General features: G+C 42.5%; 3 protein-coding genes across 6 annotated transcripts; 1 reads left to right on the forward strand and 2 right to left on the reverse strand.

Moving 5' to 3' along the window:
- The first annotated feature begins 17,440 nt into the window (after nucleotides 1-17,440).
- Nucleotides 17,441-35,643, forward strand: LOC115143234 (ETS domain-containing protein Elk-4-like). 3 transcript variants are annotated; one of them, XM_029683403.2, is made up of 6 exons: nucleotides 17,441-17,995; nucleotides 29,461-29,675; nucleotides 30,738-31,472; nucleotides 31,637-31,885; nucleotides 32,225-32,333; nucleotides 32,551-32,670. In XM_029683403.2, exons 2-6 carry the CDS (start codon nucleotides 29,469-29,471, stop codon nucleotides 32,589-32,591), a joined length of 1,341 nt encoding a protein of 446 aa, XP_029539263.1. In that variant the 5' UTR covers nucleotides 17,441-17,995; nucleotides 29,461-29,468; the 3' UTR covers nucleotides 32,592-32,670. The 3 variants fall into 3 exon arrangements, with proteins under 3 accessions (XP_029539263.1, XP_029539262.1, XP_029539261.1); XM_029683402.2 differs by lacking the exon at nucleotides 32,225-32,333 and adding an exon at nucleotides 32,894-35,643 and having other exon boundaries at nucleotides 17,447-17,995; nucleotides 31,643-31,885; nucleotides 32,551-32,676; XM_029683401.2 differs by lacking the exon at nucleotides 32,225-32,333 and adding an exon at nucleotides 32,894-35,643 and having other exon boundaries at nucleotides 17,449-17,995; nucleotides 32,551-32,676.
- Nucleotides 35,644-37,548: 1,905 nt separating this feature from the next.
- On the reverse strand, nucleotides 37,549-47,241 carry LOC115143235 (major facilitator superfamily domain-containing protein 4A-like). The gene is made up of 10 exons (XM_065001853.1): nucleotides 46,790-47,241; nucleotides 42,471-42,669; nucleotides 42,031-42,285; nucleotides 41,651-41,780; nucleotides 41,239-41,354; nucleotides 40,972-41,145; nucleotides 40,404-40,551; nucleotides 40,259-40,329; nucleotides 40,058-40,178; nucleotides 37,549-39,972 (listed from the first exon to the last, which is right to left on the reverse strand). The coding sequence occupies exons 1-10, from the start codon at nucleotides 47,020-47,022 to the stop codon at nucleotides 39,926-39,928; spliced, it is 1,494 nt and encodes a 497-aa protein (XP_064857925.1). The 5' UTR covers nucleotides 47,023-47,241; the 3' UTR covers nucleotides 37,549-39,925.
- Nucleotides 47,242-47,689: 448 nt separating this feature from the next.
- On the reverse strand, nucleotides 47,690-103,272 carry LOC115143236 (cyclin-dependent kinase 18-like). 2 transcript variants are annotated; one of them, XM_065001854.1, is made up of 15 exons: nucleotides 102,991-103,272; nucleotides 66,469-66,617; nucleotides 64,480-64,626; nucleotides 62,675-62,731; nucleotides 58,654-58,768; nucleotides 57,876-57,970; nucleotides 57,699-57,761; nucleotides 57,408-57,531; nucleotides 56,826-56,946; nucleotides 51,877-51,974; nucleotides 51,656-51,761; nucleotides 51,526-51,568; nucleotides 51,342-51,432; nucleotides 51,137-51,192; nucleotides 47,690-50,468 (listed from the first exon to the last, which is right to left on the reverse strand). In XM_065001854.1, the coding sequence occupies exons 1-15, from the start codon at nucleotides 103,211-103,213 to the stop codon at nucleotides 50,427-50,429; spliced, it is 1,530 nt and encodes a 509-aa protein (XP_064857926.1). In that variant the 5' UTR covers nucleotides 103,214-103,272; the 3' UTR covers nucleotides 47,690-50,426. The 2 variants fall into 2 exon arrangements, with proteins under 2 accessions (XP_064857926.1, XP_029539266.1); XM_029683406.2 differs by having other exon boundaries at nucleotides 51,137-51,214.
- Between the last annotated feature and the right edge of the window lie 40,907 nt (nucleotides 103,273-144,179).

A 144,179-nucleotide genomic window follows, 5' to 3' on the forward strand; every position in this document is an offset into this window, starting at 1 on the left:
TAGCTAACAAGCTTGTGTGTGCAAAGCAGCAGTAGAATTAAAAACATGTCTTACCTTTTTGTAGTTAATAAATCCAATGTGAAACGTGATGACTATAGTATCTTTAACTAGCATTGAAAAAGTGAATCCATTATTTTAAACATTTCTCCCTAATTTTTGAATCATGCTTGTAAATTTGTCAGTAGACTATAGTAACCTATGCTTCAGAGGAGTGGGGCAGGTAGCCTACACATAAGCACATCCACTGGCAAAGATTTTCAGCTAGCAGGCAGATGCTGCTTTCTGAGTGACAGAGTCAGGGCTTTGCATAGGAGCTTTGTTAGGATTTTTGTGGCAATGGAAAAAAATGTCCGGAAAGTAAAATAACGTTATTAATCGGTTCCCATGCTTTTAAAATAACGGTTCTGTTCCGGAACAGTATAGATAACTTTTGCTTCCGGTTCAGGTTCTATTCATCAAATAATTTAGTTATTTTATGGTTTTTGGTTCTGTTCCCTGAACCGGTTCCAACCCTTGGTATTCACTGTAGTGTTTTTGCAGACATGACCATAGTATACTGTAGTATTTACTGTTGAGTTTTTGCGAACATGACTAGTATACTACACTGAGTATATGTCACGTCCTGGCCATAAAGAGGCTTTTATTCTCTATTTTGGTTAGGCCAGGGTGTGACTAGGGTGGGCATTCTAGTTTCTTTATTTCTATGTTTTCTATTTCTTTGTTTTTGGCCGAGTGTGGTTCCCAATCAGAGGCAGCTGTCTATCGTTGTCTCTGATTGGGAATCATACTTAGGCAGCCTTTTTCCCACCTGTGTTTTGTAGGTAGTTGTTTTCTGTATAGTCATTTTGCCTTACAGAACTGTTTGTGGTTCTCTCTGTTATTTTGTAAGTATTTTGAGTAATAAAGTATCATGAACACTTACCATGCTGTGTTTTGGTCCATGCGGTCCGACTACAAACGTGACAGTATACAAAACATTAACAGTCTAGTCTGGTAGTTGTGCCATTTTAGCTAACCCTAGTTGGCAGGTGTAACTACAGTCATGTCTGCAAAAACACTACAGTGAATACTATACACTGAGTGTACAAAACATTAAAAACGCCTAATATTGCCCCCAGAACAGCCTCAATTGGCCGGGACATGGACTCTAGAAGGTGTCAAGCGTTTCACAGCGATGCTGGCCCATGTTGACTCCAATGCTTCCCACAGTTGTTAAGTTGGCTGGATGTCCTTTGGGTGCTGGACCATTCTTGATACACACAGGAAACTGTTGAGCATGAAAAACCCAGCCGTGTTGCAGTTCTTGATACAAACCGGTGCGCCTGGTACCTACTACCATACCCCGTTCAAAGGCACTTACATTTTCTGTCTTGCTCATTCACCCTCTGAATGGCACACATACACAATCCATGTCTCAATTGTCTCAACGCTCAAAAATCCTTCTTTAACCTGTTTCCTCCCCTTCATCTACACTTATTTGAAGTGGATTTAACAAGTGACATCAATAAGGGATCATAGCTTTCAACTGGTCAGTCTATGTCATGGAAAGAGCAGGTGTTCTTAATGTTTTGTCCACTCAGTGTAAATTAGCAAAGTTATGCATAAATATAGCATGGTAGGCCGAAGCTATAGCAAGCTAATTTATCAATGGCTACATAACGTGGCAAACAAACAATATAAAGCTAAAAAAGTAGCAAGCATAGCCATAAAGAAGGCCTAGTTATCATGACAAAGGCAGTATGTGCTCCCATGTGGCTCAGTTGGTAGAGCATGTCATTAGCAGCACCAGGGCTGTGGGTTTGATTCCCATGGGGGACCAATATGAAAATGTATGCACTCACTATTGTAAGATGCTCTGGATAAGAGCATCTGCAAAATAAAATAGTAACAATTATGAACATGTGTCATTAGCCCCCTGGGGGCTAACTCTGCCCTTGTAATTCATATTAAGACTGTAATATTCATATGTGTAAACATACTGAATTGTAATTGGATGCATTTTACCACCATATCATACTGTGCTATGATTGGTTAAGACCACCCAAATGGTTAGGTCATGGTCAGTTTGATCCTGGTTGGCGATAGGTGAACATGCCAGTTATAGCTGGCTAATAAAGAGCTACGTTAAGAAATATCCTGTAGTACTGCATTTTATTATTTTGTACAACGTGTGCAAAACAAGACAAAGACCACATGCTGTCACCAAATTATTTTCCTTAGCTGCTCTTGCTCAACAAAAAAATGTCCTCTGTGTCAGCACAACTTTTGGAGATATTTCAACAAAACGATTTTGTGGTAAATTCATCTAATTTTTTGAAATGTTGAAAAAGTTGTAGATATATTCCAATTATTATTTTTTTTTACATACAAGAAGGAAAGCCTTAAGATAAATAATCCACCAGTTTAGACAAAGAAATGTAGATACTTTTTTGTAAAGTAGTAATATGTTGGATGAGAGTGTTGGGGGCAACTCACCCCCACCTTACTAGGGGGTAACTGGCCCCTGGGGGCTAATTACCCCTTTATGGTTATGAATGTGTTTCTACCAGTCATTTAGACAATGACTAGCCTAATTAGGGCTAGTTTATGCTAACTTGCTAGCTAACAACTTAACTAGCAGTAAATGCTAGCCAGCTGGACATGATTTAGAAAGGTCCTGTCTATATAAGGTCCCACAGTTGACAATGCATGTCAGAGCAAAAACCAAGCCATGAGGTTGAAGAAATTGTCTGTAGAGCTCCGAACACAGTGGCCTCCATCATTCTTAAATGGAAGAAGTTTGGAACCGACGCCTGACCAAACTGAGCAATCAGGGGGGGGGGAGTGCCTTGGTCAGGGAGGTGACCAAGAACCCGATGGCCACTCTGACTGAGTTCCAGAGTTCCTCTGTGGAGATGGGAGAACATTCCAGAAGGAGAACCATCTCTGCAGCACTCCACCAATCAGGCCTTTATGGTAGAGTAGCCAGACGGAAGCCACATCTCTGTAAAAGGCACATGACAGTCCACTTGGAGTTTTCCAAAAGGCACCTAATGGACTCTCAGACCATGAGAAACAAGATTCTCTTTTCTGAAGAAACCAAGATTGAACTCTTTGGCCTGAATGCCAAGCGTCACATCTGGAAGAAACCAGTCACTGCTCATCACCTGGCCAATACCATCCCTACGGTGAAGCATTGGGGTGGCAGCATCATGTTGTGGGGATGTTTTTCAGCGGCAGGGACTGGGAGACTAGTCAGGTCAAGAGAAAGATGAACAGACCAAAGTACAGAGAGATCCTTGATGAAAACCTGGAAGACAATGTAGCAGTGGTATAAAGTACTTGAGTAAAAATACTTGAAAGTACTACTTACTTAGTTTTTGGGGGTATCTGTACTTTACTTTTTATATTTTTGACAACTTTTACTTTTACTTCACTACATTCCTAAACAAAATTATGTACTTTTACTCCATACATTTTCCCTGATACAAAAAGTACTCTTTACATTTTGAATGCTTAGCAGGACAGGAAAATGGACAGGAAAATTGTCTAATTTACACACTTATCAAGAGATAAGTGTTCAGCGCAGCCAGAGCCTTCCTCCTCTCCAGCGCTGCTGGAGTCTCCCGCCTGTTTAGCGCAGCCAGAGCCTTCCTCCTCTCCTGTGCTGCCGGAGTCTCCCGCCTGTTCAGCGCTGCCAGAGCCTTCCTCCTCTACAGCGCTGCTGGAGTCTCCTGCCTGTTTAGAGCAGCCAGAGCCTTCCTCCTCTCCTGTGCTGCCGGAGTCTCCCGCCTGTTCAGCGCTGCCAGAGCCTTCCTCGTCTACAGCGCTGCTGGAGTCTCCTGCCTGTTCAGCGCAGCCAGAGCTGCCAGCCTGCATGAAGCAGCCTGAGATGTCAGTCTGCATGGAGCAGCCTGAGCTGTCAGTCTGCATGGAGCAGCCAGAGCTGTCAGTCTGCATGGAGCAGACAGAGCTGTCAGTCTGCATGGAGCAGCCAGAGCTGCCAGTTTGCATGGAGCAGCTAGAGCTGCCAGTCTGCATAGAGCTGCTAGTCTGCATAGAGCAGCCAGAGCTACCAGTCTGCATGGAGCTGCCAGTCTGCATAGAGCAGCCAGAGCCGCCAGTCTGCATGGAGCAGCCAGAGCTGCCAGTCTGCATGGAGCAGCCAGAGATGCCAGTCTGCATGGAGCAGCCAGAGCAGCTAGATCCGCCAGTCAGCCAGGATCCGCCAGTCAGCCATGATCTTCCAGATCTGCCAGTCAACCAGACACTTCCAGAGATCCCAGACTCAGATCTGCCAACCAGACACTTCCAGATCCGCCAGTCAACCAGACTCTTCCAGATCCGCCAGCCAGCCAGGATCTGCCGGAGCCAACTACCTGCCTGAGCTTCCTCTCAGTGCTGAGCTTCCTCTCAGTGCTGAGCTTCTCCTCAGTGCTAAGCTTCCCCTCAGTGCTGAGCTTCCCCTCAGTCCCGAGCGTCCCCTCAGTCCCGAGCTGCCTCAGTCCCGAGCTGCCCCTCAGTCCCGAGCTGCCCCTCAGTCCCGAGCTGCCCCTCAGTCCCGAGCTGCCCCTCAGTCCAGTGGGGTTCTGGGTGAGGACTACTAGGCCATGGTCGGCGGCGAGGGTGGACTATCCTAGGACGCGAGGGGGAGGAACTAAGACATTGATGGAGTGGGGTCCACGTCCCGAGCCGGAGCCGCCACCATGGACAGACGCCCACCCGGACCCTCCCTATTGTTTTGATGTGCGTCCGGGACTCCGCACCTTAGGGGGGGGGGTTCTGTCACGCCCTGGTCGAAGTAATGTATGTTTGTCTTCATTTATTTGGTCAGGCCAGGGTGTGACATGGGTTATTGTGGTGTGTTTTTGTCATGGAGTTTTTGTGGGGTGTCTAGCATAGTCTATGGCTGCCTGAGGCGGTTCTCAATCAGAGTCAGGTGATTATCGTTGTCTCTGATTGGGAACCATATTTAGGCAGCCATATTCTTTGAGTATGTCGTGGGTGATTGTTCCTGTCTCTGTGTTTAGTTGTCACCAGATAGGCTGTATAGGTTTTCACATTCCGTTTGTTGTTTTTTGTATTTGTTCGTGTTTTTTCGTCTATTAAAGATGTATCGAACTAACCACGCTGCATTTTGGTCCGACTCTCTTTCGACGGAAGAAAACCGTAACAATTAAGGTATCTTTACTTTTACTCAGGTATGACAATTGGGTACTTTTTCCACCATTGCAATGCAGGAGTGGCTTCGGGACAAGTCTTTGAATGTCCTTGAGTGGCCCAGCCAGAGCCCGGACTTGAACCCAAATGAACATCTCTGGAGAGACCTGAAGATAGCTGTGCAGCGACTCTCCCCATCCAACCTGACAGAGCTTGAGAGGATCTGCAGAGGAGAATGGGAGAAACTGCCCAAATACAGGTGTGCCAAGCTTTTAGCGTCATATCCAAGAAGACTCAAGGCTGTAATCGCTGCCAAAGGTGCTTCAACAAAGTACTGAGTAAAGGGTCTGAATACTTATATAAATGTGATATTTTCGTTTTTTATTTATTATACATATTTGTCATTATGGGGTATTGTGTGTAGATTGAGGGAAAATAACAATTTAATAAATTTTTAGAACAAGGCTGTAATTTAACAAAATTCGGAAAATGTTAATGGGTCTGAATACTTCCGAATGCACATTATTTTTTCAGTGTTTAAGTATACTATAAATATGCTATCATTACATTTCCATACACTTATTAAAAGTGTACTTAAAATTAGTATTTTTTTCAGTATTTTAGTATAACAGAAATATACTATCATCAACCTTCAAAACACTCATTACAAGCGTATTTTATATTAATAGTTTTTGCCAAGCGTCACATCTGGAGGAAACCTGGCACCATCCCTACGGTGAAGCACGGTGGTGGCAGCATCATGCTGTGTGGATGTTTTTCAGTGGCAGGGACTGGGAGACTAGTCAGGATCAAGGGAAAGATGAATGGAGCAAAGTACCAGAACCTCAATCTTTTAGTATACTATAAATATACTGTCATCAAAACACTTATTAAAAGTGTACTTTAAATGAATAGTTTTTAGTCTTTAAGTATACTATATATTCACTATCATTGAACTTAAACACACTCATTGTGCTTCAATTTGAAATGCATAGAGTTGTTTTTAATTGAAGCATTGATTACTTTTTTAATGAAACTCTGTTTGTGAGCGATCAAGTACACTATAAGTATACAGTGCCTTGCAAAATTATTCATACCCCTTGGTTTTCTTCACATTTTATTGTGTTAAAAAGTGGTATTAAATACTCTGTATGAAGAAAAAAAATGTGATAACTAAAATATAGTCATTGCATAAGTATTTAGCCTCTGTTTAGGCAAGCTTAAATTAGTTCAGGAGTAGAATTTGGCTTAACAATTCACAGAATATGTTGCATGGACTCTGTGTGAAATAATAGGGGTTGACAGGATTTTTTTATGACTAACCCTTCCTCTGTGTCAGGTCTCTCAGTCAAGTATTGAATTTCAAGCACATATTAAATTACAAAGACCAGGGAGCCTTTTGAAAGCTTCATAAAAGGCCAGTGATTAGTAGATCTGTAACAATATCAAATCAGACATTGAATATCTCTTTAAGCATGGTCAAGTTAATAATTATGCTGTGGGGCCTCCCGAGTGGCGCAGCCGTCTAATGCACTTGATCGCAGTGCTAGAGGCGTCACTACAGATCTGGGTTTGATCCCAGGCTGTATCACAACCGTCCGTGATCGGGAGTCCCGTAGGGTGGTGCACAATTGACCCAGCGTCGTCCCGGTTAGTGGAGGGTTTGGCCGGGGAGTCTTTACTTGGCTCATCGGGCTCTAGTGACTTCTTGTGATTAGCTTACGATTAGCTCTTTCCCCTGTAACTATTCCCCAGGTTGTTGCTGTAAATGAGAATGTGTTTTCAGTCAATTTACCTGGTAAAATAATGGTTAAATAAAAAAAGTAATTGTGGCAGGCCAAGGTCAGCCTGTCGTCAGTTGAATGGTGTTTCCTCTGACACATTGGTGCAGGCGGGCGTTAAGAAGTGCGGTTTGGCGGGTCAAATCAAATCAAATTTTATTTGTCACATACACATGGTTAGCAGATGTTAATGCGAGTGTAGTGAAATGCTTGTGCTTCTAGTTCCGACAATGCAGTAATAACCAACAAGTAATCTAACTAACAATTCCAAAACTACTGTCTTATACACAGTGTAAGGGGATAAAGAATATGTACATAAAGATATATGAATGAGTGATGGTACGGAGCAGCATAGGCAAGATACAGTAGATGGTATCGAGTACAGTATATACATATGAGATGAGTATGTAAACAAAGTGGCATAGTTAAAGTGGCTAGTGATACATGTATTACATAAGGATGCAGTAGATGATATAGAGTACAGTATATACGTATGCATATGAGATGAATAATGTAGGGTATGTAACATTATATAAGGTAGCATTGTTTAAAGTGGCTAGTGATATATTTTACATCATTTCCCATCAATTCCCATTATTAAAGTGGCTGGAGTTGAGTCAGTGTGTTGGCAGCAGCCACTCAATGTTAGTGGTGGTGGCCTTGAGATAGAAGCTGTTTTTCAGTCTCTCGGTCCCAGCTTTGATGCACCTGTACTGACCTCGCCTTCTGGATGATAGCGGGGTGAACAGGCAGTGGCTCGGGTGGTTGTTGTCCTTGATGATCTTTATGGCCTTCCTGTAACATCGGGTGGTGTAGGTGTCCTGGAGGGCAGGTAGTTTGCCCCCAGTGATGCGTTGTGCAGACCTCACTACCCTCTGGAGAGCCTTACGGTTGTGGGCGGAGCAGTTGCCGTACCAGGCGGTGATACAGCCCGCCAGGATGCTCTCGATTGTGCATCTGTAGAAGTTTGTGAGTGCTTTTGGTGACAAGCCAAATTTCTTCAGCCTCCTGAGGTTGAAGAGGCGCTGCTGCGCCTTCTTCACAATGCTGTCTGTGTGAGTGGACCAATTCAGTTTGTCTGTGATGTGTATGCCGAGGAACTTAAAACTTGCTACCCTCTCCACTACTGTTCCATCGATGTGGATAGGGATCATGTTTCGGTGAAGTGGAAACATCTAGGAGCAACAACAGCCCAGTCGCAAAGTGGTAGGCCACACAAGCTCACAGAAAGGGACAGCACAAGAACTGTTTGTTGGGAGCTTCATGAAATGGGTTTTCATGACCTAGCAGCCGCACACAAGCCTAAGATCACCATGCGCAATGCCAAGCGTTTGGCTGGAGTGGTGTAAAGCTCGTTGCCATTGGACTCAGTGGAAACGAGTTCCCTGGAGTGATGAATCTCACTTTTCCCTCTGGCAGTCCGACGGGCGAATCTGGGTTTGGCGGATGCCAGGAGAATGCTACCTGTCCAAATGCATAGTGCCAACTGTAAAGTTTGGTGGAGGAGGAATAATGGTCTGGGGCTGTTTTTCATGATTCAGGCCCCTTAGTTCCAGTGAAGAGAAATCTTAACACTACAGCATAAAATTACATTCTAGATGATTCTGTCCTTTCAACTTTGTGGCAACAGTTTGGGGAAGGCCCTTTCCTGTTTCAGCATGACAATGACCCTGTGCACAAAGCGAGGTCCATACAGCGAGGGTTTGTTGAGATTGGTGTGGAAGAACTTGACTGGAGGCAGTTATAGCAGCAATGGGCAGACCAACTCCAAATTTGTGTCCATGATTTTGGAATGATACAAGCAGGTGTCCACATACTTCTGGTTATGTAGTGTATGTTATTTTCAGAGGGAGACTGGCTCTGGCAGCGAAAACAGCCAAATTCTTAATCTAAATGTGAATTGATTCTCAATGGCGATATGGTTCTACAAACATAAAGCCCTTTACTTTCATATTACATCAAAAGAATTTCAAAAATGCAAAATATACACTTACTTTTTTAACAAGATTTATCACAGTTGCAGCTGACACTATCTGTCAGTGACAACACGTTTCTGGTGGCCTTCTTCCATTACACACAGGTGTTCAGAGTGTAACAGTGTTGCTTCCGTTCAACTCCTCGCCCCTACCTGGGCTCGAACCGGGGACCCTCCGCACACATCAACAACTGCCTCCCACGAAGCATCGTTACCTGTCTCTTCACAAAAGCAACTACTTCAAGTCTCAGAGCGAGTGACGTCACCGATTGTAACGCTATTAGCACGCACCCGGCTAACTAGCTAGCAATTTCACACTGGTTACAAGGGAGTGTTAGATACTAGAAATGGACCGAATGTATCAAGAGAGAGCAAAAGGGGCATTTGTAAGATCAAGAAGGAGATGGTTGGAGGAAGGTAAAAAAAAAAAAACTTTTACAATTTAGAAAGAAAGAATTCTGAATTTACATCTATTCATAAGCTCAATATAGTTGGCAAAGAAAATGAAAACCCCAAAGATATTTCAAAATATGTTTCTTAATTCTATGGTTACCTTTATTCCAGTAATGCCGGTCCTACTAGTGACATATCTGCCTTTCTAGACTCTGTCAAAGACTGTGCTAAATTCATAGATGAAGACTTCCAAAAGTCTTGTGATGAAATTATTTCTATTAATGAAATAAAAAAATGTATCAGCAAGTTAAAAGAGAACAAATCTCCAGGGAATTATGGCATTATCAGTGAATTCTATAAATATTTTCAGGAGGATATTATTGAATTTATGTTTAATGTTTTTAAGGAGGCAGTTGATTTAGGGGTCCTGCCTGTTTCTATGACACAGGACCTAATTTCTGTAATACCCAAACAAAACAAAGATTCTATGATGTTAGAAAATTGGAGACCAATCACATTAATGAACAATGACGGAAAGCTACTTGCATCCATCTTTGCAGAAAGACTTAAAAAAGGTCTTGACCAAATCATTGATGAAACCCAGTCTGGTTTTATGAAGAGCAGACATATATGTAATAATATTCAACTAGTATTGGACTTGATAGACTACAATGAGCACATCATGGAAGATAGCTTTATTTTATTTGTAGACTTTTATAAGGCATTTGATACAGTTGAACATTATTTTATTTTAGAGACTCTTCGATTTTTTTGGCTTTGGTCAATATTTTCAAAGTGTAATTAAGACACTTTACAATAATAGTAACAGCTCTGTTAAATTATCCCATGGAACTTCACAAAGATTCGACATTAGACGTGGAATTAAACAAGGATCTCCTTTCTTATTTTTATTGGTCACACAAGTTATGGCACTTCATATAAATAAGGATCGTTTTTAGGAGTATTCAGATACAAGGCAAATAGATAAAATGTTCACAATTTGCTGACGACACCACCATTTTTTAAAAATATCATAATGAAGTCAAGAAAGCTATTGAGTGTATTAATGCCTTCACACATATATCAGGTTTATCTCTGAATATTAGGAAATGTCAATTATTACAGTCGAGAAAAGATGTGACTTAAACTCCATATGTAATATCCCTGTAAAAGATGTGATCACATATCTTGGTATTACAGTTAGCAAAGATCAGAGAGAAAGGGCCAACTTAAATGTATCACCTATTGTAGAGAAAATTGGAAAGAGATTTAACTCCTGGTTATTAAGAGATCTTTCTTTATCTGGACGTGTACTTTTATCACAATCTGAAGGTCTGTCCAGATGAGTTTATACCTCCCTTGCCTTGGATGTTCCTCTGTCAGTAACTAAAATGGTTGATACTAAATTATTTAACTTCATATGGAGGAATAAACCTCATTATTTAAGAAAAGTGGTAATATGTAGCACCCAAGGTGAGGAAGGGTTGAATGCTCTGGATTTTAAAACCTCTAATATAATATTTAAGATTAAATGGATACAAAACTATTTAAGATATAAGGATTGCATATGGAATATCATCCCTAATTTAATATTCTAACAAATTGGTGGTCTAGAATTCTTACTCAAATGCAACTTTGATGTGGGTAAAATACCTATTAAGCTTGCAAACTTTCAGAAACACATACTTCTAACTTGGAACCTCATGTACAAACACAATTTTCCCCCTCATAGGTATACAATCTGGAATAATAAAGACATAAAATACAAAAACAAGTCTTTATTTTTCCAGAATTGTTTTGACAACAACATTATTTGGGTTAATCAATTACTGAATAGTGATGGACAATTATATGATTATACAGAATTTATTAGAACACACAATGTTACATTCACTCCCGAGGAGTATCAAATTGTTGTTAGAGCTGTCCCTAAAAGTACTATTCTTCTTTTAGGAGAATATAACAATACTCCAAGTGCAACTGTTGAGGATTTTGTAGCCTCAAAACAATTAGAAGAAATTAACATTTTAAACTATATAAATGTAATAACATGTATATAAGGAAACTATGTCAATATGTTACTATTCCCTCTGCTAAAATGTACTGGACTGCAGCCCTAGGACAAGTGAACTGGAACAAAGTCATGTTGTTGTCTGGTAAATATTGTATATCTAATAAGGTGAAAGAAGTATCATACAAACTCATTCATAGAATCGACCCTGTAAAGACCTTTATTATAAACAGATTTAAAATGGCTATTGATAACAAATGTGTATTTTGTGATTGTGACCCAGAGACTCTTGACCATTTATTTTGGGACTGCTCTTATGGCAGAAGATTTTGGTGTGAGTTAGAAGATTTTATTTTAAAAGAGACAACTATTAATGTTAATTTGAAAGATTCTGATATTATGTTTTATTTTGAACCAAATGATATGGACCCTGATTTAACTTTCATTGTTCATTTGTTTATCTTTCATGGAAGATTCTTTGTCAAATTAAGTGGGCAAAGAACAAACCCCTCTTCACATTATTTAAGATAGAATGTAAATATTATTTTGAAATGATCAGTACATGTAAAAACAAAAAGGCAATACGCACCATAAAAGTATTTAACAAATTGAAAATAAATCTTGATATGTAATACCCCTGTCTGTTAGGTTTATGTACTCTTGTTTGTATATTTCTGTTTTTTATTTTATTTGTTGTGTTCATAATAAACATATATATACAGCCCCCTTGAACTTTGCGACCTTTTGCCACATTTCAGGCTTCAAACATAAAGATATAAAACTGTATTTTTTTGTGAAGAATCAACAACAAGTGGGACATAATCATGAAGTGGAACGACATTTATTGGATATTTCAAACTTTTTTAACAAATCAAAAACTGAAAAATTGGGCGTGCAAAATTATTCAGCCCCCTTAAGTTAATACTTTGTAGCGCCACCTTTTGCTGCGATTACAGCTGGAAGTCGCTTGGGGTATGTCTCCATCAGTTTTGCACATCGAGCATCCTTGCAAAACAGCTCGAGCTCAGTGAGGTTGGATGGAGAGCATTTGTGAACAGCAGTTTTCAGTTCTTTCCACAGATTCTCGATTGGATTCAGGTCTGGACTTTGACTTGGCCATTCTAACACCTGGATATGTTTATTTTTGAACCATTCCATTGTAGATTTTGCTTTATGTTTTGGATCATTGTATTGTTGGAAGACAAATCTCCGTCCCAGTCTCAGGTCTTTTGCAGACTCCATCAGGTTTTCTTCCAGAATGGTCCTGTATTTGGCTCCATCCATCTTCCCATCAATTTTAACCATCTTCCCTGTCCCTGCTGAAGAAAAGCAGGCCCAAACCATGATGCTGCCACCACCATGTTTGACAGTGGGGATGCTGTGTTCAGGGTGATGAGCTGTGTTGCTTTTACGCCAAACATAACATTTTGCATTGTTGCCAAAAAGTTCAATTTTGGTTTCATCTGACCAGAGCACCTTCTTCCACATGTTTGGTGTGTCTCCCAGGTGGCTTGTGGCAAACTTTAAACAACACTTTTTATGGATATCTTTAAGAAATGGCTTTCTTCTTGCCACTCTTCCATAAAGGCCAGATTTGTGCAATAAACGACTGATTGTTGTCCTATGGAAAGAGTCTCCCACCTCAGCTGTAGATCTCTGCAGTTCATCCAGAGTGATCATGGGCCTCTTGGCTGCATCTCTGATCAGTCTTCTCCTTGTATGAGCTGAAAGTTTAGAGGGACGGCCAGGTCTTGGTAGATTTGCAGTGGTCTGATACTCCTTCCATTTCAATATTATCGCTTGCACAGTGCTCCTTGGGATGTTTAAAGCTTGGGAAATCTTTTTATATCCAAATCCGTCTTTAAACTTCTTCACAACAGTATCTCGGACCTGCCTGGTGTGTTCCTTGTTCTTCATGATGCTCTCTGCGCTTTTAACAGACCTCTGAGACTATCACAGTGCAGGTGCATTTATACGGAGACTTGATTACACACAGGTGGATTGTATTTATCATCATTAGTCATTTAGGTCAACATTGGATCATTCAGAGATCCTCACTGAACTTCTGGAGAGAGTTTGCTGCACTGAAAGTAAAGGGGCTGAATAATTTTGCACGCCAAATTTTTCAGTTTTTGATTTGTTAAAAAAGTTTGAAATATCCAATAAATGTCGTTCCACTTCATGATTGTGTCCCACTTGTTGTTGATTCTTCACAAAAAAATACAGTTTTATATCTTTATGTTTGAAGCCTGAAATGTGGCAAAAGGTCGCAAAGTTCAAGGGGGCCGAATACTTTCGCAAGGCACTGTATATATATATTTTTAAAGAGTGTTAGATAACTATTTAGCACAGGGGGTCACTCTGCCTTCCCTAAACACGTGCTGTAACATGGAGAAATGGGTGTGTGGGAACACTAACACCAATATTTTAAAGGTGAGTATCAATTGAAAGTTTATTTATTATTGTTTCTCACTGATATGAAAGATAAGGTGCTTCTGCTTCCAAACCGTGGCTGAAGCAATGCGTGTTAATGTCCAGACCGAGCTTCAGAGTGCTTAACAAAACTCCCCCATACAGAAGACTCCTTCGTCTAATGACTCTAATATGTAATGTAATAGAACTGAGAGATATGGTGTGTTTGTTAACATTTTATTTAATATTTACATCGAGGCAATTTGTATTTGCTATGGCGCCATTTAGGCTATTTGATCGGAAACACACACAATGTAAAAATGTCTCATGACATAATAAAGGCACCATAGGTATATTCTTTCTACCATAGTATACTAGAAAATTCTCAAGTAAGTATTACACTTGATCAAGGGATAGTATAGTGTGTAGTAAAGTTTTCTACAGTATACTACAAAAGCTTACAGTAAGCACTACACGATCGAGGGATACTACAGTGAGTATAGGATTCTACAGTTTACTAAAGAATTCTACAGTAGGTACTGTAGTATTCTATAGTAAACTAGTATTTTTTTGTTGATCTGGTAAATATCCGTGGGTACAGTCATGCAGCAATTCCAATCTGGCATGACTATTCTATTAATAATTCTTCATCTAGTGCCCTCAACACTGTGAACTGCACAGGTAACACACTCTCGCAGACTTAGCTAAACTAACATAACATTACTAAAGTATTACATTAATTACACCGTTTTACATTTACATTTTACATTTAAGTCATTTAGCAGACGCTCTTATCCAGAGCGACTTACAAATTGGTGCATTCACCTTATGACCTCCAGTGGGACAGTAGTGCATCTAAATCTTTTCAGGGGGAGGGGGGGTGAGAGGGATTACTTTATCCTATCCTAGGTATTCCTTAAAGAGGTGGGGTTTCAGGTGTCTCCGGAAGGTGGTGATTGACTCCGCTGTCCTGGCGTCGTGAGGGAGTTTGTTCCACCATTGGGGGGCCAGAGCAGCGAACAGTTTTGACTGGGCTGAGCGGGAACTGTACTTCCTCAGTGGTAGGGAGGCGAGCAGGCCAGAGGTGGATGAACGCAGTGCCCTTGTTTGGGTGTAGGGCCTGATCAGAGCCTGAGGTACTGAGGTGCCGTTCCCTCACAGCTCCGTAGGCAAGCACCATGGTCTTGTAGCGGATGCGAGCTTCAACTGGAAGCCAGTGGAGGGGAGCGGAGGAGCGGGTGACGTGAGAGAACTTGGGAAGGTTGAACACCAGATTCTGGATGAGTTGTAGGGGTTTAATGGCACAGGCAGGGAGCCCAGCCAACAGCTAGTTGCAGTAATCCAGACGGGGAGATGACAAGTGCCTGGATTAGGACCTGCGCCGCTTCCTGTGTGAGGCAGGGTCGTACTCTGCGGATGTTGTAGAGCATGAACCTACAGGAACGGGCCACCGCCTTGATGTTAGTTGAGAACGACAGGGTGTTGTCCAGGATCACGCCAAGGTTCTTAGCGCTCTGGGAGGAGGACACAATGGAGTTGTCAACCGTGATGGCGAGATCATGGAACGGGCAGTCCTTCCCCGGGAGGAAGAGCAGCTCCGTCTTGCCGAGGTTCAGCTTGAGGTGGTGATCCGTCATCCACGTTTTGGTATAATATACCTACTAGCCTATATTACTGTGTCTCATACAAGTTCCCTTTACATACATTATGCTTGTTATGACCGTATACTTTGTTTGGGGCTAGTTCGTGATAATGAAACATATCCACGACATGGAAGTAGCTGAATTTAAGTTCACCACAGCCACTGAAGCATCTGATCAATAGAGGTATGAGTTAGACACTCGAATGCCACACCCCAGATATCTCCACGGTACAGAAAAAGCCTTTTCTTTTCCTGGAGCAGCATACAATCCATCTCTGGACAGTAGACACTGAGTACATTGGGTACATTCTTTCCCCATTTAAAAACCTGATGATCGATAAAATCAATATTTGGTGCCAGGCTGCCACACTATGGTCAGATGGGGTATTTGTTGAGCAGGTTGTCCTGAATTTAGTTTGACCTCTGACCTTTTAGTACTGCTCTGAACATTGTACTGTCAAAAGCATATAAACACATTTTACATGTCGGATTCACTTATCAAACAGAAAAGAGCCTATTATAACCTATTATTTTATAACAGAACACGTGGCTCCTACCTGGATTCATGTTTCTGGATAACGGGGACACCCGAAAGGCTGAAATAAATAAGCTTTTTTTATGCTTTGTTCATAACCAAGTGGGAAAGTGGTAATTACCAGTTGTTAAGTTGTAAATACGAGTTGGGTGCATTCACGTTTTGAACTGGGAAATACCATTAAACGGAGGTCACTAGAAGGCTTGTGATTGTTATCCATTTGTTTTGTGCATAAAAGAATATCCAGAGCTGCTTTCACTTTCTAAATCAAAAGGAATATATTTTGTATCAACAATTTGTATTTACCCAGTCGTATGCTGGTATTTACGAAATTACAAATGTTGTTGTGAATGCACAATTATTAAATAAATGACATAACACAAATTTACAACTTGTAAAAAAAAACGAAGAAAAAAACCCCATAAAAAACTAATAGCCTTCAGCGCTAATTTGGGCACACCCGGTTGCTGCAAGGGAAGTGAGTTTGTGTCTGTAGTCTCGTTCATAGCTTTCTCTGAAGACAACCAGATAGTTAGCTAGATAAGGGTAAAATTTGAGGAAATCAAATGCATGGAGCCATAACTAGCTAGCTAGAAAATGTAAAGGTTTTTCTGGAAGAGGTGCGATGACACAAAAGCGTAAGAATTAAGCTAAGTTCAGACCTTGGTCTGCTGAGTACACACCTTCGACTCCTGAGTATGTACTTTTGTCTCCTGAATACAAACCATTTAAATTTACCTTTAGTTCTCCATGCTCTCTTGAGAACCTTGAGGATCTCGAAATGGAGTCGGTCGGCAGTGGTGAGAGCTCTGAGGTTGAGCCAGACCAGGATGAAGTGGGCCTACCTGTGGCGACAGGTGTGGTAGAGACTTCCAATATTTTCCCTGTGAATCCTACCGGAGAAGATGTTGGACCAGTGGAAGTGAAATTTTTGTAAAGAGTGGATTCCTGCATTTTGCCCAACCCATATGTTGTGTCAAGGACAAACTGGGACTGGTTAAATCTGTGAAAGTTTTAAGAAGTGGAATTGTTTAGATTATTTTGCGCATCCTCGCCCAGAGGAAGCGAGCGCTTCACATCACTTGGCTTGGGGCTCAATTTGTGGCATGCTTTGCTCACTGGAACAGGGTGCCGTTCGCCGGGGTGATCAGTAGTGTTGAGTGTAGAGGTAGATCAAATGAAGAAACTGTCTCGTGTTTGTGACACCTGCAGTTTGGTGAGATGTAGACCCAGTGGCAATTGAGAGACTGAGCATACCCTGTCTGTCTTGTTGAGCTCGGGGATCAAACTGTGGCGTGCTTTCTCACTGGAACAGGGCGCTGTTCAACAGGGTGATCAGTGGGCTAGTGTTGAGTGTAGAGGTAGATCAAATGAAAAATACTATTCCTGTTGTTTGTGACATCTGCAGTTTGGTGAGGATCTAGGAAATGCTTGTAAGGGTTAGATGGTGCAGGGTTAGATGGAGGTGCAATTTAAAGATTTTCCCATTCCCTTTTTTGGGGGGCTAAACGTGCAATCCGCACTCCGACCTGCGAATGCAACAATAAGCAACACAGCATATAGTCTCCCGGAAATTCACACAAAGAAGAAGAAGCTGTTGCCGCAATATTTCTCACCATGCCTCCCACGCGCGAATGCTTCTCGCGACGAGCATAGCAGAGGCATGACAACAACAGTCAAGTCTTTGCAAACTTGCCTGTTACAATGTAACTTGTGATATTAGATTATAATGTAACATGTAACGTGTTTTTCGGTCAACAGCAAAAGTGAAGCATCGTTGTAAACATTTTTGTCGAGACAAATGTAGCTGAAAGTAAAAGTGGTTGGCGCGACGACACTTCAAAACCACAGCGGGGACAGAAAACAACCCGCATATGGAACGCAAACAAGGGGAAGTGATCTCAGCATGCGTTTAATTTCCTGTTCTTAAAGATTAGCACACATTTTTCCCTTCCAAAAATGTATATGGCAATTTTATAGTTTTCACTTAAATGGCGTACTAGATAGCCATTTGCTACTCAGCTAGCAAGCTCATTTTCTGTCATGTTTTGGGAGTTGTATCGACACTTCTGGGTGTCTCAAATTTTCAACGAGCTCGACTAGTAAGGTAAGCTACTGCAGTTAACCTAGATAGCTAGTTACTCTAAACTGTAAGATATGTGACAACGTAGGGAAATTAATGATATAAGTAATTGCACTAGCTGCAATCTAGGTAAATGCATAGCTAGCCAAAATATCAGCATGTGGCAAGCTAACAAGTGGTTGATTTCGTGCAGCTAGCGTTAACTGTTAGCTAACGTTACAACATGGCCATTTCACAGAGTCTGTGATTTAAAGCTAGCCAACTGTTAGTTGTTGACATTACTTTTTTCTAACTGCTAACTATGCATCACATTTTTACACCATATCTTAGTGATTTTTGTTATATAATATTATGATATTGTTTGGGTGGCCAAACGACAACTTAACTGCAACATATATTACAAGTGACATCACTGTCTGTGCTCTTTGCTCTGTGGGTCCTAGCTGAGTGCTGTTTCGTCCTCGTTACATAATCAGAAACGCTCTAATCATATCTATAATCTTGTGTCCCTTGGTGGCCTCACTGTGAGCCAGTCTGTACCGTTTTACACCGTGAGAATGAGACGGATTGTGAGTGGGGGTGTGTCAGGGATAGATGAGTCAGGGCAGATTTACTTTTCATCTAAGCCTCTTACACACACACACACACACACACACTGTAGGTAGTGTTCATTACACAACCTGATCTGGCCTGCTTGCTTGAATAAAAAAAAAATATATATGCAGAGTGCAACAAATGTATACTCATTATCAGTTCTGATGTAAGAGGCTTTTTGGTATTTATGACACATTTAAAATTAAAATAAACATATTTAATCAGGTAGGCTAGTTGAGAACAAGTTCTCATTTGCAACTGCGACCTGACCAAGATAAAGCACAGCAATTCGACACAACAACAGAGTTACACATGGAATAAACAAAACCTACAGTCAATAATACAGTATAAAAAAAGAAAACAAAAGTCTATATACAGTGAGTGCAAATGAGGTAAGATAAGGGAGATAAGGAAATAAATAGGCCATGGTGGTGAGGTAATTACAATATAGCAATTAAACACTGGAATAGTAGATGTGCAGAAGATGAATGTGCAAGTAGAGATACTGGGGTGCAAAGGAGCAAGATAAATAAATAAATAAATACTGTATGGGGATGAGGTAGATAGATGGGCTGTTTACAGATGGGCTATGTACAGGTGCAGTGATCTGTGAGCTGCTCTGACAGCTGGTGAGGGAGATAAGAGTCTCCAGCTTCAGTGATTTTTGCAGTTCGTTCCACATGCTGACCGAACTGGACGCTCGTGAATGTTGATTTTGTTCACCCACACCAGAAGCAATCATGACACAGGTAGAAATATCAAAACAAACTCAGAACCAATTGTATTAATTTGGGGACAGGTCAAAAAGCATTACACATGTATGGCAATTTAGCTAGCTTGCTGTTGCTAACTAATTTGTCCTGGTATATAATTTTTGTATTTTTATTTAACCTTTATTTAACTAGCCAAGTCAGTTAAGAACAAATTCTTATTTACAATGACGGCCAAACCCGGACAATGTTGGGCCAATTGTGCGTTGCCCTATGGGACTCCCAATCACGGCCAGATGTGATTCAGCCTCGATTCGAACCAGGGACTGTAGTGATGCCTCTTGCACTGAGATGCAGTGCATTAGGCCGCTGCGCCACTCTGGAGCCCAAGTAAACATTGTGTTGTTATTTTACCTGAAATGCACAAGGTCCTTAACTCCGACAATTAATCCACATATAAAACTGTAAACCAAATGTGTTTCTCGTCATCTCTCCTTCCTTAAGGCGCCTTTCTTCTTAGGACTTTATAAGGCGGTTGGCAACCAACTTTACAGCATTACTACAACCTACCGGAGTGTGGACCTAAGTTCATCTTTCAATCACCCACGTGGGTTTATGCTCCTAAAAACCAATGAGGAGATGGGAGAGGCCTGATATGCAGCGCGTTGAGCATCACAAATATAAGCAATTTCTGTTTCAGGGCCTGGGCATGCAGACGCTCACGAGGAGTTTGTGGGCAATGATTGAATAACATGTATGTGTACATTTTATTTTGCAACGCGAGTGGTGTGGTCAGCATGTTAGGCCAATAAACAGTCAAACTAAAACTATGCCCATAATGTCCACTCTTATGCCGCCAAGAATACATGGTTATTGTGATATTGCTGTTTAGCGTAGTTTGAGCTTTAATGGCATAGTATTTTGCTGGGTTACAAACTAGTCATCCTTTGACAAAATTCGCCATTTTGAATCCAAAATAGGTGACCTTCATGATTCGTGTAGATCCGATGAGAAAAGGTGGGTTGGGGTGGGGGTGAAAATGAGGTGTTGCTTGTTAAACAAGTGGAGCTGGGCCTTGCTTAAGCTGGATGCCACTATAGAGGTGAAAGGAACTAATGCTAAACTCAACAAAAAAAGAAACGTCCTCTTACTGTCAACTGCGTTTATTTTCTGCAAACTTTAAGGTGTAAATATTTGTATGAACATAAGATTCAACAACTGAGACATAAACTGAACAAGTTCCACAGACATGTGACTAACAGAAATTGTGTCCCTGAACAAGGGGGGGTCAAAAGTAACAGTCAGTATCTGGTGTGGTCGCCAGTATCTGGTGTGCCGCATTAAGTACGGCAGTGCATCTCCTCCTCATGGACTGCACCAGATTTGCCAGTTCTTGCTGTGAGATGTTACCCCACTCTTCCACCAAGGCACCTGCAAGTTCCCAGATATTTCTGGGGGGAATGGCCCTAGCCCTCACCCTCCGATCCAACAGGTCCCAGACGTGCTCAATGGGATTGAGATCTAGGCTCTTCGCTGGCCATGGCAGAACACTGACTTTCCTGTCTTGCAGGAAATCACGCACAGAACGAGCAGTATGGCTGGTGACATTGTCATGCTGGAGGGCCATGTCAGGATGAGCCGGCAGGAAGAGTACCACATGAGGAAGGAGGATGTCTTTCCTGTAACGCACAGCGTTGAGATTGCCTGCAATGACAACAAGCTCAGTCTGATGATGCTGTGACACACTGCCCCAGACCATAACGGACCCTCAACCTCCAAATCGATCCCGCTCTAGAGTACAGGCCTCGGTGTAACGCTCATTCCTTCGACAATAAATGCGAATCCGACCATTACCCCTGGTGAGATAAAACCATGACTCGTCAGTGAAGAGCACTTTTTGCTAGCCCTCTCTGGTCCAGCGAAGGTGGGTTTGTGCCCATAGGTGACGTTGTTGCCGGTGATGTCTGGTGAGGATCTGCCTTTACAACAGGCCTACATTCTCTCAGTCCAGCCTCTCTCGGCCTATTGCGGACAGTCTGAGCACTGATGGATGGATTGTGCATTCCTGGTGTAACTCGGGCGGTTGTTGTTGCCATCCTGTATCTGTCCTGCAGGTGTGATGTTCGGATGTACCACTGCTCCAAAACCGGACTACGGTTTGCAACTGCACATGGGGACAAAGATTGTACTTTTTGGAGAAATGTCCTCTGGTCTGATGAAACAAAAATATAATTGTTTGGCCATAATGTCCATCATTATGTTTGGAGAAAAAAGGGGGAGGCTAGCAAGCCGAAGAACACCATCCCAACCGTGAAGCACGGGGGTGGCAGCATCATGATGTGGGGGTGCTTTGCTGCAGGAGGGACTGGTGCACATCACAAAATAGATGGCATCATGAGGTAGGAAAATTATGTGGATTTATTGAAGCCACATCTCAAAACATCAGTCAGGCAGGAAGATAAAGCTTGGTCGCAAATTGGTCTTCCAAATGGACAATGACACCAAGCATACTTCCAAAGTTGTGGCAAAATGTCTTAAAGACAACGAAGTCAAGGTATTGGATTGGCCATCACAAAGCCCTGACCTCAATCCTACAGAACATTTGTAGTCAGAACTGAAAAAGCTTGTGCGAGCAAGGAGGCCAACACACCTGACTCAGTTACACCAGCTCTGTCAGGAGGAATAGGCCAAAATTCACCCAACTTATTGTGGGAAGCTTGTGGAAGGATACCTGAAACGTTTGACCCAAGTTAAACAATTTAAAGGCAATGCTACCAAATACTAATTTAATGTATGTAAACTTCTGACCCACTGTGAATGTGAAATAAATCATTCTCTCCATTATTCTGACATTTCACATAATTAAAATAAAGCGGTGATCCTAACTGACCTAAGACAGGGAATTTTTACTTGGATTAAATGTCAGAAATTGTGAAAAACTGAGTTTTTAAATGTATTTGGCTAAGGTGTACATAAACTTCTGACTTCAAATGTACGTACATACATCATCTCAAATTTAAAATATCTTTTGATTTAACACTTTTTTTGTTACTACAGTATTCCATAGTTTTGAGGTCTTCACTATTATTCTACAATGTAGAAAATTGTAAAAAAATAAAGAAAAACCCTTGAATGGGTAGGTGTGCCCAAACTTTAGACTGCTACTATAAATGTACTCATTTGGGGATCTGATAGCATTTCTGATTACTCAGTACTTTGTTAAAGCCCCATTGGCAACAGCCTCTAGTCTTCTTGGGTATGGCGCTACAAGCTTGCAACACCTATATTTGTGGAGTTTCTCCCATTCGTCTCTGCAGATCCTCTAAAGCTCTGTCAGGTTGGATGAGGAGCATCGCTGCACAGCTATTTTCAGGTCTCTCCAGAGATGTTAGATCACATTCAAGTCCGGGCTCTGGCTGGGCAACTCAAGGACATTCCGAGACTTGTCCCGAAGCCATTCCTGCATTGTCTTGCCGGTTGTTGGCCTGTTGGAAGGTGAATCTTCGCCCCAGTCTGAGGTCCTGAGCGCTCTGGAGCAGGTTTTCATCAAGGATCTCTTTGTACTTTGCTTTGTTCATCTTTCCATCGATCCTGGCTCGTCTCCCAGTCCCTGCCGCTGAAAAACATTGCCACAGCATGATGCTGCCACCACCATGCTTCACCGTAGGGATGGTGCCTGGTTTCCTCCAGATGTGACACTTGGCATTCAGGCCAAATAGTTCAGTCTTGGTTTCATCAGACCTGAGGATTCTGTTACTCATGGTCTGAGAGTCTTTTGGGTGCCTTTTGGCAAACTCCATGTGGGCTGTCATGCCTTTTACTGAGGAGTGGCATCTGTCTGGCCACTCTACCATAAAAGCCTGATTGGAGGAGTGGTGTTCTCCCACAGAGGAACTCTGGAGCTGTGTCAAAGTGACCACCAGGTTCTCGGTCATCTCCCTGACCAAGGCCCTTTTTACCCGAATTGCACAGGTTGGATGGGCGGCCAGCTTTAGGAAGAGTCTTGGTGGTTCCAAACTGCTCCCTTTAAGAATGATGGAGGCCTCTGTGTTCTTGGGGACCTTCAATGCTGCAGACATTTTTTAGTACCCTTCCCCAGATCTGTGCCTCGACACAATCCTGTCTCGGAGCTCTACGGACACTTCCTTCAACCTCATGGCTTGGTTTTTGCTTTGACATGTACTATCAACTAGAGGTCGACCTATTAATCGAAATGGCCGATTAATTAGGGCCGATTTCAAGTTTTCATAACAATCGGTAATCTGCATTTTTGGACACCGATCATGGCCGATTACATTGCACTCCATGAGGAGACTGCATGGCAGGCTGATTACCTGTTATGCGAGTGCAGCAAAGAGCCATGGTAAGGTGCTAGCTAGCATTAAACGTATCTTATAAAAAAACAATCAATCTTAACATAATCACTAGTTAACTACACATGGTTGATATTAGTAGTTTATCTAGCTTGTCCTGCGTTGCATATAATCGATGTGGTGCCTGTTAATTTATCATTGAATCACAGCCTACTTCGCCAAACGGGTGATTTAACAAGCGAGTTCGTGAAAAAAGCACTGTCGTTGCACCAATGTGTACCTAACCATAAACATCCAACGCCTTTCTTAAAATCAATACACAAGTATATATTTTTAACTAGTTGCTCCTACCCTCTACTTTTTTGAACATTTTGTTAAAAATCGCGCAACATTTCAGCGCCCTGCTACTCATGCCAGGAATATAGTACGTTCATATGGTTAGAATGTGTGTATAGGAAACCCTCGGACGTTTTTAAAACTGGTTAAATCACGACTGTGGCTATTACATAACGTGCGTTACATCGGAAAGCGCAGGAAAACCTGATCACAGAAAATGGAAATAAATATCCTTGCGCCACTTCCAGCAATTGTTAACAGTGAGCCGAATTAGATAAGACCGAGCATTCAACTCCCACAGCATCCCCATGTTGTCGAGTATCTTGTGAATTTAATCATCTTTGATTCTTGGTTGAACCGAAAGAGGGGCACCGCTTACCTCCGGTCTCCGCCCAGATCATTCCGGAAGAGCTCTCTCCTGAAATTTTTTCCAAGACGACAGCTACTGATATTTACATCGCCTACGGATGATTTTTATCGCTTATTAACGTTTACTAATACCTAAAGTAGCATTACAAACGTATTTCGAAGTGTTTTGTGAAAGTTTATCGTCTACTTTTTGAATTTTAAAAAATGACGTTACGTTGTGAAATCGCTGTTTTTTTCGTTTATCACACAGTCTACATATAACGATATCTTGGCTTTATATGGCCCGATTTAATCGAAATAAAGACCCAATAGTGTTTATGGGACATCTAGGAGTGCCAACAAAGAAGATGGTGAAAGGTAATGACTGTTTTCTATTTTATTGTGCGGTTTGTGTAACGCCGAAATGCTAATTATTTTGTTTACGTCCCCTGCTGTGCTTTTCTGTTGTAGTGTATTGGTGCATGCTATCAGATAATAGCTTCTCATGCTGTCGCCGAAAAGCATTTTAAAAATCTGACTTGTTGCCTGGATTCACAACGAGTGTAGCTTTAATTTGATACCCTGCATGTGTATTTTAATGAACTTTTGAGTTTTAACTAATACTATTAGCATTTAGCGTAGCGCATTTGCATTTCCAGAGCTCTAGTTGGGACGCAAGCGTCCCAGTTAGAGGTAAGAGGTTAAACCTGCATATTTAGTTAATATTGCCTGCTAACATGAATTTATTTAAACCTCAATAGGGTAGGGGGCACTATTTTCACTTCCGGGTGAAAAGCGTGCCCAAAGTAAACTGCCTGCTACTCAGGCCCAGAAGCTAGGATATGCATATAATTAGTAGATTTGAATAGAAAACACTCAAGTTTCTAAAACTGTTAAAATAATGTCTGTGAGTACAACAGAACTGAAGTGGCAGGCGAAAACCTGAGAAAAATCCATCCAGGAAGTGGGATTTTAAAAATGTTTTTAGTTTTCCATTTACTGCCTATACAGATTCCATTGACGTAGGACTCGATTTGCACTTCCTATGGCTTCCACTAGATGTCAACAGTCTTTAGAAATGGTTTCAGGCTTGTATTCTGAAAAATTAGGGAGTCAGACCACTCTGAATGAGTGGACAATGCAGTGTCCCAGAGGTTTTTCATGTGCACGACCGAGAGTGTGCCTTGTTTTCCTTTTATATTGACGAAGCTTTTGTCCGGTTGAAATATTATTCATTATTATGACTAAAAACAACCTGAGGATTGATTATAAACATCGTTTGACATGTTTCTACGAACTCTACTGATACTTTTCTGATTTGTCTGCCTGTTGTGACTGCCTTTGAGCCCGTGGATTAATGAACAAAACGCGCAAACAAAGCAGAGGTTTTTGGATAAAAAAAAAAGAGGGACTTTATCGAACAAAACAAACATTTATTGAGTAAATGGGAGTCTTGTGAGTGCAACCATATGAAGATCATCAAAGGTAAGTGATTAATTTTATCGCTATTTCTGACTTGTAACTCTACTTTGCTGGTAACTCTCAGCTAATCGCATGATATGCGTTTTACTGTTAAAGCCTTTTTGAAATCTGACACCGTGGTTGGATTAACAAGAAGTTAATCTTTAAACCGATGTACAACACTTGTATGTTTTATGAATTTTTATAATGAGTATTTCTGTTTTTGAATTTGGCGCTCTGCAATTTCACTAGATGTTGGCCAGGTGGGACGCTACCGCCCCACACCCCCTAAAGAAGTTAACTAGGGAAATTGTCACTTCTCTTGCGTTCTGTGCAACAGAGTCAGGGTATATGCAGCAGTTTGGGCAGCCTAGCTCGTTGTCAACTGTGTGGAGACCATTTCTTCCAAACAAAGACAGCCAACTTCGCCAAATGGGGGATTTAACAAAAGCGCAATCGTGGCACGAATGTACCTAACCATAAACATCAATGCCTTTCTTAAAATCAATACACCGAAGTATATTGTTTTAAACCTGCATATTTAGTTAAGATAAATTCATGTTAGTAGGCAATATTAAACTAGGGAAATTGTCACTTCTCTTGCGTTCATTGCACGCAGTGTCAGGGTATATGCAACATTTTGGGCCGCATGGCTCGTTGCAAACTAATTTGCCAGAATCTTACGTAATTATGACATAACATTGAAGGTTGTGCAATGTAACAGCAATATTTAGACTTGTGGATGCCACAATGATAGTTTCCGGATTTGACCATATTAGTGACCTAAGGTTCGTATTTCTGTGTGTTACTATATTATAATTAAGTCTATGATTTGATAGAGCAGTCTGACTGAGCGGTGGTAGGCAGCAGCAGGCTCGTAAGCATTCATTCAAACAGCACTTTACTGCATTTGCCAGCAGCTCTTCGCAATGCTTCAAGCATTGCGCTGTTTATGACTTCAAGCTTTTCAACTCCCGAGATTAGGCTGGCAATACTAAAGTACCTATTAGAACATCCAATAGTCAAAGGTATATGAAATACAAATGATAAAGAGAGAAATAGTCCTATAATAACTACGACCTAAAAGCTCTTACCTGGGAATATTGAAGACTCATGTTAAAAGGAACCACCAGCTTTCATATGTTCTCATGTTCTGAGCAAGGAACTTCAACGTTAGCTTTTTTTACATGGCACATATTGCACTTTTACTTTATTCTCCAACACTTTGTTTTTGCATTATTTAAACCAAATTGAACATGTTTCATTATTTGAGACTAAATGGATTTTATTGATGTATTAAGTTAAAATAAGTGTTCATTCAGTACTGTTGTAATTGTCATTATATATATATGAATTTTGCTGATTTAATCGGTATAGGCTTTTTTTGGTCCTCCAATAATCGGTATCGAAAAATCATAATCATAACCTCTACTATCAACCGTGGAACCTTATATAGACGTGCCTTTCCAAATCATGTCCAATCAATTTAATTTAACACAGGTGGACTCCAATCAAGTTTTAGAAACATCAAAGGTGAACAATGGAGACAGGATGCACCTAAGTTCAATTTCGAGTCGCATAGGGTCCGAATACTTAATTAAGGTATCAGTTTTTTATTTTATAAATTTGTAACAAAATAAACTGTTCACTTTCATTATTGTGTGTAGATTGAGTTTAAAAATATATATATATTTAATCAATTTTAGAATTAGGCTGTAATGTAACAAAATGTGGGAAAAGTTAAGGGGTCTGAATACCTTCCGAATGCACTGTAGCTTACTTTGATGTTATAAAACCAATCAACCCACTGATTGGCATGGGCATTTCTGTTGCTCATTAGAAAAACAAGATTTCAGTCTTGGAGGTGTGTTTCCTGACCGATTCTGCAGAAGCACATTTCACTTCCTCAAAATTCCCAGAATGATAACTCAAGAAGTTTGTAATTTTAACGTTTTTGCAGAGTATGTTTTGGTTGCGCAATTTTATATCTGCAGTATTTCTGAAGTAAAACAATGCAACGTGTGTTGTCTTATGTAAACAAAGTCGTTCTGCTGGGTAGACCTGTCTCTGTCTATGCTATTGGATCGAGCACCATCACCTCAACTGCTCACCCCATGTTAATGTGCAAGTGTACATCGTCAAATCAAAACCCAACCTTCATTTGGGGCGGCAGGGTAGCCTAGTAGAGCGTTGGACTAGTAACCAGAAGGTTGCAAGTTCAAACCCCCAAGGTACAAATCTGTCGTTCTGCCCCTGAACAGGCAGTTAACCCACTGTTCCTAGGCCGTCATTGAAAATAAGAATTTGTTCTTAACTGGTTAAATAAAGGTTAAATAAATAAATCAAATTACCCATTGTGACGCACTGATGTTCCAAGATCCGTTTTAGGCAAGACTGACTTTTTTTTGTCAATTATGAAACAAGAATAACTGTTTCTGACTCATCGATGCCAGATAGGCCAGTTACAAATGGATTTATTGTTTTTTTAAAATATAGTTACTCTTTAAGCTATTTATGATTAATGTAGTATAATTTTCCTGTTTATAGGCCCAATCAATCCATTTAAATCAGTTTTGAGCTTTCCTTGTCAATTACTTTTCATTTGAAAATCTAATGCTGTTCCTGAGTTTGAAAACAACCCTAATCCTGTACCTATACCTGTGGTATCTTAAGGGACAGGATAGGTGTGGGCTCCACCTTGCCATTTAATGGGCCTGGACTGGAGTAGCATCCCCCTTACTTCCTATATATGACATTGATACAGTAGAGCTCTCCTCTCAAAGCCTGTGTGTTCGCTCACTGCCAAGTTCACAGCTGAGGACTACAGCACAATGCTCCCTGCTCCTTTGTTGTCCTCCAAGTGTCATCTGCACCTCTACAAGTCAAAAATGTTTCGGTGGGCTGGGGCACGTCAAGTGTTCAAGGTCTTGTAGTGGATGCGAGCTTCGACTGGATGCCAGTGGAGGAGCAGGTTGACATGGGAGAACTTGAGAAGGTGGAACACCAGGCGGGCTGCAGTGTTCTGGATAAGTTGCAGGGGTTTAATGGCACAAACAGGGAGCCCAGCCAACAGCGAGTTGCAGTAGTCTAGTAGGGAGAGGAAAAGAGCCTGGAAATGGACCTGCTCTGCTCCTCGTGTGAGTTAGTCGAACTCATGAACCTGCAGGAGTGAGTCACTGCATTGATGTTTGTAGAGAACGACAGGCTATTGTCCAGGGTCACGCCAAGGTTATTTGCACTCTGGGAGGGGGACATCGTGGAGTTGTCAACCGTGATGGAGAGGTCTTGGAGCAAATGAAGGAATGTGTACAGCATTTCTCCAAACGTTTTTTAGAAAACAGCTTGTCGTCGTTACGACTGATTGAATTTTAAAAAACGCTGTTTTAAGGACGTTTGAGATGAAAGGCCTGACCAAGGCACTAGGCTGTGCTGAATCACCGATCTTCAAATCACCTTGAATTCCAAACAGAAACATATTATTAGATGATTAGAAAATGCTGGCACTTATATTGATGTCTGATAGCATTGGTGCCAATTATAATTTTTTTGTTTTCGCGTTGAGTGCAGAAAAAGGCAGGTATGTTAGGCTTGTTGACTGAGGCTGCAGATTCTGAATCGGGGTCCCTATCAGGCTATGAGTAGTCGCAGTTCAACAGTTTGATAACTGTCTGTTGGTGACACTGCGTGTCTGATCTGTCTTCTTCATCCCCTCTCTTTCTCTCTGTAGCGGGGAGCATGGACAGCTCTGTGACCCTGTGGCAGTTCTTGCTCCAGCTCCTATTGGACCCCACCAATGATCAGCTGATCTGCTGGACCAATGAGGAGGGCGAGTTCAAGCTGCTGCAGGCGGAGGAGGTGGCCAAGCTGTGGGGCGCCAGGAAGAACAAACCCAACATGAACTACGACAAGCTTAGCAGAGCCCTGAGATACTACTATGACAAGGTACACACACCTCACATTAGCATAGACAAGGGTCCCATCGATGAGGCAAGTTGAGAAAATGAGGCCAGGGTTCATAGAGCCCTATAAAATCGGTTTTATTTTTCCGTTTAGTTTCAGATTTGTCCAGGTTTCTGACTTCTCAATCACACTTTTTAAATAGAAAAACAACAAAGTTGGGTGTTCTAAGTCTACAACGATGCTTAAACCGCATCAGGAGACCACTAAGACATTTTCATTTTTGGGTGTAGATGCCCTTTAATTAAAGTACACACCAGCAAGAGACTTGTTTGGTTGGCAGTGTTTCTGTAGCGCATATATGTTTGCTAAATAAATCGCAACTGGATTGATGCAAATAATAATTCTGCTATGTAGGCATAGGTTACTTTGTAGTTAACATTTAATAGAAGGTTTTTGGGAATGCCTTTCCACCTATCAGTAGACTGTTATCATTAGCATCATCGCTAACAGCTACACAGTGGTAGACAAACACGCACACAGACGGGCATTCCCGCGTTGCCTCTTCAGGAAGTTATAAGTTCAATACATTTAGTTGATTTCCTTGTAAGTTCAGTACATTTTTTGAATACTGTTGAATTCTATTTTAGTGTCTGGATTCCGTCCGCGTTCTCCGCATTGCGGATTTTAAAGGGCCCTAGGTTTAGTTTAGTGCTAGGCTGGGTAGAGCTGTGGGCAAGGAATTCTTTGTGGTTAAGCACTCCTGTGACATGTCACCACCCAGCACCAGTCCTTCAGAGTACTGCTCGGTTGCTGTGTATCTTGCCCACTCTCTCTGTGGTTTGGCCTAAAGACTGCCTGCATCTGTCAGTGGGTGGGGTGGTGAGTTGTGTTTAGCTGAAGACCGAGCACGACAGGCCTGATTGGCTGTTTGTTTGGCACAGACAGGAAGGATGGAACATTCCCACGCAGAAGTTACTCTGTGGGCTGTTTTTGTAAGAGAGGGAGAAAAGAGAGTCAAAGGGAGGAGAGTGTCTGTCTGTCTTTCGTTCAGCTGTCTATTTTTTCTCCACAATGTAACATCCCTCTCCTTGTTTTCTCCTGTAGAACATCATTAAGAAGGTGAACGGGCAGAAGTTTGTGTACCGCTTTGTCTCATACCCAGACATTCTGAAAGGGGATGCCTCTGTTCGGCCCGATGGGGAGGGGGGTGTAGGGGGTGGCCTGCCCCTCTCAGAGAGGGGGGACAACACATCCAGAGATGATGAGGGTGGGGACAGGAGTGAAGGTGTGACAGCGACACGGGGGTCCAGTACTAAGCCGTCCAACCGTAATGACTACATCCACTCTGGTCTGTACACCTCGTTCACCCTCACCTCGCTGCAAAATGGACGGCAGCTGTTCAAGTCCATCAAGATGGAGAACCCCGGAGACAAGATGGCCGACAGGAAGTCCAATACCCGGGCCCAAGACCCACCCTCTCAGCCAATGCCATCGCCGTCAGTCATCAAGTTTGGGACCACCCCTCCCAAGAGAAGCCCTCCACCACCTCAGGTTACTATAGAAACATCCAATCCGCCATTGTACCCTCTCCAAGTCCCGCCTCCCATAGATGATGTAGTGAGGACACACTCCACCCTCCTGCCTCAGGCTGTGTACGCGTTTGAGCAAGCCAAGACCTTGGAATCCTCGAATCTTCGAATCCTGCATAGTTTCAGCTTATCAAAGTTGCCCTCTCGGAGTCCCTCCCCCAGCATGGTGCCGGACTCCACCCAGGAGCTGGTGATTGACAGTGACATCGAGTCCATCTCCTCCCAACCGACAGAGATTCAGATACAGGCGGTAAGAATAATGTGCACACACACCTTCTGCGACATGGAGTCCATCTTTGTCCAATCCACTGAGATGTAGATTACTCAACACGAAGATGGATTTAGCATTCATGTTTTTGCTTTCTGTGATTCAACTGACTGTGCTTCCTCATTCTCTCTCCCTTTCTCTGTCAGGTGCAGAGTTCTGGCCATGTGTCATGTGGTGAGGTATGTGGAGGAAATGGGGACAAGGGAGGGAATAGGGAGATGAGTTTGTCTCCGGTGTGTGTGAGTGGCCATATCACAGGGGGCAAGGCCCGCAAGCCTCCTAAAGTCCTGGAGCTTTCCACTCCTACACTGGTGGTCACGGCCTCTGACCTTTCACCTATGAACCTCTACAGCCCCTCACTACCCACCGCCTCTCTCACGCCAGCACTGCTACAGGTGAGACACACACACACACATTTTTCCACAATCTTTACACTCCACACTCACAGTATTGTTTAAGATTTATTCTTGATTAGGAGAAGATACATTTACGATTAGGGATGAGGTGACATGTAAACAAACGTCATTGATAGTTTTTCCCCAGCAGATGGCAGCAGTGTTGTAGTTTTATTGAACACACTTCCTCTCTGACTGAACTGATATGCCAAGACAACAGCTGTTGTCATTCCTTTGGCCTGTCAATGGGATGTTGGCCGTTTGACCACATGTTCCTGTTGTGATCATAATATTAGATTATATCAGCAGGACCTGACAATGGTCTCATTATTCTCTCAGATTTTCCCTCTGTGGGTTAACATCTATGCTACTGCGGTCATGAGATGGCTCCGTTGGAGCCAGCCCCTGGCCAGCTTCTCATCTGGGTTGGCTTTGCCTTGGGCTGCTGGTAAACAATCAAAACCTCCATTATGGATACAAAAGAGAATGTTGTTTTCAATTAAAATACTATCACTTACAGCTCTAAATTCAGGTTTGAAAATATTTTTGTACCAATTGGTGATAATTTTGAGATATTCCCAAATGGCAACTTGAGTATGTTTTAAGTTTTTTTCCTGACATTGTTTCTGTCTTTCTCCTAACTACTAGTGTGTGTGTGTTTACAGACGCCCACTCTGTTGCTGACCCCCAGTCCACTGCTGTCTAACATCCACTTCTGGAGCACGCTCAGTCCGGTGGCTCCCCTCAGTCCTGCCACCCGCCGCCAGCAGGGAGCACACACCCTGTTCCAGGTCAGAACACACCCCACCTCTCTCATTGCAATCCTCTCTCATCCCTTTCTGCACTTCAGTGTCTTTCTCTCATCACGCTTTCTGTCCTCGTTGGTTCCTGCTCGAGCCTGTTCTGTCTCTGTGTCTCTGCTCTATACTGTATCTTCTATTTTTGACCCAAATTCTGCTCTATATGACCCATTGAAGTTGTTCTGTGTTCTCTTGTGTTCTCTTCCAGTTCCCCTCAGTGCTCACCCCTCATTTCCATATCCCCACACACAGTCTGGATGGGACCAACACCCCCGGACCCCTCACTCCAGACTCCCATAAGACATAAGTGACCTTACCCTTGGAACCTGTGGAGCCCCCAGACGCAGAGGCCCTACTTCTGCTCTACCCGCACACTCCCAAACAGACACAGGAGACATGGGGGTTGATGATTTGGATAAATGAGGACCCTCCACTGCCAGGAGGGACTGAGACGGTTAGAGGTTTCCAACACGCACACATCTTGATTCCTTGAACACTTCCTGTTCTTTTAACTTGCCATCTTCAGGTCTCCATTGACACCTCTTCTAAAGAAGTATTTTTAGGAATTGCCATGGTAATCGGTGCTGCAAAGACTAGTGATTTGATGCTGACCAGTCAGAAATGTGCATCACTTTACCTGAACAGCCAATTGTGTCTCCGCTCTGAGACCAAAGGGATTACAGACCTTTTTCTTTCTATTTGAACCTTCATAGTTTCCTTCTATTCTTTTTGTGGAACTTCACACTTTCACAACAAACTGTTTGATGGTGTGTTGTCAATTCCCAACTCAGTTTTTAGATGTTTTTTAATGGATCATTTCCCAGTTATTAGTTATGTTTTTAACGTGTTTTAACCAGCTAACCTTAATGTTTCTCCTCACCGGCTCTCTTAGATGGAAAATGCTTGCCAACACCAACTCTACTTTTCCCTTAACTGTCAATCCCCTCATCTACATGCCAGTATATACAGTTGAAGTCAGGAGTTTACATACCTTAGCCAAATACATTTGAACTAAGTTTCACAATTCCTGACATTTAATCGTAGCAAAAATTCTGTCTTAGGTCAGTTAGGATCACCACTTTATTGTAAGAATGTGAAATGTCAGAATAAGAGATTTATTTCTGCTTTTTATTTCTTTCATCATATTCCCAGTGGGTCAGAAGTTTACATACACTCAATTAGTATTTGGTAGCATTGCCTTTAAATTGTTTAACTTGGGTCAAACGTTTCGGGTAGCCTTCTACAAGCTTCCCACAATAAGTTGGGTGAATTTTGGCCCATTCCTCCTGACAGAGCTGGTGTAACTGAGTCAGGTTTGTAGGCCTCCTTGCTCGTACACGCTTTTTCAGTTCTGCCCTCAATTTTTCTGTGGGATTGAGGTCAGGGTTTTGATGGCCACTCAAATACCTTGACTTTGTCCTTAAGCCATTTTGCCACAACTTTGGAAGTATGCTTGGGGTCTTTGTCCATCTGGAAGACCCATTTGCGACCAAGCTTTAACTTCCTGAGATGTTGCTTCAATTTATCCACATAATTTTCGTACCTCATGATGCCATCTATTTTGTGAAGTGCACCAGTCCCTCCTGCAGTAAAGCACCCCCACAACATGATGCTGCCACCCCCGTGCTTCACGGTTGGGATGGTGTTCTTCGGCTAGCAAGCCTCTCCCTTTAGCCTCCAAACATAACGATGGTCATTATGGCCAAACAGTTATATTTTTGTTTCATCAGACCAGAGTACATTCCTCCAAAAAGTATGATCTTTGTCCCCATGTGCAGTTGCAAACCGTAGCCTGGCTTTTTTATGCCGGTTTTGGAGCAGTGGCTTCTTCTTTGCTGAGCGGCCTTTCAGGTTATGTCGATATAGGACTCGTTTTACTGTGGATATAGATACCTTTGTACCTGTTTATTCCAGCATCTTCACAAGGTCCTTTGCTGCTGTCCTGGGATTGATTTGCACTTTTCGCACCAAAGTACATTCATCTCTAGGAGACAGAACGCGTCTCCATCCTGAACGGTATGACTGCTGCGTGGTCCCATGGTGTTTATACTTGTGTACTTTTGTTTGTACAGATGAACGTGGTACCTTCAGGAAATTGCTCCCAAGGATGAACCAGACTTGTGGAGGTCTACAATTTGAGGTCTTTGCTGATTTCTTTAGATTTTCCCAAGATGTCAAGCAAAGAGTCACAGAGTTTGAAGGTAGGGCTTGAAATACATCCAATTGACTCAAATTATGTCAATTAGCCTATCAGAAGCTTCTTAAGCCATGACATCATTTTCTGGAATTTTCCAAGCTGTTTCGAGGCACAGTCAACTTAGTGTATGTAATCCTCTGACCCACTGGAATTGTGATAGATTATTTCACTTATAAGTCACTGTCTGTAAACAATTGCTGGAAAAATGACTTGTCCTAACCGACTTGCCAAAACTATAGTTTGTTAACAAGAAATTTGTGGAGTGGTTGAAAAACGAGTTAATGACTCCAACCTGTATGTAAACTTCCGATTTCAACTGTATGAAGCAGTGCGAGGCCTGCCAGTATATATAAAGCAGTGTGAGGCCTGCCAGTATATACAAAGCAGTGCGAGGCCTGCCAGTATATATAAAGCAGTGTGAGGCCTGCCAGTATATATAAAGCAGTGTGAAGCCTGCCAGTATATACAAAGCAGTGCGAGGCCTGCCAGTATATATAAAGCAGTGCGAGGCCTGCCAGTATATATAAAGCAGTGCGAGGCCTGCCAGTATATATAATGCAGTGCGAGGCCTGCCAGTATATACAAAGCAGTGTGAGGCCTGCCAGTATATACAAAGCAGTGTGAGGCCTGCCAGTATATATAAAGCAGTGTGAGGCCTGCCAGTATATATAAAGCAGTGTGAGGCCTGCCAGTATATATAAAGCAGTGTGAGGCCTGCCAGTATATATAAAGCAGTGTGAGGCCTGCCAGTATATATAAAGCAGTGTATATAGGCCTGCCAGCCATATATAATGCAGTGCGAGGCCTGCCAGTATATACAAAGTAGTGTGAGGCCTGCCAGTATATATAAAGCAGTCCGAGGCCTGCCAGTATATATAAAGCAGTGTGAGGCCTGCCAGTATATATAAAGCAGTGTGAGGCCTGCCAGTATATATAAAGCAGTGTGACGCCTGCCAGTATATATAAAGCAGTGTGAGGCCTGCCAGTATATATAAAGCAGTGTGAGGCCTGCCAGTATATATAAAGCAGTGTGAGGCCTGCCAGTATATATAAAGCAGTGTGAGGCCTGCCAGTATGTATAAAGCAGTGTGAGGCCTGCCAATATAAGTGAAGCAGTGTGAGGTCGTGACTCTGCTCTCTGCGGTGTGTAATGGTCTTTTGCCATAACAAAATGTGTTATTTAATGAAGTCCTTACTGTAATTCTCTCACTTAGACCAGTATACAGGCAGCCAAATCAGAACAGAACCAAACCACTTCAGTCTCTCCCAGAGAAAAACACGCATATTTATGGGACTTATGCATGTGTGATGCTTGGAAGATATTGAATTTATGTATGCAAAAAGGCCCTATGGCTGTAGGTCAATTTATGAGAAGCCATAACCCTTACTGTAACCCCAACCTAAAACCTAGCCTTAACCACATTCCTATCTTATAAACAACCCTGCCGCCTCAGATAGTTGGACAGATTAATATCACCTCCTTTGCCAAATAACTACTAACCTTGTGGAGATTGAGCAAATAAGGATCCTCGCCATAAACTAACCCTAAGGCTGTGCATTTCTGTTGTGAAGCTATAAGGAAAACATGAAATGTGTGAAGGGAAATCACATCTGGACTCTTGATAGAATTGAATTGTTGGATGGCAGAGGAGTTTGTCACTAACCTGTAAGGTTGCTCCATAAGAATCAGCCATGTTAACGTGGTGCCTTAAACCTCTAAAGCCAAACCTGAGGAGTGTGGGAATAGCCATCCCCTCTCCTGTCCACTCTCTACCCACCTCCCCACTGCCCTGGTCTCCCTGGGCGCAAACTTCAACAGAGCACTACAACAGCATTTGGAGAAGTACTAGAATACAGAGTGTAAGTATTCTAGATTTCTACCAGTCCTTTACTTGTCTAATGTCAGCTCTCCTATGTACAGTATGTTTCCTCTCCCATTGAACTAACAGGTGGGGGTGAAACAGCCATTCCCATGACATGGCCAGTGAATAGCCTGGTTGGTGTCTGTCTGTTTCTGCTTTGCCAACATGTCACCTTGCCAAGAGTTTGGGAAGGGCACTGATGTGGCATGGTTGAAGGCATAACCAGTCTGGTACCCAGGCTACTGGGAGAAAACCCACACAGGGCGTTCAAAGTATGACACAAAGCAATATGGTTTGTGACTTAACACATTTTCTTTGTATGATTCATGTTTTAGAACAGGTTTGTATAGTTATTTTGATTTTAATGACAGTTGCCTTAAAGATGGAATCCGTGCCCCTGGCCACACCACCATTGTTGTTGTTATTATTCTGGCCGAGCTGAGAAAAAAAATGCAGGACATAGGTCTTCTATCGTGCGTACAGTGATGTCCGAGGGGGGAAAACTTGTTTGCAGTAACTTCTTTGTTCTAATATCGCAATCAGACGTGGCTGTTTCACAATTAAGGATTCCAGCTTTAAGTATGGAATATCGTCACCCACATTTGCAAGTCCTGTGAATCAGGAAAATGAATGAGGTTTTAATGTACCAGAATCCTGTTTAGAGTGATTCTGCTAAGCCTGATTTTGCACAACTAAGACATTTTCAGCACACAATCAAATCTCCCTTTCCCTCTGTATCTGACAAGTAAATAAGACAATCAAATAACAAAAGTGTGTATTTACTTCAGCTGAATTCCATTTACCCCCCCCCCCCCCCCCCCGACTGAATTGTAATGTGTTTTTGTAATATGGCCAGATGCTAGGCTCAATGCTGTTCTGTAGTCTGTTTTTAACGCTGATGTCTTGTTTGATTTTGTTTTTTCCGTGGGTTTTCTTTACTCAGTGTTGGGAAGTGATGATGACATGGACTATTTGCAAATCAAAGCCTTAGAGGGAAACTTAAATCCGTCTTTGTTAAGTATTTTGATATTGTTAAAGGTCCAGTGCAGTCAGACTTGATTTCATGTGTTTTTATCCATCCATCCAGAGGTTGGAAGAATAATGATATTGTGAAAATGATAATGCCCTTTCTGTTTAAGAGCTGTTTGAAAAGACTGCCTGAAATTTAAGCCCATTTTGGTGGGATGGAGTTTTGGCCTTCTATGGCGACACCATGCGGTAAATTAGTTAAAAGACCAATAAGAAACAATTCCAAACCTAACTCCTTTTCAGTTTTCCCCTCCCCACTCAGACCACTCCCTGACAGTCCTGGCAAAATTATTGATTGAGATATTGCTATTTTTGTTGCTTTTTGACACATTTGATTAAACAATCAGTAAGGTAATTGTTGCCCATAAAATATTTGATGTTGAGAAACTGATGCATTGGACTTTAATATTATGTGTGTGTGTGTGTCAACATTGGCACTTAGAACAATAGGGTACCTGTCGTATTGGATTTGTCCTTTGTTTTAAATAACTTTTTTTCCTGTGTTTGAAAAAATCTATATTAACCCTAATTATAGTTGTAAACTAATTCTGTACATTTCTTTTCCCAAATCAACAGTAAAACTATGCACAAAATACTTTAATATTGCAAATCTAAAGATTACATTTAAAATGTTTATTCTAAGGAAGTGCGTCTTTAAAGGGGCAATCAGCAGTTGCTACATCCATTTGACTTATGAATATGTACCTATTGATTCTTGAAGAATATAACTTAATGTTTCATGAGCTTAGTTCAAATCTCCTGGCCAACAGAACCCAGAATAAGCTTGTTTTACTCGTGTTTGAATAAAAAGTAAATGTAAACAAACACTATATAGCCTCAAAACATGTTTAAAACTATAGTTTTGATATAGTCCTCGCATCCATCTGAATTTGAGTGCTTACATTTCTCCAGCCCCATCCTCAGCTTTTTACCGAAACGAGGGTGAGTCACCGCTTTATCATTTCAACTGCTGATTGCTTCATTTAAAATCCTAATGCCTCTTAAAGTGGCAGAGTCCCTTTAGCTAAGCCCTATTACAAATGTGTATTTTCTAAAGAGTTAGATTTGTTAACTTGATACAGTAGTCAGAGTTCTATAATATGACCAGTTTTGATAAAGACAAACCTCTGAATAGGCAGCCATATTGTAGATGAAGGTAGGTGTGATCATTCTGATTCAGGTTTCATTCATTAGACCCTATTCAACCCAGCATTACAACTAGTGGATATTTCTGTAAAAAAAAAAAAAAAACACATTTTAACAATTGTTTTTATTTGAATCACAATTCAATTATAAAACCAGTACATTTGCTTCTATCGTTCTTGTTTTGTTCACTTCTGTAAATTATTTGTTCAATGCTTTTCAAATGTTTACAAGCTGTTTGTGTTCGAGGTGAAATAGGAAGCGTTTAACAGAAGACTATTAAAAAAAACCTTGCTCTAGTCACCCTGTTTGTCTGTTCCTTAGCCTCTGAAGACTAGATTTGGAAGTATGTCCCCACAAGACTTGTTTTCCTAATCCAGTGAGTTTTACGAGGTAACTAACCACCACACCTTGCTCACATAGCAACACCATCTGTCCTCATGTGACCACTCCACTGGAGTCACACGGGTCACTGTCTACATGAAAGCTCTATAAGACATGGAGCAGTAAGGATCCAGCAGGACACCAGCTGCCGTTGAGTTTGCCAATGGAGGAAGCTTTGGTCTCCACCTGTTCATGGCTTTACACTGTGTCATGGGTCAGAGGGCATTTAAAAAGACATGAACAAGTTAACATCTACTCTCCCAACTCCTGGTTTATGAATGCTACAGTCATGGTCAGACAGGTAGTGCATAAAACATTTCCCAGTTGAAAAACATACAATACTGTCTCCACTCAAATACTGCTTAGAATGATAAATTGGAAGATGTATTTTGGTATATAAGGCCAGCTGAATCAATCAGTTTGTTTGATCTGGGGGGGGGGGGGGTCTTTGCGTTTAACTTGATTGTCTGGGTGTTGAGAGCTGGATGAAAGGAGCAGAGGGACTGAAGTCTAACATTGGACTGTCTTTCCTCCAGCCATTTTAAACATTTGGGTCATTTCTGTTTTTCCGTCATTTGTTTAAACAGTCCTCTCTTTCCGTTGATTCATCCTCACGGCCTCTCCATTACTCACTTGAAGGCTTCTCTGTCATGGCGATTTCCTTACTAGTGGCTGTGGAGGGAAAGAAATACGATTTGAGATTTAGTTGACTAAAATAGTTTCCTCACAACCTGTTGATGTATGTGTGAGTGTGTACCTGCTTGGGAGCTCCTGTGTAGATGCTGGATGTAGATTAGGCCCAGGAATACTGTGAATCCGATGCAGGATGATATCATACCAACCAACATGAAACTATAACTGCCTTTACTGTGGATCAACTGAAGAGAGAAAGACTCATTACACCTAGAGAACACAGGCTAGCCTATTCACAGAGCAGTAACCCCCCTGAGTTCCTTACCTGTCCTGTGAGAAGCTGCAGCACCATCTCTCCTGTACCAGCACTGGTCACCAGGACAGTAGTGGCACACCCTAAGATAGGGAGAGGACACTTTACCCTTTAACATTTAAATACAAGCTTTCTTACTGTGTGTGTGCGCACATACCTTTATAGTTGACCATGTCTTCTGTGAGGGCCACCATGCAGGGGAACACACTGCTGATGAAGAGGCCTAACACACACGTCCCCATGAAGAGGAACACAGGGCTGGAGTACAGGATCAACAGCAGACACTGCACCACCATCATCCCTGCCTGAAACACACACAGAGAGGGAGGGAGCGCAGGACAGTGGAGGTAAATTATTTATTTTCACATGGTCATATCATGTCCATGCCTTTTTCCCTAAATGTTGTAAGGACATCAGCATATCTACCACCTGTAATCTATACACTTGTTAAGCATCTATATGCTTGCTATGCATTTTGCATGACACAAAATAACATTGATGCAGATATGTATGACTATTTGAATTCACATTGCGTTTCTTGCTCTTCACGTGTGCATGGATGCATTGTGTGTGTGTGTGTGTATACTGTGCGTGTGCAAGAAAGCCATCCACTGTTTTAAAAACACCCATCAAATATTTCATCATCTCTCAAATAACATCTGTTTTAAAAGCGGTTTCACTTCACTACTCATACAGTATGCAAAAACACAAGTGTGTGTCCATACCAGGCTGACCGAGATGAGTCGTTGTTGTGTGTATCTGTATGACAGATATATAGACGCCAGTCTGCCCGCGGTGACGGATGCCCAGAACACACTGGTCAGACAGCCTGCCGTCTTGTGAGGCAGAGAGAGGGGAGGAGACACTGCGTAGGTGTAAATGAATCCTGTGTAAGAACCCTATGTAAGAGAACACATCTGTATGTTAGTGCCTACTATCACCATCAGCCTTCTAACAGTCGTGTGTGTTGGGGGGGCAAGGTTCAGTCTCACTATTATGCCGTCAGTGATGAAGAGCACGGCTCCGCCCAGAATGTAGAGGAGGAAATAGGAGGCAGGGCGATCCTTCACATCAGCATAGTTACAGCAGCCAAACAAACCCCGTGACCTGGATGGACAGCACAGGAAGGTTTAGTTTAGGGGTCTTCAACCCCACACCTGTAGCGCTACAGGTTGTGCAGGCATTTATTCCAGCCCAGCACTAGCCATGTTTTAGTTGGTGAGACATTTGGAGATGGGGCTGTATGGGATTCTACCCTGGCAGCCATTGTATATATTTGAGGGGGGGGGGGGGGGGTCTTTCCTTGGGTTGTGTGAATGTGTGGGAGGGTTTAACACGGGACCTGTGGAGGTGTGAGGGGAGCATTGTGAGGCTTACCCTGAGTTGGGTAAGGGGTGGTCTTACCCTGGATATTGTGGTCCTGTTGGTTCTTCTGTGAGTTTTTCTCCTTGTCCAGTAGACGTGGGCTGTGGTTCGAGCAGGGGAACAGCCTCTCACGATACATCAACACATACACTGCTACTGGTACAGGCAGCTAGAGAGAACATGCATGCAGTTGTAAAAAATAAAACACGTCTCTCTCTGTGACTCCCTCATTACGGTCTATGCAAAAGAGCCATTTCAGTGATCGAGGAAGCCTGCCCTGCAGAACAATCTCCCTTTTGTTTTGCTATTCAAATGTACCAGTCGCTACTGCTAACCTGCAGCTACAGTATCAACCTACAACACCAACCAACAGCCACACCACCACAATCCAACTGTTAACAAAGTGTTCATACACTTACATTGATAAGAGCCATGATCCAGAATGCGTAGGACACATTGGTGGTGATGATGCCCTCTGTGTGGAGGTGGTAGTGGTGGGATACGTTGTGCAGAGGGGTTGTCCCCTTACCTGCCAGGTAGCTGCGGAGGTGATGGAGGTCAGTGGAGGAGTTGGCTGTCATGTTCCCCCCCAAAACACAACTCCCCTCCGACAGGAATGGGTCTGCTACCAGGGGACTGACCAACGCTCCCAGCCCTATGAAGAAATGCAGGACCTGGGTAGAAGACAGGGAGGAATGGGAGAGAAGGAAAGGAAAATGGAGGGGGGTATGGTGGGAGAAGGAGAGAAAATGACCACCTGTTCTTTGAATTATCTTTGCATAATTTGTGATCAAAATACCCCTGACCCCCATTACTTTCTCCTCCTCCCCCCCATCCCTTCCTCCTGCCTCTCCCTGACCTGTAGGAAAATGGCTGAGTCTTTCTGGTAGAGCTTCACCAGCTGCAGGTTGGCGATAGTGTCAATCACCCCCATTGCCGTGCCAGATATCGCCATGGCAACAGCCAGCATCAGCACATGGTGGCAAAGTGGGATGATGGCAAACACCACGGAGATGACAAGACTGGAGACGAAGAGAGCTGAGAGGGAGCAGCGGAGCCTGGAAATGGGGGAGAGGATATTAGAGCACTCTTTTGGGTAATAGTGGCTTTTGGGAAAGAACTGTTTTCATTTAACTACAATTTATAGCTCCCTCTGTTTGATTGAATTGAGCACCCTTACTGACCCTCGCTCTCCACTTCCAGTCTCATCTGGTCTGCCATCCAGGAAGCGACGGGACCCAGACCTCTTTTGCTCCCTCTCTGGCCTTAGCCCGGTGCTAGAGGCAACTCCATGGAGGGGCAGATGAGGGGCTGTTTTTCCAGCTTTGCTAACGTGGGCTGTATTGTAGCTGGAATGTCACCTTGACCCAATACCTAGGTAAGAGCCATTTATTTACCTGGTTTATCAGACCCCCTGAGGCACCTTGTGTACAGCAGGAGATGCCTTATCTACACTGCTGCCCTGCCAACTTTCCACTAACTGTGTAGTGGCCTCAGTAGTAATGTTCTGTTCAACAAGCTGCAATTAAAAACAGAATGTAAATCTCTATTTTTGTCTAGGTCTCTCCCTCCCCCACGTCTCTCGCGCTCTTCTCACCATTTTCTCTCTCTCCTCTATCTCTTCAGCTCTGATACAGGTGTATGTTTATTTAAACACCAGTCATGTGGCAGTAGCTCAGGAAACATATCGGAGCAGAACTATTGGACTGGAGATATGTGAAGGTCACAAGGACAGACGGATACATGTGGTTCAAACAAACGTAATTAGTATAGGAACAATATTTCCAGTTGTCAGAGGGAAATCATTTGTTATATTCTGGGGTGGTGAGAGAGCAAAATACTCAACTTTCAAATTCATGAGCATCACTGAGATTCACACTCAGCTAGGCTCAAGGCCTTGTTGGCATCGACACGTATACCGAACATAAGTCATTGCATGGGCATCTCGGCACTCACAGCTAACGTCCATTTGGAGAGCGTAAACTGGGGAGTTTGAGTCGTTCAGTCAGAGTTTCCTCTTGATTGCTAGCAATAGCATAAATGCTTTGTTTAACAGTTATCTGACAAAGGTATTGACGTGAGTTTGTGTCTCCCCACACATTTTTTTCACCATATCAAAAAGTGTTCTGCGATAGTGTGTGGTTTCATAGCGTAGCAAGCCTAGCCATTCACTGTGGGAATGATTCAAGTGTAATGGTCAAGTGCAGCTTTTACCCATGATCTAAGGGTGCTCTCTGGTTGAATTTAATGTTAAGGTTAACCACAGTACAATGATTGAGATACAAAGACGATATTATAATACATATTTTGTTGTATTTTTTTCTGGATTTATATCAGGCAAAGCCACATGGGGTCGCCTTAACCTTTTTTAAACGGACTATCATATTTGTGGATTAAATCAGACTATTAATACACTTAACAAAAATATAAAATGCAATATGAAACAATTTCATTCAATTCAAAGATTTACTGAGTTACAGTTCATATAAGGGAGTCAGTCAATTGAAATAAATTAGACCCTAATCTATGGATTTCACATGACTAGGGTAACAGATATGAATGTGTTGGTCACAGACACCGTAATAATAGGAAGGGGGGTGAATCAAAAAACCAGTCATGCAGTGCGACACATCCTCCTTCGCATAGAGTTGATCAGGCTGTTGATTGTGGCCTGTGGAATGTTGTCCAGTTCCTCTTCAATGACTGTGCGAAGTTGCAAGATATTGGCAGGAACTGGAACACGCTGTCATACATGTCAATCCAGAGCATCCTAAACATGCTCAATGTCTGGTGAGTGACTTCCTGGCGGCAAGTAAGGACCCTATGGTAGAGAAGATCATGAGTGATCTGGATGAAAACAAAGACGGCGAAGTGGACTTTCAGGAGTTTGTCATCTTGGTTGTTGCGCTGACCGTGGCCTGTAACAAGTTTTTTGTAGAGAGCCTGAATGAATGAGTTCGGAAACAGTCTGTGATCTTGGCTTTCTACTCATTATTCCTGGTTAAAAAAAAAAACATGCTTTCATTTGATTGAAATAACTATATCATCGAAGAACTGACATTTTCAGCTTCCAGGAATTGGGTACAGATCCTTTCGACATGAGGCAGGGCATTATCATGCTGAAACATGAGGTGATGGCGGATTAATGGAATGACAATGGGCCTCAGGATCTCATCACTGTATCTCTGTGCATTCAAATTGCCATCAGTAAAATGCTATTGTGTTCCTTGTCCATAGCTTATGCCTTCCTGCCCATACCATAACCCCACCACCACCATGGGGCACTCTGTTCACAAGGTTGACATCAGCAAACCACTCGTCCACACAATGCCACACATGCTGTCTGCCATCTGGCCGGTACAGTTGAAACCGGGATTCATCCGTGAAGAGCACACTTCTCCAGCGAGCCAGTGGCCATCGAAAGTGAGCATTTGCCCACTGAAGTAGATTGTGATGCCGAACTGCAATCAGTTTAAGACCCTGGTGAGGATGGCGAGCATGCAGATGAGCTTCCGAGACGGTTTCTGACCGTTTGTGCAGACATTCTTCAGTTGTGCAAAGCCACAGTTTCATCAGCTGTTTGGGTGGCTGGTATCAGACAATTTAGCAAGGTGCTTTCTAACAGGGATGTAAACAAATCTGTCCACAAAATGAGAGAAATAAGCTTTTTGTGTGTATGGACATTTTTTGGGATCCTTTATTTCGGTTCATGAAAACAACACTTTACATGTTGTGCTTATATTTTTGATCATTGTATAATGAGCATTCCAGTAATATCACAAGTTAATTGACACGTGAAAACTCAAGAAAATAGCAACTCTACAGAGCGCAATGACTACAATAAATGGCTAAATTACTTCCGGCCACAAAGGGTCCATTATAGCACTGCCCATGCTGTCACAGAAGCTAAAATGGCACAGATAAAGATCACCCCTCTATCTATCTCTATGGCCTGTTACAAGCATATCTGCCCTAATTGGCTAGAATGGTCCCACCTGATCTCGCCTCCTCCCATCTTTGAGGACGCATTTCCATTGTTAGAGTGGTCACTGTCTTATCAATATTATAGGACCAGGGGAATTCAACTCTTACCCTATGAGGTCCAGAGCCTGCTGGTTTCCTGTTCTACCTGGTCATTAATTGCACCCACCTGGTGTCCCAAATCTAAATCAGTTCATGATTAGAGAGGAACAATGAGAAGAAGAAAACGCAGTGGAACTGGCTTCGAGGTCCAGAGCTGAGTTTGAGGCCATCTTTGTCATAGAGCAGTTCTGGTGGTAAATGTCAGATCCGCTGGGCCATCTTTAGCCTATTGGGCCTGCATAAATTATTATTTGGCTAATAATGGGGGCCTCAACATAAAAGGGCGGGTGTGTAATAGATGCTGGGCAGTTTCTGGTCCCAGTCTGTACTGCATAAACCTAGCTGACAACTCAACTCCATGATGAACAAGGTTTCTGATGAACTCCAACGGAGTTGAGCAGAGACCAGGCTTTGTGGAATTCAGCTCCGACTACATCGATTTGCCCAAGGTCAATACTTCCAAAAATTTAAATAATTAAATTGCTTACCATGTACCTATGTTTGTCCTCTGTATTTGCGTGCGTGCCTTTGTTTGCTGAAATATATACTTTTAAAATAAACATTTAATCAAATCAACCAATGACTGTCTGCTCATTGCTGCTGCTCTAAGATGGCAACAAGGATATAGTCTGGTTGTATTTGATTAAGGTTTTATTAAAGTATGGATTTCAGTAAACTAATCATAACACTACAGAGGACAAACATAGGTACAAGGTAAGCGTTTCATAGTACAATTATTGTAAGTATTGACTTGGGGTGAATGTAGTCCAAGCTGAATTCTACAAAGCCTGGTCTCTGCTCAACTCCATTGGTGGGAGTTCATCAGAAACTGGGTGCAAGTAGTTAGTGCTAGGGGAAAAAAAACTAAAAGGCTGATTCAAGTAATCAAAGCTGGATGAGGAGTTGGTTATTTGAATCAGCTGTGTCAAAAATTCAAACGTGCAGGGGGACCAGGACCGAGTGTGGGAAACCCTGGGCTAGCCTAACCTTAGGTTCGAGGAATTCGGTTATGTAAATTATCCTTACCTGCTACGAGAAGTAAATACTGACATTAACTGTATACCATCTAGTCAAAACCAGACTGCTTTCACTCACGTCTTCTTGAAGAGTCCTCCCAGGGCGCTCCCCAGCATGAGGAAGAGCTGTTGGGCGAAGAAGACCCAAGTGATCTCCTGCAGAGTGGACTGAGTCTGACACCTCAGGTCCAGGATGGTCGGCCCCAGGAACGCGATACACAGCCCGAAACTGAAGAACACGCTCCAGTAAGTCAGTGTGTGCTGCCAGTGTCCCTTGAACAGAGCCCAGACACGATCATCTACTAACATCATCTCGTTGTTGCTAGTGGGTTGCGTGATGAACGCTGGAGCAGGTTATGGTTTCATTGGGAGGAAGGTTTTAAGGAATCTTTAAGCGCGCCGACAACACAACCCTTGACGTTTGTTTAATTAGACTGGCAAAGTTGGGATGCCTGCATATGGCTAGCATATATGGTTGTTAAGGAGAGTTGATAAACTTTTATTTGCCTTCCAGTCACGTCACGCTGATAAACCTGTCGAACTAGCAGTGCCCTCCCCTGGAAACTGATGTCCATCAGTTAACTGTGCCGCAGAGTAGGAGACTAGGGCATCTTCCACGGCGATGTGAAGTGTCATGATTACACGTTATTTTCCGTGTAATGCATTTGTATGGATGACTACATTTTCTGGATCTCTTTATGAAATATATCTGTAGACCTGTCTATTTGGCCTCTCTCGTGGATCTAGCGCCACCTGTCGGTCCTCATGGTCTCAATGGGTAGATTAGTCAATATCATACAAAGGATCATAAGTGACAAAATAAGGATGATTAGATAGCCAAAGTGGTATTAAAGACAGATTGGGAATTGTGGCAAGGCCTGTTGAACACTTCAAATGGTCTCTTTCTTTTCAATCATAATGGAAGACACTCAGACTATTGTATACTGTATTAGTACTGAATGAGAGCTAGTCAATGTACTACAGAGTGATATCATGTATTCATTTATTTGTTATTTCTTATTTGATCACTTTTGGCTTCTTGGCGGTCACAATACATTCAGTTTCTGGTTTTAATGATAGCGCAGTAAACAAATCACACAAGAATATCACATTTCATACAAAATCTAAATATACTTGTCTTTTATAAAACATTTAGACATCTACAGTCATTTAATAGAGTCCTCTCTTGTTTCATCTGGCATAAAATTCACTGAGAAAGAACATGAAAACATCTGTCAAAATACATATTTCCTTTCATTACAGTACTTAAAATATCTTAATTTACCACAACAAAACACATACAATAATACTTCTGCCCCATGGGTTGCTAAAATAGAGAGGGGAAGTTTTAAAGTGTAACACACATATCACCATCTCTCCCAGTGGATCCCAACTATTTTACATGGCTTCACTCTCACCTTCTTTCCTTCATGACCACTGACAGTGTCCACCATATTGCTTTCACCTCAAATCAAATCCAATTTTATTTGTCACATACACATGGTTAGCAGATGTTAATGCGAGTGTAGCGAAATGCTTGTGCTTCTAGTTCCGACAATGCAGTAATAACCAACGAGTAATCTAACTAACTCTTCAATTCTTTCAGTTTGGGGGTGAGAAAGCAAAGGACACATGGAAAGGTAGCTCTATAAGAGTATTGTCGTCTTCTCCCGTGTGGTTAAGCTAACTGCATCTAGTTAGTCTAAAGTTTTCCTTGTCTCCTTTACTTCATCAGATGTGAAAGTGCTGGGCAGACAGCTTTTAGCAGATTCACGGTAGGCTTGGACAGAAGGAATGGAAAGGGAGAAGTAGAAATGGCGAAAAGAGAAGAGGTCAGTGAAACATGCAGAGTGATTGGTTGGCTTGGATGTCTGCATGGGGCTGAGGGGAGGTTACTGAGTAGGAGAATGGGAGAGAGTTCCTGGTCAGTCCCCAGAATCAGCAGTGGGAATCCAGTGTATTACTAACATGACAGTAGAATGCTAATATTTATGGGTTGCACATTTCGTCACTGTTGTTTTGAACATTCATTTTATGGTTGATGCCCGACTGCGCATCAGAGAATGGACATTAACCTTCTTATGACGGTATAAAAGGTCAGCCATTTTGGCAAGGGAGTTGATAAGCCAGTTCTGTGATAAGATATTGTGTAAAACAATGAATTTGAAGATTATCTGCACAGTATGTTTATCTAACTAGCCAACCATTTTAAGTGGAATGATTCCAATATTTTGTCAAATTAACTGCCAATATGCCAACATTCCATACAAACAATGCTGTCAATCAATAGCCATACCCTGACAAGTTGCAAATGCAACAAGTACTGATTTTGTATCATATAAAACATATAGCTTTTGAAGGAATCAATAATTTAGACATTTATTGTCTGTTTATATAATATATATTCATTCTATAGGCTATTTATAGAGAATTGGTTTTAAAAAAATCCCCATAAACGGTATAATTATATGACAATGTTTTACACAATTTCTGCTAAACCACGTCTTTTATTTTCTTGCATAAGTAAAATCAAGATTATGCCTCTACTGCCTTTCATTCCAATTAGACTGTTTTGGATTTCTCCCTGACCAAAATAGCTGCCATTATCATCCCATTCTGGAACTTTTGAGGGTTTATGACATAGCTCCTTTTAGCAATTTAATAGGATCTGTATGGAGTGAGGGACCTAATCTCCAAACCTTTTGAGGTGCAGTGCAAGCTCATTCTCAGAAACCCTGTCTGTATCCATTCTCTGTTGTCGGGAGCGTGAGGGGATCAGATATGTTTGTTCATCTAACTTTGATTTAACCAGGAAAGACATTTGAGGTTGACCAGAGGGGTATACTACGATGCAAACTAGATCTATCTACTCAGTGTTTTTTGAAGCTAGCCAGCTTCAGTTAGCTTCCAATTCCAGCTCGGGCTTCAACCGTTCTACAACGGTGGATATTGCTCGTCCGCCTGCCGCTAACCCTAGCAGGGTTGTAACTGTGCGTGCATGTGACTAGTCGAACCCCAAACTCTTCATTGAGACAATGTTGAAACATCAATTCATGGGCAAGTTAGTGCCACATTTTCATTTGTGCCAAAATCAAAATTCAGCAGGATATTATTTGAAATCGACTTTCAGAAGTGACGTTTTGAGTTATTTCTTTGGTGTGGTTATCAATGCATGAGCACATTTTCTCCCCACTCCATCAATAAACATTTTATAAAGTCATACAACATTTTTACTGTGTGTGATGTTTCAAATGCATTTGTCAATAATAAAATGGGTATTTTAACATTAGGATTTTTTACACGCAAACATTTGACTAATAAAATATTTAATCAGTTGTCTTCTTCAAATGATGTGGATGATGCAATCTTTGAGGGAGAGGGAATCTGATTTCATTGGTCCTTAACTCGTGGCTCAGACACTTAAATGTATTTTAGTTAGACTGGCCCAGAGCAGGTTAGATCTGAAGGGTTAGTTGACATAAAAATGTACCTGGCTAAAAGGTGAGACACTTTCGTGGTACCAGTTACCCAAGTTGAACTCAGAGGAGACCTCGCTAACTCCTCAAACTACATTCGTAGTATAGGGCTCTGGATATGACCTCCATGTTTGTATTTGTGTTTGTATGGGGGGATTGGTGTGTGTTTTGTCTTCAAATCCGATTCCTCCTTGAGGCTTTCTTAGAATAGACTCTCCCGGTCTGCACCCCTCTGGCTGGTCATCCTTTAGAATATGCTCTGTCTTCTGTTCTTTCCTCGACCTGGGTTTGGTAAAGAGAACACGGGCATGACATGACTGAACATGACCTGGGTTTGGTAAAGAGAACACGGGCATGACATGACTGAACATGACCTGGGTTTGGTAAAGAGAACACGGGCATGACATGACTGAACATGACCTGGGTTTGGTAAAGAGAACACGGGCATGACATGACATGACCTGGAACATGTTTGGTAAAAGAACAGAACACGGGCATGACATGACTGAACATGACCTGGGTTTGGTAAAGAGAACACGGGCATGACATGACTGAACATGACCTGGGTTTGGTAAGAGAACACGGGCATGACATGACTGAACATGACCTGGGTTTGGGGCATGACATGACTGAACATGACCTGGGTTTGGTAAAGAGAACACGGGCATGACATGACTGAACATGACCTGGGCATGACATTGACCTGTAAAGAGAACACGGGCATGAATGAGAACATGACCTGGGTTTGGTAAAGAGAACACGGGCATGACATGACTGAACATGACCTGGGTTTGGTAAAGAGAACACGGGCATGACATGACTGAACATGACCTGGGTTTGGTAAAGAGAACACGGGCATGACATGACTGAACATGGTTTATTTCCAGTAGTCGTTTCGTATTGTGATGGTTTATGGACGTAATATGTGTTGCACTGTGTTGAGAATGTACCTGGAGGCTGGAACACTGAGCTGCGGTGGCCTGGGTCTTTCTGCAGTTGAATCTCTCTGAGGGAAAACACCGAGGAGGCTAAGGTGGGGGGTGAGAAATATTGGTCAATGCTGTTTTCTGCACATAATGCACAAAACAAATTGCCACTTAATACATCATCCTCAGCACGTGACTGATGTCAAATACATCTGTGTGTGTGTCTTACTGTCTACGAGGCTGTGGATGTTCTCTCCCAGGCTGAGGAAGTAGGGGTGTCTAAGAGATGCTTCAGCCGAGACTCTGGTCCTAGTGTCATACTGAAATAAAACAGAGATACACACTTAAAACCAGAATAGCGGTTTGGTATACAACACTAGTGGTTACAGGTTGGTGTAGGAGTGGTTTCTTACCAGGAGTAGAGCAGTAAGCATGTCAATCCCCTCACTATCCAGCCTGGAGAAGAAACACAGTACTTGTTTAGTTGTGATTTATGTTACATGAGCAAGTGGTTGGTAAGTGGTCTTATTGTGGTTGTGTAACCTGGGCACGTGGTTGATGAGTGGTTGAGGTTTGTACTGGGAGAACATGTAGGATCTGAACTCATCATTATTGGAGATACCTGGCCAGCTGTCCTCGGTTGGTGTACCTGAGAGAGACGGGAGAGGGTCATTCTTCATATTCTATGTCTGTATGTATTTGAATCCTCACTACTTACCCCAGCAAGATGGCTCCCTGTGGTGTAAATGAAATAATATAATTACCAATGAGTCTGAAGACTAAGTGCAGCTCCTCCTTCACTGTGGAACCGGGGAACATGGGACGACCCGTCGCCATCTCAAATAGAATACATCCCACGCCCCTTTTAACACAGAAATCACAGACACACATGATTTATATGGAAAGTGAAGGGGAACGTTCGACATTGCAGCCGACTTTAAAGTTGAGTCAAGACTGATCTACAAATCACCTTGCGTCATAAATAAATACTCAGTATTATTTGTAGGTCAGTCAGTCACCATTTACCCATGATGCATCATGGATTTGCTGCTCACAAACACAGCCAAATTGATATTTGGAGACTAATGCCTGAAGGGAGGTGGTAATGGTGGTAGTGTCTTGAAAAATTAAAGGAGAGCCGCACACTCTAGGAGCTCAGATGTAATAACCTAATAACCAACGTTTCGACAGAAGTGCTGTCTTCATCAGGGTATAATGACAAACACTGTGGGTCACTAGTTTTATATAATGTCAAAGGACACACACAGGTGTCTGTAACCATGGCCGGGTGTGGCCTGATTTCATTGGTTAATCTTCAGATATAAAAATAACATTCCAAAAACATAAATGGATAGCATACGATCATAGATACAATTCAGCCAAACATTTACAATAGCAAATCACAATCGCAAGAAAGTCTTCAGATCAATGTCTACATTGAGTCCGAAGGGAGCAAGGGTCTTTAAATGAAAGATCCAGGCAGCCTCTTGTTTTAACAAATTGTTTTTGTCACCCCCTCTCCTAGGGAGGGTGACATGTTCGATGCCGATATAACGTAGGGACGAAATCGAGTGGTTTGCTTCCAAAAAGTGGGCTGCAACTGGGTAAATCGAGTTTTTGCACCTAATGGTGCTACGATGCTCCGCGATTCGTACTTTTAATTCGCGCTTTGTTTTACCCACATAATTTTTACCACAAGGACAAGTTATAAGATAACTGCCTTAGTGGAGCATGTGATAACACCTTTGGTTGGGATCTGTATCCCTGTTTGGGGGTGTTTTGAAGGATCTACATTTACCAGTTAATCTCTGAGATTTCTGCCCCGCAAGAATATGATCAAAGGAGGGTCAAAAACGCATTACCGATACTGTCATCGGATTTTAGAATGTGCCAATATTTGTGAACGATTTCCTTAATTTGTTCAGAGCACTTTGAATAGCGGGTAGTTAGAACGCAAGAATGCTTCTTTTTGCGAGACTGTCCTTGAAAAAAAAATCATGTCTCGGTTTGTTTTGAATTTTCTCAATGGCAGTATTAATCTGACAATTGTTGTACCCCCTCTACTTTAATTTTCTTTGCGTCTCTTTCTGTTGAAATGTGATTTGTTTTTTGCTTATTCTTTTGATTCGACAGAATTGGCTGTAGAGCAAACTGTTTTTCAAGGGAATCGGGTGACAACTATCAGCCCTCAACAAACTGTTACAATCAGTAGGTTTCCTGTAAAGATCAGTGTATAGAACATTATCCTCACAGAAGATCAAGAAACTGATTTGACGCGTGTCAGATTGCATAGTAAATCTCAGGTGATCAGAACAAGATTTAAGAAAAGCATGGAATGCCTGGAGCTCTTTGGCATCACCCCTCCATCAATATGCCGGTGCCAAATAATGATGTTTGGCAAGAAAGTATTTTTGAGAGGATTGAAAATGGACTGTTTCTCCATGTAACCCACATACAAATTAGCATGGTTAGGAGCCATGGGGGATCCCATAGCAGTACCCTTCGTCTGAATAATGAAACATGAAATAGGTGTGTGTGTACTATTTCAGCCAATGTTATAAAGCATGCACTGGAAGGTATCACGTTGCAGAAGAGGTATCGCGTTCCATAGCTCCAATACCGCCCTCGTGTGGAATATTAATGTATAATAACTCAACATCAAAAGTAACTAACAAAGTATTCTCAGGAAGAGGATCAAGAGATTCAATGATAGAGATCATACTGCTGGTGTCCTTTACCAAGGAGGGGAGCTGTTCTGAGATCATACTGCTGGTGTCCTTTACCAAGGAGGGGAGCTGTTCTGAGATCATACTGCTGGCGTCCTTTACCAAGGAGGGGAGCTGTTCTGAGATCATACTGCTGGCGTCCTTTACCAAGGAGGGGAGCTGTTCTGAGATCATACTGCTGGTGTCCTTTACCAAGGAGGGGAGCTGTTCTGAGATCATACTGCTGGTGTCCTTTACCAAGGAGGGGAGCTGTTCTGAGATCATACTGCTGGTGTCCTTTACCAAGGAGGGGAGCTGTTCTGAGATCATACTGCTGGTGTCCTTTACCAAGGAGGGGAGCTGTTCTGAGATCATACTGCTGGTGTCCTTTACCAAGGAGGGGAGCTGTTCTGAGATCATACTGCTGGTGTCCAGGAGGAGCTGTTCTGAGATCATACTTACCAAGGAGGGGAGCTGTTCTGAGATCATACTGCTGGCGTCCTTTACCAAGGAGGGGAGCTGTTCTGAGATCATACTGCTGGTGTCCTTTACCAAGGAGGGGAGCTGTTCTGAGATCATACTGCTGGCGTCCTTTACCAAGGAGGGGAGCTGTTCTGAGATCATACTGCTGGCGTCCTTTACCAAGGAGGGGAGCTGTTCTGCAAGTGGTCTAATCAAAAAGTCAACAAAAAATGATAAAGGTGCCGTTTCTGCATCAATGCCCGCTACAATAGGGCGCCCTGAAGGTTTTGTAACATTCTTGTGTAATTTCGGCAAAGTATAAAAAGTAGCAAGTTATGTTCTTTTTTGGTTATCTCACCAGAACATAAATACCCATCTAAGACGGTAAAGATTGTGTTCTGAAATTGGGAAGTAGGGTAATTTCTGAGTTTCTTGTAAAAAGGTGTTGTCAAGCAGTTGTCTGACACTCCTATACATAAACAGTCCTATCCATGAGTACATCCAACCCACCCTTATCAGCAGGGGGGTAAGGACTGACATAACGGATTGTAAATCAAGCAAAGCTTGTTTTTCATCCTTAGGTAAATTCTGGAAAGATATGTACTCATGTTTGTTCTTAAGGAGATGAACAACATATTATTCAACAAGTCTGCAATATGTCTCAATAGAGTGATTGTGATTGGATGGAGGTACAAAATAACTCTTACTTCTAAAAGGAGTCAGAGTACCTGCAGGTGAGCAACCTACTTGTTCAGTAGAACCATGATTAGGGTAGCTAAAGTATTCCCTTAAACGGATGTTTCTTAACTTGAACATGTCTACCTTAACATCGAAATCGTTGCACTGAGTTGTAGGCACAAAGGATAACCCTTCATAAAGCAAGGAGACATGTGCAGGGCTCTATCTTGCTTGATAAATTGAGGACACTCAGTCCCGTGGGTTCTGGGACCGTGTAAACGGTCCCCTCTGGTAGTGTCTCCATGGAAATAACAAACCCCTGGAGAGACACACACACACACTGATGGAATCATAACATTTACATCACATGGGAGCCAGCATGCACACACACAGTCTTGTTTTGCTAAACTTGTGGGGACACACAATTGACTCCCGTTCAAAATCCTATTTTCCCCAACCTTAACCCTCAACCGAACTCCTAAATATAACCTTAAGCCCCTAAAACGAATTCTAAACTTAAACCCCTTAGAAATAGCCTTTTTCCTTTTTGGGGGGGTTTGTTTACTATTCTTATGGGGACATCTGGTCCACATAAGTATAGTTAAAAATGTCCACACACACTAATCTGCCCCACCCCTACACACACACACACACACACACACACACACAGCAAGAGGTTCGTCGGTAGAACAGAGACACAGACACACATCAAAGACTGTGTGTAGGGATCACGAGCAGGCCTGTGTAAGAGGCAGGGTGTCAGAGTACACTGCTTCCCTTTGTTTATCACTGAGGGTGTCTGTGCCGATGGAGACCCATCCACTGATGAAAGGAATGTTTTGCAAATGAGTTTATGAAAGGTTCTGTATTGTTGTGTTGCTGGATAATAGCCTTTGGAGATTCAAGGTTAATGAATGTGATGCAGAAATGATCACCATGGTGATTGCTCACATCAAGAGTGGTGGCTTACACGCGAGTTAAGTAAAGGAACAGCTTAGCTATGTTGCTGTGACGATTCATAGTGTGGTAAACATATCTAATCAAAACATGTTCTCCCTCATTTAGGTTTTCACTCTGGTAGTGTTAATGAAGGTTAAAACTTCTTCAGGATTGGTGGGTACCCTGCTGGATGATTGAGCTTACGTAGGCTAATTCAATTAGTATGAGGTTGTAAGTAACAAGAACATTTCCCAGGACGTAGACATATCTGATATTGGCAGTAAACTTAAATACTTGTTAATCTAACTGCACTGTCCAATTTACAGTAGCTATTACAGTGAAAGAATACCATGCTATTGCTTGATGAGACTGTACAGTTTTGAACATGAACAGTTATTAATGAACAAATTAGGCACCTTTGGGCAGTCTTGGTACAACATTTTGAACATGGATGCAATGGTTCATTGGATCGGTCTAAAACTTTGCACACACACTGCTGCCATATAGTGGCCAAAATCTAAAATTGCACCTGGGCTGGAATAATACATGATGGCCTTTCTCTTGCATTTCAAAGATGATGGTAGAAAGTTTTTTCCCCTTTGTATTATCTTTTACCAGATCTACTGTGTTATATTCTCCTACATTCCTTTCACATTTCCACAAACTGCAGTGTTTCCTTTTAAATGGTACTAAGAAAATGTATATCCTTGCTTTAGGGCCTGAGCTACAGGCAATTAGATTTGGGTATGTCATTTTAGTCGAAAATTGAAAAAAAAGAGAGGCCGATCCTTAAGGGGTTTTAAACAATGTGACACTGAGTAGGTTTGTTGAAATGCCTCTGTCTCTGTGAGTCAGAATGGAGGTGTGTGTGTGTGTGTGTGTGTGTGTGCACGCGCACGCTCGCATATGCGCGTGTGGAATGTACTCACCACATGTCGATGGGTGTAGAGTACTCTGTGGTACCCAGCAGTACTTCAGGGGGGCGGTACCATAGAGTCACCACCTCGTTGGAGTAGGTCTTAGTTGGCACAGACTTGGCCCGGGCCAGACCTGACCAATCAAACAAACAGTCATGAGCTGGATCTCAAAGAGGGAGCATTTTATCTACTGATCTGGTCTTCTATCTACATGCAGGATACGTGTTGAAAAGGTTAGAGATAATATTAGGGCTGGGGCAATACCAATTTCCCAATTTTTGTTTGTATGCCAAGAATAAAAACAGGAAGCAGACCAAACTCTTTGGTCCTTTTAAAAACAATCTGTAGGTAAATTCATGTGTGCTATAGCTTGGAAAATAAATTAATTACTCTGGATGACAACATACTGCTTTTGTTTCTAACATTAGGGCAGTTTTCCTAAAGAAGTTAAATCGTGTTTTCTTTCCTTGACACGATACTAAAGAGTAACGCGATGGTATCGTCCCAGCCCTAGATAATATAGAGGGAGATCTGTTACTAGGTTACCAATGTCAGTGTATCTGTATGGTGAGACTGTGTGTGTGTGTGTCATACCGAAGTCTGCTAGTTTGAGCTCTCCCTTGTCATTGATGAGCAGGTTCTGAGGTTTGAGGTCTCTGTGAAGGATCTTCCTCTTATGGCAGTAGGACAGACCACGTAACAACTGGAACATAAAGATCTACAGAAAGAGAGAGCGCGAAGGAGAGGGGGCAGAGAGAGAGAAGGAGAGGGGGCAGAGAGAGGGAAGGAGAGGGGGCAGAGAGAGAGAGAGAGAAGGAGAGAGAGAGGGAAGCCATAACGTCTCTGTCTGATGATGATTAACGGTGTTCAGCAGGCTGGACTAACCTTGACATTGTTCATGCACATGAGGTTTCCACAGTTGTCCAGGTACTGTTTCAGATCACTGTCCTGAGAGACACACATGCACACATTTTCAGAACTTTAACTTGTAAGTAAAACAAGCAGATATAACACAGGTTATTATACTGATCATGAAGTATTTGAAAGGTGTGTACTACTCACCAGGTACTCAAAGACTAGAGTGAGGGAGCGTTCTGTGTGTATGATGTCATGCAGCGTGACAATGTTGGCATGTTTTAGGTTCTTCAGTAGAGACACTGTAGAGACGCACAGAGAAAAGGGTTGGATGCTGCATGGAGGAGTGAGGACATCCTAATGACATTTTAGCGCCACTGGGTGGTAGTGTTCTGCTCCTGAGTTCTTCTGAAAAGCTACTGTAGTAAATCTGAGACAAAAACCCTGTTGGTACAGTATGTGTTTTGTGAGAAGAGGTTAGGAGAGGTTTGATGGTTGTATTAGTCTCTCTAGATGGACGTGATGCCTCCCACAATGTACCAATGTTCCAGCATACACGTCTGTACTTAGACCGCCATCAGTTTGGAATAGAGAGGAAAGGGTGGAGTTGGACGCCAGAAAATCAGCTCAGAGCCCTGCCGTAAACGTTTCCAGCAGCTAGCTAGATGGAGCTTGCCGAGGATATTTTCCATGAGTGTATTCTGCAAGCGAGTCGTTTGCATGCGCTATGACGTTAGTGTTACAAGCGTACAACCACTGACTGGCTGTGGATAAAACTAACCTAGCTGTCTTCGTCCACATTGTGTGTCCACCTCTGTCATGTTTCCCAGGGGATTATTTTTAAGCACCCACTCGTGATTTGTTGGGGGAGTTGTCTGTGTGAAGAGCGTCCTCCAAATCCAACATCATTCCCAGACCTACCACTGTAGCTCTAGGCCTGGGCATTTCCGAGACTATGGTTGTATAGGGTGCTGTGTGTTTTTACCTTCCCTGATAGCTGTACAGGGCGCTCCCTCCTCGTGCTCTAACCTAATCTCTTTCAGCGCCACCAAGTTTTCCGTCAATTTGCTCCGCCCCTTAAACACCGTGGCATATGTCCCCTACACAGGAACAGGAAGTAATTGAAACAGGAATAATTAGTTAATCACATCAGTTTTTTACATATACAATGGTCATCACTTTATGGCCATGCCAAATGTCTAACCCTGACTACTGAGCCTAACCCATAACCTTATCCCTAACACTAACCCTACCCCATAACCCTAACCCTACCCATAACCTTATCCCTACCCCATAACCTTATCCCTAACACTAACCCTACCCCATAGCATTAACCCTAACCCTACCCCATAACCTTAACCCTACCCCATAACCTTATCCCTACCCCATAACCTTATCCATAACCTTATCCCTACCCCATAACCGTATCCCTAACATTAACCTTATCCCTACCCCATAACCTTATCCCTAACATTATCCCTACCCCATAACCTTATCCCTAACCCATAACCTTAACCCTACCCCATAGCATTAACCCTAACCCATAACCTTAACCCTACCCCATAACCTTATCCCTAACATTAACCCTACCCCCTACCCCATAACCTTATCCCTACCCCTTAACCTTATCCCTACCCCATAACTTTATCCCTAATACTAACTATATTCCATAACCTTATCCTTAATACTAACCATACTCCATAACCTTATCCTTAATACTAACCATACTCCATAACCTTATCCCTAATACTAACCATACTCCGTAACCTTATCCCTAATACTAACCATACCCCGTAACCTTACCCCGTAACCTTAGCCCTAATACTAACCATACCCCGTAACCTTAGCCCCTAATACTAACCATACCCCGTAACCTTAGCCCTAATACTAACCGTAACCTTAGCCCTAATACTAACCATACCCCGTAAACTTAGCCCTAATACTAACCGTAACCTTAGCCCTAATACTAACCATACCCCATAAACTTAGCCCTAACTTATAAAGAAGGTTTGTTTGGCTACCAGGTATCTTTTGTCATTGCTGTCTCTTTTTTTGAAACACTGGCTTGTCTCATGGCAGGATGTAAGGTATTTTAAACATGATCACCTTGTTATGTAGATGAGCAGTCATAGTTGACCAGACACTAGTTCTGTTAGGACATGTGTTTACAGTAAACTAACCCCCGCCCCCTCAACCTAGACTGCATGCCATTCCAGAACACTGCTCCCACCCTGCTGTCTTCCATGTTCACTCCTCCACAGATCTGGCAGGACTGCATAGGTTTCAATATGACGCAATATGAAGGAAACTAAATACAGGGATTGCTTACACCTATCCAGCTATTGTGAAACGGAGTGACTGAGGACAGGTGGAAGGGGACAACTTTCTGTCATGAGATGTAGCCCAGTTGTTGACCCTAATGACTGAGCATGACTAGGACAGATGTAGCCCAGTTGTTGACCCTAATGACTGAGCATGACTAGGACAGATGTAGCCCAGTTGTTGACCCTAATGACTGAGCATGACTAGGACAGATGTAGCCCAGTTGTTGACCCTAATGACTGAGCATGACTAGGACAGATGTAGCCCAGTTGTTGACCCTAATGACTGAGCATGACTAGGACAGATGCAGCCCAGTTGTTGACCCTAATGACTGAGCATGACTAGGACAGATGCGGCTCAGTTGTTGACCCTAATGACTGAGCATGACTAGGACAGATGTAGCCCAGTTGTTGACCCTGATGACTGAGCATGACTAGGACAGATGTAGCCCAGTTGTTGACCCTGATGACTGAGCATGACTAGGACAGATGTAGCCCAGTTGTTGACCCTGATGACTGAGCATGACTAGGACAGATGTAGCCCAGTTGTTGACCCTGATGACTGAGCATGACTAGGACAGATGTAGCCCAGTTGTTGACCCTGATGACTGAGCATGACTAGGACAGATGTAGCCCAGTTGTTGACCCCCTGCATGACTGAGCAGTTGTTGACCCTGATGACTGAGCATGACTAGGATGTAGCCCAGTTGTTGACCCTGATGACTGAGCATGACTAGGACAGATGTAGCCCAGTTGTTGACCCTGATGACTGAGCATGACTAGGACAGATGTAGCCCAGTTGTTGACCCTGATGACTGAGCATGACTAGGACAGATGTAGCCCAGTTGTTGACCCTGATGACTGAGCATGACTAGGACAGATGTAGCCCAGTTGTTGACCCTGATGACTGAGCATGACTAGGAAAGATGTAGCCCAGTTGTTGACCCTAATGACTGAGCATGACTAGGACAGATGTAGCCCAGTTGTTGACCCTAATGACTGAGCATGACTAGGACAGATGTAGCCCAGTTGTTGACCCTAATGACTGAGCATGACTAGGACAGATGTAGCCCGGTTGTTGACCCTAATGACTGAGCATGACTAGGACAGATGTAGCCCGGTTGTTGACCCTAATGACTGAGCATGACTAGGACAGATGTAGCCCGGTTGTTGACCCTAATGACTGAGCATGACTAGGACAGATGTAGCCCGGTTGTTGACCCTAATGACTGAGCATGACTAGGACAGATGTAGCCCGGTTGTTGACCCTAATGACTGAGCATGACTAGGACAGATGTAGCCCGGTTGTTGACCCTGATGACTGAGCATGACTAGGACAGATGTAGCCCGGTTGTTGACCCTAATGACTGAGCATGACTAGGACAGATGTAGCCTATTTAGTCTGACTGCTCCTCTGCACTAACAGTAACTCAGGGTTCATGAGTACAGTCTGAGACAACAGATAAGTAGCCACTGTGTGTGAGACTACACACACCAGTTCTATAAATCAATCTAATATTGCTATGTAGAACTAGGTATGCAGTAGGGGAGACTGGGGTTGGTTGTCACACGTTTTACTCTCGTGTAGTTCTCAGCACCAGTATATCTTACAAGACTCTTTTCAACATTATAGAAAGAAAGGCCTTGGGTTGAAATGGGGACCATTTTTATCCTCATCTTATTCCAACATGGAGTTATAAGCAATCAAACACACTCTGTACACTTGTGACAACCAGTGTGTAGTTGGTTGTCACAGTGTTTGTTAGTAGCTTCTTCCTTTTGGAACAGGAAAAGAAGCACTATAACATACATAGTCTTAGAAATGGCCAAGCCTTTCTTTGATCAAACAATATTTCAAACAAAATCCTGCATTTTATGACTTGAGAACAACATATGACATTTTGAGTAGGTTTTTGTGGGTGTGTGTCAGAAACAATGTGTGCGGAAACAAACCCAGATGGAGCCGATTCCTCTGCCCAACGGATGTATACATGATGCATCAGGAAGATGCCGTTTAGACATCGTTTGCAAATTGGCAAGACGTCTCCGATATATTTACATTCTAAATATCTACATTCTAAATTCTACATTGTTTATACGTCGGCCAGGCATCAACATTATTTTCTGGTGTCTCGGTGACGTCTCTGTGTAAACGCTCTCCACACTACATATTCCCAAGACATTTTGATATGTCGGCCAAAAGTGTTTGTGTTTACTGGTAAGGGAGGTCTTTATAGCAACAGCACAAAAGAGCTTGGGATTTATTGTATACTGGCAGTGGCAATGTCCCCAATTAATATATGGTTACAATGGAGTTGGTAGGGACAACCAACCCCACGTTCCATTTGACAATTCCCCCCCAATGCTAATTACCACATGGCTTGACCTAGCAACTTAGAAATAGGTTTGGGATGGAGTCTTTCTGCTTTTCAACAAACATAATTTCATAGTTCTAAAGATTTATAAAGAACTTTATTTTACTTTCTCTTATGAAATACACAAATTCCTCTCATCTCAGGGGTTAAATAGAAGGTGAAAATCCACACACTGAATAGCTACACTGGGAATACCCACACACCTTTAGTTTCAACCATTCTAATTGCTCTGTATCCTGCACCTATTAAAACAGCTGGATGTGTGCCTTAAACTGCAGCTGAAAGCACGTAACCATAGCGACATTCTTACCTCTCCCAGTTTTCCCAGTTTCACGTACGTCTCCAGCTTTCCAAAGCCAATGTCAGACTGTATGGAAAAATACACAAGGTACCATAAAGTTATGCAACACCCAATTCCCCCTTTGTGAGAAAATAATTGCCCCCTTACGCTCAATAGCTGTTTGTGACAAATTTTTGCCCACTCTTGCTTGCAGAACTGCTGTAGATCAGCAACATTTGTGAGTTTTCAAGTATAAGCTGCTCATTTCAAGTCCTGCCACAACATCTCAATTGGGATTAGGTCTGGACTTTGACAGATGGCCTGACATTCTCTTGTAGAATTCTCTGATACAGAGCAGAATTCATGGTTCCTTATATTAAGGAAAGTCGTCCAGGTCCTGAGGCAGCAAAGCATCCCCAAACCATCATACTACCACCACTACGCTTGAATGCTGGTATGAGGGTCTTAGTGTAGAATTCAGTGTTTGGTTCTCGCCGGGCATAATGGGACCCATGCCGTCCAAAAAGTTGACTCAAGTTTGCCAAAAAGCACCTGGAAGCATCTGGATGATCAAGACTCTGACAATGTTTTCAAGACTCTGTTTTATGGACAGATTATTCAAACGTGTAACTTTTTGGATGCCATGGGTCCCATTATGCCTGATGAAAACCAAACACTGCATTCCACAGTAAGAACCTCATACCAACAGTCAAGCATGTTGGTCATATGATAGTTTGGGAATGCTTTGCTGCCTCAGGACCAAGACGATCCAAAAGATACAATCAAGTCTACATGAAAATGGCTAAAAAGCAACACATTTTATGTTTTGGAATGGCCTAGTCAAAATCCAGGCCTAATCCCAATTGAGATGTTGTGGGAGGACTTGAAATGAGCAGTTCATGATTAAAACCCCACAAATGTCACTAGTTAAAGCAGTTCTGCATGGGAGAGTGGGCCAAAATCCCTCCACAGCGTCGTGAGTGACTGATCAACAACTACAGGAAGCGTTTGGTTGCAGTCATTGCAGCTAAAGGTGGCACAACCAGTTATTGAGTGTAAGGGGGCAATTACTTTTTCACACAGGGGAATTGGGTGTTGCATAACATTGTTTATCAATTAAATGAAATAAGTATGTCATTGTTGTGTTATTTGTTCACTCAGGTTCCTTTAATCTAATATTAGGTTTGGGTTGAAGCTCCAACATTCAGTATAAAAAAAAACATGTAAAATCTGAGACATTTATAAAGGGGAAAATACTTTTTCATGGCACTGTATGTAAGGTTATGACCATATGGTTTAGGGATCATGGTGTTGGGTACAGGGGTAGTCTACTGACCAGTAAAGCCCGCTGGGACATGCGGCTGAGGGGTTTGATTTAGGGTATTAGGGTATGCGTGTATTAGGGTACTGCAGTATGGGTGTAAAGGGGTACAGGGTACTGAACAGTGATGACTGTCACGACGTGTCTGAGTGGATTGATTTAGGGTGTTTAGGGGTATGGGTGTATTGGGGTGTGGGTGTATTGCGGTATGGGTATATAGGCGTTTGAGGTATGTGATACTAACCAGTGAAGCCTGTAGTGACATGCAGCTGAGGGGTTTGGGTTAGGGTATTGTGGTATTAGAGCAGTTGTTCCCAACAAGGGGTACTAGGACCAGTTGGGGTACTTGGTCTATCCACAAGGGGTACTTGAAGACTCATGAGACCATAGGCCTACTGGTAAAATTCAAATGAGGGGGTTCTTCAGGGGTACTCCAGGCAGAGCAAAATTCACTTGGTAGTACAGTAACCGAAAAAGATTGGGAACAACTGTATTAGGGTATAGGGGTACTAACCAGTGAAGCCCGTCGGGACATGCGGCTGAGGGGTTTGCAGGGAGGAGAGTTGTTCTCATTCTCCATTTCTCTCTGCATCTGCAGCTTTTTGAGGATCTCTGGAGGCAGGCGGATGTCCATGGGCAGAGACATACGCTTACTCACATCCTGCAGAGAATCAATCAGTCATCGATATGCAACACTCACACAATCATTATTTGTGCAAATACACACATCATAAATGGGCAATATTCTCACATGACTCATTGGACCAGAACAGGTTTATTATTGTTGTTGTTATTGTTATTATTTATTCCTCCATCCACCACCCTCTTTGGAGGACTTTGTTTTACTAAAATAAATGCAATTTTTTTACATACACATTATTCATAACTTTCACAAACATGGTACTTCTATACACAGTATTACATGACACACAATATAGTTTGATCTACACATTAAATGGTATATGGTATTTTCGGTCCTAACTATTACAGATCATGTGCTGTTAAGCCCACCCCACCTATCTCCGTAGCCCACCCCGCCTATCTCCGTAGCCCACCCCACCTATCTCCTCTCCGTAGCCCACCCCGCCTATCTCCGTAGCCCATCCTTTCTCAATTTCCATGTGCCATATATTTTTCAACTGTGCTTCTGAACTCTGAACCTTTCTAATCTCATAGTATCCAAAGAGTATTGCTAACAGTATTATTATGTAATGCTAAATGATTGACTGACTTTCCAAATGGCCAACAGTGCTGTTTGTAGGGTTAGTTTTAGGTTAATGTTGTGATGGGTTAGGGTTAGTTTTAGGGTAATGTTGTGATGGGTTAGGGTTAGTTTTAGGGTAATGTTGTGATGGGTTAGGGTTAGTTTTAGGGTAATGTTGTGATGGGTTAGGGTTAGTTTTAGGGTAATGTTGTGATGGGTTTTTACAGAGTAGTGGTAAGGAGTGATTGTGTCTACTTAAAGCTAGGGATGATTAGACGATCATTAGTTTTAGGGTAATGTTGTGATGGGTTAGGGTTAGTTTTAGGGTAATGTTGTGATGGGTTAGTTTTAGGGTAATGTTGTGATGGGTTAGTTTTAGGGTAATGTTGTGATGGGTTTTTACAGAGTAGTGGTAAGGAGTGATTGTGTCTACTTAAAGCTAGGGATGATTAGACGATCATTAGTTTGAGAAAGTCATCTTCTGTTTGTGTTTCTGTTCTGTCTGTGGTTCTGAATGCAGACCTGTCTTAATGTAGGACAAGACGAATCAATCCTCTTCTGTTAATCTGTTCTTCCACCCTATGACACAGTTTCTCCTGTGAGTGACTATCTATCTCACACTTCCCCCTCTGCACCACACTTCTGGAACTGTCTGAAATAAGGTGTTTGTGTGTATGTGAATTTCCCCAGGGTGTGTGTGTGTGTGCATGCACAAACACGTGTTTGTGACTGTCGCTCTTTGCAGTTATTTTTGTTGAAAAGTAAGATGGCTGAATTTTGGAACTAAAGGTGTCTGGCCCGGCGGGTTATGTGGAAAAGAAAGAACATTCAGACGATGGCTTGTAATTCCCTGTGGGCTGTGTAGCAGCTGCTGCTGCTCTGAGGCTGAGAGGAAGTTATGACCACTCCGTTTTGAGAGGGAGGAGAGGAACCCAGTCAGTAGCTCTTATATTATAAAGGTGTAATAACTGGTTTTGTAAATGAATGTCTTATGTATACCCCCTTCAAGTAAGGTTTGACCTACATTTGTACAGGAGGCTACATTTGTACAGGAGGCTACATTTGCATTAGTGTCCCTCTCAGTATAGCAGTTCCTCTCGGATTGGAACCACTTTGGTGTTGTGAGCTAGACTATACTAATTGGCATGTCAATGTGAACTTTATCATTTCTAAACGTTCCTATTTCTCCTTCTCCCCAACTCTCCCTCCCTTGGAGGTCATAAGGTGAATGCACCAATTTGTAAGTCGCTCTGGATAAGAGCGTCTGCTAAATGACTTAAATGTAATGTAATGTCTCACCACCATAGAGAAGTGTCGGTGTGGTGCTTTGCTGCGGTACTGGAGCTGGGAGGGGGACTGTGCTCCGGGCGTGGCTGGCTCAGGGCTCACTGGACTGGGACTGGCCTCAGGGTGCAGCGAAGGCAGGGTCAGGCTGTCTGGAGTCAGTGCTGCAGGTCAGACGGAGAGAGAGAACGCACTCTTTAGAGTTATGGAAAACATTTAACACACAGATGCTGAGAAATACTCCATATTGTAGCCTTAAACACACACGGACAGGCTTGCTTGAACATCCTCTGTTCAGTGTTGTACACAGCAGATTGAGTGGACAATTACACTTTACAAATAAAAACGACACAGCACTCATTCAGACACTACACAAGGCTGCATCAGCTACAGTGTGGAAATATGTGCATGTGTTTACAGTCCTCTGAACAGCTTGTGTTTCAGCCTTGGTTTGATCCTGTGTGTGAATGGGTTGTTGGTCTAGCTGCTGTTGGATGTGTTTGGAGTGGATATGTCTGTTCCATCGCATCGACTGACACCTCTGTGTATGTGTGTGCGTGTGTGTGTGCACATGCGTATGTGTGTTCAGCCCGCTGCCTCTCGGGGTGTTTGATGTAGACTGCGGTGAGCTCTTTAACGCCGTGTTTCCATGGGGACACTGACTGTTAACAAAAGCGTGTGAGCATGTGGCTAAACGGAGGGAGATATCCTCTCTCTCTCAGAAGGCAAAGACATCAACTCAATGACTATTCAACGTCATTTCACTGAAATGAAGTGATAACAGCAAATCAAATCAATGTGTCACATGCGCTGAATACAACAGGTGTAGACCTTACAGTGAAATGCTGAATACAACAGGTGTAGACCTTACAGTGAAATGCTGAATACAACAGGTGTAGACCTTACAGTGAAATGCTGAATACAACAGGTGTAGACCTTACAGGGAAATGCTGAATACAACAGGTGTAGACCTTACAGTGAAATGCTGAATACAACAGGTGTAGACCTTACAGTGAAATGCTGAATACAACAGGTGTAGACCTTACAGTGAAATGCTTACTTACAAGCCCTTAACAAACAATGCACTTAAGAAAAAGTGTTAAGTAAAAAAAGAAGTTAAAAATAACATTCAAAGAGCAGCAGTAAAATAACAGTAGCCAGGCTATATACAGGGGGTACCGGTACAGAGTCAGTGTGCGAGGGCACAGGTTAGTCGAGGATGGTTTCAACCAGTGTTTGCCCAGTGAGCTCTCTCTCTCTGTCTGTATCCCTCTCTGTCTGTCTACTTATTCTCTCTGACAGATACAGTATCACAGCCTGTTATTAGTGGAAATTAAAAAGCCCTGGCTACTCCTACATACACAGAGACTCACACAGAGACCATTTTTTGGTGTACCTCCATGCAGGTGATGATGGAGATTTAGATGTTAGATTTGAGTTTAGCTAAAAGTTAGGAGGCAAGTAGCTCTCAGTGTTTAGAAAAATAAGGTGACAAAAACAGATGTGACAAAAGAGCGATAGAGAGATCAACGAAGGAGAGGGGGGGGGGGGATTGGATGGAATGAAGTGGCAATAGATGAATGGTTTGATTAATATTCCTGCTGTGAGTGGGCACACAGAGAGAGAGAGAGAGAGAGAGAGATAGGGAGCCTGTTTGGCTCATCATTTAAATATCACAGTTACAGCAACCCTTTGATCTGTCTGCTCTTAATTGGGGCCAGGTGAGACATGCACACACACAATGTTCTAGTCCGATCCTGTCTGAGATGGGAGATTTATATCTATTGAAGTGAATTATGTAGTAAAAGGCAGGCTCTCCCATGGCAAGTTAGGAAACCCAATCATTGGAGAAGTGGACAAAGACATGAAGGGCTCTATTTCTTGCTGGCGTTAAGGCGGCTTTCGTGTCAAACGTATGTTAGTTTGCAATTTCGTCATGTAAAAACGGGTGCACTGGCATTTTCCAGCCATAATGTTTGGCAATTCACCTGTCTTATATCATTTTCCAGCCATAATGTTCGGCAATTCACCTGTCTTATATCATTTTCCAGCCATAATGTTCGGCAATTCACCTGTCTTATATCATTTTCCAGCCATAATGTTCGGCAATTCACCTGTCTTATATCATTTTCCAGCCATAATGTTCAGCAATTCACCTGTCTTATATCATTTTCCAGCCATGTTTGGCAATTCACCTGTCTTATATCATTTTCCAGCCATAATTCACCCGTCTTATATCATTTTGCCACCTGTCTTATATCATTTTCCAGCCATAATGTCCAGCAATTCACCTGTCTTATATCATTTTCCAGCCATAATGCCATGTTCGGCAATTCACCTGTCTTATATCATTTTCCAGCCATAATGCCATGTTCGGCAATTCACCTGTCTTATATCATTTTCCAGCCATAATGCCATGTTCGGCAATTCACCTGTCTTCTATCATTTTCCAGCCATGATGCCATGTTAATGTCTTATATCATCCAGCCATTGTTCGGCAATTCACCTGTCTTATATCATTTTCCAGCCATAATGCCTATAATCCAGTAATGCCATGGCAATTCACCTGTCTTATATCATTTTCCAGCCATAATGCCATGTTTGGCAATTCACCTGTCTTATATCATTTTCCAGCCATAATGCCATGTTCGGCAATTCACCTGTCTTATATCATTTTCCAGCCATAATGTTCGGCAATTCACCTGTCTTATATCATTTTCCAGCCATAATGCCATGTTCGGCAATTCACCTGTCTTATATCAGCTCGCTTGCGCTCAGATGGGAGGCCCACATTATTTTAGCCATGTAGGTCCCATTTTGGACGTGATTAAAACCCCCTCCATGATGTAGGCTATGTGTCTATGCCCATCATGAAACAAGAGATGAGTACCTCTGAATACCAGGGAACCTCGTATTTAGAAGTTATCTGAAAACTGTAACCTGTAAAAAATGGGTTGTTTTCCATTTCAAACAGCAATGCGTGTCTTTTTATCCTGTCGATTATCATTACATTTGACATGTATTTGCTTGTTTTTCAGTTTAATTTTATTACAACCTATCTTATTGGGGCGGCAGGTATCCTAGTGGTTAGAGCATTGGACTAGTAACTGAAAGGTTGCTAGATTGAATCCCTGAGCTGACAAGGTAAATATCTGTCATTCTGCCCCTGAACAAGGCAGTTAACCCACTGTTCCTAGGCTGTCATTGAAAATAAGAATGTGTTCTTAACTGACTAGTTAAATATATATTAAATGGTATGATTCACCTTCCTGGTTTTATGGTGACAACGTTGGATGCGTTGTACACATTCACACATTCTGGAGATGTGTGAATGTGTAGGGTTATCTTCATAAATTCTGTTCATGCTGTTCTGGTTAGTGTTTATTGGCTTATTTCACTGTAGAGCCTCTAGTCCTGCTCACTATACCTTATCCAACCTACTAGTTCCACCACCCACACGTGATGACATCTCCTGGTTTCAATGATGTTTCTAGAGACAATATCTCTCTCATCATCACTCAATACCTAGGTTTACCTCCACTGTATTCACATCCTACCATACCTTTGTCTGTACATTATACCTTGAAGCTATTTTATCACCCCCAGAAACCTCCTTTTACTCTCTGTTCCAGACGTTCTAGACGACCAATTCTTATTGCTTTTAGCCGTACCCTTATCCTACTCCTCCTCTGTTCCTCTGGTGAGGTAGAGGTGAATCCAGGCCCTGCAGTGCCTAGCTCCACTCCTATTCCCCAGGCGCTCTCTTTTGATGACTTCTGTAACCGTAATAGCCTTGGTTTCATGCATGTTAACATTAGAAGCCTCCTCCCTAAGTTTGTTCTATTCACTGCTTTAGCACACTCTGCCAACCCGGATGTTCTAGCTGTGTCTGAATCCTGGCTTAGGAAGACCACCAAAAATTCTGAAATTTTCATCCCAAACTACAACATTTTCAGACAAGATAGAACTGCCAAAGGGGGCGGTGTTCCAATCTACTGCAAAGATAGAACTCTGCAGGCTGTCCTACTATCCAGGTCTGTACCCAAACAATTTGAACTTCTACTTTTAAAAATCCACCTCTCTAAAAACAAGTCTCTCACCGTTGCAGCCTGCTATAGACCACCCTCTGCCCCCAGCTGTGCTCTGGACACCATATGTGAACTGATTGCTCCCCATCTATCTTCAGAGCTCGTGCTGCTAGGCAACCTAAACTGGAACATGCTTAACACTCCAGCCATCCTACAATCTAAGCGTAATGCCCTCAATCTCACACAAATGATCAATGAACCTACCAGGTACCTCCCCAAAGCCTTAAGCATGGGCACCCTCATAGATATCATCCTAACCAACTTGCCCTCTAAATACACCTCTGCTGTCTTCAAACAAGATCTCAGCGATCACTGCCTCTGCCTGCATCCGTAATGGGTCAGCGGTCAAACGACCTCCACTCATCACTGTCAAACGCTCCCTGAAACACTTCAGCGAGCAGGCCTTTCTAATCGACCTGGCCGGGGTATCCTGGAAGGATATTGATCTCATCCCGTAAGTAGAGGATGCCTGGTTATTTTTTTAAATGCCTTCCTAACCATCTTAAATAAGCATGCCCCATTCAAGAAATTTAGAACCAGGAACAGATATATCCCTTGGTTCTCCCCAGACCTGACTGCCCTTAACCAACACAAAAACATCCTATGGCGTTCTGCATTAGCATCGAACAGCCCCCGTGATATGCAGCTGTTCAGGGAAGCTAGAAACCATTATACACAGGCAGTTAGAAATTTGCTTCCTGCAAAACTAACTCCAAAAAGTTCTGGGACACTGTAAAGTCCATGGAGAATAAGAACACCTCCCAGTTGCCCACTGCACTGAAGATAGGAAATACTGTCACACTGATAAATCCACTATAATTGAGAATTTCAATAAGCATTTTTCTACGGCTGGCCATGCTTTCCACCTGGCTACTCCTACCCCGGTCAACAGCACTGCACCCGCCACAGCAACTCGCCAAAGCCCTCCCCATTTCTCCTTCTCCCAAATCCAGTCAGCTGATGTTCTGAAAGAGCTGCAAAATCTGGACCCCTACAAATCAGCCGGGCTAGACAATCTGGACCCCTTCTTTCTAAAATTATCTGCCGAAATTGTTGCCACCCCTATTACTAGCCTGTTCAACCTCTCTTTCATGTCGTCTGAGATTCCCAAAGATTGGAAAGCAGCTGCAGTCATCCCCCTCTTCAAAGGGGGGGACACTCTTGACCCAAACTGCTACAGACCTATATCTATCCTACCCTGCCTTTCTAAGGTCTTCGAAAGCCAAGTCAACAAACAGATTACCGACCATTTCGAATCTCACCATACCTTCTCTGCTATGCAATCTGGTTTCAGAGCTGGTCATGGGTGCACCTCAGCCACGCTCAAGGTCCTAAATGATATCTTAACTGCCATCGATAAGAAACATTACTGTGCAGCCGTATTCATTGATCTGGCCAAGGCTTTCGACTGTCAATCACCACATGCTCACCGGCAGACTTGACAGCCTTGGTTTCTCAAATGATTGCCTCGCCTGGTTCACCAACTACTTCTCTGATAGAGTTCAGTGTGTCAAATCGGAGGGTCTGCTGTCCGGACCTCTGGCAGTCTCTATGGGGGTGCCACAGGGTTCAATTCTTGGACCGACTCTCTTCTCTGTATACATCAATGATGTCGCTCTTGCTGCTGGTGAGTCTCTGATCCACCTCTACGCAGACGACACCATTCTGTATACTTCTGGCCCTTCTTTGGACACTGTGTTAACAACCATCCAGGCAAGCTTAAATGCCATACAACTCTCCTTCCGTGGCCTCCAATTGCTCTTAAATACAAGTAAAACTAAATGCATGCTCTTCAACTGATCGCTGCCTGCACCTGCCCGCCTGTCCAACATCACTACTCTGGACGGCTCTGACTTAGAATACGTGGACAACTACAAATACCTAGGTGTCTGGTTTGACTGTGAACTCTCCTTCCAGACCCACATCAAACATCTCCAATCCAAAGTTAAATCTAGAATTGGCTTCCTATTTCGCAACAAAGCATCCTTCACTCATGCTGCCAAACATATCCTTGTAAAACTGACCATACTACCAATTCTCAACTTCGGCGATGTCATTTACAAAATAGCCTCCAATACCCTACACAACAAATTGGATGCAGTCTATCACAGTGCAATCTGTTTTGTCACCAAAGCCCCATATACTACCCACCATTGCGACCTGTACGCTCTCGTTGGCTGGCCCTCGCTTCATACTCGTCGCCAAACCCACTGGCTCCATGTCATCTACAAGACCCTGCTAGGTAAAGTCCCCCCTTATCTCAGCTCGCTGGTCACCATAGCATCACCCACCTGTAGCACGTGCTCCAGCAGGTATATCTCTCTGGTCACCCCTAAAACCAATTCTTTCTTTTTTTTTGCTCCTTTGCACCCCATTATTTTTATTTCTACTTTGCACATTCTTCCACTGCAAATCTACCATTCCAGTGTTTTACTTGCTATATTGTATTTACTTTGCCACCATGGCCTTTTTATGCCTTTACCTCCCTTATCTCACCTCATTTGCTCACATCGTATATAGACTGTTTATACTGTATTATTGACTGTATGTTTGTTTTACTCCATGTGTAACTCTGTGTCGTTGTATGTGCCGAACTGCTTTGCTTTATCCTGGCCAGGTCGCAATTGTAAATGAGAACTTGTTCTCAACTAGCCTACCTGGTTAAATAAAGGTTAAATAAAAAATATATATATTCAAAAATAAAACTGGAAGCTGGTTGAGAGAATGCCAAGAGTGTGCAAAGCTGTCATCAAGGCAAAGGGTGGCTACTTTGAAGAATCTCAAATATATTTTGATTTAAAAAAAATAGGTTAATACATAATTCCATATGTGTTATTTCATAGTTTTGATGTCTTCACTATTATTCTACAATATAGAAAATGGTAAAAATAAAGAAAAACCCTGGAATGAGTAGGTGTGTCCAAACTTTTGACTGGTGCTGCATATTGGATCTTTTTCCAGCTACTGTGAAAAGTTTGGATGTGTGTAAAAACCTCCATAGTCTGCTGTGTTTAATTATTAATATTATAGAATTATGCGCCAATGCCAGCAAGTGCACTGAAAAATGTAATAGTGACAATAGCTACAAATATTTCGGACTCACCCCTGGACCTATAGTGCTACCGCCTGTGCTTAGATTTACTATTGCATTAGGTTTGTTAAAATGGAGCCCTTAGATTTACTATTGCATTAGGTTTGTTAAAATGGAGCCCTTAGATTTACTATTGCATTAGGTTTGTTAAAATGGAGCCCTTAGATTTACTATTGCATTAGGTTTGTTAAAATGGAGCCCTTAGATTTACTATTGCATTAGGTTTGTTCAAATGGAGCCCTTAGATTTACTATTGCATTAGGTTTGTTCAAATGGAGCCCTTAGATTTAACACTGCATTAGGTTTGTTAAAATGGAGCCATTAGATTTACTATTGCATTAGGTTTGTTAAAATGGAGCCCTTAGATTTACTATTGCATTAGGTTTGTTAAAATGGAGCCCTTAGATTTAACAATGCATTAGGTTTGTTAAAATGGAGCCCTTAGATTTAACAATGCATTAGGTTTGTTAAAATGGAGCCCTTAGATTTACCACTGCATTAGGTTTGTTAAAATGGAGCCCTTAGATTTACTATTGCATTAGGTTTGTTAAAATGGAGCCCTTAGATTTAACAATGCATTAGGTTTGTTAAAATGGAGCCCTTAGATTTACTATTGCATTAGGTTTGTTAAAATGGAGCCCTTAGATTTACTATTGCATTAGGTTTGTTAAAATGGAGCCCTTAGATTTACTATTGCATTAGGTTTGTTAAAATGGAGCCCTTAGATTTAACAATGCATTAGGTTTGTTAAAATGGAGCCCTTAGATTTACTATTGCATTAGGTTTGTTAAAATGGAGCCCTTAGATTTAACACTGCATTAGGTTTGTTAAAATGGAGCCCTTAGATTTACTATTGCATTAGGTTTGTTAAAATGGAGCCCTTAGATTTACTATTGCATTAGGTTTGTTAAAATGGAGCCCTTAGATTTACTATTGCATTAGGTTTGTTAAAATGGAGCCCTTAGATTTACTATTGCATTAGGTTTGTTAAAATGGAGCCCTTAGATTTACTATTGCATTAGGTTTGTTAAAATGGAGCCCTTAGATTTAACACTGCATTAGGTTTGTTAAAATGGAGCCCTTAGATTTAACACTGCATTAGGTTTGTTAAAATGGAGCCCTTAGATTTACTATTGCATTAGGTTTGTTAAAATGGAGCCCTTAGATTTAACAATGCATTAGGTTTGTTAAAATGGAGCCTGAACTGTCTGCTGACTTTAGGTTCCTCACTACATGTGATTTCTAATTAAACTTATGGTTGTAGGCTACTAATAGGTTTCTACGGCGTTGTAGGCTACTAATAGGTTTCTACGGCGTTGTAGGCTACTAATAGGTTTCTACGGCGTTGTAGGCTACTAATAGGTTTCTACGGCGTTGTAGGCTACTAATAGGTTTCTACGGCGTTGTAGGCTACTAATAGGTTTCTACGGCGTTGTAGTAATAGGTTTCTACGGCGTTGTAGTAATAGGTTTCTACGGCGTTGTAGTAATAGGTTTCTACGGCGTTGTAGTAATAGGTTTCTACGGCGTTGTACTAATAGGTTTCTACGGCGTTGTACTAATAGGTTTCTACGGCGTTGTAGGCTACTAATAGGTTTCTACGGCGTTGTACTAATAGGTTTCTACGGCGTTGTACTAATAGGTTTCTACGGCGTTGTAGGCTACTAATAGGTTTCTACGGCGTTGTAGGCTACTAATAGGTTTCTACGGCGTTGTAGGCTACTAATAGGTTTCTACGGCGTTGTAGGCTACTAATAGGTTTCTACATCCATTCTTCTCTGGCTGGCTCTGTTAAAAGTTAGTATGACAGTGATTGATGTAATCATCTGAACTGAGTTGATTAGATTTATCTTTCCATCAGTACACTTGTTAGAATATCAAAAATGATGATTTAATTGAGAAGCTGCACTGGATATTAACTAGGTATTAGATTGACTTAAAGATTAGACTGGCAGTGGCACACACACACACACACACACACACACACACACACACACACAGCTAGCCCTGCAGTAGTGGAGTGGTAATTGTGTTAGGCTTGTGTGCTAATCCAAACTGATTTGGGATGTCTCATTAGGTTAGCTGTAACACTGTAGATGTGCGGTGTGTGTGCATGTCTGAGATTGTTAGCCTGTGGGATATGATCCTGAATTAATCAGCCTAATTCAGGTGTGACTGACTTTTCTTTGTCATTTTAAGTTTGATGTAGCTGCTTACCAGCTGAGAAGGGCTACTGAAGGGGATATTATGTTGAAAACTTCCCTAACGAACCTAGATGGTAATTCTGATCTGCGAGCTGATTGTGTTATTCTCTTTTTTTGCAATAAATGTGACCACTGTAAAGACATCTCCTCTGATGTGATCAACTTATTGTGTGTTATGGTATTTAAGTGTCAGGGAATTGAATTGAACTATATTTTAACATGAAAAAAAAACATTATTTGAAGGTCTGTTGCTGATGTATCCCAACCTCATTAGGAGTTGAAAGGGACATCCAGAGAATGTGGTTAATCCTGGGAAAAATGTGAGCCAAGTCTGTCTCCAAACATGGACAGACAGTTGGACAGCATTGCCCTGATTCAAATCAAGGATTACTTTGACATTTTTGTTCGGTTATTGTCTGAAATAGGCTGTGATGGAAGAAGGGGTTGTGAAGGGCAGAATGTCTGGATTGACAGAGAGCCTATTAACACTTCTATCACTCACTCACTCACTCACTCACTCACTCACTCAGACCTTGAGTTCTCTCTGCATCAGGGGGTACAGGACTCTCTGGGGTTAGATCACAGACACAGCTGCTTCCCCCAGACAGCTGATGACGGCTGGCATCACACAACGCTACATTCCCATCCATCCAGACCTCTATTCTGAATCCCAGTGTGCTCCATATGTTGTTCTTGTCTATAACTGTTCTGTAATCTTTCATGTACATGTATTTTATGTGGAACCCAGGAGTAGTAGCTGCTGCATATGTACCAGCTAATGGGGATCCTAATAAACTAAACGTCTGTACAAGGTTAGCTGCCTCAATAGTGAGAGAAGTAACTATGAGGTCAAGTGTTGCTGTGTCAAGTGTGCATGAGAAATGGTGAACAGCATGAGAAATGGTGAACAGCATGAGAAATGGTGAACAGCATGAGAAATGGTGAACAGCATGAGAAATGGTGAACAACATGAGAAATGGTGAACAGCATGAACACACTGTTTAAAAGGTTTTGAATTTCTTCTCAATTTGCTCTATTGGTATGACGTAAAAATGTACATTTTGCCAAAGCTCACTTTGGAGATTTACAATATTGATATAATTAAAATAATAATAATCAATATTGTGAATATTGTTTTCTATCACTGCTGCAGGGCAGACTGGTGCTAGATTAGAGGATGGGTGTGACCCAGTAGACCCACAGCGAGGGAGATTTGCTTGTATAAATGTGTCTTGAACCCTGCTAATCAGCCCCGGCTCCTGGCATCCCCTATTACACTCTCACACCTCTCTTTCTCCTTCACATCTCCTCCATCTCTCCACTCAGAGCTTGTATAAATGTGTCTTAACCTCTTCTAACCCCCAGCCTTCCCTCAGCCCAGCCGGAAATCAGTGCTACTAATCAGGCTGTGGAGACTAAGTGGGGCTGGTACAGAGATGACTGGGCTGGTGGTTTGATTATAAACGGATCCAAGAATGGCCTGATCCATGAATGAATGGAGGGAGTAATGTAAGATCTGGGATCAGGACTTTGAGCTTCCTGTGTCTAAATATAGTCCCAATACGCTGTGAAAGGGACTGGTCATTCCTTAGCAACGCTCATAGCAGCAAGACCCACTGGAGACGAGGACAGAGGAGAGGATTGATGTGTCATTGGGCATTGTTGGGTAGAGTTAAAGGTCTTACCCTGAGTGTGTTGGATGTTGAGCTGGTTGATTTGCTCGGTGAACTCGTTCTCCTCTATGGTTTCGGTGCGAGGGACGGACAGAGAGAAACGTCGCTTAAAGTTCTTCATCTTGTTAATGTTGCAGAGGAGCAGTACCTGATGAAGAGAGCGCGAGACAGTCAGACAAGGCATACGTGTAGGGAAATGACTGGGTATTGAACCCTGTTTTTCTGTATTACTCCAAGCCATGTTAGCCCACTGAGGTAAAGCCAAAGCATTAGCCCAGGGAGCTACAACACGTTTTCAGAACCAAAGCAAAGTTACTCAAACAACACCATGTCCTTTACTCTTTTACAGTAGAAGAGTCCAACTCTACAACCACATTTATATTGTAACGACCCTGGGTTTATAAGCGCGGAAATCGACCCTGCCGCACGAGCATGCTTTTGCGGCACAGTCGATAGCGCGCCGGACTTCGGGTTCGAGACCTGCTCCCTGCTGTTTCATTACAATATAATTTCAACCACCACTAACCATAACCCCTTGGGTGAAAAAGAATAACGATTAGACTGTCTGAACAGAGGAAAGTGAATATGTAACCTCTTTGTTGTTATTACTCCTGATATCTCCAGGAGTGGTAAGTATCATTTTTGTCTTCATCTGTTGTCTAGTACTGTCTTTTTGCTAGCTAGGGCCATCTACTTTAAAGGGAAACTTCACCACTAGACACTATTTGGGGGTGGGTCTACTTACATGATGATGAGGGTGTTTGGCATAATTATGCACTAGAGGTCAACCGATTATGATTTTTCAACACCGATACCGATTATTGGAGGACCAAAAAAAAGCCGATACTGATTACTCGGCCGATTTTTAAAATGTATTTGTAATAATGACAATTACAACAATACTGAATGAACACTTAATTTAACTTAATATAATACATCAATAAAATCAATTTAGCCTCAAATAAATAATGAAACATGTTCAATTTAGTTTAAATAATGCAAAAACAAAGTGGTGGAGAAGAAAGTAAAAGTGCAATATGTGCCATGTAAGAAAGCCAACGTTTAAGTTCCTTGCTCAGAACATGAGAACATATGAATGTTGGTGGATCCTTTTAACATGAGTCTTCAATATTCCCAGGTAAGAAGTTTTAGGTTGTAGTTATTATAGGACTATTTCTCTATCTACCATTTTGTATTTCATATACCTTTGACTATTGGATGTTCTTATAGGCACTTTAATATTGCAGTGTAACAGTATAGCTTCCGTACCTCTCCTCGCACCTACCTGGGCTCGAACCAGGAACACCGCGACAACAGCCACCCTTGAAGCAGCGTTACCCATGCAGAGCAAGGGGAATAACTACTCCCAGAGCGAGTGACGTTTGAAACGCTATTAGTGCGCACTCACGCTAACTAGCTAGCCATTTCACATCACATCATTACACCAGCCTAATCTTGGGAGTTGATAGGCTTGAAGTCATAAACAGCAGAGCTGCTGGCAAAACGCACGAAAGTGCTGTTTGAATTAATGCTTATGAGCATGCTGGTGCCTACCATCGCTCAGTCAGACTGCTCTATCATATCATAGACTTAATTATAACATAATAACACACAGAAATGCAAGCCTTAGTTTCCGGATTCGACCATATTAATGACCTATCATCTTGTAAACAAGACGTTTATTCTTTCAGTGAAATACGGAACCGTTCCGTATTTTATCTAATGGGTGGCATCCATCAGTCTAAATATTCATGTTACATTGCACAACCTTCAATGTTATGGCATAATTTCATAAAATTCTGGCAAATTAGTTCGCAATGAGCCAGGCGGCCCAAACTGTTGCATATTGTCTGACTCTGCGTGCAATGAACGCAAGAGAAGTGACAATTTCCCTAGTTTAATATTGCCTGCTAACCTGGATTTCTTTTAGCTAAACTCTAAATAGAAAACAGTTGGTTTACCTCTGTGGTCGTTGGCTAACTAGCTAGCTAAAGGTTAGCTAACGTAACCTAATGAAGCTAATGTCAGCCTGCAAAGTTACAAATCACATCGCCAAAATATAAGCTGGCTCATTAAATGTCTATGCTTTGGAATGTCTTGTCAGTATATTCTGAAAGCTAGCTAGCTTTTTTCTGCTGCGCTGATGTTGGCTGATCGGATACCTTCCTCTTTGAACCTCCACGGGGCAGTCATCCACAACCTGAAATCACTGAATTGTGGGTATTGTGATTTGCTTAGAAACGCTTATTATTCCAAATTTGTATAATACATGATATGTTAGCCCTAAGAAGTTATTAATGTTAAGGTCCTTTTTTCAGAATTTCCTCCTGACTGACGTGCCCAAAATAAACTGCCTGTTACTCAGGCTCAGAAGCATGGATATGCATATAATTGGTACCATTGGATAGAAAAGATGTTGACGTTTGTAGAAATGTTAAAATAATGTATGAGACTATAACACAATTGATATGGTAGGAGAAAATCCAAAGAAAAACCAACCATATTTTTTTTTGAGATCCCATGCTCGTACAATGAAAAGCTATGGGTCCTATGCAATTCCAGCTCCCAGATTGCAATTCCCATGGCTTCCACTAGATGTCAACAGTCTCTGTTCAAGGTTTCAGGCTTGTTTCTTCCCAAACGAGGAAGAATTTTGAGTTTTGGTACTGGGAGTCACAATTGGAAATCAGTCTGTGTGACTTGTTTTAACAAAGGTTAGTGGTATCTTTTTGGCTTCCTTTTGTCTGCATGTTTAAAGAGTGGATTACTCAAATCGATGGCTCCAACTAAACAGACTTTTTGGGATATAAAGAAGGATTTTATCTAACAAAACATGCATGTTGTAGCTGGGACCCTTTGAATTGCATATCAGAGGAAGATTTTCAAAAGGTAAGTGATTTATTTTTTTTCCCTTTTCTCCTCAATTTCGTGGTATCCAATTGTTTAGTAGCTACTATCTTGTATCATCGCTACAACTCCTGTACGGGCTCGGGAGAGACGAAGGTTGAAAGTCATACGTCCTCCGAAACACAGCGCGCATCCAACCCGGAAGCCAGCCGCACCAATGTGTCGGAGAAAACACTGTGCACCTGGCAACCTTGGTTAGCGTGCACTGTGCCCGGCCCGCCACAGGAGTCGCTGGTGCACGATGAGTCAAAGATAGACCTCCCTAACCCGGACGACGCTTGAAAAAAAATGATTTATTTGAACTGCGCGCTCTCCAATTTCACCGGATGTCGACAGGTGTCCCGCTAGTGGACATACATTTGAAGGTGGAAGTTTAAATACACCTTAGCCAAATACATTTAAACTCAGTTTTTCACCATTTCTGACATTTAATCCAAGTAAAAATTCCCAGTCTTCGGTCAGTTAGGATCACCACTTTATTTTAAGAATATGAAATGTCAGAATAATAGTAGAGAGAATAATTTATTTCAGCTTTTATTTCTTTCATCACATTCCCAGTGGGTCAGAAGTTTACATACACTCGATTAGTATTTGGTAGCATTGCTTTTAAATTGTTTAACTTAGGTCAAACGTTTCGGGTATCCTTCCACAAGCTTCCCATAATAAGTTGGGTGAATTTTAGCCCATTCCTCCTGACGGAGCTGGTGTAACTGAGTCAGGTTTGTAGGCCTCCTTGATCGCACATGCTTTTTCAGTTCTGCCCACAAATTTTCTATAGGATTGAGGTCAGGGCTTTGTGATGGCCACTCCAATACCTTGACTTTGTTGTCCTTAAGCCATTTTGCCACAACTTTGGAAGTATGATTGGGGTCTATGTACATTTGGAAGACCCATTTGCAACCAAGCTTTAACTTCCTGACTGAGGTCTTGATGTTGCTTCAATATATCCAAATATTTTTCCTGCCTCACGATGCCATCTATTTGTGAAGTGCACCAGTCCCTCCTGCAGCAAAGCACCCCCATAACAGGATGCTGCCACCCCGTGCTTCACGGTTGGGATGGTGTTCTCCGGCTTGCAAGCCTCCCCCTTTTTCCTCCAAACATAACGATGGTCATTATGGCCAAACAGTTCTATTTTTGTTTCATCAGACCAGAGTACATTCCTCCAAAAAGTACTATCTTTGTCCCCATGTGCACTTCCAAACCGTAGTCTGGCTTTTTTATGATGGTTTTGGAGCAGTGGCTTCTTCCTTGCTGAGCGGCCTTTCAGGTTATGTCGATGTAGGACTCGTTTTGCTGTGGATATAGATAGTTTTGTACCTGTTTCCTCCAGCATCTTCACAATGTCCTTTGCTGTTGTTCTGGGATTGATTTGCACTTTTCACACCAAAGTATGTTCATCTCTTGGTGACAGAATGCGTCTGATTCCTGAGCGGTATGATGGCTGCGTGGTCCCATGGTGTTTATTCTTGCGTACGTTTGGAAACCAGACTTGTGGAGGTCTACAATTTTTTTCTGGGGTTTTGGCTGATTTCTTTCGATTTTCCCATGATGTTGAGCAAAGATGTAGGTAGGCCATGAAATTCATCCACAGGTACATCTCCAATTGACTCAAATTATGTCAATTAGCCTATCAGAACCTTCTAAAGGCATGTCATAATTTTCTGGAATTTTCCAAGCTGTTTCAAGGCACAGTCAACTTAGTATATGTAAACTTCTGACCCACCGGAATTGTGATAAAGTGAATTATAAGTGAAATAATCGATTTGTAAACAGTTGTTGGAAAAATGACTTGTAATTAGTACCAGGATGTGTGCTCTTCACCTCTGCAAGGCAATTCGTATAAATGTACGATGGCCGTGTCAGCGGTGGTCTCGTTGTTGTGCGGAGTTATTCGAGGAAGGAAAATTGAGGAAGGCTCCATACCACCCTCTCGCTTTCCTTGTTATTTGCTCCACATCCCTTGGCTGCAACCCTTCTCATTTAGTGTACCCTGCGCGCACAACCTGTGTGGACTTCCTGGTCTCTGTCAGTGTTTGGAACTGACAATCTGAGGTCAAGACGGCAGAGTTCATCTCAGTCTATGCTGCCCGTCAGTTCCTTGACTTTTTGGCCCTGACGGAGACATGGATCACCCCAGATAACACTGCTACTCCAGCTGCTCTCTCTTAATCTCTCTTAATCTCACTACATTTTCAATCATATTTTCTTTGTCCATCTCCTCATTTGAATTCTGTGCTGTCACTTGTCCCCTCAAGCTTGACATTGTCATCTATCGCCCACCAGGTGCCCTTCGAGATTTCCAGGGATGACCTGCCTACTCAAGACATTTATATCACCTCTGACAACTCTGCGGTGTCCCCCTCCCAGAGTGCAAAGAACCTTAGCGTGACCCTGCACAACACCCTGTTGTTCTCTGAAAACATAAAAGTTGTGACTCACTCCTGCAGGTTAATGCTCTACAATATCCATGGAGTACTACCCTACCTCACACAGGTCCTAATCCAGTCGCTAGTCAACTCCCGTCTAGACTACTGAAATTCTCTGATGGCTGGGCTCCCTGCTTGTGCCATCAAACCCCTACAACTTATCCAGAATGCTGCAGCCCACTTGGTGTTCAACCTTCCCAAGTTCTGCCATGTCACCACACTCCTCCACACACTCCATTGGTTTGCAGTTGAAGCTTACATCCACTACAAGACTATGGCAGTTGCCTACGGAGCAGCAAGAGGACCTGCCCCTCCCTACCTTCAGTCTATGCTCAAACCCTACACCCCAACCCGAGCACTCAGTTCTGCCCCCTCTGGTCTCTTGGCCCTCCCACCCCTACGGGAGGACAGCTGCCGCTCAGCCCAGTCCAAGCTCTTCTCTGTCCTGGCACCCTAATGGTGGAACCATCTGTAACCCTACCTCTTCCCAAGAGCATCTTAATGAATCCCCCCCAAATGCCTTTTGTGAACCAACACTTGACTTTTTTCCCCCCGTACTAGCTCTGACTTTGCTGAAAGCTACTTTATTAAGGAAAAATGTGGTTGGCCCATCTAGCTATCTTAAGATGAATGCGCTAACTGTAAATCTCTCTGGATAAGAGCATCTGCTAAATGAATAAATTATATAACTGAGGGATGGTATCATCCTGCCAGCCCATTGCACAGGCGGACCTCTGCTGAGCCAATGTTCCCTTACCTAATGTGCACTGGATGCCCTTCCACACCAAACAGAACAGCCAGTGATTGGTTTGTGGTCTTTGGTTGAGGTCAGGAACAGAGAGACAAAGATGCAGACTCTGTGTGTGGTGTTCCCTGGCTGTTGTTGATGCTAATCTCAGATCACTGATGGATTGAATAATGAGGCAGGAAAAACAGCAGGATAGCATTTAATCAATACAGTCACCTCTTGTTCACAACCCAGACACTGCTGTGTCAATACCTTATATAACCATACCCCCCCCCCTCACACTCATTACATCTCTCTCTAGCCATCTCTCTAATCGTTCTCGCTCCCTCATCATTCTCTCATCTTTCTCTGAGCAGCAGTGAAGGCTGGTTTCTATGGTCTCCTACTCTCTATTAGTCTCCTGTGTGTGTGTGTGTCACACTATCAAAGAGCATCTGGTCGTATTGGGGTGCTCAGTCCAGCCGTTCAGACTCATTTCTCATCGCTATCTCTCATCGCTTTCTCTCATCGCTTTCTCTCATCTCTGTCCATTTCTCTGTGCCTTTCCTTCTCTGGCTCATACACAACTGAACTAGCCTGTAATAGGCTGAAATGTGTTTCTGGGCTGAGTGGTAGGAAAAGCCATTACCACCCAGTGTGTCAGCAGTCTAATCTGATGAGTGTGATTTTAAAATGACTTCATATGAACCTGGCAGACCTTTTGTCCACTCCAACATAATAACATTAGCTCTGGTCACCAGAGAGGAGACAACAGTCACACACAGACAGATATTTCCTTGGAAAAAGAGAGGATGAGAAAATTGAAATAGATGTTCAATGTCCCATGGCAAGTATGCATCACAATCCTGAATACCACCTCAGCCATATTGGGTTTCCATTGACATGGTTTGATGGACTTTGTCCATTCTAGAAATTCTGCAAAATGAGAGAGGAGTTTATAAAGAGATGAAAAGCACATGTAGCAGGAATGGCATGTGATGCGAGGGGGTGTGAGAAGAAGAGAAAAGATGGAGCACTGGTGTTTATTTTTATAAATGAAATTCAGGAAGAATAATGAATGCGTGTGTGTCTTTCTACTGTACTACGGACAGACTGTTCTTCTGCAGTGTGTGTGTGCCTAGCTGCGCAGTAGTAAGGATCACGCTGGGCCTTTGGTCATTAACTCTCGCCCCAACAGTTCACACGCACTGAAAGACTGGTCATTCAAGTGCTGCCTGTGTAACCGCCGATAGCCACACACACACAGAGCCTAGTGGTTAGAGCGTTGTGCCAGTAACCAAAAGGTTGCTGGATCTAATCCCCGAGCTGACAAGTTTAAAAATCTGTTGTTTAATGCCTGAGCAAGGCAGTTAACTCACTGTTCCCCGGGCGACGAAGACGTGGATGTTGATTTAAGACAGCCCCCCGCACCTCTCTGATTCAGAGGGATTGGGTTAAATGCTGAAGACACATTTCCCTTTATTTTCATGAAATCTCAGGACTTTTTGGAGAGTAAAAATGTTTGACCATTAAAAATCATATTTTCCTTAACCGAACTCTAACCCTAACCTTAAAAAAAACGTTAATCTTAAAATAGCATTTGAACAAATTCAGGACATGATAAAAGTTTACTTTTCAAAAATTGAATTGAATTGTTAGGACACTGGGGTCCTGATAAGGTAGGAAAACAAGTACACACACACACACTCTGTCTCTCCACGTATGTGCAAAATGCACAACTCACTCCAACAGAGAATGTCCCCAGAGGACGGCAGATGGACGGTAGACAGAAGGCACACACAGGAACATTGAACATCTGTCCCCCATGTACCAGAGTACAGATCACATACGCACCAATGTACACGCGCTCACACAGACACATGCCGCCTCTGAGCTGTCCTGCGCAAAGTTGGTTATTTCCAGGTGCAAGAGAAAAAAAGACAGGCTACTCTCAGAACATAAAACAATGATTATGCACAAAGAAAACAGAGAATTGGAAGCACTGATTTGCTTTTAATGAAATGTTCTAATTCTAAAGGGCTGTTGTGGTAATTGTGTGTGACTGTAGATAATAAGTACAATGGTGAAGAGCTGTGTTGTTTCTCCTCTGGTCATGTTCCATGGGGACTGTTGTCATGTGTCCAACATCACAGTGTCACGTGTCTCATGCACTCTAGAGACGCACAATGCATGGTGGGAGTTTTCCCCCGCTCTCTCCCTCCTCCCCAACCATCCCTCTCTCCTAAACCGTGGTGAGACAATAATAAAGATGACCTTTTGTATTTTTCTCGCCAGCGGCAGTGATGCTTCGTAATAAAACAAATGCTCCTTTCTTTGGTCTCTCTCTTGTCCTCCCTCGCTGTCTCTCCCCCTCTGGTCTGTTGTGTATCTGTCTCTCTTGCTCTCTCTTTCTGAATAGAAGGCCTACTGTAAACCATGTGCCTGAGTGAAAAACAAATATCTCACTGCTGGGTCAACATCAGAGTGCAACATTGTGTTCCAGGCCTGAACATACAGCTTTATGTAATAGGTCATTTATGTTACACTTCTTATCATGTTTGGTCAATTGCTTTTTGCTTATAGTCATATTGTGCTTGTAATCACAGGGGCTTTGTGTGCACTCAATGTTAGCAAGTATAAATATTGTAAATATGTGTGAGCATGTCTGTTTGTGAGCCTGCAAAAGTATATATGTATGTGTGTGTGTGTGTGTTCATGTACTTATGCAGATGCATGTGATGTGATTGCACCTGGAATAACCGATGTCGACCTTGGCTGTGTTGACCGCAGTGTGCTGCAGAGAGTATTACTGCAGAGTGTCATTCACTATGCTCAGGAGGCTGGAAAAACTCCTGCTCCTAGTGAAGATGAAAACAAACCCTTTACATGGACAAAGAGACAACCACTGCGATTGGACAATAAAACTAACGGGGCTGAGCTCGCTGTATGCCGGGTTTCAGGCCTTTGCATCTGTCTTTAAACATATACTCATACAGTCAATCAATCATTTTGGATTGAAAAGGCCTATGTAACCTAGCCAGCCAAAGTTTGAATATAAACCAAATTTGATCACGTTCACATTTTCCAGAATACAAATAAATGGGGTTATTTTAAGCTATAAATAAATAGTTTAGGCTATAAAAATATAACGTTACGTTTGCCCTGGCCAGGTCCAGGTGGTTTCTCTAGACTACCTGCAGCTGTGGTTAACAGTAGGCTACAGTTGATCAGACTAATTGTGCACGTTGACAAATCATGAGTACATGTTTCTTTGTGGCAGGTATGAGCTTCCATATAAAACAGCTTGTGGCAATGAATTCACTAATAATCACAATTTGCTTTTACCACAATGATTTGCATGATGTTGATCAAAATGAAGCTTGGTTTGTTGTAATGTTGTATGGTAGGCTTACTGTACTTTTATATTCGTATGAGAGGGTTAATAGTCTAGTCTATTGTTACTTGATGAAGACGGCTATTAGCAACTGTAATTTTGTCTTGGAGCTGAAAGGCAATGAGTGTAACCTACAGACGAGGAGATAAACCCTTTAATTGTCTGCACATGCTTGTGAATTCTTGCATTATTCAAGAGTGTAGTATGGTTTGGTTGCATTATTCAAGAGTGGGAATAGGGCCTTTAGATTCAACATCTGTCAATCCGTCTGTCCCACCACACACAGGATAGAGCAGATAAGAACATGTTAGGGATGTCATCATGAGTAGTATGGCTCTGAAGCCCACACACACACACACACACACACACACAGGAGAGAGCAGATAAGAACATGTTAGGGATGTCATCATGAGTAGTATGGCTCTGAAGCCCACACACACACACACACAGGAGAGAGCAGATAAGAACATGTTAGGGATGTCATCATGAGTAGTATGGCTCTGAAGCCCACACACACACACAGGAGAGCGCAGATAAGAACATGTTAGGGATGTCATCATGAGTAGTATGGCTCTGAAGCACACACACACACACAGGAGAGAGTAGATAAGAACATGTTAGGGATGTCATCATGAGTAGTATGGCTCTGAAGCCCCCCCCACACACACACAGGAGAGAGTAGATAAGAACATGTTAGGGATGTCATCATGAGTAGTATGGCTCTGAAGCCCACACACACACACACACACAGTTGGGTATGATGCTGTGTGTCCGTGTTATGTTCAGCAGTGTGCTTGAATTCCAACTAGGGGAGAGTGGGATAAGTTGAGCCAAAGGGTTATTTGAGCCACCCTTTGTTTCTAGGAAATCCTACACACAATTATTAATGTGACCAACGATTTAGGAAGAGGTCATCATTTCTTGGAGTCTGAAAGAAGAAACCACATAGAAAAAGTGGTAATCAAGTTAGTTTCAAAAATTATTTTCACAATGTCAAAGGAATCTATTGCATTATAGGTTTCATGATGCTTGTATCTCAATCAAAGTAGATCAGTTGGTCTCTATAAGCTACAATATGAGGTCCTAAACCTAGAATGAAAGTGCATCATTGTAGCTGTGTCGGCTAATATAGTCAATGTTTGCCTTGGGGTAAGTTGAGCCATGAACTCAAGTTAGATTAGTGTTACCATCATTGGTGTTAATACTCCTACTGGTGGCATAATGTTATCATAATGGTAAAAAAAACAAATCAACAATGACCCAAATATAACAATGGCTGGCAGTGGGAATGCCTTAAGTGACCTGAACAATTCTCTTTCATAAATTATTCATGATGTCACAACCTGGCCATCTAAACGGTACTGATTGTCATTGATGATGTCACCGGCCTGACCATTTCAGTTGTAGTGAAGTAATCATGTCCTGGACAGCTGAGTGGTGACGTATTGGCTCTGTTGATGGTTTTATCTGGCCCTTATGTCAGAGTACTCTCATATTGCCTATTACGATCTGTCCCCCAGCTCTCTCACAATCAATAACCTAACACTGTGTGTGTGTGTGTTGTGTGTGTGAGAGAGAAATAGAGGCCATATGTCTGTGCCTCAGACCAAAAAAATCAACATTACTCATATCATGATTGAGGAGTGACTGCCACTACAGGTTTCAGCGCTAGGGCTAAAAGACAGTTTATGCTTGATTAGAAAATGTCGTCGGAGGCTCCATATGGAGGGTGTGATGCAATTGCAGAGCCTCCAGAGGCAGGCATAGGCCAAATGGTCAAATAAATGAACTTTGTCCTGAATAAAAAAGTGTTATGTTTGAGGCATGTTTAGGGGCAAACACAACACATGACTGAGTACCACCTCATATTTTTAAGCATGGTGGTGGCTGCATCATGTTATGGGTAAGCTTGTCATTGGCAAGTACTAGGGAGTTTTCTAGGATAAAAATAAATGGAATAGAGCTAAGCACAGGCACAATCCTAGAGTGAACCTGGTTCAATCTGCTTTCCAACAGACATTAGGAGACAAATTCACCTTTCAGCAGGACATTTACCCAAAACACATGGCCAAATATACACTGAAATTGCTTACCAAGACAGCATTGAATGTTCCTGAGTGGCCTAGTTACAGTTTTGGTTTAAATCAGCTGGAAAATCTATAGGAAGACTTGAAAATGGCTGTCTAGCAATAATCAACAACTAACTTGACAGAGCTTGAAGCATTTTTTAAATAATAATGTGCAAATGTGTACAATCCAGGTGTGCAAAGCTCTTAGAGACTTACCCAGAAAGACTAAACAGCTGTAATCGCTGCCAAAGGTGATTCTAACATGTATTGACTCGGGTGTGTCATGCTGCATGAAGCAAATGGCAGTCAAACCAAATACTGACTGGTTTTCTGATCCACACCCCTACCTTTTGTTTTTAAAGGTATCTGTGACCAATAGATGCATATCTGTATTCCCAGTCACATCAAATCCATAGATTAGGGCCTAATGAATTTATTTACTGATTTCCATATATGAACTGTAATTCAGTAAAATCTTTGAAATTGTTGCATATTGCATTTATATTTTTGTTCAGTATATATTAGATATTTCTGAATTTCATTTTCAATAAATATGCAAACATTTCTATAAACATGTTTTCACTTTGTCATTATGGGGTACTGTTTATAGATGGGTGAAAAAACAACAATTTAATACATTTTGAATTCAGGCAGTATAACAGCAGAATGTCGCATAAGTCAAGGGGTATAAATACCTTCTGAAGGCACTGTATGTCGAATGTGATAGTCTGCCTATAACCAACCTGAGTAGGCCTATAGATCCATTCCTATTCAATTCAGACTTTATTATTTGGCTGGCTCAACAACTACATGTTTGTTGAATTTGGAAAAATCCCACCTACTCAGCCAATTAGGAGCCCATACTTCATTACCGCCATGGCATACTGCATACTTTTGACTAAACAGTACGTGATAAATAGTGTGCGACGATGAGTAAATAGTATGCGGTTTAAGTATGTAGGATGCGTATTCGGACACAACCAGTGTCTTTAATGAGCTCTTACCCAGCTAGAGTTAGCTTCTAGAGAACCAAGCTGGCAATTATCTAAAATCACCTCATCAGACTGCCTCAGAACAGCCAGCCAGATTAGAATACAGTCTACCAGACCAGCAGGCAGAGGTCTCAACAGTTCACTTCACCACTCAGAGGGGGAAAAAAACAGAAAGAGACAATTAGCACAAAGATCCTTATTTTCAAAAGTGTGATTGTGCAAGAGTGCCAAAGATGAAGAAGTCACTGCAATGATCATTGTGGAGAATTTGTTGCCTCAGATAAGTTTCTGTGTGCATCTCATTAGAAGTCACTGAACATGACTATAAAGCTGGAAGACTAGAAGCTCTTACTATAAACAACTATGTGTCTGGATGTGAAAATGTGAAAACACCTCATTGGATTAAGACATATTTTTCTCAAGGCAGAAGACATCAGGCGGATGGTTTCTGTGAAAACACTGTAGCTTTCAGGTATAAATGACTGATTGTTCTGGAATAAAGTTGACCCCATGCAGACTGCAAGGGTTATATGAATTACATGGCTGTTATGAGCAGCACACCTGATCTGCGGTCTCTGCCGGGGCCTCTGAGGAGCACATGATGTGCTGCAGCTGGGGGTAAGGGTTAAGGCTATTATGTGTCTTTCATGAAAGCTCATATGTGCTGACTGTTCCTGCAGAGCTGCATTAGTGTCTCTGTTGTATCTAAACAGTGTGCAGGTATTCCCCTTCCTCCTCTAACCTCAAGCACACCCCCAGGAGAGTGAGGGAGAGATCACTGGATTTAGCATGGTGTTTGATCACAGTTCCACTGAGTTGGTTGATAATGTCAGACTGACCTTGGCTTACACACCTGGGCCCGGTTTCCCGATAGCGATGGAACTTAGGCTTACTAGTGTTTTAACACAGCATCTTTCCTACAACAGGCAAAAATGTAACATTTGTTTCCCAAAACACCACCCAGAGAGAACGTTCGCTAAATGTGTCTTTGAGGCATGTGTCGATGCTGATAGGATGAAAAGAAAGGCAAGCTGTGCTCGGATCAGCTTTCTCCATTGAAAGCTTACCTTAACTTTAGATTCATTCCACAATACCGATGACTGATCATCTCCTGGAAAGATATCATCTATGGCTGCAAATATTGAGGCTGGTTATTCTAATGCTTACCCTAAATCAAGATTTGGCACATTATTATGCACATGTTGTTACACATCGTGAAGTATATTGAGACAAATTACAGACAGTAGCCTACAAGTAGCAAAATATAACTCGACTGATTGAACATGAAATGAATTTAAATCAGCGGCTGCCCACCAATTAGGGTGTTAAGGGTGGCGCCCCACCATTATGTTTTAAATGCTCATAAAAGTGTGGTAAATGTGTACATTTTCCCGTTGAAAAAAGATATAGTTGAAAACAAGCTGTTCAGTTACTTCCTTCTCTGCCCATTAGTGTCTGCTAGCAGCAGCAGCTCTGCCTCCATGGGAGCATAGGCCATGCCATCATTGCTTGGATTGTTTTGCCAGCTATTTGATGTGAGGGGGAATTGCCCTAATAAATTCTCAGGATTTCATAGCATAAATTATATTATTCTACTCTATTATTGACTGTATGTTATGTTTATTCCATGTGTAACTCTGTGTTGTTGTATGTGTCGAATTGCTACGCTTTATCTTGGCCAGGTCGCAGTTGCAAATGAGAACTTGTTCTCAACTAGCCTACCTGGTTAAATAAAGGTGAAATAAATAAATAAAAGATTACGAGTGTTAATAACGATGGTTTTGGGAAACAGATCAGTCTTCTCTCTCTCACTCTCTCCCTTCCTCTCTCCCTCTCTCCCTCCCTCCCCTCACACCAAGGGAATCACTTTCGAGCCTGGACATCTTGTAGTGGGAGAGGTGAGAAGTTTGACTGAAACACACACGCTTTTCCGCACACACAATGATACCAGCTTGGTGTGTGGCTTAGCATGTGTGTATAAATCTGGGCTTGATTGTATTCCCAGTGAGTGTATTTATATCCGTGGTATTTTTTTGATGAATCCAGGCCCATTGTTTCTCTATGCCGTGGCTCTTGCTTCATATTAACATGATTAAAAACGGGTTTGAGGGTGTTCGATGAGTCAGAGCCAACAATAGGACGTGAGTTATGTAAATAGTGTAATGTGCCCCATACAACCCAACATGACACAAATCAACTGCCTGCTTGTAATCAGAGTCAGTGCAGGTGACACACACACACACACATACACACAGCCAATGAACACTGGGCAAACTCCATTCCTGGCACAGAGCAGCCAATCATGGCAGCATGCACACGTCACACACACTCTACAGCAGGGGTGTCGAACATACGGCCAGCAGGCCCATTCAATCCGGCCAGCGAGGTGGTTTGAGTGGCACATCATACACATGCCACTGAACACCCATGGCCTCCACGAGTTAGTATGTACTGTATGTATATATACGGATCAAAAATATAAACGCAACATGTAATGCGTTGGTCCCATGTTTCATGTGATGAAGTAAAAGATCCCAGAAAGTTTTCAATCAAACCCCCCCAAGATTTCTCTCAAATGTTATGCACAAATGTGACTCATTTCAGCAAACTAGGCATATGTCGCAAGTCACTACCTTCACAGGAGAGGCGTTTGAACATTTATTTTTTATCAAAATGCGTTTTTTGGCAGAAATGCCTTCAACATTTGAACTTTCATGTTGTCACATTCTGACCATCGTTCGTATGTGTTTTCCTTGTTTTAGTGTTGGTCTGTACGTGAGCTGGGTGGGCATTCTATGTTGTGTGTCTGGTTTGTCTATTTCTATGTTTGGCCTGATATGGTTCTCAATCAGAGGCAGGTGTTAGTCATTGTCTCTGATTGGGAACCATATTTAGGTAGCCTGTTTTGTGTTGGGTTTTGTGGGTGATTGTTCCTGTCTCTGTGTTTGCACCAGATAGGGCTGTTTAGGTTTTCGCACGTTTATTGTTTTTGTTAGTTTATTCATGTATAGTGTCTTTATAAATTAAACATGAATAACCACCATGCTGCATTTTGGTCCGCCTCTCTTTCACCAGAAGAAAACCGTTACAATTGTGTAGTTTAGAGTGTGTAGTCTTAGAGTTATTATCTTAATTTACCGAGGTTAGCTAGCCAGCTATTTGTCGTCCTTAATGTAGGAGACACTGCTAGCTAGCCAACAGCTAGCCAACGTCTACCGAATAGAACTTCCTCACTCAACAACCCGGTCGCATTCCGCTTCGCTCCACAGGTAGTATCACCATTTAATTTCATTACAGTACAACGGTTTGATTTGTTTGATCGTAGCTAGCTACATAGCCGTCTTTGTATGAAAGATAATTGTGTAGTCTAGAGCGATTTTCGAGGTTAGCTAGCCAGCTATTGTCGTTCTTTTAACGCAACGTATTCAACACTGCTAGCTAGCCCCCGAATAGCAGCACTGTAGAAACTATCACACTCAACGGAACGACTTGATTAGTGTAGTGTCAACAACGCAGCCACTGCCAGCTAGCCTACTTCAGCAATACTGTATCATTTTAATCATTTTAGTCAATAAGATTCTTGCTACGTAAGCTTAACTTTCTGAACATTCGAGACGTGTAGTCTACTTGTCATTCCAATCTCCTTTGCATTAGCGTAGCCTCTTCTGTAGCCTGTCAACTATGTGTCTGTCTATCCCTGTTCTCTCCTCTCTGCACAGACCATACAAACGCTCCACACCGCGTGGCCGCGGCCACCCTAATCTGGTGGTCCCAGCGCGCACGACCCACGTGGAGTTCCAGGTCTCCGGTAGCCTCTGGAACTGCCGATCTGCGGCCAACAAGGCTTAGTTCATCTCAGCCTATGCCTCCCTCCAGTCCCTCGACTTCTTGGCACTGACGGAAACATGGATCACCACAGATAACACTGCTACTCCTACTGCTCTCTCTTCGTCCGCCGACGTGTTCTCGCACACCCCGAGAGCTTCTGGTCAGCGGGGTGGTGGCACCGGGATCCTCATCTCTCCCAAGTGGTCATTCTCTTTCTCCCCTTACCCATCTGTCTATCGCCTCCTTTGAATTCCATGCTGTCACAGTTACCAGCCCTTTCAAGCTTAACATCCTTATCATTTAACGCCCTCCAGGTTCCCTCGGAGAGTTCATCAATGAGCTTGATGCCTTGATAAGCTCCTTTCCTGAGGACGGCTCACCTCTCACAGTTCTGGGCGACTTTAACCTCCCACGTCTACCTTTGACTCATTCCTCTCTGCCTCCTTCTTTCCACTCCTCTCCTCTTTTGACCTCACCCTCTCACCTTCCCCCTACTCACAAGGCAGGCAATACGCTCGACCTCATCTTTACTAGATGCTGTTCTTCCACTAACCTCATTGCAACTCCCCTCCAAGTTTTCCCTCTCGCTCTCATCCAACACTTCCCACACTGCCCCTACTCGGATGGTATCGCGCCGTCCCAACCTTCGCTCTCTCTCCCCCGCTACTCTCTCCTCTTCCATCCTATCATCTCTTCCCTCTGCTCAAACCTTCTCCAACCTATCTCCTGATTCTGCCTCCTCAACCCTCCTCTCCTCCCTTTCTGCATCCTTTGACTCTCTATGTCCCCTATCCTCCAGGCCGGCTCGGTCCTCCCTCCCGCTCCGTGGCTCGACGACTCATTGCGAGCTCACAGAACAAGGCTCCGGGCAGCCGAGCGGAAATGGAGGAAAACTCGCCTCCCTGCGGACCTGGCATCCTTTCACTCCCTCCTCTCTACATTTTCCTCTTCTGTCTCTGCTGCTAAAGCCACTTTCTTCCACTCTAAATTCCAAGCATCTGCCTCTAACCCTAGGAAGCTCTTTGCCACCTTCTCCTCCCTCCTGAATCCTCCTCCCCCTCCCCCTCCTCCCTCTTTGCAGATGACTTCGTCAACCATTTTGAAAAGAAGGTCGACGACATCCGATCCTCGTTTGCTAAGTCAAACGACACAGCTGGTTCTGCTCACACTGCCCTACCCTGTGCTCTGACCTCTTTCTCCCCCTCTCTCTCCAGATGAAATCTCGCGTCTTGTGACGGCCGGCCGCCCAACAACCTGCCCGCTTGACCCTATCCCTCCTCTCTTCTCCAGACCATTTCCGGAGACCTTCTCCCTTACCTCACCTCGCTCATCAACTCATCCCTGACCGCTGGCTACGTCCCTTCCGTCTTCAAGAGAGCGAGAGTTGCACCCCTTCTGAAAAACCTACACTCGATCCCTCCGATGTCAACAACTACAGACCAGTATCCCTTCTTTCTTTTCTCTCCAAAACTCTTGAACGTGCCGTCCTTGGCCAGCTCTCCCGCTATCTCTTTCAGAATGACCTTCTTGATCCAAATCAGTCAGGTTTCAAGACTAGTCATTCAACTGAGACTGCTCTTCTCTGTATCACGGAGGCGCTCCGCACTGCTAAAGCTAACTCTCTCTCCTCTGCTCTCATCCTTCTAGACCTATCGGCTGCCTTCGATACTGTGAACCATCAGATCCTCCTCTCCACCCTCTCCGAGTTGGGCATCTCCTCGGCGCGGCCCACGCTTGGATTGCGTCCTACCTGACAGGTCGCTCCTACCAGGTGGGTGGCGAGAATCTGTCTCCTCACCACGCGCTCTCACCACTGGCATCCCCCAGGGCTCTGTTCTAGGCCCTCTCCTATTCTCGCTATACACCAAGTCACTTGGCTCTGTCATAACCTCACATGGTCTCTCCTATCATTGCTATGCAGACGACACACAATTAATCTTCTCCTTTCCCCCTTCTGATGACCAGGTGGCGAATCGCATCTCTGCATGTCTGGCAGACATATCAGTGTGGATGACGGATCACCACCTCAAGCTGAACCTCGGCAAGACGGAGCTGCTCTTCCTCCCAGGGAAGGACTGCCCGTTCCATGATCTCGCCATCACGGTTGACAACTCCATTGTGTCCTCCTCCCAGAGCGCTAAGAACCTTGGCGTGATCCTGGACAACACCCTGTCGTTCTCAACTAACATCAAGGCGGTGGCCCGTTCCTGTAGGTTCATGCTCTACAACATCCGCAGAGTACGACCCTGCCTCACACAGGAAGCGGCGCAGGTCCTAATCCAGGCACTTGTCATCTCCCGTCTGGATTACTGCAACTCGCTGTTGGCTGGGCTCCCTGCCTGTGCCATTAAACCCCTACAACTCATCCAGAACGCCGCAGCCCGTCTGGTGTTCAACCTTCCCAAGTTCTCTCACGTCACCCCGCTCCTCCGCTCCCTCCACTGGCTTCCAGTTGAAGCTTGCATCCGCTACAAGACCATGGTGCTTGCCTACGGAGCTGTGAGGGGAACGGCACCTCAGTACCTCCAGGCTCTGATCAGGCCCTACACCCAAACAAGGGCACTGCGTTCATCCACCTCTGGCCTGCTCGCCTCCCTACCACTGAGGAAGTACAGTTCCCGCTCAGCCCAGTCAAAACTGTTCGCTGCTCTGGCCCCCCAATGGTGGAACAAACTCCCTCACGACGCCAGGACAGCGGAGTCAATCACCACCTTCCGGAGACACCTGAAACCCCACCTCTTTAAGGAATACCTAGGATAGGATAAAGTAATCCTTCTCACCCCCCTTAAAAGATTTAGATGCACTATTGTAAAGTGGCTGTTCCACTGGATGTCATAAGGTGAACGCACCAATTTGTAAGTCGCTCTGGATAAGAGCGTCTGCTAAATGACTTAAATGTAAATGTAATGTAAATGTTACAGAATCACCCACCACAACAGGACCAAGCGGCGTGGTGATGGGCAACAGCAAAAGCAGCAGCAGGAGAGGCAACAGAGGCAGCAGCAGCAGGAGCAGCAGCAGTGGGAGAGGTTGCACTACTTGGAGAAATGGACTTGGGAGGAGATTCTAGACGGGAAAGGACCCTGGGCAGAGCCAGGGGAATATTGCCGCCCCAAAGCCGAGCTGGAGGCAGCAAAAGCAGAGAGGCGGCATTATGAGGAGCTAGCACGGCAGAGCGGATGGAAGCCCGAGAGTCAGCCCCAAAAATTTCTTGGGGGGGTGGCACAGGGAGAGTGTGGCAGAGTCAGGAGTCAGACCTAAGCCAACTCCCCCTGTTTATCGTAAGGAGCCAAGGAGGAAACCAGAACCAGAGCCAGTGTTGGAGGTGAGCGAAGCAGAGACGGTGAAGGAGTTAATGGGGAGATTGGAGGAGAGAGAAACGAGGGAGTTGCTGTGTTGGTGCATGAGACACGGAATTCGCCCGACGGAGCGTGTCGAGGATTTGATGACACCTGGGTCAGCTCTCCATACTCGTCCTGAGGTGCGTGCTAGTTGTCTGGTGAAGACTGTGCCAGCCTCACACACCAGGCCTCCTGTGCATCTCCCTAGCCTTGCACGTCCTGTGCCATCTCAGCACTACAGTGCTCTTAGCAGTGCTAACCGTGGCGAGCGTGGTGCTGGTCAGGCACCGTGTTATGCGGTGGATCGCACGGTGTCCCCAGTACGCGTGCTTAGCCCGGTGCGCTACATCCCAGCTTCCCACATCTGCCGGGCTAGGGTGAAGATCCAGCCAGGGCGGTTGGTGCCAGCCCTGCTCTCAAGATCTCCAGTACGCCTTCACGGTCCGGTCCATCCAGTGCCACCTCCACACACCAGCCCTCCGGTGGCAGCTCCCCGCACCAGGCTTCCTGTGCGTGTCCTCGGCCCAGTACCACCAGTGCCAGCACCATGCATCAGGCCTACAGTGCGTCCCGCCTGTCCAGCGCTGCCGGAGCCTTCCTCCTCTCCAGCGCAGCCAGAGTCTCCCGCCTGTCCGGCGCTGTCAGAGCTCCCGCCCCTCATGCCAGAGGCGCCAGAGCCCCTCATTCCAGAGGTGCCAGTGCTCCTCAGTCCAGCGCTGCCAGAGCCTTCTTCTCCAGCGTTGCCGGAGCTTCCCGTCTGCCCAGCGCCGTCTGAGCTACCAGTCTGCCCAGCGCCGCCAATGTCACCAGTCTGCCCAGCGCCGTCTGAGCTACCAGTCTGCCCAGCGCCGCCAGTCTGCCCAGCGCCGCCAGTGCCGCCAGTCTGCCCAGCGCCGCCAGTGCCGCCAGTCTGCCCAGCGCCGCCAGTGCCGCCAGTCTGCCCAGCGCCGCCAGTCTGCCCAGCGCCGCCAGTCTGCCAGGAGCCGCCAGTCTGCCCAGCGCCGCCAGTCAGCCAGGAGCCACCAGTCAGCCAGGATCCGCCAGAGCCGCCAGTCTGCCAGGATCAGTTAGATCCGCCAGTCAGCCAGGATCCGCCTTTTGGAACATGTGATCTTTCACGAGCCTTAATAAGAAACTTGTATTCCATCCATAAATATAAATAAATTGCTCAAATATGAGTTGGTTTAGCCACAGAAAATGTCAGGAACCTTCCTGCTAGCCATGATTGGCTGAGATAATGGATGTGCCGGACATGACGGGAGATGAGTTTGGATTCAAATCAAATCAAATGTATTAATAAAGCCCTTCTTACATCAACTGATATCTCAAAGTGCTGTACAGAAACCCAGCCTAAAACCCCAAACAGCAAGCGATGCAGGTGTAGAGGCACGGTGGCTAGGAAAAACTCCCTAGAAAGGCCAGAACCTAGAGAGTTGGTCTGCCTTGTAGCACGCTTCTGTCTGTAACATGAGCTGTTCAGTACGTGTTGATAGTACTTTCTACAGTGCCGTTTTTGAAAGATATAACGTTAGCCATCGAGAACTACACAAGTTTTGCTACTTTTTTCAACAACATTGATGCCCTGAATTTAACAGGAGCTTTAGCTACCTGCAGATTCATACTACAGGGATTGGATTATGCCGGTTCTTTGATCTAAACAAAAGACTCCACTTCGGCCCTATTATTACATGACCAATTAGCCAGGTGTGTCTGGGGGTGATTACATCCATCTATTGTATTTCATGAACATGTGTACATGTCTAGACTATAGTGACCCATCCACTCAGCTAGATGTGGCTGGGGGGTGGTTAGCGCATTTCCATCACATGACCCATCAATTTAGAAAAGGGTGTCGGGTAACCGTCATCTAATAATTATAAAATAGTTTTATCTGGACACTTTCTGTTTTGATATTGCTACTATGCAAGTAACCATGTCAGTGCACCGTTTACACCTTCTGTATCCTGTGCATGTGACAAATAAACAGATTTTGTTTGATATAGTGTGTGTTTACCACATCAAATAATATATTATTAGTCACATGCGCCGAATACAAAAGGTGAAATGCTTACTTACGAGTCCCTAGCCGACAGTGCAGTTTAAAAGAATATGGATAAGAATAAGAGATAAAAATAACAAGTAATTAAAGAGGAGCAGTAAAAAATAACAATATGTACAGGGGGGTGCCGGTACAGAGTCAATGTGAAGGGGCACCAGTTAGTATGTAGTATGTACATGTAGGTAGAGTTAATTAAAGTGACTATGTATACATGACAACAGAGAATGGCAGTGGTGTGGAGAGGGGAGGGGGCGCAATGTGAATAGTCTGGGTAGCCATTTGACTAGATGTTCAGGAGTCTTATGGCTTGGGGGTAGAAGCTGTTTAGAAGCTTCTTGAACCTAGACTTGGCGCACCCGGTACCGCTTGCCGTGTGGTAGCAGAGAGAACAGTCTATGACTAGGGTGACTGGAGTCTTTGACAATTTTCAGAGCTTTCCTCTGACACCGCCTGGTATAGAGGTCCTGGATAGCAGGAAGCTTGGCCCCAATGATGTACTGGGCCATTCGCACTAGACTCTGTAGTGCCTTGTGGTTGGAGGCCGATCAGTTGCCATACCAGGCAGTGATGCAACCTGTCAGGATGCTCTCGATGGTGCTCTCGATGGTGCAGCTGTAGAACCTTTTGAAGATCTGAGCACCCATGACAAATATTTTTGGTCGCCTGAGGGGGTATAGGTTTTGTTGTGCCCACTTCACGACTGTCATGGTGTGCTGGAATCATGTTAGTTTGTTGGTGATGTGGACACCAAGGATTTTTATTGATCTAGTCACTGGTGCTTCCTGCCATTTACATGGCCTCATGTGAATCCTTAAAGAGATGGGTGGGGCTCAGGCTTAAGTAGGTGTGAACTTTCAAAGCAGAATTACTTTCCTATTGTTCCTCAACTGCAGTGTATGATATACCATTTTCTAGCTCTGAGTCTCTACTTTTATCCAATGTAAAAAACACAGTTTCAAATTTTGCTACAAAAGACCTAATTGAGGTGGTCTGTCACAAATGTGTTTTACATCCCAGTTAGTGAATATTTCTCCATTGCCAAGATAATCCATCCAGCTGACAGGTGTGGCATATCAAGAAGCTGATTAAACAGCATGATCATTACACAGGTGCACCGTGTGCTGGGGACAATAAAAGGCCACTCCAAAATGTGCAGTTTTGTCACACAACACAATGCCACAGATGTCTCACATTTTGAAGGAGTGTACAATTGGAATGCTGACTGCAGGAATGTCCACCAGTTCTGTTGCCATATGAATGAATGTTAGTTTCTCTACCAAATGTCGTTTTAGAGAATTTGGCAGTACATCCATCCATCCATCCATCCATCCTCACAACCGCAGACCACAGGTACCACGCAGCCTAGGACCTCCACATCCGGCTTCTTCACCTGTGGGATCGTCTGAAACCAGCCACTCGGACAGCTGATGAAACTGAGGAGTATTTCTGTCTGTAATAAAGCCCTTTTGTGGGGCCCACCCAGTGGGTAGGCCTATGTCCTCCCAGGCCCACCCATGGCTGTGCCTCTGCTTAGTCATGTGAAATTCATAGATTAGGATCTACTAAATTTATTTCAATTGACTGATTTCCTTATATGAACTGTAACTCAGTAAAATCTTTGAAATTGTCTCGTTTATATTTTTGTTCAGTATATATATATATTATATATATATTATATATATATATTAGTAGCAGTCCTAAGTTTAGACACACCTACTCATTCCAGGGTTTTTCTTTATTTTTACTATTTGCTACAATGTAGAATAATAGTGAAGACATCAACTATGAAATAACATATGGAATCAAGTAGTAACCAAAAAAGTTAAACAAATCAAAAAATATATTTGAGATTCTTCAAAGTAGCCACCCTTTGCCTAGATGACAGCTTTGCACACTCTTGGCATTCTCTCAACCAGCTTCATGAGGAATGCTTTTCCAACAGTCTTGAAGGAGTTCCCACATATGCTGAGCACTTGTTGGCTGCTTTTCCTTCACTCTGCAGTCCAACTCATCCCAAACCATCTCAATTGGGTTGAGATCGGGTATTTGTGAAGGCCAGGTCATCTGATGCAGCACTCCATCACTCTCCTTCTTGGTTAAATAGCCCTTACACAGCCTGGAGGAGTGTTTTGGGTCATTGTCCTGTTGAAAAACTAATGTTAGTCCCACAAGTGCAAACCAGATGGGATGGCGTATCTCTGCAGAATGCTGTGGTAGCCATGATGGTTAAGTGTGTCTTTAATTCTAAATAAATCACCTACAGTGTCAGCAGCAAAGCACCCCCACACCATCACACCTCCTCCTCCATGCTTCACAGTGGGAACTACACATGCAGAGATCATCCGTTCACCTACTCTGCGTCTAACAAAGACACGGCAGTTGGAACCAAAAATCTCAAATTTGGACTCATCAGACCAAATGTAAGATTTCCACTGGTCTAATGTCCGTTGCTCGTTTTCCAACCAAGTCTCTTCTTCTTATTGGTGTCCTTTAGTAGGGGTTTCATCAGAAATATCTTCAGCAGTCTCCTCTGAACAGTCAATGTTGAGATGTGTCTGTTACTTGAACTCTGTGAAGTATTTATCTGGGCTGCAATCTGAGGTGCAGTTAACTTTAATGAAGTTATCCTCTGCTGCAGAGGTATCTCTGGTCCTCCTTTCCTGTTGTGGTCCTCATGAGAGCCAGTTTCATCATAGCGCTTGATTGTTTTTGCGACTGCAATGAAGAAACCTTGAAAGTTCTTGAAATTGTATATCACCCCTACCTTGTCACAACACAACTGATTGGCACAAACACATTAAGAAGGAAAGAAATTCCACAAATTCACTTTTAACAAGGAACACCTGTTGAAATGCATTCCAGGTGACTACCTCATGAAGCTGGTTGAGAGAATGGCAAGAGTGTGCAAAGCTGTCATTAAGGCTAATGGTGGCTACCTTGAAGAATCTAAAATATATTTTGATTTGTTTAACACTTGGTTACTACATGATTCCATATGTGTTATTTCATAGTTTTGATGTCTTCCCCCTCCCTCTACAATGTAGAAAATAGTAAAAATAAAGAAAAACCCTTCAGTAGATGTGTCCAAACTTCTGGCTGGTACTTTACTGTGTAAGTGAACACAATATCTTTGGTCCCCTAAAATGAAGGGACTATGTACAAAAAGTGCTATAATTTCTAAACAGTTCTCCCGATATTGCTGAAAATACCCTCAAATTAAAGCTGACAGTCTGCACTTTAACTTCATAGTCATTGTATCGTTCCAAAGTGCTCAAGTACAGAGCCAAAAAGAAAATGTGTCACTGTCCCAAAACTTTTTGAACTCACTGTATACACACACACACACACACACACAATAATATTTCTGACAATAAAATACTGCGGGAGTCAAACGCAGAGTGACTAGGATTAACTGAAACACACAAAGTTCCAGATATGTAAAAACAGAGCATGGTCCATAGCACAGTAGAGAAGATGCCCTTAGAACTGTCCCAGGGTCAGTCTAAACCTGATGTCACCTTTTTGGTTCTGATCAATCATAGTCAGGATGACATGTCCCAGAACAGCACAATCACAGAGACATAGAGGAGGGGGGAAGGGGTGAGAGAGGGGGGATAAATAGAAAGACAAAGTAAGGAGACAGAAATAGATAGAAAGAGAGCGAGAGAGAGATATACAGAGAAAGATCTAGAGTGAGGGAGGGATACAGACCGAGAGCAGCAACAGTTGTACTTACAGGAATGAAGAGGTTGTCTGCTAAAGGAAACAGAAGCCGCTTTCCTTCTGTTAACGGTGTCCAAAGACTTCCCAAGTGTGTCTGTGTGTCTTAATGTTATTCTGACGGAGCAGGCAGAAGACGCAGACCAGAGCGAGAAACAGAGAGAGAATGGTAGAGAGAGACAACAACTCCAGTCTTCCCCTCTGACAGCGCACGACTCAACCCCTCCGTCCTCCTGCATGCAATCACTCCGCTGCCTGAAAAAAGGAAAAAGAAAAAGAAACCTGAAGAGAAAGTCCCCAGAGGAAAAGAGAGAGCTATATGGAGGGTTTTATAATCAGCCTCTCTCCGCCCCCCTACCTCTCTCTCCCCCTCCCTCATTGTTATAGCAACAGCCAATCACAGCTCAGCATAGCACAAGCCTTCCTCAGCCAGCCCTGCAGTGTTGACATGATTCTCACTTTAATCAGCTAATTCAATATGCCTCTGTGTGTGTGTGTGTGTGTGTCAGGAGAGAGAACTATTTGAACATGGTGACAATTGACTGGCGGGGCGACAAGGTAGCCTAGTGGTTAGAGCGTTGGACTGGTAACCGCAAGGTTGCAAGTTCAAATCCCCAAGGTACAAATCTGTTGTTTAACCCACTGTTCCTCGGCCGTCATTGAAAATAAGAATTTCTTCTTAATTACCTTAAATAAAGGTAAAATAAACACACATTTTTGAACTGGGGATAGTTGTAATGACATAGCATCTAGAAGAGCCATTTCAAATCAAACTATTAATCACATGAGCCGAATACAAGAAGTGTAGACCTTACCATGAAATGCTTACTTAAGAGCCCTTAACCAACAGTGGAGTTCAAGAAGAGTTAAGAAAATATTTACCAAATAAACTAAAGTAAAAAATTTAATAAAAAATATATAAAAGTAAGACATTAACATAACAACAACAGGGTTATATACAGGGGGTACCGGTACCGGTACCGAGTCAGTTAGATGTAGGTAGGGGTGAAGTGACTATGTAGGGGTGAAGTGACTATGTATAGATGATAAACAGCAGCAGTCTTATGGCTTGGGGGTAGAAGCTGTTAAGGAGCCTTTTGGTCCTAGTCTTGGTGCTCCGGTACAGCTTGCCGTGCGGGAGCAGAGAGAACAGTCTATAACTTGGGTGACTGGATTCGGACAATTTTATGGGCTTTCCTCTGACAACGCCTATTATATAGGTCCTGGATGGCAGGAAGCTTGGCCCCAGTGATGTACTGGGCCGTACGCACTACCCTCTATAGCGCCATACGGTCAGATGCCGAGCAGTTGCCATACCAGGCAGTGATGCAACCAGTCAGGATGCTCTCAATGGTGAAGCTGTAGAACTTTTTGAGGAACTGGGGACCCATGCCAAATCTTTCCAGTCTCATGAGGGCGAAAAGGTTTTGTCTTGCCTTCTTCACAACTGTCTTGGTGTGTTTGGACCATGATAGTTCGCTGGTGATGTGGACACCAAGGAACTTGAAACTCTCAACCAGCTCCACTACAGCCCATTTCAGCAGTGTGTGTGTGACTGTGTGTGAGTCAGCATCTATGAGTATTAAGTGGGGAACTCAGTGACGTGTGAATGTAGCAGGGGTAGTTCCCTGAGCAATCCTCACCTTATGAGTAACCTTCCCTGATACCTGAATACCCAGGTTAACCCTTAAAACCTAATATCTAGGCTTCAGCTCAGCTGGCTAATGTGAATGGTCATACATGAGAGCTGTTTGGTAGGACAGTAAGACTGTATTGTGGTCATGACTTACAAGGCCACTGAAAGGAGACATACAATCATTCACTACTGTATGTCTGTAGAACCGTGAGTGGTCACCAAACCTGACCTTGAACGGAGAGCTAGGAAAAATACAATTCTGAATGTTATCTGTAGAGCTCATGTTGCTTATACATAGAAGTGGACATTCCTCAGACAGATACGAACTCCCAGCATCTGATTCAGGCTTGTCTGCATTCCATTGGCATGGTTATGCCCATATGGCCCCAGATGTTTGATGCCAACACAGGACTACTCTTCTGTGCCTGCCTCTGTCTATATTCGCCTGGTACTGTCTATTGGACAACCAACCAACAACATTTAATAGACATTCAGACATGAAAGTATTGAATAACTCGGGACGTGTTGAACCTCTCAATGGAGGTGTACCGGTGTGAACAGTGGTCTTTGCAGTGAATAAGATTGTTTTGTAACTGATGGCAATGGTGCTGAGGGTTCAGATGTCAGGATCAGAGTTCCTGACCGGAATGAGGCCAGAAAACAGGAAGTAGGGTAACAAAGGGCCGCTGATGATTGGATGCTTATAGGATTAATTGTATTATTGGCTTGCAGTGGAATTAACACAAATCCCTCAAAATGTAACTAGCAACAGTCCCCATAGGCAAGACTGTCTGGAAGGAAGGGAGAGAGAGGGGGGGCAGAAGTGATGTTTTCTTCCTCTCCTCTCCTGTCTACCTACAGTAAGTAAGTATGTCAGTGGCTATTTTTGTTATGTTTTCATGTTCTACATAACTGATCTGCATCGGTGCATTGTTACGTCGCCTCTGCTGGTGGATTATCAACACAACCATCTCTCAACTATCTCACCTTCCACCTCTCGCTCCATAGCTACCTCACCTTCCACCTCTCGCTCCATAGCTACCTCACCTTCCACCTCTCGCTCCATAGCTACCTCACCTTCCACCTCTCGCTCCATAGCTACCTCACCTTCCACCTCTCGCTCCATAGCTACCTCACCGATCTAATCTCATTTTACCCTCCATAGCTACCTCACCGATCTAATCTCATTTTACCCTCCATAGCTACCTCACCTTCCACCTCTCGCTCCATAGCTACCTCACCAATCTAATCTCATTTTACCCTCCACAGCTACCTCACCGATCTAATCTAATTTTACACTCCATAGCTACCTCACCGATCTAATCTCATTTTACCCTCCATAGCTACCTCACCTTCCACCTCTCGCTCCATAGCTACCTCACCTTCCACCTCTCGCTCCATAGCTACCTCACCGATCTAATCTCATTTTACCCTCCATAGCTACCTCACCTTCCTCACCGATCTAATCTCATTTTACCCTCCATAGCTACCTCACCTTCCACCTCTCGCTCCATAGCTACCTCACCGATCTAATCTCATTTTACCCTCCACAGCTACCTCACCTTCCTCACCGATCTAATCTCATTTTACCCTCCATAGCTACCTCACCTTCCACCTCTCGCTCCATAGCTACCTCACCTTCCACCTCTCGCTCCATAGCTACCTCACCGATCTAATCTCATTTTACCCTCCATAGCTACCTCACCTTCCTCACCGATCTAATCTCATTTTACCCTCCATAGCTACCTCACCTTCCACCTCTCGCTCCATAGCTACCTCACCGATCTAATCTCATTTTACCCTCCACAGCTACCTCACCCTCCTCACCGATCTAATCTCATTTTACACTCCATAGCTACCTCACCTTCCTCACCGATCTAATCTCATTTTACCCTCCATAGCTACCTCACCTTCCACCTCTCGCTCCATAGCTACCTCACCGATCTAATCTCATTTTACCCTCCACAGCTACCTCACCTTCCTCAACGACCTAATCTCATTTTACCCTCCACAGCCACCTCACCCTCCACAGCTACCTCACCTTCCTCAACGATCTAATCTCATTTTACCCTCCACAGCCACCTCACCCTCCACAGCTACCTCACCTTCCACAACGACCTAATTTCATTTTAACCTCCACAGCCACCTCACCCTCCACAGCTACCTCACCTTCCTCAACGACCTAATCTCATTTTACCCTCCACAGCCACCACACCCTCCACAGCTACCTCACCTTCCTCAACGACCTAATTTCATTTTACCCTCCACAGCCACCTCACACTCCACAGCTACCTCACCTTCCTCAACGACCTAATTTCATTTTACCCTCCACAGCCACCTCACCCTCCACAGCTACCTCACCTTCCTCAACGACCTAATTTCATTTTACCCTCCACAGCCACCTTAGCTCCCAACATCTCTGTTCATTCAGGAACTATCTGACCCTCTCTGGGGGAGAGTGTCCTTTTAAACAACTTTCCACCACGGGTAGTGGGTCACAAAGGGAAAATCTGCCATACCTCATATAGTGCATTACTTCCCCCTAGGAATAAGGTGTCATTTGACTTGAGACACAGCCAAATTAAATGCACAGGTATGATCTTGCATTAAATATGATGTGTGCACAGCCTAGGAAACCCAAGTCATCTCATGGTCTCAGTGTCCTGATATTGATGGAACTGACGCAAATAATAATGTACCTTATAGAAAATCACAGCAATCCATCTCCATCTTGTTTGCTAAGGTCGTCATTAGTGCAGAAAGAAGGTTATGCTCATGACATAATTATTAGGGCCGGAAGGTCGGCTCTTAAAGCAGCTCTCTATCCCAGAATAGTCCATTATATTCTCTATTTAGAATCACCATTGTTAGTTCATATAAATAACAAAATAGAATTAGGATCAGTAATGTGGTCTTATACTGTATTTACAACAGCACAATCCATTGAAACACAAATAAACACATGAATGAAATGTAGTCTCTCTCTCTCTCTCTCTCACACACACACACACACACACACACACACACAGTGCTGGATGAGGAGATGAACATAACAGAAAATGTAAATCTATTCCAGCATGGAACAACTGCCAGGAGCTCAGCCTGGAACATTCTTTAGACTGATTAGATTGGCTGTGTCCTTCATTACAGAGTGTACACACATACAGAAACATACACAAACACACAGAGTGCTGGGTTAGGAGAAGAATTTAACAGTAAATGTAAATCTATTCCAGGGAGCTGCTGGCATCAAAGTGGGGGTTTACTATTTAATAAACAAACAGAGATGGGCCTCCTGGGTGGCGCAGCGGTCTAAGGCACTGCATCGCTGTGCTAGCTGTGCCACCAGCGATTCTGGGTTCGAGCCCAGGCTCTGTCGCAGCCGGCCATGACCGGGAGGTCCATGGGGCGACGCACAATTGGCGCAGCGTCGTCCTGGTCAGGGAGGGTTTGGCCGGCATGGATATCCTTGTCTCATCACACACTAGCAACTCCTGTGGTGGGCTGGGCGCAGTGCACGCTGACCAGGTCGCCAGGTGTACGGTGTTTCCTCCGACACATTGGTGCGGCTGGCTTCCGGGTTGGATGTGCATTGAAGCAGTGCGGCTAGGTTGGGTTGTGTTTCGGAAGACACATGGCTCTTTGCCTCTCCTGAGTCCGTACGGGAGTTTCAACGATGAGACAAGACTGTAACTACTACTAATTGGATACCACGAAAAAGGGGTACATTTTTAAAATTAAAATAAACAAACAGAGAACAGGACATGGAGCTGAGTCTCTCTGTCTCTCTCTCTGTCTCTGTTTCTCTCTCTGCTCAGGTATTTTAATGGTCCAATATATGCAGAGGAGAGGGAACAATCTGTGTGTGTTTGTGTCCTCATATTTTGGCGACAGAAATTAGTATAATCAATATACTGTGTGTGCCCAATGCAGGAGCTGAATCCAACACTTTAAATCAACCAAGTCAACTGGACCAGTTGGATAGCCTGTAAAGAGCCAGTAGGATGTCCAGTAGGATTTCTGATGGATACAGTTTCAAGACCAGAATGGGTTGTTGCACACACGTTCCTTTGGAGATCACACACATGTTCTCACACACAACCATGCACACATGAATGCAAACTAGCCTGCAATATTGTGGTTTGCACATGGATTACTCAGAGGACTTTGAGTTCTGAGTGTGGGAGGAGAGTCTCCCATCAACTGACTATATTTCAACATATACAGTAGAGTTAACTGTCTCCTGCTTCACACACACACACACACACACTCTTTTGGTAAGCAGGGGCAGATGACTAGCATCACATGAATCTCAGAGGCAGAGGAAGGAACCCTCCAGCCTAGACTAATTACAGATGTAGGATCTTAATTTGAACCAGTTTGCTACAGCAGGAAAATAATCCTACACCAAAAGGAAATGTGAATTATAATTAATGTACATTTTTGTAGTGGTTTCTCAATATGATTATGCTGTATTGACAGGCAATAATGTATTCACTGTCTGTTTAAAATATTGTCTATTTACACAATAGTGTAACTCTCTGACAGCCACATACTGGAGAACCACACTGTAGACTATTATTTTATTGTCCATTTGGTGATGGTGACACCAAAGACTGGAGGGAAGAGAGGCAATTATTCGTGTGTGTGTGTGTGCATGTGTGTGTGTGCGTCTGTGTGTGTGAATGCATTTAACTATATTTTTTTGGGACCAGAAGTTCTCACAAGAATGGTAAACAAACAAAACTGGGGACATTTTGTTAGTCCCCACAAGGTCAAATGCTATTTCTAGGGGTTTAGGGTTACGGTTAGAATTAGGTTTATGGTTATGGAAGGGTTAGGTTTAGGTTTAGGGTCAGGGTTAAGTTTTGGGGTTAGGGTTAAGGTTAGGGTTAGGTTTAGGGTTTAGGGAAAATAGAATTTTGAATGGGACTGAATTATGTTAGTTATACAAGATGTGTGTATGTGTGTGTGTGTGTGTCATTCAGTCTGCAACATTCATACAAATTCAATTCTCAGTGATAAAATGGCTCTTTTAATTATGCTATCCAGAGAAAGAGGCTTTAGAAGACAGAGATGAAAGGGGGAAAATGAGAGAGAATGGACCCTTCCTCAGACAGAGAGAGAGCAACAAGCTCTCACAGTCTCACTGCAGAATCTGAGGTTTGACCATAAACGTCAGATTTCAAAGGTTAAGTTCAGGCATTCATTCCGAATGGTTATGTTAAAGGTTTAAGGTTTGGGAACATATCATACCAACTGGAGTGTCTCGGATTTACATTTACTCTGTTACGCCTACCCCTGAGTCCAGGTAGGTAGAGTTGGGTAACTGAGTGGAGGCATGGAGGTATTTGGACATGTTGCCAGTAAAGATCTGATCTATAGATACCCCTCAAACTCTGCAACTCTTCTCGACTCCCTCACTTTAACATGGCTTCCGCGTGTACCTACAAGAGCCTCGACAATGGATTAAATGTTAACCTGTTCTATGGTTCCTTATTGACAAGCTTTATTACATAACGTATCATCATACACAAATATTATATAATGCATAGGATAGGTTTAAGTTCAAATCATGTAAATCATTGTTTGGTAGGTTTTCAGGTGTAGGTAAACATCTGTCTCTCTGTCTGCTGTGGTGAGGCTCAGGTTGCCAAAACAGGTGACTGTTCTTTCCTCTGCCTGCTAAATGTACTCCCAGAGAGGTGACATTAATTGGGAGAACTGACAATTTGATATGCTGGAGACTCGGGTTATTACCATGAATTATCATAACTGACTGTATAAGACGTGTTCTCTCTGGGTTTCTGGTTATGTTTGGACCGGGGCTGTCCCTGCCAGCTGTGACAGAGAGGTGGAGAGCTGGGGGGGATAATCAGTTGATCAGTATTGCAATAAATGATGTAATCTTCTTACCGCATTCCACAATTATTTTTCACAAAATAGCCAAATAAAATGACAAAGGGGGACTTAGAAGAGGGACCTCATACTGTGTACTTCCCCAACACACCAGAAGGTGACAATGTTTACCCATGTAACCTTCTTCCAGCCTGAGAAAAGTCTATTTCAGTTTGAAGCTCAACTCAAGAATCTACTTTACAAAGCACAAGCTTTTACTGACCAGTGGTGATTTTTTTCTTAAGATTTCAGAGACATCCTAAAATTGTCAATCTGATCATTTTATCTTTGTGTTTAGCTGTAGATAAAAAGAGAGGAAGACAGAATAACACTTTTCCCCCCCAGTTAGTTGTTTTGCCGTGTTTGTATCACTAGATGTCAGACTAAAGGCATGTCTCTCTCAGAGTAGTACAGAAGAGTCCACTCAGGATAGGAACTCCAGCAAAGTCATTGTGATAAAAAAACAACAACATTTGTTTCACAGTTCTTTCTATTGACTAGTCTATGTTTATCAGGTGTGCGTTCTTATTTCAAGTTATATGTCTTAGGCATAGGTACAGTATCTTTTCATGAGAGACTCCTCTCATTTGACTGGTTAAACCTATATCTTGTAGCTATGAGGGAGAAATGAACTTTGCGCTGTATCTTTCAAACCTTCCTTAACTTGAAGCAACACAAAGGAAGATCATTTTTGCAAACCTGTCAAATTAATATTAACCTGTGCTTTACTTATGTTCTTATAATGCAGAGCTATCATCTTTTTAAAAAATGTATCAATTAGTTCCTCATACAGATTGTATTATGAACATCAGTGATTTAGCGCAGTTTCACGAGGTTTGAGCAAGCCCCCCCAACATAAAAAAATACATTATTATTATTATTTTTGTATACATATTTTCTGTTGCCATGGGGCAAAGGGCAAAATGTGCAGTTTTGTAGCCAATCTCATGCTATTTTCCAATGAGACTGAGAGAAAATATTGCTGTTTTAGAGCTCAGGGATTCTTGAAAGAAGGTACAATCTCAAACATTTGTCTTAACAAAATTCGAGATATATATTTTGATAGACCGAAGTATCCGCTATCACACCATGTAAAGGAACAACCAGTAAAAAAAACATTGGGGCTATTTATGTCGACTCTGTCAGCCACCAGAAAAGGTATTTCATTTGTACAATTATTCTCCAAAAAGTGTTTAAAGGCATTGATTGTTTAATTATAACATTAGATTATTGAAATATGTAATAAAAATCTCCAAACTTATTTTAATTTTATTTTAGCACTATTAAAGGCTCGAAGGATAAATGTGTTAGCATTGTCATGAATTTTTTGATTTAGAACATAAAACAACATTTATAAAGCAAACATTAGGTCTAGCACAGCTAATAGTATATGTTGCTGAATGGTGATTACCATTCAATGGAGGTTAGCCATTAGTGATGGAGTTGACAACCAATGACAGAGTTGACAAATACTCAAAACAGACTTGTTTTTTCCTCTAAAAACAGAAGTTCAATACAAACATTAGTAAAATATGGAAAATTATTAATAAAAACATAACCATTCTATCAGATCTTTTAGCACTCTGACAGAGTTGATGTTTTACAGAGTTGGCAAAAACTTTAGCGCTTCTTAGTCGTAGTCTATGACCTACACTCCAAGTTAGCTCTAGTTATCTTGAGAACACCCTCACCGGTTCCGTCACTCTCCTTATCTCCTTCTAGGCTTGCCCTAGACCGTAATCCCAGCCAACCACCCACAGTTACTATCGGACACGTTATCATTCTACCCGACTTCTAAAGGAATATGAAGGAATAATAACCTGCATGATTTTTGCCACATTCAACATAAAGAACTCCACCCACAGGTCAATTAGGCGTTGGAAAGATCTCAGGGCAGATCTGTTTGTGACAGCCCATTCACAGACTCTCCTTCACAACCAGACAACTAACCATTCCACTACTGAAGTATCCCCAGCATCATTCAGCCCGAGATAACGTTCCAATTAGTCAATGGGCACACATGTCTTGTCACCTCAATAAACAAGGGTAACTTATACGCAGGCGATTTTATTGAAAATGTATTGAAAATGAAATACAGAAATATCTCATTTACATATGTTCACACCCCTGAGTCAAGACTTTGTAGAAGCACCTTAGGCAGCAGTTATAGTGAGTCTTTCTTGGTAAGTCTCTAAGAGCTTTTCACAAATTGATTGTGCAACATTTACCCATTTATTAATTTCTAAATTCTTCAAGCCCTGTCAAATCGGTTGTTGATTATATGGACAACCATTTTCAAGTCTTGTCACAGATTTTCAAGTCAAAACTGTAACCAGGCCACTCAGGAACATTCAATGTTGTCTTGGTAAGCAACTCCAGTGTTAATTTGTGTTTTTGTTTATTGTCCTGCTGTAAGGTGAATTCATCTTCCAGTGTCTGGTGTAAACTGAACCAGGTTTTCCTCTGGGATTTTCTCCGGTGCTTAGTTCCATTCTGTTTCGTTTTTATCCTGAACAACTCCCCAGTCCTTAACAATTACAAGCATACCCATAACACGATGCAGCCACCACTATGCTTGAAAATATGGAGACTGGTACTCAGTAATGTATTGTATTGTATTTGCCCCAAACATAATATTTTGTATTCATGACAAAAAGTGAAGTTTTTGAAATATTACTTTAGTGCCTGGTTGCAAACAGAATATTTTTATTCTCTACAGTCTTTCTTCCTTTCACTCTGTCAATTAGGTTAGTATTGTGGAATAACTACAATGTTATTGGTCCATCTTCAGTTTTATCCTATCCCAGCCATTAAACTATGTAACTGTTTTAAAGTCACCATTGGCCTCATGGTGAAATCCCTGAGTGTGTCTTTGTGGTGACCGTGTGTATTGATACACCATCCAAAGTGTAATTAGTTACATCACCATGCTCAAAGGGGTATTCAATGTCTGCTTTTTTATTTTTTTTACCCATCTACAAATATGTGACCTTCTTTGCAAAACATTGGAAAACCTCCCTGGTCTTTGTGGTTGAATTTGTGTTTGAAATTAACTAATTGACTGAGGGACCTTACAGATAATTGTACGTGTGATGTACAGAGATGAAGTAGTCATTCAAAAATCATGTTAACCACAATTATTGTACACAGAGTGAGTCCATACAACTTATTATGCGATTTGTTAAGCAACTTTTTTCTCCTGAGCTTATTTAGGCTTGCCATAACAAAGTCCTTGAATACTTATTGACTCAAGACATTTCAGCTTTTCCTTTTAAATGAATTTGTAAACATTTCGGGAAAAAAATATAAAAAATCTTTGACATTGTGGTATTGTGTGTAGAACAGTGACAAAAAAAATCTTAATTTAATCCAGTTTAAATTCAGACTAACATAACAAAATGTGGAAAAGGTCAAGTGGTGTGAGTGCATTCTGAAGTCACTGTAGATAGATCATTGGCTGACAGAGGATGGAATTCCCCCAATCTCAGTAATGATCGAGACAAAAACTGTTTTTTGTAGAACAGTGAAAGAGTATGGAGTTGCTTAAACATCAGACTGTTACCATGGTTACTCCATGAATATCAGTCTGAAAGAAGTCGCTGTAAAAAAGTTGAAATAGTCTCTACGAGGCAGAATGTTGAATAAAAGTATATTTATACTTACTTTGCCGGTGGAAAATGCTCTTGGTCCTTTTGACGGTAGGAGGTGGAGGTAGGGTCTCCACAGGAAAGCAGCGTTTACTGTTTGTGGCGCCGGTAAATTCTGTCACTTGCAGTTCAGTTAGGCTCAGCCATATTACACAAGTGTTTGTCACGTTTGATTTGCAACAGTATTGAAAATAAAAAACGGAAATGCAAACGCTATACAGACCAGCAGACTTAAGGTCGAGTTGATTACACTAATTTGTGGATATTTTGTCACACATTTCTACCTGCAAAAAGGACCAACCAAACAGACAACTGGTCAACTGTAATTTTATTCAGCATTCTGGCCTGCAGAGGTCGTGAGAAAATTTGTCCTAAAGTATCTTAACATTTGTAAATGAGATTACTTGATTTATGAAACTATTCTTAGTTTATTTTGTGAGATTTATGTATATAATTTCTGTCTCTCCTTCCTTCAGAACTGAAGATTGAGCTGCTGGGGACGAGACAAGTTGGGAAGAGACCATTCTCGGCAGAGAGGCTTTTAACACAGGCGCAACCTTTAACTCAGGAGCAACGCTTATGTGTGTGAAGAGAAAGGGAAGAGAAGCAGGGAGGCAGGTCACTGAAAATAGACATTGCGTGCAGTGTGTCTCGGTGTACTCCAGGACTCCATACTTTCCTTCTATTCATTGATGTGAACTTAGAGAACTTCTATGAGAAATTCTGAAGAGTAGCAGAGGAGCACTTGGAGCTTCTCAGTGAGCGAGTCTGGTGTCACACAATAGTGCTGTACACTAAAGGAGACGAGCTGACATCCACTGAGCAGTACGTTGACAGGAAAGGGGAGGCTCTTCAGTGGCTCTAAAAGAAAAATGGGAAAAGGTGTCAGGTCTTCAACAATCAGAAAAGCGGTAATGGCACTCAAGTCACAAAGCTGCTCAAGAAGATAAAGAAGATGGTGGAAAGAAACAGAGGCCAACATTATGAAAATCGACAGAATGATTTTACAGGAAGTTGAAGAGAAAAAGTAGGAAGAAAACAAAAGATCAAATGAGTGGTGGAAGAGGATGCAAACCAGATCAGGCGGTGAGATGTCAAAAATATTTTTTATTTTATTGAATCAGATATTTATCTGACTGATACTGGTTTGCAAGTTATAGACTGGTTTCTCTGCTCCCGCATGGCAAGCAGTAGCAGAGCACCAAGTCTAGGACCAAAAGGCTCCTCAACAGCTTCTACTCCCAAGCCATAAGACTGCTGAACAATTAAGAAAATCGCCACCGGACAATTTGACTCGGTACCGGTGCCCCCTGTATATAGCCTCGTTATTGTTATTCTTATTTTCTTACTTTTTATTATTACTTTTTATTTTAGTCTACTTGGTAAATATTTTGGTAAGCATTTCACGTTTAAAGTCTACACTTGTTGTATTCGGCGCATATGACAAATTGATTGAAATTGATTTGAAGTTCAACAATCTAAAACTAATGTTCATTTTGGTCAACTCCCTCCCTTGTTTAGGTGATATTCCTCATCTCTCAGAGAGTATTGTGGTTCTAGGCTCCAGGTATTATAGGAAGAGTGCTGTAGGAAACAGCATCCCGTGAAGCATTCAATTTCACTACTCGATACTGTAGAGAACTGCCCAGTTTGTTAAGGGACAAGAGAATGTGTTAGGGGGCAGGTCACGGTGGTTGATGCACCAGGCTAGTGGCGATACAGCCCTATAGAAAACACCATCGAGCTGGTTCAAAAGGAGATTGTGCACAGTGTGTCACTGTGTCCTCTGGGACCCCATGCACTCCTCTTTGTCATAGATACAGATACTTAATTTAAAGAGGTAAGCAGAAGACCAGTAGAGGAGCACCTAGTGCCTTACGGTCAGATGCTGAGCAGTTGCCATACCAGGTGGTGATGCTCTCGATGGTGTAGCTGTAGAAATTTTTGAGGATCTGGGGACCCATGCCAAATCTTTTCGATCTCCTGAGGGGGAAAAGGTTTTGTCGTGTCCTCTTCATGACTGTCCTGGTGTGTTTGGACCATGATAGTTCATTGATGATGTGGACACCAAGGAACTTGAAACGCTCAACCTGCTCCACTACAGCCCCATCAATCTTAATGGGGGCATGTTCGGCCCATCTTTTCCTGTAGTCCACAATCAGCTCTTTTGTCTTGCTCACATTGAGGGAGAGGTTGTTGTCCTGGCACGGCACTGAGAGTTCTCTGGCCTCCTCCGTATAGGCTGTCTCATTGTTGTCGTCAGCAAACTTGATGGTGTTGGAGTCGTGTTTGGCAATGCAGTCGTGGGTGAACAGGGAGTACAAGAGGGGACCAAGCACACATCTCTAAGGGTCCCCAGTGTTGAGGATTCAAATGACAGATGTGTTGTTGCCTACCCTTACCACCTGGGGGTGGCCCGTCAAGAAGTCCAGGATCCAGTTGCAGAGGGAGGTGTTTAGTCCCAGGGCCCTTAGCTTAGTGATGAGCTTCATAGGCACTATGGTGTTGAACGCTGACCTGTAGTCAATGAACAGCATTCTCACATAGGTGTTCCTTTTGCCCAGGTGGGAAAGGGCAGTGTGGAGTGCGATTGAGATTGCGTCATCTGTGGATCTGTTGGGGCGGTATGCGAATTGGAGTGAGTCTATCCCTTGTGTAGTCTTAACATTTTGTATACTCCCCTTGTCCTAAGGTTAAAAAATAACCCGCCTTCACTAAAACCCTAAAATAAAGCAGCTTAATTGGATTTTAACCCCCACATCTATTTTGCATGAAGAAAGAACATGTCATTCATCACAAACTTTGTAAATATTTGGGTTTTCCCTCTTCACAATGCAGAAAGACTGCATTTAATCAGTGGACACCACTCTTTTTATTACAATACACCTGTCATAATTGTTTGCTTTACTAAAGTAGAGGTTTATTATTATTACTAAAGGTACTGCATAGGTGTAACACATTTTTTTTAGTAAGTTAGTTATTGTATAGCCTTAGTAAGTAGCAGAAATGTGCAGAAAGTAGTTTTGAAGACATTTTGTTGAATGGAAACAATAAGTCGAACTTTTTTGGCAACAGTGATATATTCTTAAATACTGTACAATGAGGAATTCAACTACAAAATATTAGTCTTATAAATAACAACAATAAATAAGAATAAAATAAGATAATATATACAAAACAAAAAAACATAAATCAATCAACTCTAATTAGCACATGTAGGACCGTATGCAAGTGTGTGTGCATGAACTTTGCAGATGTATTTCTCATATGTGCAGCACATAGTATTTGTTTTACAGTTCTTCTTTGGGGGGCAGAATTGGCATCTCCTCCTCTTGCCTACCCCAGCTGCAGCCTCTGGTGAATCAGGACAAGATTCAGCCCCCTGAACAGCTTTCCTAAGCGCTGCAGAGGCTGCTGTGCGGGGGAGGCGCTCCCTTCATTGAATGTGTGGGATTACAAGTGCCTTTCCCAGCTGCTCCAGGAACACCCTCCTCTTGTTCTGCTTATCAGGCATCCAGGTAGGGTTGAGCTTGTTCCATATCACGAAGGAATTGTATGAGGACACATCAATGATGTTATGGAAGATGACCAGGGCCAAGGGCCAGCGGGCAATCATCCTCCTGCAGCTGTAAGTTCCAATCACCTTCTACAGGTTGTCTATGCCCCCTTTGTTTGTTGAGGATGATGGCTGGCTTCCTGACCTCACGATCACTGAACTCAGCTGCTTTGTGCAGTGCTCAGGAGGACCACATTCTTGTTCCTCTTTGGGAGGTAAGAAACTAGAGTGCAGGAGGGAGCTCAGGCTTGTTGTTTCTAACTGTGACAACTATGGTGATCTTCCTCTTCAGGGGCTGCTGGCTGAGTTCAATCAGTAGCACACAATCTCAATTTTTCATTGTGTGTGTGTGTGTGTCTTTGTGGTTTTTGTGGTGTGTAAATGATTGTATAACTGCCAGGTCAAAAATGACCCTAAAACAATCTTTGTACCCTGGTGGTGTACAGCTTTCATGGAAATATGAACAAAGGCAATGTTTCACTTTTTCTAATGTTGGGGTCACTCTAGGAAAAGTCAACAAATTGCAAGTTGAATTAAATATCATTTAGGGGGTTTCTCTGCTGTTTAACATAGTGGCGGGTCAATGCCGTTGTGCTAGCAAAACAGTCCTGTAGCATAGCCTCCGTGTCATCCGACCATCCTTCTGTTTGCACATGTGACATGCTGGTAAAAATGTGGTAAAACTGATTCCTGCTTACAAACAAAAACTAAAGCAGGAAGGACCATTGACTCGCTCAATACAGAAGTGGTCGGGTGACACGGAGGCTATGCTACACAGACCGGAATATGTTCCGTGATTCATCCAACGGCATTGAGGAGTATACCACCTCAGTCATCGGCTCCTCACTGTAACGGTTTTGACTTGAGGTTATTATTTATAGGGTGCCAGGTAGGTTGTGCCTACCAGAGAAAACATTGGTTTCTCCTTTTGGTTTGGGAGGGAACGAGTCCCATCTGGTCCGTCAAGTCTACACCAATACAAAGGACTTATGTAAAAGTCAGGATGGAAATAAACTTTTCATAAACCCTTAAAACATTGGAAAGAACTTCCAAAACAACTATTCTTTTGCGTGGATTGTATTAACAACGTCAATGATTACACACACATATAATAATATAACACAATGAGTTCTGGTTCCTCCAGAAATGTCCTGTACCTCGGGCCTAAAAGGAGTCCAGCCCGGAGTTCAGTGAACTCAAGTGACTTTTGTCACGCAATGTTTGTCCGTTTATTCCGTGTAGCGTAAACCCAGTATTAATCATACAATCAATATAACAATTATTTTACCACAGAACTTTAAAGCATATCAACTCTTACTAAGTCCTCAACTACAACTAACTACATAAATCATCACCGTATACATGACATCAGTCGGTCAGTCAGACAATCCAATCCGCACGAAGTACGGAGAGGTGTAGTCCACGGACGCAAAAAGTGGATCCGATCCTGGGTAAACTCTATTAGGCTACAAAACACACGTTTAACGGCAACAAAACAAACGGAATAGAGAAGCTTCGGAACTGAGGGTTGAACACATCCTCAGTCACGTCTCCATCACAAAACCCACTTTTGCGGCAGCTGATGCTGGCTATTTAATTGGGAATTAAAGGGAAAGCTTCCTATTGGAAGGAGAAGCACAGAGACGGTTCAGAAAAATTCAGGGCCGTCACAGTTTGCCTGCATTAAAGTCCCTGGCCACTAGGAGTGCCACTTCTGGATGAGCATTTTCTTGTTTTCTTATTGTTTTCTTGTTTTCTTATTGTTTTCTTGTTTTCTTATGGAGTTGGTTATGTGCGGTCTTAGTGCCAGCATCGGTCTGTGGTGGTAAATACACAGCTACGAATAATATAGATGAGAACTCTCTTGGTAGGTAGTGTGGTCTACAGCTTATCATATGGTACTCTAACTCAGGCGGTCAATACCTCGAGACTTCTTTAATATTAGACATTGCGCACCAGCTGTTATTGACAAACAGACACACACCCCCACCCCTCGTCTTACCAGACGTAGCTTCTTCTCTGTTCTGCCGGTGCATGGAAAATCCCGCCAGCTCTATATTATCCATGTCGTCATTCAGCCACGACTCTGTGGAACATAAGATATTACGTTTTTTAATGTCCTGTTTGTAGGATAATCGTAATCGTAGGTCATCAATTTGATTTTCCAATGATTGTATGCTAGCCAGTTGAACGGATGGCAGTGGGAGTTTACTCGCTCGCCTACGGATTCTCAGAAGGCAGCCTGACCTGCACCCCCTTTTTCTTCCTCTTTTCTTCACGCAAATGACGGGGATTTGGGCCTGTTTTCGGGAAAGTTACAAACAACACAAAAAACGAACAAAATAGCACAGTTGGTTAGGAGCATATAAACCGTCAGCCATCCTCTTCGGCGCCATCTTACTGTGAGTCACACCATAGTGCTGTTCACTTTTTCTAAGTGGCTGGGAGACAAAACTATTAAGCAGTACATTGAGAGTGAAGGGGAGGCCCTCCAGGGGCTTGTTGAGAAATGTGGGTGCAGGTATCTTGCCTTATATAAGTATTAATGGTGTAGTCAGGTCTGGTTTGTATGGAACAATGATAGAGACAAATCCATGCAGGTGTAGGAAAAATAAATGGGAGGAGATCTGTTGTGCACCTATCAGGAGTCGCCTGCATATCTTTCTTTATGAACATAGAGAAATTAGGTGAATGTAGCCAGATAAAGAAGAAGGAATGAGACCTGTTTAGAAAACTAGAAGAGAAGATAGAAAAATAAAGGGTGAACAGAGTAAGAGTGGAAGGGGAAACAGAGCAGGGACATGGGGTGATACATTCCTCTATGCCCACATTGTGTGTGTGTACTGTATGTGCTGGTGTGTGCAATGGGCTTGCCCACCCAAGCCCCTCACCCAGGCTATGACATGGAGAAACTGGGAAGAAAGCGATGATATTTCATGAGGAGGAGCAAATGAACTTGTTGATGCACTGTGTTTGTGTTTACTGTGTCTTCGGAAAGTATTCAGACCCCTTGACTTTTTCCACATTTTGTTACATTACAGCCTTGTTCTAAAATGGATTGAAAAATAAATCATCCTCAGCAATCGACACACAATACCCCATAATGACAAAGAAGAAACAGTTTTATTTTATTTTAGCAAATGTATAAAAATGTTTAAACATAAATATTATTTACATAAGTATTCAGACCCTTTGCTATTAGACTCGAAATTGAGCTCAGGTGCATCCTGTTTCCATTGATCATCCTTGAGGTGTTTCTACAACATGATTGGAGTCCACCTGTGGTAAATTCAATTGATTGGACATGACTTGGAAAGGCAGACACCTGTATATATAATGTCCCACAGTTGACAGTGCATGTCAGAGCAAAAACCAAGCCATGAGGTCAAAGGAATTGTCCATAGAGCTCCGTGACAGGATTGTTTCGAGGCACAGATCTGGGGAAGGTTACAAAAAAATGTCTGCAGCATTGAAGTTCCCCAAGAACACAGTGGCCTCCATCATTCTTAAATGGAAGAAGATTGGAACGACCAAGGCTCTTCCTAGAGCTGGCCTCCCGGCCAAACTGAGCAATCGAGGCCTTGGTCCGGGAGATGACCAGGAACCTGATGGTCACTCTGACAGAGCTCAAGAAAGAAGATTCTCTGATCTGATGAAACCAAGATTGAACTCTTTGGCTTGAATGCCAAGTGTCACGTCTGGAGGAAACCTGCCACTGTCCCTATGATGAAGCGTGGTGGTGGCAGCATCATGCTGTGGGGATGTTGTCAGCTGCAGGGACTGGGAGACTAGTCAGGATCGAGGCAAAGATGAACGGAGCAAAGTACAGAGAGATCCTTGATGAAAACCTGCTGAACAACACCGCTGGCCACAAGCCCAGCAGATAAGACTGACTTTACAGAGAGAGATGGACAGAGATTAAGGGAGGGAAGGAGTGAGAGGCGAGCACAAATTGAACACACAATACACCTAAAAACAAGTAGATATACTAATAAGAATATAGCTCAAAAGTGTAAAAAATACACAAATTCAGAAAATAATAAGCTTATCAGCATTGCAATACATGATGGGGGTCTGCTTACTGTACTACATAATTATTTAGGAAATTAGCCAAATGTACTAACACAGAGTCTCGGTGTTAGTAGTTCAGCAGAGAGACTTCACATGCTGTACCAGAAGATGGTAATGTTCATCACTAACATCCTACAGCCAAATAAAGCCTATTTCAGTTTGTAGCTAAATAATCTTGTTTTTACAAAGGAAAAGCTCAATTGACCAGTTAAGATTTCAGAGACATCCTAAAATTGTCAGTCAGGTATTTTTTCTTTGTATTTAGTCAAAGAGAGAGGTAGATAGAGTAACACTTTCTTTTTTTCCAGTTAGTGGTTTTGCTGTGTTTGTAACCCTAGATGTCAGATCAGAGGCATGTTCTCTGTCAGAGAAGTATAGAAGAGACAACTCAGGATAGGAACTCCTTTGCCACACGACATCATTCCTATTCTGAAACTCCAAAAGAAAGGGGGTTTCAGCAAAGTCAAAAGAGATCTAAGCAGTACCAAAACCCATGTTGTTGATTCATTTGTTTAAATTGATTATAGAAGTCAATGGACAGTATTATTAGTATATATATACACTGAACAAAAATATACAATGCAATATGTAACAATAACAAAGATTTTACTGCGTTACAGTTCATATAAGGGACTCAGTCAATTGAAATAAATTCATTAGGCCCTAATCTATGGATTTCACAGATATGTTGGTCTGTTGGTCACAGATACTTAAAAAAATGGTAGGGGCATGGATCCAAAAACCAGTCAGTACCAGTCACCATTTGCCTCATGCAGCGCGACACATCTCCTTCGCATAGAGTTGATCAGGCTGTTGATTGTGGCCTGTGGAATGTTGTCCAGTTCCTCTTCAATGGCTGTCAAAAGTTTCTGGATATTGGTGGGAACTGGAACACACTGTCGTACACATCGAACCAGTGCATCCCAAACATGCTCAATGGGTGACATGTCTGAAGAGTATGCAGGCCATGGAAAAACTGGGACATTTTCCGCTTCCAGGAATTGTGTACAGATTCTTGCGACATGGGGCCGTGCGTTATCATGCTGAAGCATGAGGTGATAGAGGTGGATGAATGGCACGACAATGGGCCTCAGGATCTCGTCACGGTATCTCTGTGCTTTCAAATTGCCATCGATAAAATGCGATTATGTTCGTTGTCTGTAGCTTATGCCTGCCCATACCATGACCCCACCACCACCATGGGGCACTCTGTTCACAACGTTGGCATCAGTGAATGGATGTCATAAGGTGAACGCACCAATTTGTAAGTCGCTCTGGATAAGAGCGTCTGCTAAATGACTTAAATGTAAATGTAAATGTAACCGCTCGCCCCCACACAAAGCCATACACGTGCTCTACCGTTTTGAGGCCGGTTGGACGTACTGCAAAATTATCTAAAACAACGTTGGAGGCGGCTTATGGTAGAGAAAGTAACACTACATCCTCTGGCAACAGCTCTGGTGGACATTCCTGCAGTCAGCATGCCAATTGCACACCCCCTCAAAACTTGAGACATCTGTGACAAAACTGCACATTTTAGAGTGGCCTTTTATTGTCTCCAGCACGAGGTGCACATCTGTAATGATCATGCTGTTTAATCAGCTTATTGATATGCCACACCTGTCAGGTGGATGGATTATATTAGCAAAGGAGAAATGCTCACTAACAGGGATGTAAACAAATGTTTGCATTTGAGAGAAATAAGCTTTTTGTGCATATGTGTATTTCAATTGACTGATTTCCTTATATGAACTGTAACTCAGTAAAATCGTTGAAATTGTTGCATGTTGCATTTATATTTTTGTTCAGTATATTTATATAATTTGAATTTATGTCTGGTTATAGGGACTGTGTACCAGAGCTTCTCTGGAACATGTACCTTGAGCTGAAGATGGAAACATAATTGTTCATGGTGTAACTGAATCTGTAAAATAAATGGTTGATGCTATATTGTTGCTTTATTCCAATGCTCCACTCCCTGATTTTAGAACTTTTCCTGTGTTTTAGTTATCTCTGAAGATGTTACCGTCAGGTGCCAACCAGAGAGCAATTTCAACGTAATTCCTGTCCTACAGTGGAAATAAGGCTATGGCTGGTTCTGGATTTGTCACAGTTTACCATTTAGAGAAAACAACCATTTATTGTTATCTCCAAAGTTTGGGCATTTTCTATAAATTGCAGCCAGTTAAAGACCTGATTCTATCTCTGAAAGATCCCAAAAAGCTGTCAATTATTTAATGTCCGGTACCATCATTGTGCCGCAGGTATGAAAGATTGGCATTACAGACCTGGCTAAAATATGCTACTGGCAGTAGCTAAATGCTACTGGCATTACACACCTAGCTAAAAGATGCTACTGGCATTACACACCTGGCTAAACGATGCTACTGGCATTACACACCTGGCTAAAAGATGCTACTGGCATTACACACCTGGCTAAACGATGCTACTGGCATTACACACCTGGCTAAAAGATGCTACTGGCAGTAGCTAAATACTACTGGCATTACACACCTGGCTAAAAGATGCTACTGGCATTACACACCTGGCTAAAAGATGCTACTGGCAGTAGCTAAATACTACTGGCATTACACACCTGGCTAAAAGATGCTACTGGCATTACACACCTGGCTAAAAGATGCTACTGGCAGTAGCTAAATGCTACTGGCATTACACACCTGGCTAAAAGATGCTACTGGCATTACACACCTAGCTAAAAGATGCTACTGGCATTACACACCTGGCTAAACGATGCTACTGGCATTACAAACCTGGCTAAAAGATGCTACTGGCATTACACACCTGGCTAAAAGATGCTACTGGCATTACACACCTGGCTAAAAGATGCTACTGGCAGTAGCTAAATGCTACTGGCATTACACACCTGGCTAAAAGATGCTACTGGCAGTAGCTAAATGCTACTGGCATTACACACCTAGCTAAAATATGCTACTGGCAGTAGCTAAATGCTACTGGCATTACACACCTGGCTAAAAGATGCTACTGGCATTACACACCTGGCTAAAAGATGCTACTGGCAGTAGCTAAATGCTACTGGCATTACACACCTGGTTAAAAGATGCTACTGGCATTACACACCTGGTTAAAAGATGCTACTGGCATTACACACCTGGCTAAAAGATGCTACTGGCATTACGCACCTGGCTGAAATATGCTACTGGCATTAACAATCTGGCTAAAAGATTACTGTAGATTTGTTGGAATACCTTTTATAGATAACTTTGACACTTTCTGGAAATGACAGAGTCCATCTAAATCATCTTGGCTCCTGGACTCTGTCCACGCATTTCAAGGCTGCGTTGAGACAATTACTTATCAATGACCCAAGCCCAGCTCAGGTAATCCCTACCATTGTGTCGCTGAGTTGTCGTAATGCTGCAACAAATGTACATTATCCCAGGGGCGTTGGCAGTCACAATGTAAGTAACCTCATTTATGCCCCTTAAACTCCCCTGAATGCCTCTGTCGATCCTACAACTATCATGTGCCTATGAACCAGTTATACTGTTAGCACTGAGGCATTGTGCCCTAGTAGGAAGTCCACTGTGTGCAGCTCACCCTACACTATCAGCTCAAACATAAATAACATTGGCATGTCTACTTCTGATAAGCTTCCCAGTAAAGCAATAAAAACAATCAAGTCTCCCAGAAAACTTCTATAAATTGCCCACATTAACATACAGTGCATTTGGAAAGTATTCAGACCCCTTCCCTTTTTCCACATGTGATTATGTTACAGCCTTATGCTAAAATGTGTTAAATAAATGTTTTACCCTATCAATCTACAGACAACACCCAGTGGAGATTTTAGCATGTAAATCTTGGTGGAGCAAAAAAATGTAAACAAGTGGGATGCACACCGCAAACTGTTAGGGCCTACATAAAGCCGTCCCAACAGCAGTCCCAACATCTTACCACTGCTACACCTGGCTATCAGCGGAGCTTTGTCTGGCAGCGAAACAGTTCATTCAGCCTCATTTACTGCCTTTAAAAAAAACATAGCTGTTATGGCTGACTTGCTTAAACAAATGTGGTTTCTAATAACAACTGAGATGTACAAACTATGGCATAAGGGGACAACAAGCAGATAAGAGGCTATCAGTAATTTTGATTAATTGACAGCTTCATTGACAGCATGCCCAATAATGTTTATCATTTTAAACTAGGAAAAGAGCCCATTAATCCCAGTTTTGGACCATACAGCCACTGTCACTGATTCCTTCCAAACTACTCATTGTTGAATTTGCGATTTTCAACTTGTTGTGTAATGTTTATGGCCGATGAGCACCGATCCGTTTTATCTATAATTTCTCTTCATTACTTCTATTCATATGACAATGATTAAAAAGGATTTGCCAGTAGATTGTCGACTTGATTCATGATGATGACTGCTAGCTAAGATTTTGAAAGTATGATGTTGACATAATCAGTCCAATCAAAGCTACTGTACATATAACGTAATTTGACGTCATTTTATCTGTGGCTAATGACCTTGAGCCTTCTTGCATGGGCACTTCTAATGTAACTCGAATTTTTGAGGTCCTAACCTTAGACGTGGCGGTGACGTAGTATCCCCCTGAGTGACAGAACACTGAGCCAATCACGGCGCAATGCTCCGTATTTTCTGCTGGCTAGCCCCACCACCACAGAAAGCCTGAGCTAGGCTGAAACACCTGCAATTTGGAGCTGCCTTACTCAAGAAAACTAAAAAGAAACCATGTTTGTATACGGCTTTATTAATACATTGTTTTCAAACTGATATGTGACACGTATTAATACCAAAATAACATGCAAAACAGGCAAGCCCTGTGGGACTCAAAACAGGTTGGGCCCTGAATGGCGGGTCGCCACTGACAATACCTCATAATAACAAAGCGAAAACAAGTTTTTAGAAACGTTTGCAAATGTATTAAAAACAAAAAACTGAAATACCATATCTACATAAGTATTCAGACCCTTCGCTATGATACTCAAAATTGAGCTCAGGTGCATCCTGTTTCCATTGATCATCTCTGGAGGGACCTGAAAAGAGCTGGGCAGCGATGCTCCCCATCCAACCTGACAGAGCTTGAATGGATCTGCAGAGAACAATGGGATAAACCTTCTGAATACAGGGGTGCCAAACTTGTAGCGTCATACCCAAGAAGCTTGAGGCTCTAATCGCTGCCAAAGGTGCATCAACAAAGTACTGAGCAAAGGCTCTGAATGCTTATCTAAATGTGATATTTCTGTTTGTTTTTAAAAATCTAAAGCCTGTTTTTGCTTTGTTGTTATGTGGTATTGTGTGTAGATTGATGAGGAAGAAACAAGGTTCATGAAATCGATAACCTGTGACATAGTAACCGGTGATATTCATATTCTAATTATCTCTGAAACTCACTTAGATAATACCTTTGATGATACAGTGGTAGCAATACATGGTTAAATACCAATAGGGGCAATGTTACAGTCTATATTCAGAGAAACATTCCTGTAAAGCTTAGAAAGGATCTCATGTTAAATACTGTTGAAGTAATATGCCTACAGGTTCACCTACCTCACATAAAGCCCATTCTTGTGGGAAGTCGCTATAGACCACCAAGTGCTAACAGTCAGTATCTGGATAATACGTGTGAAATACTTAACAATGTACACTACTGTTCAAAAGTTTGGGGTCACTGCCAAATATCCTTGTTTTTGAAAGAAAAGCACATGTTTTGTCCATTAAAATAACATAAAATTGATCATAAATACAGTGTAGACATTGTTAATGTTGTAAATGACTATTGTAGCTGGAAATGTTTTATGGAATATCTACACAGGCGTACAGAGGCCCATTATCAGCAACTATCACTCCTGTGTTCCAATGGCAAGTTGTGTTAGGTAATCAAACTTTATAATTTTAAAAGGCTAATTGATCATTAGAAAACCCTTTTGCAATTATGTTAGCACAGCTGATAACTGTTGTTCTGATTAAAGAATCAATAAAACTGGCCTTCTTTAGAGTAGTTGAGTATCTGGAGCATCAGCATTTGTGGGTTCGATTACAGGCTCATAATGAAACAAATAACTTTCTTCTGAAACTCGTCAGTCTATTCTTGTTCTGAGAAATGAAGGCTATTCCATGAAAGCATTTGCCAAAAAACTGAAGATCTCATATAGCGCTGTGTACTACTCCCTTCACAGAACAGCACAAACTGGCTTTAACCAGAATAGAAAGAGGAGTGGGAGGCCCCGGTGCTCAACTGAGCAAGAGGACAAGTACATTAGAGTGTCTAGTTTGAGAAACAGACGCCTCACAAGTCCTCAGCTGGCAGCTTCATTAAATAGTACCCGCAAAAGACCATTCTCAATGTCAACAGTGAAGAGGCGACTCCGGGATGCTGGCCTTCTAGGCAGAGTTCCTCTGTCCAATCTCAATGTCAACAGTGAAGAGGTGACTCCGTGATGCTGGCCTTCTAGGCAGAGTTCCTCTGTCCAGTCTCAATGTCAACAGTGAAGAGGCGACTCTGGGATGCTGGCCTTCTAGGCAGAGTTCCTCTGTCCAGTGTCTGTGTTCTTTTGCCCATCTTAGCCTTTTATTTTTATTGGTCAGTCTGAGATATGGCGTTTTCTTTGCAACTCTGCTTCAGATCCTGAGCTACAGTCAATTCGATTTGGGTATCATTTTAGGCAAAAATTGAGATTTAAGTTCAGATTTAAGAAAAATAAATAATTATCTCAGATTCTAGAGTATGAGATTGTCACCCTAATGTACACCTTAAAAGCATGCCAAATTATGTCTGGGGTCAGCTTTTCTCTGTCCTCGATGTCTAAATTTGTAATGAGAAAGGTTTTTATATTTTTGTTTACATATTTAATTTCGGGTCTTGAAGATGCGCTCTGTTCATTCCTCATATTCTGTCACTAAGTATATTTTGTATTGGTGTAATTAAGCATGATACAGGAGAATGATCCTATATCACTATATCATGGATTTTAGAACCCAGTATATTGTTGAGTATATTTTTGGAAATAAATTGTAGTCAATTCTTGAACAGTTTTTCTTACTTTGAGAGAAGAAGGAGTAGTATTTTGTAGTTGGGAATAATAATCTCCATGTGTCCTGTAAAATATTTGTAGAGATGAAATATTTCAGCCTCTTTGGAGGTTCCTTGAATTTTTGTTTTTTATTGCTATGTCTGTCTAACTTTCTGAATGCTTGATTTAGGACACCTGATAAAATAATAGTTCCTGTCTGGGATTGATCTAATATACAGTAGCTCGAATTATATCTAAGAAGGCCAGGTTTGTCCCTGGGGGTTTATACAATTAAATCAATGTATATGTTTGCCCATGTAAGGTACAATTCTAAATGAGAAAACACCCTTCTTGATCTGTAAGCTGGGATATAATGCAAAAGGGTGTATTCTTATTTATCAGGATGCCTACTCCTCAGCTGTTACAATAGGTGGCAGCATAGGCCTCTCCAACCCAGCTCCTCCTCCAAACCAGCTTCTCTTAAAATATTCCTTTATTTTTCATTTTTGTGTGTTGCTCTTGCAGATTTTTTTTCTAAATGTTCAAGAACCTTAGGATTTTTTGTGTTATTATGAAGCCCATGCACATTCCATGTAATAAGTTTGATTTTTTTGCCTTTACTTGTATAGAATCAAAGTGAAACATGTCTGTTCCATCTGTCATTGAAGAACCAGATAGATTTGTTTAACTCCCAATCACATCCGGATGTGATGTGATACAGCCGCGGGTGCTTTTTCATTAAAGAATAGACACTTGTGGTTTTTAGCTGCTCCAATCAAAACAGCAGAGCATGTAGTGGCCAAAAGCATTCATCTTGGGCTGACAGGGGAGCGGGGTTGCAAAATGCAATCATATCAAGCAAATAAACCATTTATAAAATGGTGAGATATTTTTTTATACAGACAAGCTAAAATATAAAAACTATAATTTTGGGTTAAAAATGTGGAGGTGCAAAGACATAAGTTTGCCCCCTCTATTTGAATTTGTTCCATGGCTCAGGCCAGTGGATGTTGAAAGGCTGTTGGCTCATCTCAGTCACGAATTGGTCAGTGCTATTCGGGATCCTTGGGACATCCCTACCCAATTGAAGTTGAAATGTAAAATGGTTATTATTATTATTTATTTTATTTAACCTTTATTAACTATGCAAGTCAGTTATGAACAAATTCTTATTCACAATGACTCTGCAAGGTGGCGAAAGCGTTCCACAGGGATGCTGGCCGATGTTGACTCCAGTGCTTCCCACAGTTATTTCAAGATGGTTGAATGTCCTTTGAATGGTGGACCATTCTTGATACAAACAAGAAACTGTTGAGTGTGAAAAACACAGCAGCATTGCAGTTCTTGACACAAATTGTTGTGCCTGGCACCTACTACCATACCCCATTTAAAGGCACTTACATTTTTTGTCTTTCCCATTCACCCTCTGAATGGCACACATACACAATCCATGTCTCAATTGTCTCAATGCTTACAAATCCTTCTTTAACCTGTACTCTCCTTCATCTACACTGATTGAAGTGAATTTGACAAATGGCATCAATAAGGGATCATAGCTTTCACCTGGTCAGTCTGTCATGGAAAGAGCAGGTGTTCCTAATGTTTCATACATTCAGTGTATACTTTCAATGTCTCAAAGTTGGTATCTCAGAGTCCTGGTAGCCTGTGTGTAAATCTATTTTAAGATCTAAAATCTGTTGAGTGAATGAGGGAATGGTTGTGTGCATTTTTGTTTGTCCTGTTCTGTGCTGGTTTGCTGACTACATTATTAGCCCAAATTCTTGTTGGTTTAGTTTGCGAGCTAATTCAGAAAAACTTGCCATCAATTTAAAGATGAACTAAAAACAGTATTTGTTCACTATGAACATTATCTTAAAGCTAAATGTCATGCCCTGACCTTAGAGAGACGTTTTATTTCTCTATTTGGTTAGGTCAGGGTGTGATTTGGGTGGGCATTCTATGTTTTCTATTTCTTTGTTTTTGGCCGAGTGTGGTTCCCAATCAGAGGCAGCTGTCTATCGTTGTCTCTGATTGGGAATCATACTTAGGCAGCCTTTTTCCCACCTAATGTTGTGGGTAATTATTTATTTTCTGTGTGTGTTTGTGCGCCACGGTTGCGTCACGTTTGGTTTCTGTTTACTTGTTTTTTTTGTGGAAGTTTCACTTTATTATTAAAAGATGTGGACTTACATGCATGCTGTGCCTTGGCTCATCTATGACAGGGAGTTTGAAGACAGTGAACGTGACACTAAAACAATTTAATATAGACATTATTGTGGACAATATTTCAAATAATAATTCATCTAAAGAGCTTTTATGAATTGATATAGTTTCACATGGTTGCTAAGCCATTTGCACTTCCTTCTAGAGTTAGGGTGAGACAAAAAAACTGCTCTGTAATAAGCATTCAAAGTCTAACGCTCAGCCTCGCCGCCCTGTTTGATGTACAGTACAACCACGAAACTTGGAATATCAGTGTTTATCATCATAAGGAACACATTTGCCTCCAGGACCCATTAGGTCCGCCACATTGGATTTTCTGCCATGTTGGATTTCAAAATAATCTTCTTCATGAACCACAAGTCTGATTCACTGGAGATGTGGCCAGTACAGTGTTTATTACTGTAGTCCCTTCTGTCCTATCTTTGGCTAGTTATCATTCCCATTGTCAAAGCCCCTTCTGTCCTATCGTTGGTTAGTTATCATTCCCATTGTCAAAGCCCCTTCTGTCCTATCGTTGGTTAGTTATCATTCCCATTGTCAAAGCCCCTTCTGTCCTATCGTTGGTTAGTTATCATTCCCATTGTAAAAGCCCCTTCTGTCCTATCGGTTAGTTATCATTCCCATTGTAAAAGCCCCTTCTGTCCTATCGTTGGTTAGTTATCATTCCCATTGTAAAAGCCCCTTCTGTCCTATAGTTGGTTAGTTATCATTCCCATTGTAAAAGCCCCTTCTGTCCTATCTTTGGTTAGTTATCATTCCCATTGTAAAAGCCCCTTCTGTCCTATCTTTGGTTAGTTATCATTCCCATTGTAAAAGCCCCTTCTGTCCTATCTTTGGTTAGTTATCATTCCCATTGTAAAAGCCCCTTCTGTCCTATCTTTGGTTAGTTATCATTCCCATTGTAAAAGCCCCTTCTGTCCTATCTTTGGTTAGTTATCATTCCCATTGTAAAAGCCCCTTCTGTCCTATCTTTCTTTGCATGCACATAACGTGTTTTGAATTGTTACATGTACAAGAGGGATTTCTCTTTCAGCCTGATCATAAGCCAACACCTAGTTTCATTGCTGTTAAAAGCTACAGATGTATTATTCTGCTTGTGAAGAGCCCTTACTGGTCAGGTGTCTTTTGTATTCGTCTTGTCGTGTTCCGTCTATATATCTTTATGTATATCTTTTTATATATTTTTTCTTTGCATATATCTTTGTTAAATATTTTTCTTAACCCCAACTTCAACATACTCTCCTGCAACCCGCCTCATCCAATGTGGTATGGATCTGCTGTTTTCTTTCATTTAGAACCGGAACCCCCAAGCCAGTAGTCAGCTAGCCACTGTTAGCAGTCATCAGCTAAGCTTTAGCCCGGACAAATCCTGCCAGTCTGCACAGCGTGATTCAACCCGGAGCTTATCGGACTCCTTTTTTTCCATATCACCAGATTCCCACCGCAAGCTCTGAACCTCTTCACCTGGATCATCGTAGCTAGCTAGCTGCTATCTGTTTGGCTTCTCCTGGCTAATGTCTCTGTCCCGAAGCAAGCACCAATTAGCCTGGAGCTAGCCTATGCTAGGCCCATCTCACAGCTAGCTGAAGAGGTCCATCAGCCACTCCTTGGGCTACAATACCTATTTTGCCAATTGGCCTGGACTCCTTTTATTGCCGATACAGAGCCCCGCCGATCCATCACGACTGGACTACTGACGTAAACAGCCTCCTTCGATGTCCTCTGAATGACCATCTGCTAGCCTGCTAGTCGTGGCCCGCTAGCTGTCTAGAGTATAGAGGGCTGTTAGCTGAAGTGGTCTGTCAGTCAATTTCTTGGGCTACTGTACCTAATTTTGCCAATTGGCCTGGACCCTTTTACTACACGGACCCCTGCTGATCCATCATGACTGGTCTGCCGACGTAACCACACAAAGGGGGCTACAATAGTCTTCTTCCGTCGCAACGTCCCTCGAAGGCACTTCTGCTAGCCTGCTATCCCCGGCCCGCTAGCTGTCTGAATCGCCGTGTCTCCAGCCCGTCCAGCTACTCATTGGACCCTATGGTCACTCAGCTATGCATGACTCTCCCTAATGTCAATATGCCTTGTCCATTGCTGTTTTGGTTAGTGATTGTTGTCTTATTTCACTGTAGAGCTTCCAGCCCTGCCCAATATGCCTCAGCTAACCCTCTTGTCCCACCTCCCACACATGCGGTGACCTCACCTGGTTTAATTGATGTCTCTAGAGAAAATACCTCTCTCATCGTCACTCAGTGCCTAGGTTTACCTTAACTGTATTCACATCCTACCATATCTTTGTCTGTACATAATGCATTGAATCTATTCTACCGCGCCCAGAAACCTGCTCCTTTTACTCTCTGTTCCGAACGTACTAGACGACCAGTTCTTATAGCCCTTAGCCTTATCCTACTCCTCCTCTGCTCCTCTGGTGATGTAGAGGTTAATCCAGGCCCTGCAGTGCCTAGCTCCACTCCCATTCCCCAGGCGCTCTCATTTGTTGACTTCTGTAACCGTAAAAGCCTTGGTTTCATGCATGTTAACATTAGAAGCCTCCTCCCTAAGTTTGTTGTATTCACTGCTTTAGCACACTCTGCCAACCCGGATGTCCTAGCCGGGTCTGAATCCTGGCTTAGGAAAGCCACCAAAAACCCTGAAATTTCCATCCCTAACTATAACATTTATCTGACAAGATAGAACTGCCAAAGGGGGCAGAGTTGCAATCTACTGCAGAGATAGACTGCAGAGTTCTGTCTTACTATCCAGGTAGGTGCCCAAACAATTTGAGATCCTACTTTTAAAAATCCACCTTTTCAGAAACAAGTCTCTCACCGTTGCCGCATGCTATAGACCACCTTCTGCCCCCAGCTGTGACCTGGAAACCATATGTGAATTGATTGCCCCCCATCTATCTTCAGAGCTTGTGCTGTTAGGTGACCTAAACTGGGACATGCTTAACACCCCGGCCATCCTACAATCTAAGCTTGATGCCCTCAATCTCACAGAAATGCTCAATGAACCTACCAGGTACCACCCCAAATCCATAAACACAGGCACCCTCATAGATATCATCCTAACCAACTTGCCCTCCAAATACACCTCTGCTGTCTTCAACCAGGATCTCAGCAATCACTGCCTCATTGCTTGCATCCGTAATCGGTCTACGGTCAAATGACCACCCCTCATCTCTGTCAAACGCTCCCTAAAACACTTCAGTGAGCAGGCCTTTCTAATCGACCTGGCCCAGGTATCCTGGAAGGATTTTGGCCGCATTCCGTCAGTATAAGATGCCTGGTTAGTCTTTAAAAGTGCTTTCCTCACAATCTTAAATATGCATGCCCCATTCAAAAAATGTAGAACCAGGAACAAATATAGCCTGTGGTTCTCTCCAGACCTGACTGCCCTTGACCAGCACAAAAACATCCTGTGGTGTATGGCATTAGCATTGAATAGCCCCCGCAATATGCAACTTTTCAGGGAAGTTAGGAACCAATATACACAGGCAATTAGGAAAGCAAAGACTAGCTTTTTCAAACAGAAATTTGCATCCTGCAGCACAAACTCCAAAAAGTTCTGGGACACTGTTAAGTCCATAGAGAATAAGAGCACCTTGTCCTAGCTGCCCACTGCACTGAGGCTAGGAAACACTGTCACCACTGATAAATCCACAATAATTGAGAATTTCAATAAGCATTTCTCTAAGGCTGGCCATGTTTTCCACCTGGCTACGTCTACCCTGGTCAACAGCCCTGCACCACACACAGCAACTTGCCCAAGCCTCTCCCATTTCTCCTTCACCCAAATCCAGATAGCTGATGTTCTGAAACAGCTGCAAAATCTTGAACCTTACAAATCAGCCGGGCTAGACAATCTGGACCCCCTCTTTCTAAAATTATCAGCTGAAATTGTTGCAACCCCTATTACTAGCCTGTTCAACCTCTCTTTCGTATCGTCTGAGATCCCCCAAAGATTGGAAAGCTGCCGCGGTCATCCCCCTCTTCAAAGAGGGAGACACTCTAGACCCAAACTGCTATAGACCTATATCTAGCCTATCCTGCCTTTTTAAGGTCTTCAAAAGCCAAGTTAACGAACAGATCACAGACCATTTAGAATCCCACCGTACCTCCTCCGCTATGCAATCTAGTTTCCGAGCTGGTCATGGGTGCACCTAAGCTACACTCAAGGTCCTAAACGATATCATAACCGCCATCGATAGGAGACAACACTGTGCAGCTGTATTCATCGACCTGGCCAAGGCTTTCGACTGTCAATCACCACATTTTTATCGGCAGACTCAACAGCCTTGGTTTCTCAAATGACTGCCTCGCCTGGTTTACCAACTACTTCTCAGACAGAGTTCAGTGTGTAAAATCGGGGGGACTGTTGTTCGGACCTCTGACAGTCTCTATGGGGGTGCCACAGGGTTTAATTCTCGGGCCGACTCTCTTCTCTGTATACATCAATGATGTCCCTCTTGCTGCTGGTGATTCTCTGATCCACCCCTACGCAGACGACACCATTCTGTATACTTCTGGCCCTTCTTTAAACACTGTGTAGACTAACCTCCAGACGAGCTTCAATGCCATACAACTCTCCTTCTGTGGCCTGCAACTGCTCTTAAATGCAAGTAAAACTAAATACATGCTCTTCAACCGATGGCTGCCCGCACCTGCCCGCCCGTCCAGCATCACTACTCTGGACGGTTCTGACTTAGAATATGTGGACAACAACAAATACCTAGGTGTCTGGTTAGACTGTAAACTCTCCTTCCAGACTCACATTAAGCATCTCCAATCCAAAATTAAATCTAGAATCAGCTTCCTATTTCGCAACAAAGCATCCTTCACTCATGCTGCCAAACATACCCTCGTAAAACTGACTATCCTGCCTGATTCTTGACTTGGCGATGTCATTTACAAAATAGCCTCCAATACTCTACTCAGCAAATTGGATGCAGTCTATCAAAGTGCCATCCGTTGTGTCCCCAAAGCCCCATATATTACCCACCACTGTGACCTGTATGCTCTCGTTGGCTGGCCCACGCTTCATATTCATCGCCAAACCCACTGGCTCCAGGTCATCTATAAGTCTCTGCTAGGTAAAGCCCCGCCTTATCTCAGCTCACTGGTCACCATAGCAGCACCCACACGTACCATGCGCTCCAGCAGGTGTATTTCACTGGTCACCCCCAAAGCCAATTCCTCCTTTGGCCGCCTTTCCTTCCAGTTCTCTGCTGCCGATGACTGGATCGAATTGCAAAAATCTCTGAAACTGGATACCCATATCTCCCTCACTAACTTTAAGCTCCAGCTGTCAGAGCAGCTCACAGATCACTGCACCTGTACATAGCCCATCTGTAAATAGCCCATCTGTAAGGGTTTTCCTGTGGTGAAGTAGAGGAGGACCAAAACGCAGCGTGGTTATATTGATTCATGTTTAATAAAAACAGATAAACATGAACACTACAAAACAATAAATGTGGAAAACCAAAAACAGCCCTATCTGGTGCAAAACACAGAGACAGGAACAATCACACACCAACACACAGTGAAACCCAGGCTACCTAAGTATGATTCTCAATCAGAGACAACTAATGACACCTGCCTCTAATTGAGAACCATACTAGGCCGAAACATAGAAATACCCCCAAAACACAGAAAAACAAACATAGACTGCCCACCCAATTCACGCCCTGACCATACTAAATAATGACAAAACAAAGGAAATAAAGGTCAGAACGTGACACCATCCAACCACCTCATCCCCAAACTGTTTTTTTTTCTTTCTCCTTTGCACCCCAGTGTGTCTCTACTTGCACATTCATCTTCTGCACATCTATCACTCCAGTGTTTAATTGCTAAATTGTAATTATTTCACCCTATGGCCTATTTATTGCTTTACCTCCCTTTTCTTACCTCATTTGCACACAATGTATATATACTTTTTTCTCTATTGTGTTATTGACTGTATGTTTGTTTATTCCATGTGTAACTCTGTGTTGTTGTTTGTGTCGCACTGCTTTGCTTTATCTTGGCCAGGTCGCAGTTGTAAATGAGAATTTGTTCTCAACCAGCCTACCTGGTTAAATAAAGGTGAAAATAAATAAAACTACATGGTGAGGCTTTTGCAAATGTCTTTCTCATTGCTCATCATGCTAAAATTGTCTGTCTGCCAGTCTTTATGCCTATCATGGACCCACCTCACCTTGCTCTATGAATAATTGAGTTTAGATGGCTTGCTTTGTGTGTGTCTTTGTCTATGTGTCTATCAGCAGCAAGAAAATCATGATTATAAGGTTTTCTTGTGAAAATATCTTAATACTAATGACCTTTGTCTGACTAGCTACCTGTATGTCTGCCTGTCTATGCCTAGGAACCTGCATTGCGGCATGCGGCTACATTGAGTGTTATTGCATTATACTCATTAATAATATTTGGAAAATTGCATTAACAAACACGAAAACAGAGGGTGCATGTCTATCATCATATGTTTTTATGGTAATATCTCAAAATGTACTTTAAAGAGCAACTACCACTAAAAAGCAACGTATCTTTTTGAGAACAGCCTATATGACATCGATATGAGTGAGGAATATAGATGCTTGTGTCAAAAATGTACTACAAAGTGCAAATAGGATAATTTGGGTAATAAAGTCAGTCTCATCCAAAACAGAGATTGGCGAGATGAAAGGAATGAAGGGAACCATAACTGTTTTCCTTGGGTTGCTGAGTTTATTTCAATCCTGCCCACAGCTGGCAGCACCCAAGTAACCATCAATTCAGAGCACAGCTGCACTCGGCCTGATCGTAATGCCCACGGTCAATTTGGTTTGACTTTTTCTATCCCTATGGGGAAAGTTAGAAATCATCAGTAAATTACACAATGTACATGGGACAATATTTTTAAATGTCAATAGCTCCAAATTACATTGACTTAAAAACCTCAAACCAATTATAAATTGTAGAAATTCATATACAATATTGAAAAGCATTTAATGAGACAACTAAAAGATGTGCAACATGAAAATATTGTCCCATTTACATTGTGTAATTTATTGACTTCAAGACACAAGACCTGGTTAGACTGTTTCAGGTCACGTAGAAGGTTGAGTGACTGTAACTGTGTACCGTTTTGTCAGAGTGAATGTACAAACTCTTGCCATGTGCAAACACACAAGGGACACACACATTAACCCCCCTCCAAGACTACTCTCGTTTGGCTTCAGTCATGACCAGGCCGAAAAATTTGGGCAAATCAGGATGTTCAGCCCCCCCCCCCCTCCTTTAACCTCTTGAACCCCTGGGGGCAGTATTTCATTTTTGGATGAAAAACGTTCCCATTTTAAACAAGATATTTTGTCACGAAAAGATGCTCGACTATGCATATAATTGAAAGCTTTGCAAAGAAAACACTCTGACGTTTCCAAAACTGCAAAGATATTGTCTGTGAGTGCCACAGAACTAATGCTACAGGCGAAACCAAGATGAAATTTCATACAGGAAGTGAGCCAGATTTTTGAGGCGCTGGGTTCCAATGTCTGCTTATATGGCTGTGAATGCGCAAGGAGAGAGCCTACACTTTCTGTCGTTTCCCCAAGGTGTTTGCAGCATTGTGACGTATTTGTAAGCATATCATTGGAAAATTGACCATAAGAGACTACATTTACCAGGTGTCCGCTCGGTGTCCTCCGTCGAAACTATTGCGTAATCTCCAGGTGCGTGCGTTTTTCCATTTTGAACAGAGGAGAAACCAAACTGCCACGAGTGACTTATCATCGAATAGATATGTGAAAAACATCTTGAGGATTGATTCTAAACAACGTTTGCCATGTTTCTGTCGATATTATGGAGTTAATTTGGAAAAAGGTTTGCGTTGTAATGACTGAATTTTCGGGGGGTTTTCTTAGCCAAACGTGATGAACAAAACGGAGCGATTTCTCCTACACAAATAATATTTTTGGAAAAACTGAACATTTGCTATCTAACTGAGAGTCTCCTCATTGAAAACATCCAATGTTCTTCAAAGGTAAATGATTTTATTTGAATGCTTTTCTTGTTTTTGTGAAAATGTTGCCTGCTGAATGCTAAGCTTAATGCTATGCTAGCTATCAATACTCTTACACAAATGCTTGTGTAGCTATGGTTGAAAAGCATTTTTTGAAAATCTGAGATGACAGTGTTGTTAACAAAAGGCTAAGCTTGTGAGCCAATATATTTATTTAATTTCATTTGCGATTTTCATGAATAGTTAACGTTGCGTAATGGTAATGAGCTTGAGGCTATAATTACGCTCCTGGATACAGGTTTTTTTCTTAGCCAAACGTGATGAACAAAACGGAGCGATTTCTCCTACACAAATAATCTTTTTGGAAAAACTGAACATTTGCTATCTAACTGAGAGTTTCCTCATTGAAAACATCCGAAGTTCTTCAAAGGTAAATGATTTTATTTGAATGCTTTTCTTGTTTTGGTGAAAATGTTGTCTGCTGAATGCTAGGCTTAATGCTATGCTAGCTATCAATACTCTTACACAAATGCTTGTCTAGCTATGGTTGAAAAGCATTTTTTGAAAATCTGAGACGACAGTGTTGTTAACAAAAGGCTAAGCTTGTGAGCCAATATATTTATTTAATTTCATTTGCGATTTTCATGAATAGTTAATGAGCTTGAGGCTATAATTACGCTCCCGGATACGAGATTGCTCGTCGCAACAGGTTAAATTTGAAACAACAACTTAAATAGCAATGAATTATAACAAAAACCTACTGAAGCTATTTAAATCATTGCCCATTCCTGATTTTTAACTTTAAGAAGTTGTTTTTCTAACAACTACTGCATTCAGTGTCACAAAAATTCAAATTTGATGAAACTTTGCCCAGTGCCACAAGAGACAGGCAGATGTAGCTGGTTTGAACTTCCCTATTTGTCAGGGGGTTAGGTGGATTCCATGCCCTTTTGAAAATGAAATGCTTAAATGTTAAATAGGAATGTAAAAATTATGAATCCATTTATATTTTCATATCATGCCACAATGAAATTGCAAAGATCAAATTAAAATAGAAAATTCTGACTGGGCACAGACGTCAATTCAACATCTATTACGCGTTGGTTCCACAGAGCACAACATACAGTCTCCTTGCCTGAAGAGTTGCATTGGCTACAGGCTTTGGCTTAGCGGACTAATGTGCTCTTCTGACATGCAAAATACCCTTTTTTCAAATCCTGTCAGTCATATTTGTGCCGTGGCTCAGATTGGTCTCTGTGAGGAGGAGGAGGAGGTCAAAGGATGGGGAATTGTAACTGAGGTAGTTCAGTAACCAGTAATGCATAATGAGTATGCCTAACCTTCCCTGAAACCTGAAGAGTTGCATTGGGTAAATTCCAATGCTTCAGCTTAGTGGGGTATCCAGGGTACATTCAAGTGCCCTTTCAACCTCTCCAAAGTGTCCGAATGTGGTAATTGCACTGTTTTTGCACACTGGATTTCAAGGTCCTGGAGTGGCCTAGCCAGTCTCCAGATCTCAACCCCATAGAAAATCTTTGAAAGTCGAAAGTTGAAAGTTGAAAGTCCGCGTTGCCCAGCAACAGCCCCAAAACATCACTGCTCTAGAGGAGATCTGCATGGAGGAATGGGCCAAAATACCAGCAACAGTGTGTGAAAACCTTGTGAAGACTTACAGAAAACGTTTGACCTCTGTCATTGCCAACAAAGGGTATATAACAAAGTATTGAGATAAACTTTTGTTATTGACCAAATACTTATTTTCCACCATAATTTGCAAATAAATTCATTAAAAATCCTACAATGTGATTTTCAGGATTTTTTTTCTCATTTTGTCTGTCATAGTTGAAGTGTACCTATGATGAAAATTACAGGCCTCTCTCATCTTTTTAAGTGGGAGAACTTACACAATTGGTGGCTGACTAAATACTTTTTTGCCCCACTGTACATGTAATTACCATTACCATTCATGAGATCCCCACATTGTAGCCTGTACATTTACAATTATACACTAAAACAATGTTTACCAATCTTGGTCCTGGGACATCAATGGTTACACATTATAACTAATAGACTAGAAACAGGATTTCGCTAGTTAAAGGCTGATTTGTAATTCATATATACAGAAATATATATTTTTTAAACAGTACACTCCACTTCCTATGCATCATGTAAGTACTCTAAAACCAGCTCATCTCAATATCTAATGCCCTTCATCTACATTGATCTGATAAACACAGGATAGGTGTAGTATTTCATTAAATGAGAGATTTAATTTCACCCAGTAGATAATGTGAAATGCTTTATTGAAATAAGTTAATTATCCAAGTATTATAAATACATGCATTATGAATATACTTGTAATATTTTAAATACAAGTTCAATCTGTACTTCAATGCACATCTGTTGTGGATTATAAAAACAGAGGAAGAAAGAGGAAGCGAGAGGTGTGAAAGACAAAGGGAAAGAGGTAAGAACTTAGGAGCAGGGAAGGCAGCATTAATGAATTATTAATGAATTGATTAATTGATTAATGAATCAGTGCTACCCAAATATTCTCTCAGTTCATCACAATTACACAAGTGTCTCTAGTCGGCCTGAAGGTTATCTTAAGAGCGGGTGAGGTGGTGATGATGGGACTGGGGGTTGGCATCCTCCCACTCATCAAAACATATCTACAGACGAGAGACAGATGGAGAGAGCGAGAGCATGTTTAAGCCTTGTCTTTTTATTTTTTATTCTAACATTGTTGGTCATCATAATCATCAGGAGGTGACATGCAAAACTGACCTGGGATCATTAACTCTGGGACTACTGCCTTTTTATCTGTATTTCAATGCAAAGCATCTCCTTAATAATACTTCCTGTTGATCTGACCAAGTGACCTCTCACCTCTGATCATGCTGTGCCCTCTATGTAGCCAGTTCAGATGCGGGAGGGGTTCCCCGACACAGCTGAAATAACCTAGAGGATTTAGGGAGAAGAGGAGAGAGAGTAGAAGTGAAGGAGAGAGACTGTTATGGAGAAAATAAGGTAGTTAAAGACACACTGTTCAACAGGAATCTGTCCACACCACACTAAGTGGCTGCAGAGTACTTTATGCTGAAAAACATGAACAGACACACAAAGACAAACAATATAGCGTAGTTATAGAAATAATGAAGTGTCTTACTATTCTCCATGGTTGGCCCTCTTGCCGATTCTTTGAAGGCGGAAGGAGCCACAGTTATACACCTGAGCCTGCACAACACAATCCATCAATCATATTGATATATGAGTGTGTAGGTGTGGGTTATTGGGTGTCTAATTTTTCTACATTTTTTCAATGTGGGTGATTTAACTTTTTGATGCACCCATCCCGTTAGCGGGATCATTTTCGTCAACATCCGCTGAATTGCAGAGTGCCAAATTCAAATTAAATTACTAAAAATATTTAATTTTCATGAAATCACAAGTGCAATATAGGAAAACACAGTTTATCTTGTTGTTAATCCACCTGGCATGTCAGATTTTAAAAAAAGCTTTTCGGCGAAAGCATACCAAGCGTTTATGTAAGGACATCTCTCTCAGCAGACAAAACATTACAAACAGCTAGCAGCCAAGTAGATTGGTCACGGAAGTCAGAAAAGCAATAAAATGAATCGCTTACCTTTGATGATCTTCGGATGTTTGCACTCACGAGACTCCCAGCTACACAATAAATGTTCCTTTTGTTCCATAAAGATTATTTTTATATCCAAAATACCTCCATTTGGTTGGCGTGTTATGTTCAGAAATCCACAGGCTTGAGTGGTCACGACCGGGCAGACGAAAATTCCAAATAGTATCCGTAGAAAGATGTCAAACGTTTCTTATAATCAATCTTCAGGTTGTTTTTACAATATATAATCGATAATATTTCAACCTGACTGTAGCTTCTTCAATGGGAGAGAGAAAATGTCTGCTCCAAGCTGTTGCGCATGCAAAACGCTGCTGGAACCCAGCCATCCAATGACGCGATGTGATCTTTCTCGCTCATTTTTCAAAATAAAAGCCTGAAACTATGTCTAAAGACTGTTCACAAAACGTAGAAGCCATAGGAAAAGGAATCTGGTTGATATCCCTTTAAATGGAGTGAAGGCAGGCAATGGAACAGAGAGCTTTCAGGAAAAACAGCACTTCCGGTTTGGAAGTGTAACAGAATATCAGTTCTGTTATACTCACAGACAATATTTTGACAGTTTTGGAAACTTCAGAGTGTTTTCTATCCTAATCTAATTATATGCATATTCTAGATTCTGGGCCTGAGAAATAGGCAGTTTCATTTGGGTACGTTTTCATCCAAACATCAAAATACTGCCCCCTACACTCAACAGGTTAAAATGGCCTGTTTTGTTTTTATACAGACATCACACCCTTACCTAATTTAAAAAAAAAAAAATTAAATTTTACCTTTATTTAACCAGGCAAGTCAGTTAAGAACACAATCTTATTTTCAATGACGGCCTGGGAACAGTGGGTTAACTGCCTGTTCAGGGGCAGAACGACAGATACAGACATTGTATCTTGTCAGCTCGGGGGTTTGAACTCGCAACCTTCCGGTTACTAGTCCAACGCTCTAACCACTAGGCTACGCTGCCACCCCAAAACAGCACCTCACCTGAGAAGTAGGAATCAAAGGGAGAGAAACTGGGAATTGAATAACTGCAGTTGACATAGCTAAGTAAATGGAAGAATACTCTTATTGCAATGTGAATGGCTCTAAAAAAAGACACTTTGGTTGTGCATAGTATAGTCTATGGTGTTGCCAGGGAACAGCACCCTCTTCGAAGAAGTAGGAGGTGAAGAGCTCCCGCACACGGATTGCCTCTCTTGCTGCGTGGTTAGACCCCACCCTTGAAACATCCTGCAGAAGAGCAGACTTCTCCTCTGGCGCATGGTGGTGAGCTACAGATCCTCTTGTGTCCATCCTCATGAAGTTATTCACACACCTGAATTCCTCTAGTAGGCAGTCTCAGATGGCCCTGGTCAACCAACCTTGCAGTGCCCTACACGTTAACTGTAGGCAATCGTTTTGAAGGAATCTCCAGTTACAAGGTATCTGTAGGAATATAAAAGACAATGTAATTATTAGACTTTAACATCACCAGGTCATTGTGGATTACTAAAGTATAATA

Source organism: Oncorhynchus nerka, linkage group LG15, assembly GCF_034236695.1.
Source record: "Oncorhynchus nerka isolate Pitt River linkage group LG15, Oner_Uvic_2.0, whole genome shotgun sequence".
NCBI classification, from domain to species: Eukaryota; Metazoa; Chordata; class Actinopteri; order Salmoniformes; family Salmonidae; genus Oncorhynchus; species Oncorhynchus nerka.

Coding starts and splice junctions, on each gene's coding strand:
- LOC115143234 (XM_029683401.2), top strand. CDS start 29,469: ATGGACAGCTCTGTGACCCTGTGGCAGTTCTTGCTCCAGCTCCTATTG. Junction 31,473..31,636: donor CAGAGATTCAGATACAGGCG/GTAAGAATAATG, acceptor TTTCTCTGTCAG/GTGCAGAGTTCTGGCCATGT. Junction 32,677..32,893: donor GAGCACACACCCTGTTCCAG/GTCAGAACACAC, acceptor GTTCTCTTCCAG/TTCCCCTCAGTGCTCACCCC.
- LOC115143235 (XM_065001853.1), bottom strand. CDS start 47,022: ATGATGTTAGTAGATGATCGTGTCTGGGCTCTGTTCAAGGGACACTGG. Junction 42,286..42,470: donor ACTCAGCCATTTTCCTACAG/GTCAGGGAGAGG, acceptor TCTTCTACCCAG/GTCCTGCATTTCTTCATAGG. Junction 40,330..40,403: donor AGACATGGTCAACTATAAAG/GTATGTGCGCAC, acceptor TCCCTATCTTAG/GGTGTGCCACTACTGTCCTG.
- LOC115143236 (XM_029683406.2), bottom strand. CDS start 103,213: ATGCAGGAGGACGGAGGGGTTGAGTCGTGCGCTGTCAGAGGGGAAGAC. Junction 51,569..51,655: donor CTCATCAACCACGTGCCCAG/GTTACACAACCA, acceptor TTTCTTCTCCAG/GCTGGATAGTGAGGGGATTG. Junction 50,469..51,136: donor CTCAGTGTTCCAGCCTCCAG/GTACATTCTCAA, acceptor TACCAAACCCAG/GTCGAGGAAAGAACAGAAGA.